The 144,179-nt window shown below is 48.7% G+C and overlaps 3 protein-coding genes and 1 pseudogene across 3 annotated transcripts; 1 reads left to right on the plus strand and 3 right to left on the minus strand.

The window, feature by feature from the left end:
• Positions 1 to 3,213: 3,213 nt before the first annotated feature.
• On the plus strand, positions 3,214 to 5,316 carry LOC144151736 (uncharacterized; annotated as a pseudogene).
• A 7,888-nt stretch (positions 5,317 to 13,204) lies between these two features.
• Positions 13,205 to 14,899, minus strand: LOC144152587 (uncharacterized). Its single transcript, XM_077683896.1, has 2 exons — positions 14,064 to 14,899; positions 13,205 to 13,330 (listed from the first exon to the last, which is right to left on the minus strand). Exons 1-2 carry the CDS (start codon positions 14,275 to 14,277, stop codon positions 13,326 to 13,328), a joined length of 219 nt encoding a protein of 72 aa, XP_077540022.1. The 5' UTR covers positions 14,278 to 14,899; the 3' UTR covers positions 13,205 to 13,325.
• Positions 14,900 to 22,867: 7,968 nt separating this feature from the next.
• On the minus strand, positions 22,868 to 86,844 carry LOC144152455 (uncharacterized). Its single transcript, XM_077683720.1, has 6 exons — positions 86,760 to 86,844; positions 81,791 to 81,936; positions 74,315 to 74,427; positions 73,894 to 73,970; positions 61,883 to 61,954; positions 22,868 to 23,270 (listed from the first exon to the last, which is right to left on the minus strand). The coding sequence occupies exons 1-6, from the start codon at positions 86,842 to 86,844 to the stop codon at positions 23,119 to 23,121; spliced, it is 645 nt and encodes a 214-aa protein (XP_077539846.1). The 3' UTR covers positions 22,868 to 23,118.
• Positions 40,863 to 42,020, minus strand: LOC144153972 (uncharacterized). Its single transcript, XM_077685774.1, has one exon. It carries the CDS (start codon positions 42,009 to 42,011, stop codon positions 40,863 to 40,865), a length of 1,149 nt encoding a protein of 382 aa, XP_077541900.1. The 5' UTR covers positions 42,012 to 42,020.
• Positions 86,845 to 144,179: the final 57,335 nt, after the last annotated feature.

Here is a 144,179-nt window from a genome sequence, read left to right on the forward strand (position 1 = left end):
GAAATAAAATCAACTGATATTTTTACCGTACAGCGTAAAACTAGGGTGCGGGAAGCACTTTTTTGCGCTGGGCGAACAAGCACAGCGGTCAGCAGCACGACTACGCATCTGCGAACGCTTTTCCGTCTACGAAATGCAATTGCTAGACGTGAGCTATTGTGGAAACTCGGGCGACGCTTACTGCACGAGCGCAATACAACAAATAGTCACCTAAGCTGCTTGAAATGCCAAAACTAAATAAAAGTGTAAACTGGTTGTACAATATATACCCTATATTACCAAGGCCAGAAGAGCCCGGCCCGTGGCCGAGTGGCCTGGTGTGCTAGGTATGCCACCGCAAGTATTCTGCAAGGCACGAGTTCGAATCCCCGCGGATACGTGCTTTTTTTTTGTAAGTTAACTTTTTCGTTTTCTGCCGATGTTTTCTACATTGAGATCACCTTTTTTTGGGCCGCAACGTTCATGGCTCCACGAACTAGTTCACAGAACGCGCGCAGGCTGGCACTGGCGCGCTAGCGAGTTCTCGTTGGCGTGCTGTTGCGATAAGCACCGACTGCTTGCAGGCAGTGGGCACAGGCCAGAATGAACAGACCCTTGGCCTGGTGCGAAAACCCTTTTTACGATACAGGCATGAGGGAGGCAAGCTCGAAATATGGGGGAAAAGCGCATGACATTTGGGCGTCTGCGGGTACGCGGAGGGCGTTCATGTACTGCGTAGCTCTCGGCTAGTGAATGCTACGATTCCAAGCCGTCCTGGGAGGCTTATCTTTATGCATTTTTACAGCTGACAACATGGCAGAAGCGCGGTACGATGATTACTGAGTTATTGAGAATGCCCATCCAACAACGCCACTGGTTGTGTTTTACAGAACCGAAACCGAAACTTGTTTGGTTGCTCACCTTGGGCATCGTCCAATCACGGTGCCCGCTCCTCCTAACGTCACAGCTTTAGTTGGTGCGGCCGCCGCAAACCGCGCATGGTAGTTTTTCTTCTTTCGCGCTTTGTAAAATAATTACCGATTTGTCAACCGGATAAACGATGAAAAGTGTGCTAATTTGAGCCAGTCTACGCAGTGCAAGCAAAAACGGGAGCTTGACAAATTCACTTCAGTGTCCCTTTAAGCCTCCAGACTTGCAGAGCGTCTAGAAGGCACTACATAAACCATAGGCTCTAAGCTTACTCTGGGGATCTATATAGACACAGTAAGCAATAGTTAGCAAATTATAGCAAGTATTCACGCGACTGACGTATATAGCTGCACTGCTTGATGGCTAGAAAGACCTCTGAGTGTATTCCAAATGAAGCAATTAAGGATTTTTTTTTCAGTCAAGCAAAGTCATGGACCAGGCGACGAAAAAAAGAAAAGAGAGCGGAGCTGAAGGACGGAAGAGGAGAAAGCTACAGGCGCAGGAAGCTGAGAAGTCAAAAGGTCGCATCTCCCCGCGAGGGGGACTCGAGTAAATCCGTCGCATAGGGGGTGGGTGTATTGCGTTAACGTTTAGTGTTTGGGGAGTTGGTGGTAGTGAATGCGTTGTATCAGCAGCTTCTTGACGTAGTTTGAATGAGTCAAGGATATAAGGCGCGTTCGTAGCCTTTCATTCTGTGTCGGTTTTGTGGCGCAGTGGGAAGAGCACCATGTACCTCGCGTTCCGCCCACAGGTAGTGAATGCGTTGTATCAGCAGCTTCGTGACGTAGTTTGAATGAGTCAAGGATATAAGGCGCGTTCGTAGCCTTCCATTCTGTGTCGGCTTTGTGGCGCAGTGGGTAGAGCACCATGTACCTTGCGTTCCGCCCGCAGGGTCGTGAATCGAAACCAGGCGCCGGTAAGTATTATTTTTTTATATAGTGTAGGGGGAGGGGTGCGGACCTGTTGTTGAGAGCGAGGAGGTTAGCGTGATGCGGGAGAGGAGGAGTGGGGGAGAGGGCGCGCCTGCGCGCTGAGCTGTTGCGGACGCACGGCGGACGGTATACATGTGAGTTAAAGAAATGCTCTGCATTTAAAAAGTTCTTCGCGCCCTTCTTTGGAAGACCTGGGACGAGTACTTCACCCTCTTCTCTGGAGGCAGCTCCAACCCCCGCCACTTCACTAATGCCCGCACAACCTCACGAAGGAGTGGTTCGCGAAACTTGTAAACAGAGTGGGTTAAACCCAGACAACACCGGGGATATTACGATAGCGGAGGAGGACAACGAAAGTGACATCGTGCTTCGGGAGGTTGAACCTGATTCTACGAAGCCAAGCGAACTGGATTGCACAAAGCAGCTTCAACCTATTGTTCCGGAGCTCGTTCAGAACTATTATTAACAGATGTATAGCGCAAAAAAGACGAAGGACAAAGAATGCACGAGGACGAAGCGCAATCTTTGTCCTTCGTCTTTTTTGCGCTATACATCTGTTAATAATGATCGACCAACTAGCCCAACAACGTACTTTACTAGACTTTATCGTTCAGAACCACGACCTAGGGCTCTTAAAATTTGACGCGCGTACTGGAAAAGCTGTTGTGTCTGACGCTGTGCGAACGGAAGTAGTTAAGCTCGGTCCCAAGTATTTCCAAAATGGGGAAGGACCTTTCTTGCCAACAAACAACCGATCGATGACCAAGGGCTAGTTTAAGAAGAAGATAGGTGATGGTCGTGGTGAAGAAGTGACCCTCTCGTGGCTAGCCTACTCTGCTTCCAAAAAGGCAGCATTTTGCATTTGTTGCCTCCTTTTTTCCCGCTCAGATCAGCTATCATCTTTGGAGCAAGAAAGGGGACTTCCCGGGTGGAAGGCACCCGAGAAGATCACACTTCACGAAAATGCAAGGAATCACCGAATGTGTTTTACACAGTGGAAAGAAATGGAAAGAAATTTAATGGACCCCGCAGGAGTAATTGATGCCGACCTACAATCACAGATGGAAAAAGAAAAGCACAAGTGTCGTGAGATTTTGATGAGAGTCCTCCACTGCATAAAATTCCTGGCTACTCAGACCTTGGCATTGCGAGGGCACCGAGAGAGTCTCCAAACAGGCCGCGAAAGCAATGTCGGAAATCTCCTTGCTCTTTTGAAGTTAGTTGCAGTTTTTGACTCCGTCATAAAGCAACACCTCGCATACGTTGAAAGTCATCCCGGGTCCACATCGTGCCTATCACCTCTTGTACAAAACCAATTCATACACATGATGGCTGCTGCATTTCGTGAATTCGTGAATCCTTGCTGCAAAGAATCCGCAAAGCCAAGTATTATGGCATTATGTTCTACAGGACTCCCGACCAGGCACACCGTGAACAAATGTCAGAGGTTGTTCGATACGTGGAAGTTGACTTCGATAAGAAATCAGTTAAGGTTGAGGAGTCCTTCCTCGGTTTTATCTAGGTAAGGAAGAAAGATGCTGAGAGCTTTGTTGAGGTGATCCTAAGCAAGCTAGAAGAGGACAAAATGGACCTACAGGACTGTCAGTCACAGTGCTACGACAACGCTGCCGTGATGGCAGGAGAAAAAAGTGGTGTCAGTCAAAGAATAGCGGAAAAAAAAAACAAATGGCAATCTTCGTAAACTGCGACAATCACTCGCTCAACTTGGTTGGAGTACATGCTGCAAAAGAAGACACCATGATGATTACCTTTTTTTGGACCATCGAAGCACTTTAGGTGTTTTTTTCTCGCTCCACACGCCGTTGGGAGAAACTGAAAGATGCGGTGCCCGTTGTGGTCAAGTTAGAGTCAGATACTAGATGGAGTGCAAGGGTCGAAGCGGTGAAGCCAGTCTGTAGATACCTTGAGCAGATACTTGACGTTCTCCAAGGAATGGCAAATGACGACGAAGAAACGAGCGAAACTAGAAGTGATGCCACACTATTGCACACGTGGATACTGAGTTATGATTTTTGATTTTGCTCGGCTTTTGGAACAAGATACTGGTTCGCATAGATCGTGTCCAGAAAAGGCTGCATGATCCAAAAATGAACTTTCACGATGCTGCCTTAGACATGAAAGCACTCAGAGACCACTTTCATGACGAGAGGGAAACTCCGGTGGGTGAGTCACTCGATGAAGGGCTTGGCCTTTGTGAGGCGTGGGATGTCGATGTTGAAAGGCGTTCACGACGAAAGAAACAGATGCCTGGTGAAAAGTCCAAAGGAGAAGAGTTAACGGCTAAGCAGGGAATAGAACGGGTCATGAAATCCACTCTCGACCGTCTACATTCCGAAATCGACGAACGGTTTACTCGCCTGCAGAACACCGATGCCAAGTTTGGCTTTCTTCTGAACATGAACAAGCTGTGCTACAGCGACGACAAAAACGAACTAAAAGAATTTTGCTACACGTTTGGCGAGTTTTACAGTTCCGACGTTAACACGCATACCTCTATGAAGAGATTTTAGATTGCCGACTGCTGCTTTCACGGCGGGTTGACCAGAAAGTGTCAAGACCTGAAGAACTTCTGAAATTTATTGTAGAGTATGGAGATGACAGCGTATTCCCCAACTTTCGCGTCGCCATTCAAATAATGTTAACCATATCAGTTTCTATCGCTGGTTGTGAGAGGTCCTTCAGCAAGCTGAAATTGATACTTTCTTATTTGCGCGCCACAATGGGCCAGGACAGGCTTTCTGATCTTGCTCTTCTGAGTGTGGAAAGAGAACAAACTGAAAAAACGAACTTTGATGTCATTATAGAACAGTTTGCTTCATCGAAAGCAAGAAAAGTGCTGCTCTAGTTTTGACGGACTGCCCTAGTGTACAGTCCTTTTTATACTTTTGCTAATAATAACCAAACGATGTATATAAAGCGTTTAAATATAAAAAACGCGTGTTTCTTGACAGTTGTTCACGATCAACAACAGCGCTGGCGTCACAAAAGGGGCGACAACGAGGAGACGACAGAGTTTGCCGGTACGAGTTTTTCGACGCACCAATGGCATTGATAAAAACATGTAGGCATAGTATACAGATTTGATGTGTGCAATAAATAATTTTGAGTAATACACTGCATTGCAATGCAGAGAAAAACTGTTGCATGCCTACTTCGTCGTTCTTTTGTGTGGTTGTACCTAATTTATGAACTTCGCGTAAAGCGAGACGACAACAGGTGACCGGCGCGGCAAGGTCCATTTATTCTTTCACCTTTTTTCAGGCCTAGTGGACTTCTGGTGTATCAGACGATATTTGGATGTACAGGACGGCTATACTGCACCGAAGTGAACAATCATTCAAGAAATCACTCATTCGCTTGCCTGAAACAGCGAGGTGGCCTTTTTCCCCACATTGATGATGATGATGATGATAATAATAAAATGATGATATCATTATCACTATCATCATGAGGGGCGCGAAATTTTATTTGCCCTGGGCGCCGTCATATCTAGTTACGCCACTGGAGTGCTCCGCTGATTATGTCAGCACACAAAACTGATTTACATCGTAGCGTATAGCCGTAGCATGAACATCTGAGGAACCGGTGGTTACGGAGACACTGGTAGTAAATTCAGGGCAGTGTAACTACAATCGGCTCCATCATATGCCGGTTCCGCGACGCTGGCCTGTGACACACACCTGGCGCTTGTACAGACCGAATATACCACACTAAGATCGCGTCAGAAACATTTACACTCTCGTAAACACACCCCATTTGCGAACAGAGCGTCTTCTCCACATAAACATGGATTTCAAACACCCACAAACGGTAAATCTCGGTCGTGAACGTGCCGCAAAAGCAGCTGCGACAGTGGGAAGCGGGACGCGGACTCCCGCGGCTGCTTCCGAAACGGGCCGCTAGGGGGATTTCAGTGGCGCCCCTACAGGCCGCGCTCGAGGCGTATAGGACCGTACCACTGCTGTGTGCTGGACTTCGCGCGGCGGACGCCGGTGGACGAATGCTGGTGGACGAAAAGCAGAGAGGGGAATATTGCCTAGGACAGTTACCACCTGTAACAGAAAAAAAGTATTTTGTGCCTAATAAGCTTTTTGTGCCTGACCTAAGCAGCGCTAGTTTTAAAGGAGTACTGACACGAAATTTCTCGCTTTCAGTTTTTATGCTGTAAAGAATACCTATGGTCCCAGTAATTACGAAAATCGAACCGAAAGGCGTCAGCCACCAACACATAATTAATTATAGCACGTTTATTGCAACCACTTTCAAATTCGGTCGCCGCGCGGGAAAATGGCCGTTCGAAGGAGAGCCTGCAAGCGGACTGCCTGACGTCACGGTCTCCGTGACGTCGGACCGTGACGTCATGGTCTCCGTGACGTCAGGGACGTTCGCTGCATCGTCTGCTACGGATTGCACGCGGTTCACACTAAAGCGCTGGACACATGTACGATTTGTACACTCGATTCGCATGCGACTGATCGTTACGACTGTCACCACGACTAGTCGTACGCGTGAATTTGAGACACATGACCCGATGCGTGCATGCGATGCGTCGTCGGCGTCGCTCCGCCCACCGTTTTTGCTCCATGGTCAACTACGACTATCGCTGAGCTGAATTTGTAGATCCCGCGCGTTTAATCGCAAAAAATGGATAAAGCAGGCAATCGTGAAGCGTTTCCTGCCTTCGGAAACAGTTCGCGCACACGCCGGCCGCGCCTGCCAGCTCGGACACTCAGCGGCTCGATCCGGCGCAGACCACGGTAGCAAGACGGTAGCAACCGCTTGTCGCTGCTCTTCTGAATCAATCTGATCGTTAAAATGAAGTTCCACATGCGAGAAAGTAGGTGTTAGTGTGGTGAAAAATTGTGCTTGGGATTGTTATCAGGGCTTATTTTAAAAGCGGCGATCAGATATCTGCCGCGATGCAAGCGTATACGCTGACCGGCCCCCCGCGGCGCGCGGCGGGCGGTGCGCCGACCGGTCGAGAGATGGCAATACCTGCGCGGAAACGTGAAGTGCGCACTTCGCAAGCCTTGCTCACAGCGGTACCGCAGCCAAGTCAAACCTCCTATCGAAGCGAGACCGCCCACAACAACAGCGCAGGCTATCGCTTCCGGTTCCGGAAACAACTGTATGACGTCATGCAGAATCGGCCGCAAAATCGCGGATAGCCTGACGTCACACCCTAAGCGATTTCGCTAGTGCTGCCGATTTGTAATAGTTCGCGGCCAGGGCAATTAAAATCGATTTTTGATGCGTTTCCAGCCTCGGATCGCTCCAAAAATTTCTGTGGGTAATCTGTACAAACTACTGAAGCCAATTATATCGTTATTTAGGCCTCTAAATTTGGTGTCAGTACTCCTTTAAACCAGGAGTATAAAACATAGGTATATTAGTTCTTTTTGGTAAGATGACATGTCACCACCCCGCTACAGGGGGGAAACCAATAGCAATCATCATCATCATCATCATCATAATCACGACTAAGCGGCGTACGGTGTGTACTCGCGTGCGCCTTTACCGCAGATGCTATGGACTGCCCTGCTAAGGTGTCACAGTGGTCATACGTAATGCACCGAACAACGCTAAAAATGGCCGCAGAGCGTTAAGACGCTGCCGGAGTGGCCCCAAAGCTGTCACTATACGCCACGAGCTGCTTGAGTGTCTCAAATGTATTCGATTGCTCCAAAACCACGAGGCTCAGGCACGTTCAAAAATGCCAGCGTCGATGCAGTAGGTGCATTGTGAGAGATTCAGTTGCTAGATATGCGTGATAGCTCCAGCAGGTTTTTTTTTCTTACGCACCACCAAGGCGCTCGAGGCACGGAAAAGGGAGGGGGACAGCGAAGGGTCACAATCGAAAGGGTTCAGTAAAGGCGACCGGAAAGTGCTCGAGGACTGCGCAAGCTGGGTCGCTTGTCTGCCAATCTGCAAAGAAGAAAACGGCCAGTGTTTTCTGAGACACTGTCGATGGATAGCAGCGTCGAAGCCGCTCGCTGGGAAGCGTCGGAAAGTGCACAGGTGAAGATACTCCTAGCCTTCAAGCACCCCGACAGCGCCCGTGCATCCATGGGTTGCTAGATGCGGAGCACTGATTCTTATCGGAGACGCACCCGCATTTATGAGCCCGCCTGTTTGCCTGCAGACTCAGTGGTCGAGCTATCGCATCACTCGGCTGCAAACTACTCGTGCGGCTTTTGTATGCTGGGCGCAGGGTCGAGGCGCGGGCATTTCGTCGGTGGACAGGTGCGGCGAAGGAGGGAAATCCCGTTTAGCGAGATCCCGCGAAAGACACTGTGGTAAATTGGGAGGTGTTAGCATTGTTTCTTGTAGCCCATGAACACTGCTCGAATTAAAAATCTAGTTCAGGGATTTACCATTCAAGCGTGCCCGAAGTTCCATAGGGGTCAACATGAGCGTGTTCTGCGTGAGAATGACACGCCTGACTGATAGAAGGCATAAATGAAGGAGCGTGGGACAGCTCCCAGGTTACGCGTGCAAGGTTCGGAGGACCGGGCAGCTGGACGGGTAGCGCCACCATCGGCGCTCCCCTCGTCAGTGGAATGAGCCGGTGCATTGGACTACGCAGCCTCCCGCTGTTTTTGCCGTGCTTGATTCGGTACTTCGAACGTTTTGGTGGTGTTGTGAGCGGATATGTGCGGTGGAACGAAGTCTAGACAGACGTTTTGGTTTCTTAGATGCAGTAACAGCTGCGTAAACTTGTCGGACGCTTCTAAAGTTGGGTATGGGCTACAATGACATGAGCGCTTTTTGCAGCGATCTACGCTTGGCTCCTCCTGATCTGACTACGAATAAAACTACTATTAGTAGTGCTCATTTCTTCTTAAATGCACTAACGGCTATGTAAACCTATTGGACGCTTCTAAGGTTGGGAATAGGCTACATTGACATGAGCGCTTTTCGCGGCGCTCTGCGGCTGGCTCCGCGCGATCTGACTAGGAATAAAACTATTATTATTAGTATTCCTTTCTACTCTTTAAATTATATTCAATGGTTTCAATAACTACGGTTTCCACACCAGCCTTAACGCTGGGATACTTCGATACGTGTGCTTTCAAGAGACAAGCACTTACGTACGAGATCGATTACCGTGTGGCCGTGGAAACGTCGCGGCAGTTTACACTTGTTTTCTGTAACCATGAGCTTTGGGCCGTCGGTTTTCGTGAGTAACAGCATTGCATCCTTAGAACTGAAGCGGAACTCCCACGTTTGTAGTGGTCATTTTATCAAGAGCCAAAGTTATTCAACCAAATCATCCCTTCTGCCCTCCCCATTTTACCGCCTGCATGGAATAAATGCTGGCACCGATAGTTTAAAAAAGTGGCAGTGTTGACGTCAGCCCGTGTTTTTTTTATTGCTGAAGCATTCTTTGCCGAGTACATAAAAAATCCTGTAATGTCTTGTGAAGAAACCAAAAATGAGCGACTAGTTACCTCAAATGGAGGTGCGTCAGCCCGAGCCCTCCAGCACAGGCGCATTTCCGACACGCTGGAAGCAGTTAGGATTTGGAGAAGGGTGCATGGCAGTGCAAAAATAAGCAGCAAAATCATCCAGCCCTTCATCTAACGATGACAATGGTTGAACCCGAAGCTTTCTTCATGTGAAATAGAATGAAAAAGGGTCAGACTCAAAGACGCTGTGATCAAAAGACCAAACTGTGTGTTGGTCAAATTCAAAGCTCAACAAGACAAAGTTTAGATCCAGAATGCAACCAAGAAAACCCACACGAGAAAGCTTTGCGATAATCCATCATCGTCGTTAGACGGAGGAGTGCATGATTTTCAAGCGTAGGTGGCAACTCGTAAAACTCGACCACCGCATTCAGTTGTGAAACTGAGGGCAGGTTTTTGTTGGCACCCTCTTGTTTCTCATCCTTTTGCCATGCAGGCATTGTTCTTTGAAAAATCATTAACCACCTATCATGCAACCATTGCAAGTCTTAAGGCAATGCTTTTCCACGACAAGCAATAACGTTCTACTGTCATGCGGTATTAATTCTGTAAACGATTCCCGATGGGTGTAGTAAACGTATTTCTGCAAAATTAAAGATGTTTCTACCGTAGTTAATGAAGATATGGAGCACCGTCTATCACAATTTCTATTTGGGGTTAAATCTGGCGCCGGGGCGGGGTGTTAGCTTGAAGATGGCGGTAGTTGGTGGCTTCTTCGTTATCCAACTTGTCGTGGGGCGGGGGTAGAGTGCGGGGTTCGAGGCGGTTGTGATGGGGAATGTATTTGTATGTTCCAGACAGAGCACGGTACTCTTCCGAAGGTGATGGCGGAGTGCTGGAGGGGAAAACCCGGTAGACATGCGCGGGCATCGGCCCGAGCGGCCTCATTTCCCCCGGACACTCATGGCCCGGGCCCCAGAGAATGTAGAGGTCAGGGGATTAGGGATAGGGATTAGGGTGCCGGTGGTGTAATGCCGACGGGCAGCTTGACAGTCGGTCACAGTGGTGATAGAATTTTGAGCAGCAGTGGCAGCGAGGGCTTCGGTGATTTCTTCCGCAGTTGTGAGATTTTTAGTGACGACAGTTGCAGAGTTCAGTTTTCTCCCGTGGCGCTGGTTTATAGGTGCGAAGGCTAGTTTGGATCGATATGTGGCCGTCTTCGGGGTTCACTTGAAGCATCTTGCAAAGTGCTCGGATACGGTCTTGCTGGCGACCTTGGTTGTGGACGGGGTGCATGTTTCAGGGTATTTGGACGACGGAAATAAAAGTGCCAAGTTCCAGTGGTATGCGTTGGCGAGGGTTATGCGTATCCGGTAGTTAGTAGCCAAGGCGACGGAGGCGACCGAGTAGATGACAGGCAGCTGATGTCAGCTTGAGTCGCTCGATTAGACGTCATCATGGGCCTCGCGGAGTTCCTCTCAGATGTTATCGTTCGCTAGCTGACAAAATTTGACAGTGGAATTTGTCGGGGGATGGGGTTGGTGGGCTAGTGCTAATGTATACGCTTGGCGAATGATGATGTACAGTTTTAAATGCGGAACATTTCTTAGGCTCGCGATGTCACTCGTCGATGTCGGCGCCGTCCCCACGCTCCCTCCGCAGGTGCCCGTCTCTCCCCCGTACCCTCCTCGCTCTCAACAACAGCTCGCTCTCAACAACAGCTGCGGCGGTGCGGCAGGAGCGCGTCTGCGCGCACATGCGTCGTAGCTGCCCCGTGCGCCTCGTCGCTCTCAACAGCAGCTGGGGCGGTGCGGGAGGAACGCGTCTGCGCGCGCATGCGCAGTAGTTAGCCCGTGCGCTCCGTCGCGCTCAGCAGCAACTGCGGCAGGTGTACACGTGATAGCGGCGTGCTAGCGGCGTGCCAGCTGCGTTGTAACAGCGCGGTGGGGGTGTGGAAAGGGCGCGCGCTTGTATACGGAAGTGTGCGCATGCGCGTCTCTCCCCCATACTCCTCTCCCGCGACAGCGCGCGCAGTGTATATAAGCGGCGGAGCGGCCGCTCGGAATTCACTCACCTGCGCTCAAATATAATAATGATCACAATACCCTCACCTGTCCTTCCTGTGTCCCAAAATCAACAATAAGAATAATAAAGACTAAGCCCTCCCCACGTCCAAACGGTAACCACAAACTACCCAATTACGCAACGTTCGCGCAATGCCTATGCGACGCATTTACTCGTGTTCCCCCCGTGAAAAGATGCGGGCGGGCGGGCTTTTTTTTTTTTTTAATTTCACTTTTTCAGAGCTGAATATGGGGTTCCGCACGTGATGCGGCTAAATAGTACGGCTTGAATAAGACACACGAGGTCACTTTCGTTGAGCCCTCGTCGACGATGACCGATACATCAGGAGGTGTGTGATTTGTCATAGCGGGCCTTGTAAATGATGGATAGTGGAAATGCCGGTTTCGTCAGATCGGATCGTAAGCCCAGATTCGCAAATAGTAGGGCACTTAAGGAAGGGAATGTCCTGTAGGGTTAATTAGGGGTCCTGGAGAGGTTGCCACGTATAGCCTGGCGTGCGTTTGGAAAAGCATTGAAGGACTCCGATAGCACTAGAAGAGAACGGGCCTTTAGGCTTCAAGCACCAACGGCTAGCTTGAAGCCTAAATTCTTTTTTTTTACGTTGCGTGCCTCTCTCCGCTTTACTTTAAAAAAAAGGAATCTTTGTCCGCAGACAAATAAATAACCAAAGCCGGTATTTCTCTCTCCTCTTTTTTTTTTTCAATTTCTAGCGACGTCACAGAGCTGCCAGGGAAAGACTGGCCGTTGTCAGTTTTACTCTATCACCGCCATCTCGCTGAGCACCTGTTCCCATTCGCTTTCAGGTTCGTCGGAATGACTGGAAGCCAAGGCGAAAGGGTTTTTAAAACGGCAGTATTTCTTGGGATACTTAAACGCAGAACGGCTATTTAAACGCAGATTCGATTCGGCCACCCGGCCAAAGTGAAATAGAAGCTGCGTAATATACCCACAGCTAGATCTAAACACACAAGTCCGGTGTCAATGTTCATACTTGTCAACATAGTTGAACAAGAAAAATGCATTACGCCAATATAAGGCACAAAATCAATACATAAGTGATATTTGCAGTATTCCTTTATTTAAAAATCATAGATGCTTAGTTTTTGCGATAGCGTCAACTGCACAAAAAAATTCACTCCGCCGCCTGCTGTTGCCCGCACTACTAGAACTCCAGCGGCATTTTAAGAAATAAAACGGCAACAGTAACGAAAGGTTCGACTAGATTGTTTCCACGTTCCCCTTGGAACGCTCGTGGAGAAGGGCAACGTGATTCTTAAGAACGCGTGGGTAGGGTGCCTCGATTTACGCGCGTTTCCGCCGTACGGCAGCGCTGGCTCGAGGCACGGTAAATTTAGATTGACTTGAACAAACCTCTAGCGTGTTATCTTGGGAGGAACGAGACGGGCGAGAAACAGCATGAGAGGTGAGCGGGAAAGATAAGGGAGGCATTTACATGGCAGCCCCTGCCATGTAAATGGCACGGGCTGCCCGAACTGTAGCGAGGGAAAGTATATGAGGTGGCGATACTTTTTTTCCACGCTTTTGGTCCTTTCTGTGTTAGTAAGCGACTATTGCTGCGTTGAGGGAAATATTTGTGTTCGCGGGGCTCCAACCCACAGATATAGGCCAACTTGCTTTTATGCTTTAGCTTCTGTTTAATCTCGGTTGACGCACTAAAAATGCTCATCTCTCTTTGTGTCCGTCAAGGCAGACAGTTGTCACTGCAACTTTGCCAGCGAGCCTTGCGTTCTTCAGTAGCAAAACAAAATGCCCCCAAAACCGTTTGCGAAGCCTTGCTTCTGCCCGAGTACATCTTCTCGAGAGGAGACATGTGTTCCAAAGTGATCTGAGCGGGAGACAATATGCGACGACGTGCTTTATTTGCTCATTTTTATGCACAGCATACGACGACGACTCGACGCCTGCTTCCTCGTGACTCTGTTCCAGGCTTGGGTCTTTGTGACATTGCTCACCCTATAAGGAGACAAAACAGGCGAACACAGGTCACGGATGATATACGCGCAAGTGTCAAGTGCGGCCGAAGCAGCGCAGACAATATTCAGCTAGTCATCATCACCGCCACCATGATGCTCGTCGTGGGCCTTTTTGCGTCCTCTGCAGCAGCACCCCGCTGCCTTGCGCTGCCCGAACCCATTCTTTGCCCCCATGTTTTCTCATCTCGTCGGGTTATAGGTCTTCTCGTAGTTCTAGTCTCGTCTCCCGGTGCTGCTAATCGGCTGGTAATAAATCTATAAGCGCGTACAGAGCAAGTTTGCACGCAGCCCCGCACACTTCGAGGCGAGATGAATGTTTCCTATGGGTCGACAAGCTGGCGCAGCGCGGGCTCTGGAGAACTCGTTCCTCTTGTTGCCAATGGCTAAGTGAAGGTTACCACCCGGACTATTGCTTGGAACCAAGAGAGCCCGAGGTTTGGAATTGCACATCAATGGCGTACAGAAATTTAACTGAGCCCGTTGGCTGGCCGTTGAATCCACAGTAATGCAAACACTACTTTGTTTGTGGCCGTAAATGTATGAGCGGACAAATTTCCGCTGTGCGAAGCAGCGTTGGAAAAAAGCACCAAGGACTGCACCCGACTGAATATCAAGAACAGCGTCCACACCGAACAAGCAGTGACTTTGATCGTCCCCATCGGCCCATGCAGCTCAAGCGACGGGCGTGTCCCCGCGGCTCGACGTGCACTCACCGGCGACGTACGGGAACGGGAGGGCGAGCGGCGCAGCGACCACCGGGTGGTGCACCCTGTGCGAGTACTGGTAGGAGACGGCCGTCGGTGCCGCGAGCACGGGCACTGCGGCGGCCAGCGGCGACACGGCCACCAAGGGGCTCGCCGCCACGGCACCGCCGCGCACGACCCCGGCACAGGCCACGGTCAGCAGCAGCGACCACTGGGCCAGCATCTGCGACCAAGCCCTCGGGTCGGGTCGGGTGCGATCCGGAGACGGCCAACAACTCCTGTTCGTCGTGATAGGTAAGCTCCCCTTCCTCGACGCTTCGCTCTCCTCGCAGCGCTGTCCCACAGAGCTCAATCCGGGCAGCGGAGAAGGTGAGCGGAAGGAGTCGTGCGGACGGGGACGAGGGAAACAGTGAGCAGCAAAGTGGGGTGAGGGAGGGAGGGAGTAAAATTTAATTTTAACGAACCTCGCGCGCTGATGGTGTGGTGACCGCCCGCAAATAGCCTGCTGTTAAGAAACGCACATTTTACCCGCAAAAGTGCTCTGGCTGGTTACGCGTTGAGCGGCTGCGCAAAGGGTGAAGGGTTCTATTTTGTGCCGCGGGGACGGTGTTTTTCCCACGCACAAAGACGCACGTGCGCGGCGCGCATTCTGGAGCCGCAGGGGTGAAAAGCCCCGTCTCCTGTTTGGCGAATTAAAGGGCCTGGATATTCCACAGCTGCGGAGTCTGGCTCGGACGTTGTTGGCACAGCCAACACCAATGCAGCAGCAATGATAAAGGTGAGACCGACGATACTTGCGCCGGCTGCGTAGTGGAAAGCAAAGATCGCGAGACACAAGGGCAATATGCCAACCGAAGGGAACAACACCCACGCGACCACAGTCGCCCACTTGGGAAAATAAAAGCATTGTAATCATTCGCTTGGGGTCAAAAGCAGCCATGAGATAAGTGCGCACCATAGTGGCCATGGGGCGCACCATGGTTAGGAAGACGCGTGTAGAACGGAACGCCCATTTTCTACGTACGTTGCGCTTGCATTACTCCCAACTTTTCTGTTCCTGCGCTGTATAATTACATGGCAGCGAACACACATGACCGCACACAATCGGCGACAAAAGTCTGTTGGACACGGCGACACTTTTCAAATGGCATTTATTTCTCGCCTCGCAACTTAACACATGGAACAAAATACTACGGAGTGTCGGAAAATTCCGGCGGGGTTTATTTTCGACGGCGTCTAGCGGGATTGGCTGCGCCCCAGTAATCCGTGACGTTTTCTACGCGTGCAGCCAATCGCGTGAGACCACGTGAGAAATCAGACCCCCCCAATATTTCCCGGCACCATCTAGGATTTGGCTCCTGGTCTGTGCGAGATAGCGGTGCCCGACAGGTGATAGCGTCGTTTTCAAACGCGTCGCAGCTTTCTTTTTTCTTTTCTTTTTTGCCGCTTGGCAGGGCACAAAGCAATTCTGTTCATTAAGAAGGGCCCGTCCCATTGGATCCATCTGCATAATTATCTTGGCAATACAAGCCTTAACATCACTTACCGTTTGTTATTCCACTGGCGGGTTCTTGGAACACAGATGTGTGGACGTGTGCGCGGTGAGGAAGGCCTCGACGCGCCCAGTGAGTGCCCGGTATGCTGTGGCTGCTCGCGAAAGTTCTTATATATATGGCCGGTTGCTCCGGCGGAGACGAGCCAAAGATATTCAGCCGTTCAGGCCGGCCGGGCAATTAGGAAAAAGAAGCGCGTGCAAGGCGTTGGCGACACCCTGCAGCTCGGCGGTCGGAAGAGCTTCCGCCACGCGGCAGTCACGCTTTCGCGCCCATCCAGGTCCTTGGCGAAAATCAGTTTCACACCGCGCGCGGCTTTCCGTACACGAGCAAAAGCGTGGCCATACATCCAGCTTCGCGACACTCGGAAGAGCACAAATGTTCTTGGTAAAAAACAAAAACAAAGAAAAGAAAAACAGAGAGGGGCGAGAATATAGGTGTGTTGCGAATTTGCGCCAGTTGAAGCTATTGCTTCATTGATTGATTGATTGATTGATTGATTGATTGATTGATTGCAGAAATCATTTAGTTGTTTCATGAATCTTAACCGCCATTCTTAAGAATCTGTTTCCCAGCTGAGGGCAAGGACAGGGCGCTCTGGATTTTCCGGTGAGGTGAAGTCTCTACCTGATATCGCTCGCTCTTTGGACTTCACCATTTTTTATTTCTTTCTTCAGATTATTGGATAAATAAAACTAATTGGCTGTTTTCAATGATTGACCTAATCAAATTTTCTGATTGAATTATCACTGAACGGAAACACTGATTGGTTGATTTCGACTGATTCACCGTGATTGACATCGTTGGGCCATTGGGACCTCCAAGCTGTGTCACGGTTCTCAGAGAACGTAGATCTTGACGGGATGAAGCTCTATAGGAACGTGCTCGAAAAAAAGGCCCATCTCCCCGCGAGGGGGACTCGAGTAAATGCGTCGCATAGGGGGTGGGTGTATTGCGTTAACGTTTAGTGTTTGGGGAGTTGGTGGTAGTGAATGCGTTGTATCAGCAGCTTCTTGACGTAGTTTGAATGAGTCAAGGATATAAGGCGCGTTCGTAGCCTTTCATTCTGTGTCGGTTTTGTGGCGCAGTGGGAAGAGCACCATGTACCTCGCGTTCCGCCCACAGGTAGTGAATGCGTTGTATCAGCAGCTTCTTGACGTAGTTTGAATGAGTCAAGAATATAAGGCGCGTTCGTAGCCTTTGATTCTGTGTCGCTTTTGTGGCGCAGTGGGTAGAGCACCATGTACTTTGCGTTCCGCCCGCAGGGTCGTGGGATCGAAACCAGGCGGTATTATTTTTTTTATATAGTGTAGGGGGAGGGGTGCGGACCTGTTGTTGAGAGAGAGGAGGGTAGCGTGATGCGGGAGAGGAGGAGCGTGGGAGAGGGCGCACCTGCGCGCTGAGCTGTTGCGGACAGACGGCGGACGCTACATGTGAGTTAAAGAAATGCTCTGCATTTAAAAGGGGGGCAAGCCGGCGCAGCCACGGGAGCTTGCGTCAGCTCGTGAGGAGCTGAATGGCACGGTGATCACTGTCTGCTACAAGGGTTGATCACACTCATTTGATTAGCAATTTTATCCAGCGCATTTCCCACACAAGGTCGATTGGTAAAGACTCCTGGATAACTGGCCTTGCATCATGAGGTGATGCAGGGGACGCTGCTGTAGCACGTTCTTCTCGAAGGCTTCCCCGAGGTCACGATTCCGGTGCTTGCGCGCAGGGTCTAAAGCATTTCTCTGGCAGACGTGTGAGTGCGACCTGCGGAACGCCCTATGCGGTGCCAGTCCAGACGAAGTATACGGAGGATAGAACGCGAGGCAGGCGTTGTTCCACAGCTCAGTACCGATTTGCCCCAGCGCAGATTAATCTCCTGAGAATGTAACGCTTACACTCACACTTCAGTGTGCACTTCGGGCTGCAAGGTTCCCGGGACGCTTTTCCGATACGTTTGGGTTTTTAAATGTTTCACTCAATTTGGTTTTCTGCAGCAAAGCAGCTGGGTTTAGGTAATTGACTCAGTTCTTGTCTTGGTTTCTTGTGCGTACAGTCGTTTGCATGATCGACCGGGAAACATGTACCAGCCCGGCCAACTAAGCATCCAGTTAGAAGAATTTCTAGGGACCGTAAACAATTTGCCCGACCTCTTCAAAGCACAGCTGAACGAAAGTCTATGACACGCATTACTATTCTGTTGGTTTAAAGGGACCCTGAAACACTTTTTATAAATTTTTATATATCCTAAATGCTTTCATAGCGTACTCAACAAGCACATCCAGTGTTTAGAGTAGGAGGGTACAACGCACCTCAGCCAAAAATTTCTGTTCTATGCCAATCAGAAACTTTCTAAAAACATTTTTTCTCTTTCCCGGTCTTGGCGTTTTTCGAGCGCTCGAATTACGTCATTACAGCAGTGTATGGGCTATTTCCCGGCTTTCTTTAAGTTGCAGGAATAAACACACTCAATAGCCATTTAAAAAAAAAAGGCACAAAAGCAAAGCAGAAACGCGAGGGGTGTCTGCTGCGACGAGCAAATCACGCAGTGCCGCTGCGCGCTGGCGATAACTATAGCTTTCAGAGTGCTTCCGGACGCGAAGGAAAGAGTGAAAGCGTTTATCGGGAGTGTTGCAGAGTCCCTTTAAACCGCAAGCCGCAACAAGGTCGATAGTTCAACTATTCAAATATTTGCCCATTCTCTTGTTTTTAGAAGAAGCGGAAGTTGACACATGGTTTGTTTCCATGGTTGCAAGTCAGACCAAAAGGAACGAAGCGGCTGACATGAATCGCACAGCGCAGCATGGAGAAATAAAACTTCGAGAAGGAGGTGTTCGTTGAATGAATGAATGAATGAATGAATGAATGAATGAATGAATGAATGAATGAATGAATTACTTTATTTCTTGTAAAGTTTACAAAAACAGTACGACGGACGATTTGGGAAAAAGTTGCTCGCAGGCAACTTGACCAGCCCAAAAGCCCGGTAGACACACAGGGCAGCAAGACAGCGGGACGAGAAAGAAAAAAAGAGAAAAAAAAATCAGAAAAGAAAAAGAGAAGAGAAGTAAAAATAAAAATACAAACAAGAAATCACCAGTACAATGTAATCAATACAAATTGATATCTTTGTCACCCCAGAAATAAAATACAAACAGGAATCACCAGTATAATGTAGTTTAAAAAATTACACCTTTGTCACCACATAGCATCAGGAAAAACGTGGGAGTCAAAAAATACCTAGGAAGAAATACAATCACAGTCGAAGTATACATCACTGATGAAGGTAAAATGCCAGTAGGTTTGATTGGGATCCAGGATTTACGTTTTGATCAAGGAGATATTTTAACAAGGTTGGTAATCTGTGGCGTAGCATTTGTACTCCATAGCTAGTTCTTGATTGGAGTATTTGCCAGAAATAAGCAGATCGTATGTTGTAGCAGATATTATGACGCTCCAGAGAAGCTATATTACAATTATAGTTTAGATTATTGTTTTGTTCCCTATTGTACAGTATTGCCAAGCGATGCCAAACGAGTAATGCCAAACGATAAAAAAATAAGTGTACAACTTTTAATACCCTGAGCTCACTGAAAAGCTGTTCTGTAGGAAAATCGTAAGGCTTTTTGCAAATTATTCGAATTGCTTTTTTCTGAAGTAGGAAGAGACAATTTAAGTTTGTTGCTGATGGTGTATCCCATAAAAGGTTGCAGTAACTTAGTCAACTGAAAAATAAGCCGTTGTAAATCAGTAATTTGATTTTGCAAGGGAGGTACCTAAGGCGAAAAAGTGTACCTACGATTTGGGAAAGTTTGCCAGCAAGACAGTGTACGTGATCACTCCAGGTCATATGTTCATCAAACCAAACGCCTAATGTTTTCATTGAACTCAGGATTTCAATTTTTGAGGAGGCCAAAGTTACATCTGCTTCAATTGTGATGTTTTTTATTGCATAGAATAGTACTGCTTTAGTTTTGCCTGTGTTTATAATCAGGCCATTTTCAACACACCATTCATGGATGCTTTTTAACACCGAGTTAGCATTTTGCATTGGGGTCCTCACTTTGTTAGATTTAAATAGCAGAGTAGTATCAGCAGCATAAATAACGTATTTAGTGTCATTATCTACATTTACTATGTCATTGATGTATATGTTAAAAAGAAGAGGGCCTAATATAGTCCCTTGAGGAACTCCAATTTTTACCGATTTAATTTTGGAGGGGGTGTCTAACTGTACATACTGGGTTCTATTTGCTAAATATAAAGTCATACGTTTTAAGGCAACACCGCGAACACCATAACAAGATAGCTTTTTAAGCAGCAGCGAATGACTAATAGAATCAAATGCCTTGCTTAGGTCGAGGAAAATACCAAGCGTTAATAAGCGTTCATCTAGGTTTTTAAAGATAGATTCTTTTAAATCAAGGAGGGCAGACTGAGTTGACAGGTGCTTACGGAAAGCAAACTGGTTATGTGTGATTATATTTTTACTTTCAACAAAATCCGAGAGGCGACAAAAATATTTTTTTCAACACCTTTGGAGAATATTGGTAAGATAGATATCGGTCTGTAATTCGACAACTTTGTTCTGTCGCCCTTTTTGAACACTGCCAGTACTTTCGCTTTTTGCATTTTGAGTGGGAAAACACCTGTGGAGAGAGAAAGGTTATATATATACGCGTTAATATAGGTGCAGCTAGGTCAAACACGTATTTAATGGGCTTAATTTGCAGGTGATCAGCATGACAGGCTGAGCTGTTGCTTAATTGAGAAAAGAGAGCCGTCAATGCTTTAACATCTGTCGGACGTAAAAATATGATTTCAGGGCATTCGGCAGTGATATAGCGACAGACATCCATGCTAGTAACAGAATCGTTGTTTTCGGTAAAGGGATCATTAAACGTGTCAGGTAGTAACTGTCCAGAAATTTCGAGGCCATTTTTGTTGATTAATCTGATTGGTTGGCTATTTGGCGTTCGATTTAGTAAGGAATATACTTTTTTTTCATAGCTGCTTGCTATCATTTGCATAGGAGGCGGAGTAGTCCTCGTTATAGAGAGTATTGGCATGATGTAGTTCGTTGTTTAACTGGTTACGAAAGTGCTTATATATTGTAAAATCTGCCTTGTTTCGTGCTTTTAAAATTTTTTCATAGTGTGCTTGTTAATGTTTTATCTTTAAATAAAGTTGCTGTGTAATCCATGGTTTTCTAATTTTTGAAGAGGGGTTTCGGATAGGACGTGGCGGAAAATGCTTCTCATAAAGTGCACAAAATTTGTCCAGGAAGATTTCGTACGAAGTGTCGGGTTCGTGGAATTCATAAACACTTTGCCAGTCGGTAAAAGAGAGATCAAAGTTAAACATTTCAAGACTACTAGGTGTTATCGATTGGATCATAGGCCTGCTCCTTTTCGTCTGGGGTGGTCGGCGTTTCACACTAAGAAAAATTGGCATATGGTCGCTCACAGTATGAGCAAGGATGAGCTTTTATAATGCTTGAACAAAAATAAGTTATAAACAGGTCGATGCTTGTTTCCGTATTGCATGTTACTCTTGTAGGTGCTGATATTACGTTTCTACAGCCAAACGTTCGGGGTAGTATTTCTAGATCACGCCTTGTTGAAGTTTCGGCTAGCATATTAATAATAAAGTCTCCGCCCCATACCACATTCTAGTTTAGGTCAGAAATATGAGACAAGAACTTCTCAAGGAACGACAACAAAGATTCAATCCTTCCCTTAGGCGGACGATAAAAGACAGAGTACACAGTGCGTGCATGGAGAACAGACAAAACTTCGTAATCATCCGTAACACGGCAAAACTCACCAACACGACTTACGTTAAAAACTTCACGGACCAGTAGGCTGATACCTCCTCCCTTTGACGCCGTCCTATATTGATTGAAACATTGGTAACTCGGTAATTTCCAGGGCGACGTGTTTTCACCATACCACGTTTCTGATAACATGATAAAATCAAATGGGAAGCTCAGACTACTAAAGAACAGATCAAAGTCATCATATTTATTTTTGCCGATTGACAATTTAGGTGAAAGCATCGGGTGGCTCGCTTGTGTTCTGGGCCAACAAAATTAAAGAAACAAGACGGATCTACCCAGTCTAGGCAAGACATCGTAGACATGTGCAATTACTGACTGCTGACGCGATCATCATTTTAGTCGGTCCAAGTCGGAAACGTAAAATCGTAGAATGATACGCAACCGTTTCGCTCAAATATTCTTTCTCGCGGAACAACAATTTTATGTCAAAAAAAGTTCGTTTGCCTGGAATATATCCGCTCTGGCCACAATGTCGCGTTTGTCTCGAATACTTCGCGCACGCGAAACCTTGGCGCCCAAGTCTCGTTTCGTCTCAACACTCTCGACGCTCCCGAAAGAAAGCGAACTGGCTGCGGGTTGCCGGGATATCGCGCACGTACGAACTTCGAACACCCCGTAGCGGAGCAGATGTTGGCAACCTTCTCTCCACGCGCTCCGTCTGATATATTCTCCCGGCTCGCTGTGGCCGAGGCTTCGGGCGCGAGGGAGAGCGTACGGTGGATAACGAGGCCCAGTTAGCCGCTGACGGAACCCGGACTTTGCCCCGACTGTCGCCCATGGTTGTCTTGCTCTTTCGTCACAAGCAACAGGGGAAGTGCCACTGCGCCCAAATACTGAACGTGTAGCGTAACTTTCGACAGCGTATGGTGACTGGGTAGTTTTACAACCAAGAGAGACCTTTTGTTGTTTCGTCGTTTAAGAAGCACTTCCCTTCCACACGATGTACGTGCCGTTCTCCCACATCTCGACCCATTTTCCAACTGAGTTGTTTATGCTGTTGTGATTTCTCTCACGTCAAGAGGGGCGCCTAAACCCGGCCCGCGCTTGGCTGTACACCCACGAAACCAAGTAATCCGTTAGCTGCAAGCAGGAAACCAGCGATTCAAACATGAACATGTGTGTGCCGTGCGCGTGAAAGGCGTTGCCAGCACGCATGCAAGGTCTGTTCCTCTGCTGCGAGAGCCGCCTGATCCATTTCACCCACGAGCACTGGGGTTGGAGTTCAGGGGGAGGTAAGGGTCGTCGTCAACTGTTTATGCCCACTGTAGGGCAAAAGCGTCGCCCCGACTTCTAACCGCTGCCGTATATATGTAGCGCGATCGAATCCCCCCCCCCCCCCCCCCGATTTTTGTACCTCAAACCCGCCATCAAGTTTCATCCATTGCCATGTACTGGTCCCCACCTCCCCCCGTGGCTTCCCTGCAGTTCTCCGTCCGCTTGTCGTCCTGCAGCACTGCAATGGAGTTCCCAAAAACGGCTGCGGCTCCCGAGCTGCTGCAGACTTTCTCAGCGACCACAACAATGGTGTGCCTAGCCCCTTCGCTGCCGATTGGAATGGATATGAAGTAAAGTGACGCAGTGCTTTAAATGAGCGCCAACATGCCGCCAGCGGCGTTTATTTATTGCAGCCGCGGCAGCTACGCCGCAGCGTCGAGAGCGAGCAATGCGGCAGCGGCCGGTGCTACGGCGTGGGGGGAGCGCACTTGGTGAGCGCGAAGGTGCTGGCGTCATTCACCCCGTTCTTCCGCAGCGCCGCCTGGACGCTGTTGCGTACGGCCATCGGGAACTCGCCCGTGGGCTCCGAGAAGGCCACCAGCCAGCGGGACACGCCGTCTGCTCCGGGCACCATGCGCAAGGGAGAGATTTGAAAGCCGGGCTTTATACGGCTTGGCTATATTATGCCAGGCACTATAGCTTGGCAGAAGCACAATCGTCAGTGTACGTGGAAAACTCCTCAGGCGCCACCCCACGCAGGAATAAGACCCAGCTTAGAGAGTAGTTACAAGTAGAGTGTTACAGGGGCTTGCACAGAATCTACCGGCACTGCCGAGCGGGGGGAAGGGCGCAGTTCGGAGGGAGGGGGAAAGGACGACCTCCCGCCCGCAGCGTGAAGCTCGGTTCAAGCGGCATCAAACATGACGTTCAGGAACGGTGGACCAGCCCTACTGCGCATGCGCCAACTAGACATCAAAATACTAAGAAAGCGACTTTTATTGCCGAATATGACGTGATGATTTGAAGAAAAGATGGCAGCTGTGGTCTGGTTTTTTTCGCAGCGCTTCTCGTCGAGGTTTTCGTTTGTTGTTGCAGCGGTGACCACGGGCTTTGTGCATGGGTGTTGGGCTTGCGATTGTGATGAGGGCGCTCCCGAAGAACCCCTGGAGAGCATTTACGGTGGTGCGCAGTGAATGATTGGAACGCCGCTTGTGTGCGCGCTACGGCGGTGACCACGGTGTTCTACATAAGTTCTGCCGCCTCAGTTTGCGAGAGTGATGAGTGCGCTCCCGGCGAACCTCTGCGCTGCGTATTGCCGTGTTGAGGCCGCTTGGCATTTCGTCGCCCACGTGCAGTGGCGAGAGGCAGCAACGGCGGTCACGCGAGGACCGTGGGAGAGCGCATGACCACTCCCATCGCAACCAAGCCTGCCACTGCGAACGATTTTACGCGAACGATTTTACGATTTTACGTGCGAACGATTTCGCACCCCACTGCTACGTAGACCACAGTGCTGTATTTCCGTGCCAGTATAACGGAGTTAACGTGTACGACGTAGGGTGTCATTGTGCGTTCGGAGTCGTGAGGCAGGTAGGTAATGTTCACCATTGAGAAGGTGTAGTAACTTCCATGCTGAATAATCTGTCTGCTAATCACTTCGTTGGTATGAAACCTTAAGCCAGATGACATGCAGCCCGGCCGGAGGAAGGTCTGCGCACAGGACAAAGGGTTTTTTTCCTTTGTTGTTGTTGTTACCAGTTGTAGGAACCACACATCCAGGCCTCAAGTTGTGAATGAGAAAATGGTAACTAGTTGCGGTTAATCCTGGTGCCAAGCATCTATCTTTATATGGGTCCTCTTAAGTTACCGTTTTAGAATTATTATCCCTTCTGGGGACACGTTCAAGCTGGCATAATGACATGCATTCGACAGATGCTGAACAGTTCACCCAATATGTCCTTGATGTATGCTGTCACACGCCACAGAACAGTATTGTGCTCCAGCTGGTCCTTTTAGCAACAGATCCTATGATGTTCAATGCTTTTAAGTCCATTTCTTGTGTGTTGAGCATGATTGAGGACTTGGTTGTAGCAATCTTACAGCAAATAAGTTATTGCTTGTCAAACAGCACAAAAGTACCACTAGAACTTAAAACTTAAATTAGTGAGGGATGAGGTTTTGCTTGTCAGTTTTCTCTCTCCAGCAGTGATGACAGTGGCAGCTGAGTGTTTTATTTCAGTACAAGGACAACTGTATATATAGAGAGAGGTATGTGATTATCAACTTTGTGTCATTGAATTGAATAAAATATTTTTGTATAGGAATAATAAAAACTGGCTGTGACTGATTTTTGTCTTCGTGTTTATAGAGTGTATAAAACATAACTATATAACAAAAGATAGCTCAGGCAGTCAGAACTAGACACATATCTCTGTTCAGGTACTAGTGCTTGATATGCAAAAAATTTAATGTATCAGGTAAAATAATAAAGACATGGCAGAGCACTTAAACAAGAATTTTGCATACGTTGCCATGGAGACACGCGGGTTCCTCAAAATACTGTGAATAGAGTATATTAAGGTACATTTAAGATGATTGGCAGCAGTCCCCCCCCCCTCCCCAATTATTGAAAGGAGGCTGGGCATGCCAACAATGACGCCTGATTTCTCACTCGTGCCGTAAAATTCACAGGACACCTATTTTTAGGTCAAATTTTATTCTCGGAGTGTTGCAGTTGACCTAACATACACCACAGTTAGCGAACGCTTGTTTGGTGCAAGGCTTCTACGAATCAAGCTTTTGGCACGCCTTTGGTGTCATGCGGAACAACCAATCCGTCATAAGGCCTTAACCAGGCAGTGAAGCTTAAAAGTTTGCAAGACTTGCGGCAGAGCAACATTCGTTGCTCTACTATTTGTAAATTTCAAATATTTGCAATAGCCCTGCAAATCAAATACCAAAAACTATTTGCAAAGTACTGGAAGTTGCGAATGTTCACACACCTTCAAATATACTGCCTTGTCACTTCAGTATAAGTGTGGAAAAATGTATACAAACAATTTCATTAATGAAAGTTAAAAATGCCTTAAGGTGTTCATTATGCATGCTTGATGCATTTATTTGAAATCATTGGTAAGCATTTGGTGGAGTTGATTGGATGGTTAACCTCCCTGTCTTCCGTGTACTATCTCCTTCCTTCCTTTGAAGGATGGACATTCGTAGGGGCACGTGCTGCGTAATATGTTGTGTTGTAGTATGTGTGGGTTTCTAAGCATCTGTAGAACGGCTTTCGACTTAAGGGGTCGGTGAGGGAATCTAGCGGGTCTTTTCTGCTGTCTGGGAGTCCCTGGCTGGTACATTTCAGGGCAGCAGTGCGTGCCACCTCATTCCCTTGTAGTTTAATAAGGCGTGATTTCCAGATGATGTAGATGATCGCTAGCTTTTGTATGCGTCGTAGTGTATTTGAGGTGTGATGCATCCTTCTTGAGAGAGGCGACATGCTTGGTGGGAGTTAGTGGTGCTGATGGTGGATCTGTCGCGGCTTTGCTTGCATCCAGGTTTCTGTAATGTTGTGGAGGGGGTAGTGGTGAATGTGGCAGCAATCAAGGGTTTCTTATGAGTCATTAATGGCAGACGTCCCAAGGTGTTGTGCCTAAATATGCATCAAAACAGTGAAGTGAATGAAGGTGGCTATGCAGGCTAGCTGGCACTCCATGGTGGAAATTTTGTTTAAACGTCAAGCATGACTCAAGGAAAGGACAGAGACAGGAAAGAGGCGCACTATTAACGAAGCTTTATTTTCCTCTGAGTGATTACAGAGCACACAAAAGCCTCATGTGACACTGGTTTAACATCAGGTGTAAAAAGCAATTACAGCTGCTACACTCTTCACACTAATCATTCAGTAATCTATAGTGCATCTGTCTCCCATGTTTATCACATAAGCCTTAAAGATTTCTCGTTCGTTTTGTGCCATACAATTTCAGCACTCTCGTCATCAAATTCTGGCATGCAGCCACCTGGTGTGCATTGAGTCTTGGAGTGGAGCGCCAAATTGGTTTCCGTTCCAGTTGTCAGCAATGCGGCATGCTCCCACCACCGCCTGTTAGGGCAGTCCCTTGTATGTTCTATGAGCCATCAAGATGCATTGAAATACGAACAAGAAAGCACGTGATTTTCAGTACATGCTGTGTATCATGGTGATGGACTGTGTAGGCAGAGTAGGAACAAGTTACAAGAATTCCTGTCGAATGGTGTTATGGAAATAGCATTTGAGAAAGTCAATTTGGCGTACTACTGCATTTGGTGCGAGGTCCCGCCAGAGTTATCAAACCTTGGTGCTGGGTAGGATCAAACGGCCCATGACGAAGGCTGATAACGGAAGAAGAAGTGGTCATCAAATATGGTGGTGGGCGAAATCAATATTTTCACACACCAAATGGTGCTCTCTCAACACCCACATGCAAGTTGACCCATCTGGGAGCACACAATACTTCAGATGAACTGCACGATGCTTATTATCAGTCCCAATCCACCCGCCCCAACCACTTAAAAGACGAGACGCCCTTTCACACCTCGGATAATCAGTATCGCCCCAAGAACAGCTACAATGTGGCCCCCTCCACCTCCATCGACACATTTGTGCCGCTCCCGTACCAAGAAATAGCCACCACATTACAACAAAGCACGCCGCAAGCACGGGTCGATGTGGTTACTAATCTCGAAGCAGTAGGGAACCCTACGGCGCACTACATGGACGCCGCATGCTACACCTGCAAGCCTGCCCCCGCCGTCACGGTGGTGGACCACCAGGGAACCCAACCCACAACCACCACAATATGCACGAACTCTACAAACACTGCTTAAGGAATTGCCATCACCCTATCAGCCACAACAGACTGCGAATACGGCACAGTCATCACGGACTTGCAAGTCGCACACTGCAACTACCAGCTGAACCACATATCACCCTTCGTTCTCAAAATTCTTAACGGGGCCATGCACACAAAATATAAGTTTGTTTTATTCGAAAGATTTGGTGCTTGATAGTGCCCGGTGCATGTCCCGCAGCAAACGATGGTTTATTCGCTGAGAAACTAATGAATTTGAGTTAAAATTTTGATTCCCCAGCCAAATCAACTGTGCTTTGTTACATCGGCGATGATATAACAAAGACATGTATTCAGGCGAACACTAGTGCACTGTTTGCTCTGCAACATACTGTGGGACGCCTGTGGGACAAACAGGGTCACGCAAATCAATGTTGCGGGTGTTAATCGACCAGATTTAGGGGAAATCTCCTAGGTGGAGTAAGTTTCTACGAAGAAAAGCTTGGCATACACCCCAATACAGCCGTACGGCTACAAAGGAAAGCTGTACGGCTTTCTCAGAAACGTCGCAGTTGAAGAAAAATTCGTCCTGGTGCAGGATTCGAAACTGGGACCACCGCTTAACCGGTGAAGTCACTCTACCAACTGAACCATCGGGGCCACCGGTTAAGCGGTGGTGCTGGGTTCGAATCCTGGACCAGGACGAATTTTTCTTATACTGCGACGTTTGTGAGAAAGCTGTACAGCTTTCCTTTGTAGCCATACGGCTGTATTGAGGTGGATGTCAAACTTTCCTTCGAAGTGAATGTTGCATACGCCAATTGGCCTGTGTTGTGCGAGACAAACACAAAGCGCCAGACTGCTGCGCAGCTATACCAAGCATAGTGCGCGGAGTACCAACAACAGTACACAGTGGTACTTCTATGTTTACGTGTACTCACTAGCTCATTTCCCGTACTAGAATTTATGACGCAATATGCACAGCTGTGCGATTGGCTAAGCCAGGTGAAAGCAAGCACAACATAGGCAGAGGTTGCAGTGCGAGCTCTTTTCACTTAAATGTAATGTATATTCCTTTAATCACTATAAGAATGGTGGGGTAAACATTGGAAGTTACGAATGTTTGGAATGGCTCGCCTCTTTAGAAGCATCGTAGGAACGCGGGCGCCGTCGCCTAATGGCAGTTTAACGTCATGTAACAAGGTTTATATAAATAGGCACGGATTGCACAGTAGGCAGGAAACCCAGTGGAGAGCGTCTTTTGGTGTGTGTTCTACCTTGCAAGGGGCATACGTCTGCGCGATGGGGTGAGTTCTGCGCACAGAGAACAGCACATCGGCAACTCGTCTGGAAAGCAACGCTCTGGACACCAACAAAAATAACGTGCATTATTGAAAACTTTTCATTTCTTCGCGCCAAGGGCCCTCTGCAATGATTTGACAAGAATATGCATGAGGACCATGACCTCCTGAATATAATGTTCAGGAGGTTATGACAGCATGCAGTGAGTACAAGAAACGGGGTTCGATGGGCCAAAGCTACGCGCCGGAATCACCTTCGTAGGTCGCAATAGTCTTGTCTTGTTAATTCTGCGTCAACGACCGTGTGCTGTGCCACATGGGTTTCGTGCGAAGGGTCGTTTGCAGTTGGCCACGATAGCAGCGCGCTTTGAAGTCGAAGGCACATACGCACTCGAACGTAGGCGACGAAATGGCGAGCGGCCTCAACACAGCGTTCGAATAATACACGGCGCTGAAGTTCGTCGGGAGCGCGCTCGTCACACGAGGCGGCAGAGCTGACGCAGAACGCCTGCGGTCACCGTCGTAACGTATTACGCGCAATTTAGGCAGCCGCGCACACGCGGCGTTCCTATCATACGCTGCACACGACCGTAAGTTCTCTCCAGAAGTTCTTCGGGAACATCCCACTCACAATCGTAAATTAAACACCTATGCACCGCTGCAACGAAAGACAAAAATCACGACGAGAAGAGCGCAGCGAAGTCACCGGACCTCAGAAGCCATCTTTTTTCAAGCCATGACGTCACATCCGAAAAAAAAACAAGTCGCTTTCTTTGTTTTTTTTATGTCTAGTTGGCGCATGCGCAGTAGAGCTCGACCAGCGTCCCTAAACGTCAGGTGGCCTGCAGACACTGCGGGCGTGAGGCTGCAGCGGCGCGCCGCTGTTCCCGTTTGAACCCATTCCCATTTCATCCTTCCCGCTTGTTCCTTCCCGTTTCAACCTGGCGCAAAACGACCTTCCCGTTTCGCGCTTTCCCACTTGACCCGTTCCCGTTTGGAACCGTTCCCATTTCAACCTTCCCGTTCCTTCCCATTTCAACCCGGGGCGAAAGAACCTTCTCGTTTCGCATTTTTCCGTTTAGCCCCTTCCCCGAATAACGTACCCAGTCTATGAAACGTTATAATAAACATTTTGATATTGTTTTTTTTTTCTTTATTTCCGTTCGTTCACAGCCGCTGCGATAGCATGCTCAGTACATCCAGAGTCCTTGACTGCTTTTCAAACCTGGGCTTCACTTTTTGAATCTACAGACGACGACATTTGGTTACGATTCAAGTCATACCAATTAACAAATCTTTTAATCTTTTAAATTAACAAACCCTAACAAACAAATTAACAATAAACAAAATTTTTTTAAATTAACAAGCCAATTAACATCAAATTAGCAAATTACAAACACGTTGTTTATGAAAACAAAACAGCGAAATACCTAAATGCACTTAACTAAATGTATTTAGGTCGCGAGGGTCGCCCTGCGTCTGCCCTCGTTTGCTCTTGTTCGGTCGACTGGCTCTCGTCTCTAGATTCTTTAGATCCACCCCCAAAACACCAGGCACTTAAGTTTTATTACATTAAAACGACGCCATCAAGGGCGTGTCCCGAAAGAGTGTGAGGAGGAGCTACTAACACACACGATCAACCAAAGGTTTATACACAAACACATATTTTATCCACACTCTAGAGCTAACTTTAACTCAAGCTTCAAGACATTCATCAAAGGACGAGTAAATAACTAATAAAAACCAACTGACCCATAGCAACCCCGAGCGCTGGCCATCGACCCTCGGGCGGCCTCTATAAGTATTGTTCCTACGACGCGCGCCGAAAATATGCTCAGCGCCGAAGGAATTTCGGCCTTTGTCAACCAGGCGTGTCCATTACAAAAGGAGCTGTCAGTGCCTCGTCACATATACCACATCTGGCTATAAAAAATCGCAGTCATGAGAAGCGGCGAAAATTATAAACTTAGCTTTGCGTTTTATTGATTCTGTTTATTCCCGTCACTCTAGTGTACTCAATTTGCATAATAGGGCAAAACTTCAGAAACATAAGCAGCGCAGGGTCGTCTCTAGCCTAAATTTTCTTTAATACAGAAACTTAAAATTGTCGCAGGAATACTACCTCCAAGGGCCTTTCAGACGTTTAGCGAGAAGACATCATAGTAAGACTATTAGGCAGCCAATCAGCTGAATTACTATTCAAAAGTTCTCTTTGTTTCCTTGTGCAATTTCTTACTGGAATAAGTTCACTGAACGAACAGTGAACTCGGTATCGTTAGAAGAATTTTCCCCACGTATTGGAAATGTGTGTTCTGGTTGAATCGTCGTATTTTAAAATTGGGAAACATTACGAAGGCATATCCTTGTTCGGACCCCTTTGAGTTCGGACCCATTGGCGTCTATTACATATTTATGTCTTTTACGTATTTGTGTTGGGCGTTTTTAAACTACGCCAACCAATACTGACGTGTTTTTATGTTCACTCCTGCATGAGCCCGACCATGCCGTAAAGTATCGGTAAATAAATAAAAAAATCTGCCCACTACTCACGTAGGAAAGGCATTAGTAGCCAATTCTCAGATTTCTGCACATGGTTTTGCCTTTTTTAAAGTCTCTCTTACGGACATCTTTGATCTATAGATCTCTATAACCCGAACACAAAGCTACGCTCCAAACAATGAGCATAAGCGCGGCTGATAAACAAATTAAGCCGCACGTACAAACACCAACTGCAGAAAAATCCAATGCGTGCATTACTCAAGATATTGGGTATCTTTCTAGTACACTTTCGCTGCTACAAATTTTGTATCAGGAGGGCAGCATCGGCCTAAGGCATTCGGAAACTTTTATCGGCCGGAAATATCGGTCGATTCCGGAAAATTTGGTGCATACAAGTTTTTAGTGCATGACCCATTGCTTCTAAGCACATTTTGGGGGAACAGTTTCGAAGACGGCAACGCATGTTTTCAGAAATTCAAATGGGTTGGAACGATGCGGGTTCAAATGAGAAGGGTGCTTTGGGAGCGGGTTGTAACGGGAATGCCGTTTTGGGAACGGGCTGAAACAGGAAGCGCCAAACAGGAAGGTCGTTTCGGGAACGGGCGCACACGGGACGGGTCAAGCGGGAAGGGCGTTTAGGGAATGGGTTCAAACGGAAGGAGGTCAAACGGAAATGGGTTCTTTCGGGCTACACCCGGCGTCGCAGCCTCACGTTACAGCTGCGCTGGACGGAGTGCGTGGGCGCATTTTCTGCATTGGTTTTCAAAGCGGAGCTTCATATCGCATGTCGCGTCGAAACCGCACTGCAGGAAAGCCAGGTTTCCCTAACGACCACTCACGTACGCAGGGGGGAGGGGGGGGGGGTGGGGAAGCGCCCTCCACCCCCGAAATTTTTGGCAAGGGGGCGATTTTAAGGCTAGACCCCGTCATATAAACTTTCATGAAATAAAATTGCTGTTCTTCATTTTGAATTTGAATTCTCTTCTGGCGTCCTTGCTCATGCCTCTTGTATTTATTCTGACACAAAATCTGTGACCTTTATGTGTGTCGTGTGCTAAAAAGTTTCGTTGGTCATCTATTTTGATAGCCGAATAGCTCGTGATTTGTATGCACTAGCTCGTCCTCTTTATTGTTCTCTAGTTTCGGCTCTTCCGATGCATAAACAGCCGCGTATCGAGCGGCGCCGTCTGAACCACTGCGAACTAAAGTTTGCTCCTTTGGTTTGCCGTCGACGCCTGATGTCGCTGCTGTTCCCATCGGCGGAAATCAATTTAGCCGCCCGTGTTGAGAAGGATTTCGCTGGCTGATATATGTTGCTGCTTTACCGACATGGCATCATCAGGACATCATTGTTCTTACTTCCGGCGAAAGGAATGCAGCTGTGTGGGCATGAATGCAGCATCCGAAGGGCAACATGCCTTACTTCGGCCCTTTTGGCTGACAGCTCACTTTCCTGAGTGGAGAGCCCCGTGCTTCAGTGGGCTTCGGTTCGGTGCCGGGTGACGAACCCACGCCTGTTTGACGGCGTCTCCGAGCCAGCGCGCCGACACCGCGGCGGAGCCGGCAGCCGTTGCAGACAAAGCGACGCGGCGGAACCGCGGGCAGCGCGCGTCTTCGCGTGGAACGTCTGTGAGAGCGAATTGAGCGACGGATTCCGTTAACAGCTTCCAGTCGTTTTGTGATCGACTGCTTCTTCCCGCGTCTTTCTTCCCGCTTGTTCCTTCCCGTTTCAACCTGGCGCACAACGACCTTCCCGTTTCGCTCTTTCCCACTTGACTCGTTCCCGTTTGGAACCGTTCCCATTACAACCTTCCCGTTCCTTCCCATTTCAACCCGGGGCCTACTTCAACCAGGCGTGCCTACTTCAACAAGCGTGCCTACTTCAATCAGGCCTCATCCTGCACATAAGAGTGTATTTAAGTTCAGCAAGATATGTTGACGGGCTAGTTGGTCTGATACTTGAAAAGCCATGGGTATTGCGCGGAAGGACGAAGCAAAGAGGAGACTACCGGACGAACGCAACAGGACGAGCGACAACAGGACGAGCGACAACAGACGAGGACAACAGGACAACGATTGTGCTCGTCCTGTTGTCTCCTCTTTGTGGCGTCCTTCCGCGCAATCCTGGTGGCTTTTCAAAAGTGTACTGCTTGTGGAGAAGCCAGCTTTCGACCTCCACTCGCAATAGGCGGCTGTACTGAATTTTTCCGAGTAGCCACATTCCTCTGGAGGCCGTGGCGCCTGTACAACCCAGTGTTAAGATCAGCGTGCAGTGTGGCAAAATCCGTGGTCGATATTTCCGGGTTCGACCACCCACGCCTTCCGTCGTTCGGATGCCCATTCTCATCGAGGGGATACGACCCGGCTTTATGCACAATGGCACGGCGGCAACCATTGCTGCCGAGGACTTAAGCCGCGTTCGGCGACTTCGTGGGCACCCAAGCGCCCGCCAAAGAAGGCTGCCCTAGTGGCCAATAATACTTTGCGGAGGCGGTGACAAAGCGTGGCGCGGTGCGTCCTAGTGTTCCTGTCTTCTTGGCGGTGTGCCGCTCATCGTGCAAGCCTTTGGGGCGAGTCCGAGACACCGCTCTTCAACGAGTCACCCTACGCTGGATTACCACAGGGGGTGCCCGGCGTCCTTCTGATGCTCCAGCCTCCGTGGTCCGAAGGGCTTCGACCTTAGACAGATTTCCTGTCTGTAGCCAATATGACGTCCGCCTGTATAAGAGGTAATACTGCCCTCTCTCTGTGAGTGTGGGAGCGTCAATTTCAGTTCCAAGGGTATTTCCGATTGGTGCATTTCTGGACATAGCGGAGAAAAAGGGTGAAAGGGGACGGGCCCAGTTTGTTTATTTAATCTATCTTGCGCAGAAGCGCACTGGTCTGTTCACTCACTCTCAAACTATGTAAAGTTCTGTACGTAATGCATTTTTTATTTCATCCACTCGACCTCAATGTTAGCCCCAACTCAGGACCAACGGACGCACAGGCTAGCAGATCCACAGCACCGGCCACAAGTCCTGACCGAGGAGCCACAACCACGAAGTTCGTAACAAAGCCAGCGTTAGCCGTGGTAGCGTGGCAGGCAAAATAAAATTTCTCGATATGTGGTTGCGGCGGGACCCGGAGGCAAAGAAATCGGCTCCTGAAGCGGGAAAGGCAGCTGCTGGCAAGGAAAAGCTATCGGAAGTGTCGAAAAGCAGCGGTAAAGCGTCACCTCGAACTGGCGGGTGCAGAAAAACTACATAAATCCGGTAGGCATTTTTGTTTTTGTCTCTTACATTGTCTTGGCGGAAGGGGAGAGAAATTTAACACGAAAGTGTTTTGTGCCAGGATCAACCAAGATCTGACTGACGCCGTATCCGTCAGGGAAATGACATGGCCAGAAAAAGTTCCATCGACGCAGCTGCACAAGGACTTGAGCCGGAAACTCCGTCGCCGCAACGGGAGGTGCGCGGCACTTTACCGACTGCGCTATGAGCTCAAATGCGCTCACCCGTATGGACGCGCCCTATATCCTTTCTATAACCTCCCCCATTTGGATGGTGCTGTCGTCTACGAGAGGTGAAGCGAAGTAGTGGATCACGATGCTAATGAGCGCCGACAGTTGGCGCCAGCTGAGCTCATCGCAATGCAACCGTCTGCCGTACACTCCACGGAGCAGGAACGCAGTGGTCGCACATTTGCCAAAGCGACGCGCCAGCAAGGAGGTTGTATACAACCTCCTTGCGCGCCAGTCATTTTTCGCCCAGCACACCCACAAGACAGCCCCGAAAATCATGCCCTTTCGCTGCAGCGGACCATGAGTTCACCAAACGATTCGATGGCTATACAGTTTCGCTCGCAATGTTTGCGAGCGCGTGTGGTTTCATTCGGGTTTACGCAGTACTCCGGCGTGTGGAACCCAGAGTCTAATGTTGATGCGTCTCACGGTGGCATACCAACGGCGTATAAATAGCCATGTAAAAGTTCATATCGATGCAGAGAAAATATTCAACTGATCCTTCGAAGGCACATTTCACTTTCGTGTTTTGCCGATTCCAATGAAAGAGGGATCAACCACATTTTTTTTAATAAACTGCCAATTCCAATTATAATTTATTGGGTTCTCCAGTGAAAGCCGTCATTCCTTCGATTAGTTTTCGTTTAACAAATGTCGTGTTGACTTGTGGCTTGGGGCCCTATTCTCGACTGCACAAATTCCCGGGGAATTGGGCAATTTGCTGGAAGTCTCCTCTGATTGGCTTTCGATTTTGGTCACGTGCTTCCGGTTTACAAAGCGGTTTTGTGTGGTGTCGTCATTTTGACGTTTAATGACGTTTACTATCAACAGTTCTAAAGTATGCCTTATTTCCCTTTACTGAAAGTGCATAATTCTTGGCCGGCAATGAAAAACTTGACTAAATGCACCGGACATGACAACCTGGGCCTGTCTTTGCTATTCAACAACAAATACTGCTTTTAATACACGCCCTCTCTGTGATTGACTGAGAAGGCGTGACGTAATTTAAACAGTTCGCGGGAACGATCACGTCACACATTGGCAACTTCAGCCTGCGTAAAAGTTACGTAATGGTACGTAACAGCTTAAAAATGGCGCCGGCTTGTGCCGCGAAATAGGCGGAAATAGGGCAAAAAATTTCGCGGACCTTCCGCGCCGCGAAAAGTCCGGGAATTTGCAGCAGGCGCAGTTTCGCATGACGCGTGGTTTGAATTGTTTTCTACCGAAAGAAATAATAGTGTCGACTGTTTACAAGTAAGCGATCACGAAGCATACAAATGACGTGCAGTATTTTGCTTTTATATTTGGAAATAAAATAGAAATCATTTGTTTTGCATAACCGCAACATAAGAGGGCAGTACACGCCTCTCCATGACAAAGAGAACCCAATGCATGACATTTGTCCACACTTCTCCTAGTAAGCTGCTGGGTCACATGTGATCGAACTAAAAATAAAAATAACAAAGAAAAGTTTGTCTTTTGTTTATTACAGCACTGATTGAAGTCGAGCCTGACGAATGAGTGAATTGGCGACATCGGTGCGCGCCGCGGTTATCAGGCGTAGCGCTTCGCTGCTCGTATGTGTCATACAAGCGATGGTCGCAGCCGTCTTTTTCTGTGATCATGCCATATAACTTGTAACATAGAAGCAGACGATAGCGTTGCGGTGGTACCGGTCGGGAAGGTGATAACACAAGACAGCTTGCATTGAAGCAGAGATCCGAACTATGTTACTAAAAGCGATTGAAATAAATAAATAGATACACTTTTAGGAAAAAAGGACTAAAAGTTCGTCCTTTCGAGGACTAACGGCCGTTGCCACAATCATTAGGCCCCTTGGGGGCTAAATGTGAGGGGACGAACGGTTAGTCCGCCACACGGTTGGTCCGTTCCGATACTCCTCAAGGGACGAACTGCCGAGTTTCAGAAAAAAACAAAAAAAAAAAACAAAAACAGCAGGGTTCGAACCGCCAACGCCCGCAAATAGACGCAAGGAACCCGACGCGCTACCACTTTACCACGCCGTCTTTTTTTTTTATTGCCTTCTTTGACAGGATGACAAAACCAAGACACACGTAACTGATAATCTGTACACTCAATACTCAATACAAACACTAGAACTGTAGCCCTTTTTGGGCAAGCGGGGTGATTTCAATATTCTTTCATTACCAACAATGCTTCAATTGTGGGTAGCCACTCTGGTTTAGAGGGCTGAAGTTTTTGTATCTGTACAAAAGAACCTATTGACTCTTTGAAGTAGTGTCTGATAAGCCTGGAATCTGGGTCGGAGTAGCGTACCGTCATCCTGTTTCTCCAGATGTTATGTAGTCCATACAGCATAATTGTGTCAAGCGGCACACCGTCCTCATTTTCAACATTCAAAAACCTAATACCGTAAGCATCGACAGGCAAATCTTTTTTGAGTGTTCGCTGTAGGATGTCCCAAAAGAACACCGCTCCCCAACAGTCCAAGAACACGTGCTCAATTGTTTCTGGCTTTCGACACAGAAAACAGTCCACACCCCATGGCACAAACCATCCCTTTTCCTCCATCCAGGTCTTTACTTCCAGTGTTCCAGTATGGAGTTTAAAAAAGAAAGATTTCCCTCCACCTGGGACCGTCATTCTTTTCACTCGCTTAAAGGAGCCATGAAGACAAAATACAAGTTGGGTTTATTAGAAAGACCGCTTAGTCCCGATAACAATGATACCAATATCATCGCCATCTTCGAACAAATAACGGAGATATGAAAGAAAACGTGTGAAGCAGTCGCGACCCCCTAGGCAATTTCCCGCAACTTTTCTATGACGTCACGGAACCTTGTTTGTGCAATTGGCGGCCGCCCAACTGACCTGTCGCGACGACACAAGACTGGACGTCTGTAAAGGGGCCTCTAGTTCCATTTGACCGCATCACTTGAATGCTAACGTGCAGTTAACGCACTGAAAATTATGATTTATTGTTGGCCCGTGTGACGTCATTCTTGCTCATAACACGTCACTGTGGCGCAAAATTTGAAAGTTTTTAAATACTTCTTGCTTTTTTTTCGTTAAAAATCATCTTTTGTGGCTCTAATGGAGCTGAGTGAGATACTGAATCCTAGTTCTTTCAAATTAAACGAAGTTGTATTTTCTCTTCATGGCTCCTTTAAGTACATCTCTCTCAGGCCTTAGATTACACTTGCTGCGGTATATTGGCACTGGCAATTCACTCTCGACAATATCTTTGTACAGTTTCTTCCGACTCACCCCGCTTAAGTACTCTAAAGAAAAACGCACAGAAAGAAAACGGTATGACCACACCACCTCCTTAAAAAATCCACGTACAGTTCCCCTCATGTACTCAGAGCTCACAAGAAATTCAGGCAAAAGTCTTCCAAGTCGCAGCTGACAAACCGTCCTAAGAAACGCGTCTTCAACATCACGAAGAAACAGAAATCTATTGACCACTTGCCTTAAAAATAAGTGCGATAAACCAAGTCCGCCTTCACGCACTTTCCGAAAGAGGTTCGTTCTGTTCGTTCTTTCCCATGATGAACTCCAGATAAACACGGCGAACACACGATGAAGTTTCTGAATATTAGCCCTTGAACAATGCAAAACTTGCATTACATACCACAGCTTGCTTATAAAAAACAAATTGCAAACTGTGGCTCTCGCAAACATTGATAAACCCCACCCTTTCCACTTGTCTGTCTTTTCTCGAAGTTCCTTGAATTGCTTGGCCCAGTAAGGGCCACTGTCTTGATAACGGTCTAATGGCACCCCCAGGTGCTTAACAGGACTCGTGACCCACTGGATGTTGGCGAAAACGCTTGGCGTGGACTGCCATTCGCCATGCCAAAAGCCTAAGCATTTAGACCAGTTTACTGCACTACCGCTAGCTAAGCAAAAGTGTTTCACGGTTTTTACTACCTCGAGAATGCTTTCTTTAGTAGTGCAGAATACTGCAATGTCATCTGCGTACGGTAGTAGTCGAACTTCTGTCATTTGCAACCGAAAACCTTGAATGTTACTGCTTTTAATGACACTTAAGCAAAACGTCTCAATATATATGCAGAAAAGGAGTGGGGATATCGGGCATCCTTGCCTCACCGATCGTTGCACCTGAACTTTTTTTCCAACTGCCTTATTAACTATAAGACGGGTTGTGCATTCACTGTACCCCATACGCACTCCATTTCGAATAACTTTGCCGACATTAATGTACTCTAAAATTTGAAATAAGATTTCGTGCGGCACACGATCGAAAGCCTTCTCCAAGTCAATCTGGAGCATTGCGACCCCAGATCGTGAATATAGTCCGCCCTCTGATACCACAAGTCTGGTGTGAACCTACAATATCTTGCATTACTGTTTGGAGCCTACTAGCTAATACATTCATTAAAATTTTATAGTCTACATTTGTTAAGCATATAGGCCGATAACATTTCACATCTCTGAGTTTGACGGCATCGTCTGTTTTGGGGATCAGTACAGTGTGTGACGTAGAGAAGGATGGGGGTAGTACGTCGAGATCGTATGCCTCATTAAAAATCATTTGCAGCACCGGCGCAATTTCATTCTTAAATTTCTTATAAAAGGCAGCCGTTAAACCATCCGGTCCAGGGGATTTTCCAGGATTTAGGTTCTCTATAGCTTTCACGATTTCATCAAGAGAAATGGGGATTTCCAAGTATTCTTTTGTTTCTTCATCTAATCTGGGCATTAACGTCAGAAAATATCGCTTAAATATTTCATAATTAACTTCATGTTTTGCGAAGAGCTCACTATAGTACTGAAAAAAGACAGTTTCTATAATGTTTGTATCACGAGTAATTGTTCCATTATTTTCTATTTCCACGATGTCATTGCGCCGCGCATGCCATTTTTCAAGGCCTAAGGCTCGTTTGGACGGCATCTCGCCCGCAGTTATCTTTTCAGCCCTTGCCCTTACAAGCGCGCCACGGTAACGCTTCAAGTTTTCGCTTTACTGTTCGTATGTCATTTTTGTACTCGCCAGGTTTCATGCATTCTTCGGCTAACAAGGCTTCTAAGTTTGCCCGCAATAAGGCCTCTTGCTTTGTCGCCTCATGTTTTAGTAGGCTCGATCTTTCAATTGCTTTGATTTTTACACTCTGTTTGAAGAGTTCCCATCCTTCACAATGGCAGCTGCCCTCATTTTCCAAACTTTCTAGCAACGTAAACGTATTAGCTACGAACACGTCATCTTCTAAAAGCTTCCCATTTAGTTTCCACCCTTCCCAACTAAAGGCATTCTTATTTTTTGTTTTCCTGCCAATGCAAAACAAAACCAAGCAGTGATCACTGAAAGTCACCGGACAAACTTCGTATTCTCGACAATCAGGAATCCATTCTAAGGATAGATACGCTCTGTCCAGTCTAGCGTGGCTAGTACCTTGGAAGTGTGTAAAGAACACGGGCCCATTGTTAAAAGTCGCTCCAACATCTTCTAGACCACTTTCATTAATTACATCACTCAAAATAACTGTACTTGCATCCCGAAACGGCGTTGCACTCGTTTTATCGCGCGAAAAACAAACACAGTTGAAGTCTCCCAATAACACTAGGAAACGATCCGATTTGCAATAGTTTCCAACCGATTGGAAATCTTCCTTTCGCGCTTGAACTTTAGTTGACGCATATAGGCATATAACTCTCCATTACTGATTTGACAGTGTAAAGTCACACACAAAAAATCTTCCATTCACACATGCAGTAACACTTTCTATCACAGCGCCAATACTCTTTCGAATAAAAAGAAGACACCCTGCCGAATTTCCAACAGCGTGGCTGACACAAACGTTATACTGATTTTCGAACCGTCGCGCCATGCTCTCTGTCTGGTCTTCGCGGTCAATTTTAGTCTCTTGAACAGCAAAGACATCGATGTCCTTGTCCGTGGCTAATCGATATAACTGGTTTTGACTCTTTTTCGTCGCCAGCCCTCTCACATTAGGCGTAGCAAATCGCAACGGTTTAGCTACTTCTACTAGCATAATTGATTATCGAAACCAGGCAAAGAGCACTGCGCTTACCTTTCTAATTACTGCATGTGAGTCAATGACACTGAACCAGATCACTTTCCGTCGCGTGAAAGCGACGACGACCGTTGTTTGTTCACATTTCTCTTCTTCCCGACGACGACTTTCCACTTCTGCTCTAGGTGTCGCAGCCGTTGCTCATCTGTCATATCCGTAGTTTGCTCTCTTCGTCGCTTTAACGAGCCTTCTTGGTGTTCCATATTTTCCGTCTTGCTGTCTTGGGTTGCGTTTGCCGTTGGTTCTTGCTGCGTCTCGCTGGACGCGTTATCACCTGTGGATGTGGCGTCCGCCGGTAGCTCCTTTGCGTCTGTTTCTGCCACTTCGCTTACGACAGACTGCGTTGTAGCTTTCACGTCGGCGTCCTCTTTGACCTCGTTCGAAAAAGCTGAGGCAGCGTTCTCTGCTTCTTCTTCGTCCATCACCAAGTCGGTGTGTCCGTCGTCGGTGCCGCGTCTTGCTGCGCCCGCGTACGAACGCGTACATTCAACTTGCTCATGTCCGAAACCATGACACTCGCCGCATTTCGGGACCCGGCATTCCCTGCGAATGTGTCCCGCGGTGTTACAGCGTAGGCACATGGGCGCTCTTCCAGGCACGACCACAAGAGCCGTACCTTTACCCAGCCGTAGCTGGTGTGGGAGGCAGTCCAAGGTCACGCCCTCTCGAAGAACCAAACGTACGAACCGAGTCGTCGAATCGGCGTTTTCACAGTCCTCTACTCTCCAGCGTTCACTGGTCACGTCCTTCACTTCACCGTACGTGCCGAATAAACGTCGGATAGTGTCATTCGTCACATCAAATGACACCCAATGAAGTTTCACGCGAATTTCCTGTCTGTTGGGGTCAACCACCAGACACACCCGCCTTTTCACGTCTAGGTGCCCTGCGTCCACGATCTTCTTCTTCGCGTCGTCCGTGCGAAACTTCACAAGCCACACGTGTGACATTTGGAACGCGCCAATGCCACCCACCTCCTGAATGACTCCTAAGTCCATGAGCGGCTGCCGAAAATCTTCAATTCTGTACGGTCGTCCCTTGGTGTCACAATGCAGCACAACTGTGCGGTTCATTTCTTCTCCTGAAGGTATTTGCGGCAGAATAATCCTGTAGTCCTTGGGAACGGCATAAAACGAGTTACCACGGCCTGCGTTGGCCGCTGACGCAGCTCGCTCGGAGCCCACCATTCTGCGTCCGCTCCTATCGGCAACCGGAAGCTACTTCACCACGCCGTCGGACGGATGGTCGGGTATAGATAATTTTTATGTGTACAGCGTGTAGTGCTGTGCCAGGTGATGGATTCATTGCAAATGGCGCCGGAATTTTTATCCGTGCAAGCGACCGTGACCCCGATTTGCGCTTTTCGCATCGCGTTTTGCTATTGAGGGTCCATTGCTCATTTCGATTCTAAGTACAGTCTCACAATCAGTTTTTTTTCTCGTAAAGAGCAATCAACTCGTCGCCTGTTGAGATAGATGGCTTGGTGATCAGACGACTCATTTGTTTACGCACAAATTAGCGCAAACTAAGTGTATTCTTAGTGTTCGATACATGCGTTAAGTGCTCTAGGTATGGTGTGTGAAAGCGGTCGTCTGTGTGAGTGTCAGAATAGGGAAACAGACCATATTTTCCTGCATCGGCGAAATCAAATTTGGTGTTGCTTAGTCTGAAGTCTTCAAGTTAGCGTCGCTAGACGATCGGGACTGCGAGATGCAACTGGGTTTTACAGCAGTTGCAGCATTGTCATAGCTTTGGTGCTCAAGGCAATTATGTACCGAGTGTAAAAGATAACTTCAAGACGCTTACCTGTAGCGAGCATTTTTATTTTGCAGTTGTTGTCATCAGCAACTAATGCGTTTTTTCGCGTCTGTGAAACATACATATTTATTACGCTTGGGGATCAACGTTTGCTATTGTCAGTAATATTTGTGGTATTGTTGACGGGCTTGAAATCTTTCATTGGCCGTTATTACCTCGCCCGAATCGTATGCAACACACAGCGTATCACCATAACCTCGCCGAGAAGCTTCTGTCGAGCACGCATCGCCGCTCCTTGCCATTACCCGCCGCTCGATTGACACTACGCGCTTTTTTTATAATTAACATAAAGATGTTTCCCCGTGGCACCATGTAAAGGACCCACTGACTGCAATGACTTATGTTTTGGAAATCTGAAACTGTCCACAGACATATGCGCGAAATGGGAACGACGACGCCATTAGGGGATTAACGACGCAGCAAAGGGACTAAATGCATACGTTTCGTCTTCCCGTTACTCCTTATAGATCGGCGGGGACGAACAGTTAGTCCGGATTTGTGCACGCGGCACACACTCTGCTACAGATACTCCCATTGAAGATGAACTGTTGCCCGCGAAGACTAACAGCTTTATTTTAGTCCCTATTTTAGTCCTTTTTGCCTAAGAGTGTAGGGTAAAAATTGTTTGATGTTTTTTTTGCTCAACATCTGCCTTTCAGTCGCTTTTGGATCAACGTCCTTCGGTCACCTTGTGGTGCTGACGCCAATTTTGACCTGCAGAAATGTGTTTCTCTTGCCAGCCTCAGCCACCGTTCTAATTTTTATAGTACGTGCCAAGTGTTTTTAAATATTTTGTGCGCAATATCAGATACCTTGGTTGCAATCTTTATGAGTGAGGCGTTAAATTACACTGCCTGCCATCATAGCTATATGTGCATCGCGTCACTGATTGCCTACGTCGTGCTTACGCAAAAAAAAAAGCATGGTGATTTACCTGGGACTTTGTGTAGTCGAGAATATGGCCCTTGCTTTCATGACCAAGTACATGAGAACTTTACAAGAGACAGCGTACTACGCAAAGCGAAAGAGTGTATATTTGCTTCTGGAAGGACTTTTGTTTATCTCGTTGGACCACAAACTCTAGCTGCTAGTATTCCTCTGTGAAATATTTGTTTTTTAATAACCGAAGTTTTTAACTTCGTGTGGTTTTGAACTTCGTCTAGAATGCCACTGCGCAGAGATATTCAACACTTGATTTTGTGGCATTTCGCCTATATCGATCGATACAGCACGTTCGCATTTTCGGGAGGGAATTGGTGTTACGGAAAATAAGTTATACGAGCGTCATGTACCCCCATGCTGCATCCCTGTTCCTGCATACTGACACTCCGCTCGCGTTAGTTCCGCGGTCGCACCGGCGCAGCGACGCATGCATGTCTCGTGTGAGAGCCATCTACGCTGCTGGCACGGTTGGGTCTTCGCCAGCTTTACGTTGCTCGCTCACCCTCTCCTCTCGAGACCCACTCGCTTGCAAGCTATTTGCATGCTTCCTTCCAAAAAAGTTTTGCCGCGGACCCCAACTCCCAAACATCAAAATGACCGGGGTTATTTCTCAGCATTGTTCACTAGAGCAACTTTACCCAACTTATGATGGAATTGCGCGTAATCGTTGCTTTACTTAATAGCGAGTACGTCGGTTCGTGGCAAAAAAGATGCCCTAATAAAAAAATAATCATGCAGATATTGCGCTCTGGGTCAACCGGTGTTTCAGCGAAGCTGTTATCTGTGTCTGCGCTGATTATTGCTGCTTTTGGCTCCGTGTATTCACGTCGTGCATGTGCAATGCAACACTAGTGATGTTTCGGCGCCGCCCAGTGCCGCGATTGATTGATTTTTGATTGATTGTAGGGTTTAACGCGCCCACGCAACGCAGGCACTGAGGCACGCCGTAGTGGAGGGCTCCGGATTAATTTTGACCACCTGGGGATCTTTAACGTGCGCCGAAAGCTCGTACACACGTTTTTTTGCTTTTCGCCTCCATCAGAAAAGCGGCCGCCGCGGCCAGGAATGGAACCCGCGACTTCGTGCTCTGCAGCGCAACGCCTTAGCCACTGAGGCACCGCGGCGAGTCAGGAAGTGTTCGCATGATCAGCGAACTTACGGAGGCGTGCGCTACTCTGCTGCTACCTCGCAGTGCACCGCCACCGCCGGCCAGCCTGTTGCACGTCGTGTTTGAACCTCTCACGCAAAAGTCACGTGTTTCGGATTAGCCCCGCCCAAAGGAGCCACGAGCATGTTGTTGCATATCGTGTTTGAACCTCCCGCGCAAACGTCACAAGGTTTGGGTTAGCGGATAATGTAGAATGGAGAATGGAACAGCGTCTGGGAAAAGTGTAAGGGGGAGGGCGCTCCTTGGTGGCGACACATGAAACATGTGTGAGGGAAAGGCAGTGAGAGAGATGACGCCGTAGCCGCACGTGTCACTCTCCATTTCACCATTCGCTAGACGCGCCTCTCTGTTTTCTTTTTTCGCTGCTGCGTTCGCTCACTCGGTTACGAGGATATAAACAGACGCCGCTCCCCTCGAAGCCCAGGTATGGGCTGCCGAAGGGCTGCCCGCTTAAACGACCGAAACCTGCCGTCACCGTTTCCACTCAAATTCACTTAGCCAAGTAGCTGCGAATCCCTCCATGTAGAAGAGAAACTTCCCCAGTTGGAATGCTGGGTTGGGCCCATATTTTCTTTTCAGCTTGGAAGGTCTTCCAAGCGAGATTTTCGCCGGTGTCTTTCACGCCTAGGTATGCGCCATCACCGGTTGCCGGGTTATGCGTGCACGGTTCGCGGGTACAAAAAGGGGGGCGTGCACGCACAGCTAGGCTTTATGCCGCTACTGATGAAATGTCGGTTGTGCTGGTGGGAGCTTCAGATGTCAAAATTACATTGCTCAATGCGGTTAGTCAGCTGTACTTCTCAATTCAGTGGTTCGGGTGCGGGTTGTGTTACACGGACATCTGACAAAACAGTAAGATGCATACGAGGGGGAAGGAAAACGGACCGCCACATGTTGGTACGCGAGAAAAGAACTCAAGGACTGCTATGTTTTAAATAGTTATGGGACGGATGCATGCCATGGTTCGGGTGCGGGTTGTGTTACACAGACATCTGACAAAACAATATATAGATGCATAGGAGGGGGAAGGAAAACGGACCGCCACATGTTGGTACGCGAGAAAAGAACTCAAGGACTGCTATGTTTTAAATAGTTATGGGACGGATGCATGCCATTCGTTTGGAGGAAGAAGAGCAAGAATTGAAGCGTCCGCCCGAACACAAGCGCGAATGGGTGCAAAAACAAATCAAAGCTGCTGAACCACCGTTACCAACACAAGTTCAGCTCGTCGAGTAGCGGCGAATCCCTTCCAGATGAACAGCAAATTGCCCGCTTGGAACGCCGGCGTGAGCCAATATCCCTTCTTTAGAGGGTTGTCGGGGGATATTTTCGAGATCGTCCGTCACTTCTAAGCCCGCGCACATCACCGGTTGCCGCTTTATGCGTGCGCAGGTTTGTAATGGAGAATAGTGGGAGGAAGGAGGAAAGGCGTGCACGCGCCGCTAAAGGCTTCATGCCCGTACTGATGGGTGGCATGTCCGTTGTGCTGGTGCGAGGTTCAAACGCGGACGTTAAACGGCCCAATGGGACCTGTCCGGAGCCCTTAGGGACAGAGAGGCTTGGGTTTGTGTGTAATGCTATTCAGATTACCGACGCAAAACCCGCATCGTGATCTACGGACGTAAAAAAAATTACGCCCACCTCCCCTCGCGGGAACCCTGGTGTGATGCGACGCTGAGGGGGGTTCAAGCGCAAGCGGAAAGCAACCATCGACCGAAAGACCGCCGGAGAGCGGGACACCGGTTATATGCGCAGCGCGCCCGAAGGAGATGAGACCGCGGAGAGAGAGAGAGTACTGCACATGCGCAGCACCGCGCGCAGCGCCGCCCACTGGCGGAGTGAGAGCGCGCTGGGCCGCACACCCGCAGATGTCGAGAGAGAGGGTGCGTTCCAATTTACCGTTTAGACAGCTTCGTTGCCGTCTTCGCGGACAGTACGCCAAGTTAAGCCCCGTTTCAATTCGAACGAAGCAGTCAACGAAGACTGCTTCGAGGAGACAGCATCGAAGTCAGCAACGATGCAGGCTACCTTCCTGTCTAAACTGAGACGCGACGCCAGCGCTACGTTTTTGCGTTTTTATGTTGAACCAAAAGCACTTATTCCTTTATTTAAATATTTAGTAAAATTTACTAGTGATGAAGGTGACTCTTTCTAGTTTTTAAACTACGTAACGTTTGTAATAACCACGGTAATATTAGTTACGAAACTTGCGGCTTGCTCTACTCAACATGCTTGCTACGACGCTGTCGTCTGCGCTGGTGTTGCGTTTGCGACCGCGGCGCCGTTCCAATTTCATTCCTTCAGACGTCTATACTCCGTTTCATACATCAAGTGCAACGCTGTGAAGGCTACACAAGTAGTCCGCAAAGAAAGGAGGTCTATCACTCCGCGCTGTTTTGTAGCCGAGTGGTCTAACGCGTCGCTCTGGAGAAAAGACGCTGAATTTTGAAGTACATGGGTTCGAAACCGCGTTCCGACGTTTCTTTTTTTTATGACATCTTCTGCGAGTTCAATTGTAAATCTTATTTCGTTCCCAGTAACACCACCCAGTAACACCACGCGCATGCGGAAATGAACTGCACGTATGGGTTCTGGATGCATACCGATGTTTGACCAGCAATTGCTATTTTGTCGCGATTCTATACCATTGTCAGCTACCTCGTTGATTCTAGCAGAACTTTGTGTAAGAAAAACACGTTAATTCATTAATTATTTAGCACAGCTGCTCTAACCAGGGTGAATTACCAACAGGTGTTCACTTTCAGCTTTCGTTTTTGCCGTTGCCCTGACGATCCACTTCTTTATGGGCCTCGCTTAACACACTCAGCATGTTATTGATTATACCGTGCCGCCAGCAGAGCAACGGGTTCAGTTTTTACCGAAACATTTGGGACCGACTTTGGCACTGCAATCTGGAGTAGCCCGAAGCTCTTGGTGCGAATAATGTATCATTTGTTATTCATGGGAAAGGACAGAAAGCAGATTTCTGTACCTTAGAATAGTGATTTCTGGCACAGAAACGCATAATATATATTTTAAATTTGTTATTCGCCCCTTTCCAGTCCGAATATATGCAACATTTTTGTGAATTCTTGTGCGTGATTTATTTATTTCTTCACTGCAATATTTCACCCCGGAAGCAAGCGTTATATTTTCTTTTGTGATTGGAGAAAGAGCTCTTTAAGCGAGGCACTTATTCGCAAGACAATCATGGATAGGTGAATTGTTTTTACATACGGAACCCTGATATGGCCCGTTTTTCTGTGTCAAGGAAATGTCTATGGCATAGGTTAATGCTGTGACAAATAACAGTACTAGCTCATGAGTTGGAGATTTGTTGCAATACATAAATGCATACAGGGGCAATACGGATTGTGTGTCATACACAAATATTCCAAGAGGAGGCTGACTTTCGTGGTTTAATAAACAAACTTTATTTATAGAAGAGCACCTCTGGTCGATTTCCTGGTGGGTTCCGACTTCTTACTTGCCTTCCTTTCTCCCACCCAGTTTTTGCAGAGGTTATATGACTGCTCCAGCTGTATACACTGCACAACCGAACAGGACAGCACTACAATGTAGTGTCTTTCATAGCACGGGTCACTTGGTGACGTTAAACCCCACAAACAAAACCACACGACGAGGAAACACAGTTTGCTTTGTCGCGGTAACAAAGCCTTCTCGGGGAATCGGCTCAGGTTGAAGCAGCGCGAGCGGGCTGGATAGAAAGGTGTCCACGCTCCAGCTCCGCCAGTTGACCCTCGTGAACAAAGGCGCCACTGACAGGTCACACATTCCTGGGAAGTTCATCAACGATTCCCCACTGCCCTGTCTTCGGGATTCCTTGATCGCCCGAAGGTACCTGCGGCGCCAGACAATGATGCCAAGATTCCGTATTCTCTTATCATAGGTGAAGCCCATGTCCGTCATTAACCTCCACAAGGTGGTTTTCGTGAAGTTCGGCAAATCGTCGTCTTCGTTTCGCACACTTTCGCACATTGTCCAGTGTCGGGATCTCCCTTTTGGCGTACATGCTCTGCACTTTCAGACGGATGGCATGGAGTGTGAAGCTGTCATGCTTGACGGTTCGACCTTGATATCGTCACGTCGCGAGGTCTTCTCTTTGGAGACACCAAATTCCCACGCAGACACTCAGCCTTCAATTTCGCCACGGTACGGGGAGATACTCAGGTGTCCTCGCTCACAACACTCAGTACTTCCTGCACAGATTTCGCCGGGGAACGCATCCTGGTACGGGCGTACACATTTGCAATTACTTGCTTGGCGTTCTTTGACAACTTTGATGCGCAAACCCTCGAAAAAATACGTACAGGAGACGTGGTCGAAGCCCGAGAGCTGGACGCCATTTTTTAAACGCTGCCTCAAAGAGTAAACAAAAAACGGCGTTCAAGGTTGCGCGGAGAGGGAAAACCTGATACGAAAGCGACAAACATAAAATACAAACTCGCATATTTCGATCGTTTGTCCGGCAACACGGGCGTTTTTTGTCAAGCTGATGATAAATATTTATGCTTTAAGGTTGCCGGCGAAGCATTTATTGTATCTGGCGCACCGCAAGCAACCCACTACTTTTGGTCGCGGAAGCACACAGCGCAAACAAGAGCGCTAGCTTTGACAGCGTTGCACCTGATGTATGAAACGGAGTATAGTTAGACTGCTTTGTAGACTGTCTACCAAGCTGTCTGCGAATTGGAACGCAGCAAGAGTCTTCGCTCTCACCTGGGCACGCGCCGGCGACAGTGCGTCTGCCGCGGCTATGACGGAACACAATCCACTTTAATCCAATCCAAATCCAATCGAATCCAATCCAAGCCAAGCCAAGCCAAACCAAGCCAATCGAATCCAATCCAATGCCCCTCGCGAGAGAGTGTTCGCTATCGAAGAGGAGAGGGGGTGAGCGGAGGAGAGTGCGGACGCCGACGACGACGACGGACGCACGCAGGAAGGACAGGGCCGATGACAAGAGATGCTCTCAGCGTCGCATCTAAAAAGTTTACTTCCCCTTTCTCCCAACAGCCCGGTTTGTATTTCGCGCGTTGGTTTTTCGCACTGCCTTGATAGTAGTTCGCGTCACATCTGACAGATGGCGCCACCAGTCCACGACGCGCGCGCCGCTCGTGGGACCTGGTTCGCAGCGGTTGCACTCGGTCTCTGCAAGAGGTAGCGTCAACATCCCCCTCGCGAGGGGCACGATCAAATGCAGAGCATTTCCGGGGGCGCACGACGTTAAGTAGTTTGCGTTACGTTAATGTTGTTGCACTTTTGGCAACTGCTGACGAGAGAGCGCTCGTCAGCAGTAATTTGAATGAGTCAAGGATATAAGGCGCGTCCGTAGCCTCCCATTCTGTGTCGGCTTTGTGGCGAAGTGGGTAGAGTACCATGCACATTGCGTTCCGCCCGCAGGGCTGAGGGATCGAAACCTGGCGCCGGATAGCATTTTCTTTTATATAGTGTAGGGGGAGGGGTGCGGACAACGACGGTGCGGACTACGACGGGACAACGCGGGTGACATCGTGAGTTACTGAAATGCTCTGCATTTAAAACGCCATGTCACGCAGTTCGGTTGGCTCAGATGTGAAATGACGTCCTTCTTTAAAGTTATAACGACAGTTGCGGCAAAAGTGTGAACCCGGCCTTACACAAACAGTAAGATGCTTACGACGCAGGAGGGACACAGGCAGATCCATGCTTATCTGCAAGAACAGAGCTTGGATCCTTCAGAGGTTCATTCAGCTAATTGGCTAGGAAATATTCGCTCCATCGCAAATTACTATAACCGTGTTTTGTTTCGTGCACTCCTTGGACTCTGTCCAGCTTTGCAGGTCATCCTTCTTCACAGAGTGGAAGGGTACTAATTTTTAGATGCGACGCTGAGAGGAGCATCTCTTGCCGGCGGCTCTGTCTTGCGTGCGTCCGTCGTCCGCGTCCGCACAGCTGCGTCTCTCTTCCGCTCGCCTCCTCTCCTCTCTCCGATAGCGAACACTCTCTCCCGACATCTGCGGTCGCGCTGCGCGCAGCTGCGCACAGTGCGCATGTGCAGTACTCTCTCTCTCCGCGGTCTCCTCTCCTTTGGGCGCGCTGCGCATAGAAACGGAGTGCCGCGCTCAATTCGACGGTCGACCGCGCTTGGGCTTGCTCTCTTGCCGTACCCGACGATTGCTTGATGCGACGCGAATGGAACCCTCTTCAGCGTCGCATTACACCAGGGTTCACAAATTCTGCTGCAGAATCCTCCACAACACCGCGTAAGGATTATTTGGGCTCCCGCCCATGCCGACGTGCCTGGCAACGAAGCTGCCCATCAGAATGCCCGCGATCTGACACACCGGGCTAGTCAGGAGTTCGGCGAGCAGCGGCGTGACTGTCCCCTTTTGTCCTACAAGGAAATCACGCAGCACTACCGCCTGCAGCGAACCATGTACCCTCCTCCACACAAAAACCTAACCAAAGAACAAGAACACCACCTTCGAGGTATCCAAACCAATACCTTTCCCCACCCAACTAGAGCCCACATTCTGGCTCCCACCCTGTACTCCTTGCAATGCCGCTTCTGTGAGGCTCCGGGCACGCTTTACCACATTGTGTGGGGCTGTGATAAAAACCCTAACCTACCCCCTCTGCCCTTCCCCTCCCCTGAGCACTGGGAGAGAGCACTGTCCAGCTCGGACCCTGATGACCAGCTTTGGCTGGTGAAGAGAGCCCAAGAAGCTGGACGGTCTCAAGGGGTCCTGGAATAAGGACTCTTCCCCAAGGCGAACTTCTTCGTAGGGACGTTTATTACTCCTCCTCCTTCCCGCGAGGGGAGGTGGGCGTAATTTTGTTTGCTATTATTTTTAAATTTTTTTGTGGGTCCTCCCTTCCGAAGCGAAATCCTGTGTACGCCACTGGTAACGACGATGGGCATCGTCGGTGGAATGTAAGAAAAAAAAATTCCCCTGCATTTCCCCGAGAGGGAGAATGTGAAAGTGCGAATGCACGGTTGTCGGCCCGCTTGCGGCGCTTGCGCTCGGCCACCGCAGCCCACCGCATCGCCGCCTTCTCTTCCATCTCTTCCATCGGGTTTGTAGTATCACGTGTACACCACGCAGTTATCAAGCCGCTATAACGCCGCTGAGTCGCCAACGCACGCCGCTGACGACGTAGTTTGAGTGCGTTAAAGATATAAGGCGCGTTCTGACACCGATATCAGCGTCGCGTCCGTGGCTTATTCGGTAGAGCGTCGGGCTGCGGCCGCAAAGTCCTCGGATCGAAACCTGGCGCCGGATGCTGTTTCTTTTATAATATAGAGGAGCACTGCGGACGCCGCCGACGCCGCCGCCGCCGCCGCCGGCGGTGGATGGTTTGGGGTCGCTTATAAAGAGCATTCGCTCTTAAAAAACGCTTCCGGTGGTCGGAGTAGAACCTCAGTCCCTCGTGTTCTGAATCGGATGTCTATCTGATTGAGCCATTCCGACTTTTTTAAAGATGGTAGTCTTTCTTGGGCTACTTAAACCCAGAAATTTTGGTCTGTCTGCATGTCTGTCTGTCTGTCTGTCTGTCCGTCTGTCTGTCTGTCTGTCAGTGACTCGATTCAGCCACCCGGCCAAAGCAAAAGAATGCCTGCGCAATAGTCTGATATAGTCACAGCTAAATCTACCCGTCTATATCCGGTGTAATGTTCATACTTGTCAACATTGTTGAAGAAGAACAAGACATTACGCAAATATGAGACAACAAATCAATACAGAAGGGATATTTGCAGTGTTCCTTTATAAAAATTCAAACATGCTTGGCTTTTGCGAAATTAAATACTTCATCAACTGCAGAAAAAGAATTCACTCCGCCGTCGCCTGCTGTCGCCCGCGCCACTGTAGCGTCTGGCGCCATTTTAAGAAATCAACCGGCAACAGTTACGCAAGGTTCCACTAGATAGTTTCCACGTTCTGCTTGCAACGCACGTGGAGTAGGGAAACGCGGTTCTATAAACGTTGAAGTAGGGTGCCTCGATTAACGCGCGTCTTCGCCGTACGGCAGCGTTTGCATCGAGACACCCGGTTTGGAACAGTGGAACGCGGGAAATTTAAAATGATTTAAGCAAACATTTCGCGTCTTTACCTTGGGAGGAGCGCGACGCAAGAGGAACAACATGAGAGGTGAGCGGTAAAGCGAAGGGAGGCATTTACTTCGCAAAAGCCGATAAAGACTATCGTCTTTTGACGTCATTTGCAACGAAAGGAGCAGATACGCCGCCAATTTTTTTTACTGCATGGAAAACTGCACCTATTACATCCTACAAAAGTTGTGAGTCATCCAAGCAGATGCACATCACTGCAGCTAAACTAAACCGTCCGTCAAAACTCGGGCAAGCAGACGCACGCGTCCAACATATGCAGCCATTCTGGTGGGTCACTTTGCGCCGCATAAATGCTCCGCACCAACGCAACTTGCTCCCGAAAACTGGACTTCGTTGGACGAGGGGGTTCCGCGTGCCTGTCCGTCATGCGGCACTTCCACAAGCTATACAATCCCATCACAAGAAATATATCATAGAGCACTCCAGTAACACCTCGAAAAATCAAGAACCGAATAGTATAAGGGGTAATGTTCATGTCCTTTTTAAGAGTTCGTTGCAACACATCCCAAAAAACACCGCATCCTGGCACAAAACAAAACAATGATTCCGATACTGCAGAATCAGTTTGCATTTGTAGAGGGGTTAATGCACGTTCGAAATTAGACAAAGAAATAATGCGCCCCGCCGTTTAACGACGACGGTGGTTGAACGCGAAGCCTGTTCGTGCGAAATCAAATGGCGAAGTCAAACCCGCCGCGATCGAAAGTCCAAACTGCGTGTGAGTCAAAGTCAAAGCTCAACGAGTCAAAGTTCAAACCGCCTGCGAGAAAAACTCCAAACGCCGATGACGACCAAGGAATCCCGATCGAGAAAGCTTTGCACTCCCTCCGTCTAGCGACGACCATCGTCGTCGTTAGACGGAGGGGTGAATGATTTTTTCACTGCCTGCAACATGCGCCACTTTTCCTTCTTGAGGAGGTGCATCATGAAGCCTTTGTTACTACTGTCCTTCTAGGAAACGTCGTTAGAGGCGCACTTACAGGGCCGAGAAAGTTGATATTTGAGTGAGTGAATACACTTTATTTAACGGAAGGGCACGATCTTCAGAAAAAATCTCTACGGGGGTAGGGCTTTCCTTTTCAGGATAGAGCAGAAGAGCTTCATGGGGAAGTAGGCATCTGTGGCTGCGGAAAGGAAAGAAAAAAGATTCGGCCCATTGGGTTTTGCGTAAATAGTGTCCACCTAAATCCTCACGGCGAAAATATCCCCCTTGCCAAAGTCTCAGCGTTTAAAGGCAACGTGGAGAAAGTAACCTACCAGGTGTACAGGTGATTTAAAGAACTTCAATGCTGACAGAGGAAAAGCAAAGAGAGGAATAGAGCGGTGAACAGTTACAACCTGTCGCTCGAAAAATTAGCTTCTGTCTACCACCAATCGCAACAGCCGCGCTTAACTTAAAATAGTATCATATAACACAGATACATTAGCATTTTAGGTAGGATTACACGTGGACCTGATACAAAGAAGGCGTTATTATCAACCGTCCGACCGACGAACAGCCAACCCCGATGTTGTAGTACAACTTCCCGCATTTCGTTACGGTCAGCGTTCCGTAATATTTCACGATGATTATTTTCTCTGGTGTAAAATCTGACGCAACGTCTTCCCAAATGCAGTAGCGAAACGGGGAAGGGAAGCGTATCCGATCTCACGGGGGACCCGCGCCCACGGGTGGTAATTTCCCGATTTGAGGCAAGAGAGAGGCAAGAACGTGGTGAGACGAAAAGAACTCGTCATTGCTATCAGCTCGAGCTGCATGTGCTGCATCTGCAAAACGGCATGGCTTTGAGGATGGGCATACGGTCAAGACATATGTGTAGCGTTGTTGGGAATTACGATCAGGGAAGTGATCATACAATGCCAAACTGTGGACGCTACCCGCCAGGATTGTCTGGGTGAGAAGGATCACTGGTTGAGAGAGACTCCGGGATGCACAAAGCGGCCATTCTTCAGGATCGAAACTCTAGCGCGAACGGACAGGATGCCGTCAAAATAAGCGATGCAAACTCTGCCTCCGTTGATAAGCCAACCCTCGCAGAAGAAACCAACGCATAGCGAAATTTAAATATCGTTTCTTGTAATCGCTAGTGTCGCTTTCCGCGCGCTTTCATTGCTCTTACATTCCATCAAAGTAACATGCGGCCAAACCCCCACGGGCTAGCTGAACCCCACACATTCAATTTCATGCGTGCACCCAGCTTCGTAGGCTCGCATTTCGGAAAAACACCCTTCGGTACACTTTGCTGTTTGATACGTCGAATTACAGAGCTGATCAGAGACTCGGCGAAGACGCGCCCAGTCCTGATATTCTTCAACATGAAAATTTCAGTGCTTTTCGGACCATTTTTGCAGTGTTAACAATTCTAAATGACCTGGTTGTACATAAGCAGGCTGAGGGGTTTCCCTAATGCCATGGATTGGGCTAAGACCAATGCCTCCCTGCACGAGAGAGCGCGGGGTGGTAGCGGAACAGCATTGTCGCTCAGAACGACAGCCCCACCAGGTCAGCGACGATGTGTCCAGGCCAGCTTTCCAGCCGCTCAACAGTGCGCGGAAGGCATGCAAAAAATTTCGGGGACGAAACTTCGCTGACTCCAGCAGGCGCAACCATTGCGTGTAAGACATGACGCAATAGGGAGACAGAAGAAACTCACGCGTAGGGACTTGTGGTAAAGATTGCACAGACGTGTGTGATAAGATGCAGCAGGAAATGCTAAACTGGCTTTAACCGCTTGCCTGCAGCCTTTTAACGAGACGGAATTCATGAATCTCTACCACGCGCAAGCTTAGCAATCGCTTACGGGCGCGTTGTCAGTCGGACGGGTCTCGTGTTTCCTCCGACGCCCTGGGCAATAGCCACCAACAGCCGCGCACGTTAAGTAGACGACCAGAGTATACGTTGTGAGCTTTTTCCTTTTTTTTAAAGACGATAGTCTTTTTTAGGCTACTTCAACCCAGAAATTTTGGTCTGTATACGCCTCGAACTTCGCGATCGCTGCGCCGCCAGCCGCCGCTTCTCCGCGGCGTTGACAGATGTGCGCTGCGTGGCTGATAGGGGCTCGTGCAGTGTTTTGGTTCTGTTCTTTTCGCCTTTCAGCGCCCTAAAAAAAACTTGTTATGGTGACGTCTGTTAGCAAAGAGTACGTTTATGTCACTGAAAAAGTAGCTGCGTCTTCGTAGAGCACGCGATCGCCTGCAAGAGCTACCCGGGAACGCGGTTCTGCGCGCATCGTCACCGCTCTTCTGGGCGTCGGCGACGGTAGCAGCATATCACCCCTGTCACCTACAAATGCGCCAGGAACAAATGAATTCTACTGTATGCCTTGTTTAGACCTGATACTGGCACAGTGAGAGGTTGGCTTCATTTTGTAGCGTGGACAACGAATGCGGCTTCGTTTCGAATATATACGTCACAGAAAAATGTGCTTCGGGGATGTCATTAGCCAATCCCGGACAATAACTTATGCCTTGTATAAGAATATAAACCATGCGAAAATTTTAAGTATATACGTTGAATATGTGCCCACACACGTCTTATAGCAAGGACCAAGGCAATATAATATGAAACCACGGGAAAATACATGCTGTGCAAGTGCGGAAGAAACATAATAGCTCTAACGGAAATGAAAAAAAAAAAAATACAGTGCAGCTTCTAACATGCTAAAGACGTTCGTCGAAACTTGAGCCAGGTAGGGTTCACCAGACACACGTACTATATGCGAAATGGACTGGCATTTCGCGAGAAATAGGTGGGGGGTAGGGGAAGGGGACGCTGTGTATAAATGCAGAGCGGAATCAAGCAATGAACGTTTTAGTAATCACACACACAAATCTCGCGTTCACTGTCGTTTTGTTTTTCGATTTCAATGAACAGCTGATCGTTCGGCGGACGCATTTTTGGAAGTATATAGGGTAGGCATTTCACAAGCGATGAAAGGTGCCGCTAGAAAAGTGTGGTATTAAATGAGGCCCCCTGATTTCAGTTTGTTCTTTATTCTTCAGGCTCCCTGTGCCATGTGACGATATTTCGAAGAAGAGTTTAGTCGCGGATGCCGATTATATTCTAAGCCTATCTGCGCGCTGCTTGCAGACGATATATGTAGCGGATGAATGTTTGCCGGCGCTCACCTCACGACAAGACGACTCTTTGTCGTGTGCTGATCCCCGAGTATAATTCTGCATTATCCATCGTACTTACGTTGAATATTCCCGAAATTAACAAACACTGGCTTGTAAATGGTGGTGATCAATATCAGAGGTATACAGTCAAACCCGTTTATAGCGAACTGCAATATGCACCGTGATTTGTTCGATATATCCAATAGTTCGATATAGCCGAACCCGCCTATAACAAGCTTATTGTTACGAGTTCGCAATCCGCGGGAGCCCCCCCACCCCCCTTCTCACCAACTGCGCCATCCGCGTATGCAGAAGCAAACACAGTACAGTAGCCATTAACACACCGAAATAATCCATTTATTGCAAATATCAAAGCTACTTTCCGCCTTAACTGCCCACATTGCAAAAAAAAAGCGTGATTTTTGTTTTCACTTTCGTTTTGGCGGCTTCAACTAGCATAGCATTCTCTACACGGAACATTGTTTGCACCAGTTCGAGTCCGCGTCCTCAAAAATCTAACAAGCATTGGCGGAGCACATCGACTGCCGAAAAAGCTTCATTATAAGCGTCGGACGGATTTTACTCGCGACATCATCGGGAACGCTGGCGAGGTCTTCCCACAGTTCACCGATGCTGCTGTCTTGGTCCGGACTCGCTGACAGGGCTGGTTCCGTCGTGAGTCCCGCGCGTCGGAAACAGTTACGGAAAGTATTGCGTGTCACGTCGCTCACCGCGAGGCGCAATGCCTTAGTCGCGGCTCTTCGTGGTCGCGGCCAATCCACATCTCTATCGCCGCTCCGAGATCATGCATTTCGGTGGCCATTCTAGGCGCCCAGAGTTCGATATATCGGATGTGAACTTCGTTATAAGGAATATGTTTCCCATGTATTTCCGTAACTGAAATATTTTTGTTCGATATTTACCATAATTCGCTCTATCCGGGTTCGTTATAGCCGGGTTTGACTGTAGTATTGGTAAACGTAACTGGCGTGCTGTCAGCTATGAGTGCTCCCCTGATTATGCAAGCGCACAAAACTAATTTACATCGTAGTGTATGTACCCTTAGCATGAACATTTGAGAAACCGGTGATTACGGAGACACTGCTAGTAAATTCAGTTCAGTGTAACTACAATCAGGTTCATGCATACGCCGGTTCCGCGACGCTGGCCTGTGACACACACCAGACCGTATATACCACACTAAGATGGCGTCAGAAACATGTAAACTCTCGTAAACAAACCCCATTTGCGAACAGAGTGACTGCTACAGATAAACATGGATTTCCAACGCCCGCAAACGCTAAATCTCAGTCGTGAACATGCAGCAAAAGCAGCGGCGGCAGTGGGGAGCGGGACGGAGACTCCCGCGCCTGCTTTCGAAACGGGCCGCTAGGGGGATTTCAGTGGCACCCCTACAGGCCGCGCTCGACGCGTATAGTCTGTTCGTCTGCCTGTCTGTGACCCGATTCAGCCACCCGGCCAAACTAAAACAATGCTTGCGCAATAGTCTTATATAGTCACAGCTAAATGTGCTCGTCTAAGTCCGGTGTATGTTCATACTTGTCAATGTTGGTGAAGAACAACAAGGCATTGCGCAAATATAAGACAACAAAGTAATACACAAGTGATATTTGCAGCGTTCCTTTACAAAAAATCGTGCATGTTCGATTTGTGCGAGATTAAATACTCCATCAACTGAAGAAAAAAAATCCTTCCGTCGTCGCTTGCTGTTGCCCGCGCACCTATAGCTTCTGGCGGCATTTTAAGAAATCAACCGGCAACAGTTACGAAAGGTTCCACTAGATAGGTTGGGAGGAGCGCGACGCAAGAGGAACAACATGAGAGGTGAGCGGGAAAGCGAATGGGGGCATTTACTTGACAAAAGTCGATAAAGGCTATCGTCTTTTGACGACATTTGCAACGAAAGGAGCAGATACGCGGCCAATTTTTTGTTTTCGCGCGCATTTTTATGCTTCCTTCTGAAACACACCCGCACACGCACGCACGCACACACACACACGCACACACACACACACACATACACACACGCACACACACATACACACACGCACATACACACACGCACACACGCACACGCAGTTCAGTTACCTGCGAAATAAATCACACTCACTCGAGATGTGCGCGCGTGTTGAGGGCGGCTGAAAGGCACGGTTTTATTTCGTTTAAACTGAAAGCCAATAAAGGTAAACAGAAACACGTACTCCAAAGCACGTACCAAGGTGGCAGAGCTCTGTTGAAATCCTCAAGCGGTTGAAAGCGCCAACATTGATCCTCGTTAGCAGCTGGGGCCAGCTCTTCCTGTAGGTAAAACATTCTTTGCTTCCTTCTTTTATCTGTAAATGTGGAGAGGCACTGAGGGAGGCTGCTCCCACTTTACCTAAGAAGAAATCGTGGACTGCTCCGTCTAACGACGACGATTGTTGAACGCAAATATTTCTCGTGAGGGGTTCTTTGGTTGCCGTCTGAGTTTGTGCATTGACTCACAAGCTGTTCGAACTGTGACTCGTTCAACTTTGATTCTGACTCGCACGCAGTTAGGACTTTGAATCGCAGCGGCTTTGACTTTGAGCCTTCATCATTTGATCTGAGAAGAAATCTTCGCGTTCAACCATCATCGTCGTTAGACGGATGGGTGCCTGATGTTGCTGTCTAATGTTGCATTTTCAATGCACCTGTCTCCAAACTCAAACTGATTCTACCGTGTCGGAATTTCCCAAATAAAAAGAAGTATCTAAGAAAGCCACCCAATTTTAGGCTCAATAAACGTTTTCCAATCCAAAAATATCTGAATGGCCCAATCAGAGAGACATCCGCTTTATAACGCGAGGGGCCCACGTTTGAGTGCGACCACGGAAAGCGTTTGTTGTTGCTTACACTTAAGGCATTTCTTACACTTAAAGCGTTTCTCACATTCCACCCACTATCATCATCATCGACAGAGAAAGTTGGCTTTCCGGCAGAGTTTTCAACGCGACATACTCTATAAGTCAGACATAAAAGGCTTCGCGGTAAAAGGCTTAGGTGGTCGGATAGCCAGAAATATTTTTTGAAGGGTTTGTTCCGCGTTGTGCGTGTTCTCTTCCCTGGTCCAGTTTTTTTGTGCACAGTTCCAGTGATGAACTATTTTCAACTAGCCCGGCTTTCCAATCTGCTTCGAAGGGTGTGATACGCCGCGGTAAAAAAAAGAAAAAGACACCAAATTGGAGATGTTGCGCATAAAGAAAATTATAGTAATTTTTCGGCTTTAATAAACTGACACCCTTCTTATTTTTTTATTATTGCGTAGTGATTAAGTGTGTAAATAGCAGAGGCAAAACAAAGGCGAAAGGAAGGCGGCGCTGAGAAAAGGCAGTGCCTAGTCTGTGGACCAATGAACCTAAATAGGCTGCTGCTGCTGCTGCTGCTGCTGCTGCTGATGATGATGATGAACACAGAATAATATGCAGCACTATTTTGTGGACCAGACCGAAGCACAACGTTCTGGTTTATTCTGTGGGCTGTACCACGGTACGTTTGATCCTTGTCCGTCTAAAGCGACCTAAAATATACCAATAAACACTCATTCACATAAATTAAACAGTGCGTAGAATAACTTAAAAGAACAGGTCACAGCAGAAAGTTCCTTGGAAAAAAAAAAAAACTTCCCCACTGCTGGCAGTCGAACCCAAGTCGTTAGGGCCAAAACCCAAGACTCACGAGAACAGCACCAACTAGCTCACATCGACACATTTATTCGGTCCAAGACTTTATTCCCCTGGGCCATGGAAGCAGACCAGCGGGGCCTTTTAGCAGTAACTCAAAACAGAACATAACCCTGTAGTCTAGTCCACAGAATAAAGCTGAACATTATTAAAGACGACAGTCTTTCTTGGGATACTTAAACGCAGAAATGTCTGTCTGTCTGTCTGTCCTTTCTGTGACTCGACTCAGCCACCCGGCCAAAGTGAAACAGAAGCTGCGCAATAGTCTTATGTATACCCACCGCCAAATATAAACGTCTAAGTCCGGTCTCAATCTTCATACTTGTCAACATTGTTGAAGAAGAACAAGACATTGCGCCAATATAAGGCAGAAAATAAATACATGAGTTATACTTGCAGTGTGTTCCTTCATTGAGAAATTCGCGGATGCTTGGTTTTTGCGGTAGCAAATAAAATACTACATCAACTGCAGAAAACCGTCGCCTGCGGTTGCCCGCGCTACCTGGCAGCATTTAAAAAAATCAAACGGCACCAGCAACGAAAGGTTCCACTATATAGGTTCCACGTTGCGCTTGGAACGCTCGTGGAGTAGGGCAAGGTGGTTCTTTAAACCACAGCAGGGTGCCTGACATTCACGCGCGTCTCTGCCGTACGGCAGCGCTGGCATCGAGGCACGGTAAGTTAGGTTGACTTGAGCAAACCTCTGGCGTGTTATCCCTGGGAGGAACGAGACGGGAGAGGAACAGCGTGAGAGGCGGGCGGGAAGAAGAAGGGAGCACATTTACTCGCCAGGGGCGCCAGTCGACCATCGTCTTTTGTCGCCATTTGCAACGGAAGGAGCAGATACGGGGCCAATTTTTCTGTCGACTGGTCCTCAGAATAGGCAGCGCGCTCAGAAAAGTTCGAGGAGTGTTCTGGCCCGGGAACACCCTTCCCGTCTACGCCCCTGCACGGAGTGCACCATCAGGCTATACTTTCCGCTGTGCAATCTTGCTGTGTTTCTGCGCTTACCTTTGTCTCGCAGCGCCAAACGCCGCCTGTCTTTTCATGAGACGAAGAGCACTTCCGCTCCCCTAGACACAGAGGCTGGCCCTACTCACGCTGGCAGGTTCTAAGGCGCGCCGCTGTCAAAAGCGCTCGAATGGCGCCGCTCACCTGCTCTGTCGCACACGTGAATCAGCATCCAGGTTTCGTTGTCTGTGGCCACGAACTGCTGGAACAGGGACCCTGCGTTGAACATGTGAGCCCCGGCTTCAGGTCCATCCGCACACACAATCAATGTTCCTAAAATTGTGCTGCCATAAGCTAGCTATACAGAGGTCGTCGGTAGCCCCGCGCATGTTTAGATCTGTCAGACCCTGCAGTTGGGAACAGCTGGGGGAGCAAGACGTTTTCCACGCACGTCCCAGGCGAAACTGCTGCAGCCCGCATGAGCAGGACTCAAATGTGAGCAGACGCACTACTCTTGTAACGCCGCTGTTGGCTTCGTTCGGCGGGCAGGATGCAGGCCTGGTCACCGAAGGTGATGAAAGTCGCCTGGGTTGAAGCTTTGGAAATTAGTATTTCATTCTTGTTCTGCGTGCGTGCGTGCGTGCGTGCAGACAGAGAGAAGTTGCTCCCCTCCCCTACCCTTCGGCACACACTCTTCCTTCGGCGCCGGTTCGCTCCCGGCGCTTCACATTTCATGCATTCCCCTGAAAACAGGTCTTCCCAGCCACGTATTTTAACAGCGGAGTTGTTAAGTTTGCGCATCTCACTCGATTATTTAATACCGCCCAGCAGCTAGATATCCTTCGTTATGTTTTGTGTCTACTTTTGTGGTGCTTGTTTTCACGCCGACCGAGCTCACTTTGGCGTGAGGGGCGTAAGGAGAAACCGCGGAGGCTTCTTTGTTATTCGCCGCGCTTTTGTGTCCACCCGACGAGCGGGCCCGGAGACGACTCATACAAAGCGCGTTTACATGGATGCGACAGTAGCGTATCGCATTGGATTTGTCGCGTTACCATACCGCATCGCAGCGCATGTAAGCAGGACAATTCGTTTGGAAGACGCGTCGCATCCCATGCGCTAAACCAGGGTAGGTCGAGAATGCAAATGCGACTTCCTGAACGCATGCTGCGAGTCGTATCGCATTTCTCGGCTCGGCTCGGGTGTTGGGAACTTTAGGCTTAGCATCGTGGCGGATATTTGATCGCCGCTGTCTGTACAACTGCGGATGACGATCCTTAACACAACTTTTCGCCTCATTACCATCCCCCTTCTCGTATGTGGAACTTTATTTCCGCGATAATCGCCGTTTTGAGCGATCGGTGTCCAAGACATTTGCCGTGGCCTGTCTTGATTCTTCTGCGCAGGTAGCGCCATCTTTCTGCCGCTCGCCGCACCGCGCGCCGCGGTGCCGGGTCTCGAACCTCCGCGGCCGTTCAGTACACGACCGGCTATAAAATATAGCTGATCGTGGTTCAGCATAGACTAAGCATCGTGGCAGATATCTGATCTCCGCTCTTTAAATCAGCGCTGATAATCCCGAGCTCAATTTTTCACCACACTAGCACCTACTTTCTCGCATGTGGAACTTCTTTTTCGCGATCAGGCTGATTTGCAAGAGTGACGACAAGCTGTGGCTGCCGTGGTCTGCCCCGGTTCGAGCCACTTTGTGGACCGTGCAGGCAGGCGCGGCAGGCGTGTGCGCGGACCGTTACCGAGGGCAAGTAAACGCTTCACGATCGCCTGCTTAGCTCAGCGATCGCCGTAATTCATCGGGTGGACCGGGGAACGACCCCCAGGTTTCGCTTCAGCCGCGATAGACGCCAAAATGAACACAAACAACTTGTCGGCTACCGGACACTGGCAATGTCGGAAATGCGACCCTACAACTCCCAGATATTACACAGGGCGGCGCTAGTCTCCAATGCGCATGCATGTAAACGCAAACGTGTCGAATTCTCCCGACTGGACGAACCAATGCGATACGCTACTGTCGTATTCATGTAAACGCGCTTACAGACGCGTCGGTCACCACAGAATAGTTGAAAGCGATGTAAGCTTTTTGAAGGACGCTTTCCTTGCATTCATTTGAGAAGCCGGCGGAGGGGGACTGTTGAAATTTTAACGACCGCGATTACCGCCACCGCAATGCCCGAACCGGGCGGTAGCTGAAGGTCGGTCAAGGCGTCAAACCTTGAGTCAAACATAGGAGGAGGTCACCAGACGTTCTGTCTGTGACTGTTGCACTACTCAAAGTTACTGGCAGAAGTTTCAGTTGGTCACACGCCTGAAACTGGCGACTCGGCAGCTGGGATGGGTCAATGGGTAGGCGACCAGGCTTTGTTAGGCGCTCCACGTGTCCACAAAGGAAATTAATTCTGGCAGCGCGGAGCACAAACATAGGCGTGCACGGTATGACAATACTTTAAGACGTGCCGCCCGAGAGCGGATTCCCGTCGTTAGGTCTGCTTTTTAGTTGGTTGGTTTTCATTTCTGTTATATTTGTGTATTGCGAAATACCTTTGGGTTTCTTTACGAGAATGAGAGAGGTGGGTCACATTACTATTTTGAACCCACCTAGCTTTGTCATGGTGGCCAATCAGTGGCCCAGTGTGGGCTAATCAATGAGCCATCCTCACTCCCAAGTTGTGACGTCCCTTTTGTGGGCGGGGTTTTGTTGGTAAGACCGAGCAGTTTGAGGTTTCTGAGGACGGACAGGAGTACGGAGAGCCCCGCTCGACGCGGGCCTTGCGCGGCCTCTCGTATGCGATCATGAGCCGCGAAAGTTGTAACGACGTAATGTAAATGAAGTGTACATATTGTACATTTTGAGTTTGCTTGGAGTAGGTCGTCATCGGCTATGGGCCGTAGGCCGACGAGGCAGCGAGTCGTCGCTTCATCAGATTATCGATCATCGACGACGGCGACCGATCCACCTTTGAAGTTTAACTGGAGCTGTTTAGCAAATCGTTATTTTGCGTGTCCGAAGTTAGACAGCAAGACAATGCCGAGCGCACCTGAGCGCATTCCTCACGGTGACTGCCGGGCAGTTAAAAAGGGACCAGACTCTCGAATCTGGCGCCGAATCCAAACACAGACTTACTACAACATGGCAATTTTGCATCCTGTTTCACCAACTGCTTTTCCCTACAACTGCACAACATGCAATACACCAAACACCACCTATCATCTCGTATGGGAGTGCGCCAAACATCCCACCCCAATGCCATCACCTACATTGGAGCAGTGGGAGCACAGGCTGACCAGCTTCCAGCTCAAGGGTCAGGAGTACCTGATCTCCCGGGCGAGGGCTGCTGGGGAGCCTGAAGGCGGCCTAGACTGAGGCCACCACCCACTCTCCTTTCCCCCTCCCCTTTCCCTTAAAAAATAAATGTTATTCCTCCTCCTCCTCCCCGCGAGGGGGACTCGAGTAAATGCGTCGCATAGGGGGTGGGTGTATTGCGTTAACGTTTAGTGTTTGGGGAGTTGGTGGTAGTGAATGCGTTGTATCAGCAGATTCTTGCCATAGTTTGAATGAGTCAAGGATATAAGGCGCGTTCGTAGCCTTTCATTATGTGTCGGTTTTGTGGCGCAGTGGGAAGAGCACCATGTACCTCGCGTTCCGCCCACAGGTAGTGAATGCGTTGTATCAGCAGCTTCTTGACGTAGTTTGAATGAGTCAAGGATATAAGGCGCGTTCGTAGCCTTCCATTCTGTGTCGGCTTTGTGGCGCAGTGGGTAGAGCACCATGTACCTTGCGTTCCGGCTGCAGGGTCATGGGATCGAAACCGGGCGCCGGTAAGTATTATTTTTTTATATAGTGTAGGGGGAGGGGTGCGGACCTGTTGTTGAGTGCGAGGAGGGTAGCGTGAAGCGGGAGAGGAGGAGTAGGGGAGAAGGCGCACCTGGAACGGCTGTTGCGGACGCCGAGGCACGCCAACGCCGACAACGCCGGGTGACATCGTGACTTAAAGAAAGGCTCTGCATTTAAAAACAAACAAGGAACTGCCGAGCGCTCGTGTGTGCGTTCCTCACGACGACCGCCCAGCGTCCCCGGCGCATGTTTGTCAATCCAAACATTTGGGGAGCTTGGCCAAGATTGGCAGAACAAAAAGGAACTCCGTCGTTCGCCGTAAGCACTTGCTCGGAACGACAAAGAGACGTCATGTCGTACAGCTCCTCCAAGGTGATGTGCCATGATCATCACTTACAAATCCCCGCGAGGGGGACTCGAGTAAATGCGTCGCATAGGGGGTGGGTGTATTGCGTTAACGTTTAGTGTTTGGGGAGTTGGTGGTAGTGAATGCGTTGTATCAGCAAACTTCTTGACGTAGTTTGGATGAGTCAACGATATAAGGCGCGTTCGTAGCCTTTCATTCTGTGTCGGCTTTGTGGCGCAGTGGGTAGAGCACCATGTACCTTGCGTTCCGCCCGCAGGGTCGTGGGATCGAAACGAGGCGCCGGTAAGTATTATTTTTTTATATAGTGTAGGGGGTTCGGGAGCCATCGGAACCCCTTTGATTACTTGGTTTGTGCTTGCGCAGAGCTGCACTGGGACTGCCATCAGGTCACATAGCAAACATAATTCAGTGGAGGAAACGAACACAGAGAAAAACGGAACGCCCCTTACCGGGCGCGGCCAACAGCCAGGCCGGGGATTTCAAAGTACCAGTGGGGTTATCTAGTTCATGCTGGGGAATGAGCATTGCAGGGCGATTTCAGATTGGGCTGCATGCGGAAGGTAGCACGAGCCGTACTTTATCAACGTAAGCGGCCCCAATGCAGCGCGCTGAATATGCCACGCGTGCTGCACGCTCGAGGTGTATCGAATGCTCCACTATCACTACTTTCATAAACAAGCAGCTGGAAACTCGGGAGTAGGCGAAACTCGGGCCTTCCGGAATAACGCCCCAGGTATGGAAAGTGGGCCGGAAAGAATCCAGGCTTCGTCGTCGGAACGAAACCAAGAGAAGGCAGCGAACCGAAGAGACGGAGGAAGAACTAGCAGCACTGCTCGAGAAGCGTCGTAACCGCACAGACAACCAAGCTAAACAATAACATTAACCGTACCTCTCGCAACGCACACCCAGGCCAATTTTTTTAGATGCGACGCATCTCTTGCTCTCGGGCTTGTCCCTCCTGCGTCGTCGCGCCGTCCGTCCGCAGCCCTCCTCCGTTCTTCTCTCCCACAGCTGTGTGCAACACTCTCACTCCGGCTCATTAGCATACCACAGCTGGCGCGCTTGTTTGGGCGCGCTTCGCTGCGTAACGCTGCATTAACAACTGCTCCGGCGCGCGCAAGTGTGCGCATGCGCGACTCTCCTCCATTGTCTCCTCTCCTTCAAGCGCTGTGAATATAAAGCGGGTATCGCGCTGCGGCGGTTCAGTCAAGCGCTCGCTCTCGCACTTGACGTGACCTTGCTTGACTACTTCGTGCTTGACTTGATTCTTTCGATGAAGACGTGATGGAAGCGACGGTCCATTCAGTGAGTGGTGTGACACAACAATTACGCCAATCGTCCCGCGTATAGGAATACCCGCATGTGATGGAAATGCATCATACGCGTTCACAACACGTTTCGCGTGATTTAGAGAATCAACCCAACGGAAACACCACTTGAACCCCCCGATGCGTCGCATCACACCAGGATTCCCTCGCGGGAAGATGGGCGTAATTTTTATCCCCAATTGATATTTATTTGCTTAATTCTGGGCAAGTTGTCGTCATTGCCTGTACGTAGCGATGTACAGAAGGGCGTCACTACGCCGTTGTTGGCTGCACCAATTAGCGTGAGCGCAAAGGGCAGCGCTCATGCAAGAGACGTGAGACCACTACAAAAGAAGTGTCTGCACGGGCGGAGTCCATTCGCTGCACAAATTTCCTGTGTCTCCTGGGTGGTCGCGCTTAGTCGGAAAGACTTTGAACCTAGCACATTTGCGAGCGTAGGTACAGTCGTATACGGTGCTTTTGGAAGCGCTGTTTGTTCACCCTCGGGGTCAATCCTTATCGCACGTTTCAGTTCTCTGGAGGTATGTTCTGCTCATTTCATCGGCGTGAAGCCAACGTCTGATACAGCTTGGGTACGCGCTCGTGTCGGGAAATTGCTGTCGCGGTGTCCCCCAGCTGCTGCAACGCAAAAGTTCTTCTAAGCAAGCAAATGGCCGTGCAATTTTGGTGCACCCAATAGGTTGCCCCTGTTTGGGTAGCAGGAAATAGTGTAATGCGGTGGCCAATATTGTCAAGACATATTTCACATTTATTAGCATGCAAATTCTACGACCGGCAAAGCTAAGACCAATATTTAAAGGCCTGGTTTTACAACCAACTCAGTATGAGGTACGAGAGCACGTTTTAAATGACAACACGTTCGCGCACCGGCAGCAGGAGGCCATGCTTTCGAACTTGCACAATCACGGGATCCGAGGCATTTGCCGAATGCGCCAACCCACCGACGTCGGTAGCATTTCAGCTGGCGTACCCGCAAGTTTTCCCGCCATTTTTTTTTGCGGGGCTACCATGGTTGCCAGACCAGGAATGCCCTCCCCGCTAAAAGAGCGGCTGCAGGTGGTCGCCAGTTTCACTCCGCTCTGGTTACAAACCCCTGCGCGCTCGCGCCGCGGGCTCTGGCTCGGGCCCGGGTGCGGATCTGTCAGTCCGCTCTGGTTGCAAACCCTTGCTCTACAGTGTACCCAATTCTAGTACACTGTAGAACCCAATTCTAGTACACTGTAGCATTTCGGCTGCAGCGGCTGCAGCCGAAATGCTACCCCGACGTCTGTGCGCACCTGTAGGAGGCATATTTGCGGACACGACCGGGAGTGCTCCGCCACCGCGACTTTTATTTATTTATTTATTTATGAATACTGCAATCCCTACTAGGGATTTTCGCGGAGTGGGTGACATGAATTACATGAATTCTCAATATGCAAACAAACAAATTTTCAAAGCAGGCAGAAAAAAAACACAGAAACAAAAGTAGGCGCAAAGCAACTCAAAATATAAAAAAAATTCCAACGTTTGTGGGGACAGATATTAATTGGGATGTTAGTTTAAACACTGTTGTTGAGGCTAGAAGAAAACAATGTTAAGGATGGCTGTGAAACTTCGGTGTTGGTTAGTTTGTTCCAGTCGGTTATAGTTCGTGGAAAGAAGGAATATTTAAAGCAGTTGTTACGGGTTGCATAAGGTGTTATTGTGCGCTCATGCCTTTGTCGAGTTGCATATCCGGACGAGAATGAAAGAACTTCAGAAATGTCTGTCTTGTAATATCCCTTTACTAGTTGATATAGAAATTTTAGTCTAGATAACCGGTTTCTTTCTTTTAGTGTTGGTAGATTAGCTCGAGTTTAAAGTTCCGTAATCGAAGTGCGTCCGAAGCTGTTATAAATAAAACGAATGGCCTTTTTTTGCACTCTTTCTAGCTTGTTGATATTAGTTTTGGTGAAAGGGACCCATATAATGGAAGCATAATCCAAAGTCGGTATAACTATTGTTTTATAAGCCAGAAGGCGGACGGAGGGGGTAGAAAGTTTCAATGCTCTTCTGAGGAAGAAAAGCTTACGCATTGCAGTGTTAGTTACCGTATTAATGCGTTTAGTCCAATTCAGGTCATTTGTGATCCATAACCCAAGATACTTGTAATGTGGGACTTCGGAAAGTTTAGTATGGGTAGTAGAGTACTCGTACTTTAAAGGAGTACTGACACGAAATTTCTCGCTTTCAGTTTTTATGCTGTAAAGAATACCTATTGGCCTAGTAATTACGAAAATCGAACCGAAAGCCGTCAGCCGCCAACACAGAATTAATTATAGCACGTTTATTGCAACCAATTTCAAATTTGGTCGCCGCGCGGGAAAATGGCCGTTCGAAGGCCAGCCTGCAAGCGGGAAGCCTTACGTCACGGTCTCACCCGTGACGTCAGGGACGTTTTTCTTTACTCCATGCGTTCGCCGCATCGTCTGCTACGATTGCACATGGTCCGCGACTCGCCCGCGCAGTCGACATGTCGTCTGAATCTTCAGACTCGGATGAGTCACTGCCACCCGACAGACAGAACAACCTTATTTGGCCAGGCGGTTAGGCCGGCGATGTCTTTGCCGTCGTCCGTTTTTTAATATCACTGCGGCTCGAACCGGCGCAGACCGTGATAGCAACAGCTTGTCGCCACTCTTCTAATCAATCTGATCACGAAAAAGAAGCTCTACATGCGAGAAACTAGATGTAAGTGTGTTGAAAATTGTGCTAGGAGTTGTTATCAGCGCTGAATTTAAAAGTGGCGTTCAGATATTTGCCGCAATGGTAAGCCTACGCTGACCGGAAGCGGGGGTTCGGCGCTCCGACCCAGCACTGTCGGCACCACGGTGCGGCGAGCGGCCGAAAGATGGCGCCACCTGCGCGCTAGAATCAAACAGGCCGCGGCAGATGTCTTGGTCACCGATCGCAGAAACGGAAATTATTGCCAAAATAAAGCTTCGTATGCCAAAAAGGGGATGATAGTGTGGTGAAAAGTTGTGTAAGGGATGGTCATTCGCAGTTGTACAGATACCAGCGATCAAATAGTCGCCACGATACAAAGTTCCCAACACCCAACGTGACCCGTGCAACCCCGAGCCCGCTGGCTTGGGCGACAGTTCTTGCGGCCGCCGGCGTGCACGAACTCCACGAAGTCCACGTTTAGCGCTGCATGTCGTCGCGTGGAAAAGAATGCATCTTGGCGTCGTCGTCGATTTGCTCGGGCAGGCTTCCACGAGCAGTACTTCGCATACCGCGAGCTTGCCATAGCACAACTTGGGCGAGCTCGGCGACGCGCACCGCCGCGTCGCCGCGGTGCCCGTCGACATCGCGCACCACGCCGTTTTCGGCACCAGTGCCGAACACCATGCGCCGGCAACGAACTGAAGAGCAAAGACGTCGAACACGCAACGTTTACAAGCATTGCTCACACAGCTACGCCCACGTCTCCTGCCCAAACGAATACCACCGACAACAGCAGCGCAGGATATCGTTTCCGGTTCTGAAAACGACTATATGACGTCACCCTGAACCGGCCAGACACGTAGGCCAATGTTTCGTCACGCCGAAAGCGATTGCGCTAGTGCTGCCGATTTGTGGAAGCTCGCGGGCTGGATAATCAAAATCGATTTTAGATGTGATTCCGGCCTCGGATCGCTGCAAAAATTTCTGTGAGGCATCTGTACAAACTACTGAAGCCAATTATATCATTTTTTAGGTATCAAAATTTGGTGTCAGTACTCCTTTAATGGATTTTTTTATTAGTTATTTGCATAAACACTGTTTTTTCGAAGTTAATAGCCATTTGCCATTCATCACACCAGGAGGACACTTTTTCTAGAGCATTATTTAACACCTGTTGGTCAGCGGGACAGCATATTTCGTTATAAAGTACACAGTCATCAGCATAGAGTTTGATTTTAACCGGGATGTCATCAACAATATCATTAATAAAAATGAGAAAAATGAGTGGTCCTAGCACGGAGCCCTGGGGAACGCCAGAGTCAACAAGCTGCCTATTTGAGTAGCAATCAGCAAAGACAACAAATTGTTCACGTTTTGCTAGATATGCAGAAATCCAGTCAACTACTTGAGAATTACTGATTATTTTACCTATCTTATATAGCAATTTAGTGTGGGATACCTTGTCAAAGGCTTTCGAAAAGTCCATAAAAATAACGTCGGTCTGTGTCCTATTATTTATTGATTTGGCAAAGTCATGTATTGTTTCAACTAACTGAGTGCTGGTCGAGTAACCTTTTCTAAAACCATGCTGGCATTTTGTTAGAACGTTATAGTTGTCCAGAAATTCGCCGATGTGATTGTAAATTGTAAATGAATGATATGTTCCAGAATCTTGCATACGGTACATGTTAATGAAATTGGACGATAGTTTTTAACGAACTTCTTATTTCCGGTCTTATGAACTGGTTTAACTCTAGCAGTTCCCCAGTCTCTTGGTATTTCTCCTTCTTGTAAGGACTTGTAAAAAATGACATGAAGATATTTTGACACCCACTCAGCGTACCTTTTCAAGAAGCTATTCGGAATGTCATCAGGCCCTGATGATTTTTTGACATCAAGCCTTACGAGAAGATTAACTATACCACCTTCAGTAACAATGACATTAGACATCGGTGGTAGGGATGCATGAAACACAGGTGATATACCATTATTTTGGGTGAACACCGATTTAAAGTGGTTGTTAAAGGCATTAGCAATTTTTGAACTATCGTGAGTAAGGCAGCCATCAACTTCAAATGTATCACATTCAGTGGAGTGTGGAGAAATTGAACGCCGAAATTTCTCGGGAGACGTAGTTATGAAGCTTGGTAATGATTCACCGTAATAGCGCGTTTTATCAGCAGCTACTTGGTCTTTAATTTGTAAAGAAAGATTCGATATTTCTTGCTTTATAAATAATGTTCTGTTGTTTGTTAACCTTTTCTTTAAGCGCTTTAGTCGCCTTTTCGATTGCAATGTCTCCCTCATAATCCATAGGTTCTTACCTTTACATTTTTTTGTAATCTTGGGTACAAAACACTCGATACATTCATTCACAATCTGTTTAAATCTGTCCCAAAGGTGGTGTACACCACAAGTGCTATTGCGGAAATCATCAAAATTAAAGGAAAGCAGGTCAATTATAGACACATCATCAGCAAGAGAGAAGTTCGGAAATCTACTTCGCAGTAACTTTTGACACTAATGTATTCACTCACTAGAAAGAGATCTAGTACTGATTTGCAATTTTCTTGAACTCTAGTGAAGTCTGTTACAATTTGAAATAAGTCAAAAGTGAACGCAATGTCTAGCATTGCTTCTCCCCAGTGATAATTCTGATTATTGAGCGAGAAATTCGGCCAGTCTATATTCGGCAAGTTAAAATCTCCAGCCAAAATAACTTTGTCACCAGGTTTTATATTCGAATGTAGATACTTCTTTAACGATTCCAACATGTCAATAGACGAGTTAGGGGGTCCATACATGACTGCTATTACATATTTAACCTGATCGTGGTACGCTTTGCAGAATATGCACTCAACGTCAGTCAAGTCAGGCATTCTCACTATACGCAAACGCTTTTTTAAAAAGAATGCATACACCGCCTCCTTTACTGCCTCGGTCTTTTCGAAGTACAGTATATCCGGCAGGGACGAATTGGCTGTCGTATATTGATTCATGTAGCCAACGTTTCCATGTCGGCAGAATTGGGCAAGGTGGTGCATATTTGGTAAAACTCGAGAGTGCGATTCAACAGGTACAATAGAAAGACGACACACGCGCTCTCAGCTCACCTTTTTCGCGTACCCGTGCTGCGGCACAGGTGTCGGTTTGATTTTTGTCGGCTTCCCGTCGATGAAGTGAACAGAACATGCCTCCAGACAACAGAAACGCGCGATAAGGATTGAGCGTCAGGGTGAATAAATAGCGCCCCCAAAAGCACCGTATGACATTTCCTGGGTTCGAAGTCTTTCTGATTCAGCGCGAGGACCCATTCACCGCCGCACTAAAGGGATGCAGGAAACTTGTGCAGCGAATGGACTGCGCACATGCGAACACTTCTTCTGTCATGGTGCACTTCACACGAGTTTCTTGCATCAGCAGTGCACTTTGCGCTTACGCTGATTTTTGGTGCGGCCAACAACGGTGTACTGACGCCCGGAAGAGTAGCTTCTGTACACCGCCAAGTGAAGGCAATGACGGTAACCTGCCCAGAATTATGAAAATTATGAATAAAAAATCGATGCTATAGCATCGATTGGTGATAAAACTTCGGGCGTCCTGCTGGCACGGCGAAACGTAGCCTCACAGCAAACCCCCGCCTAGAGAAAGCGCGTGTAGGCTGGCACTTAGCGCGTTGGGAACAGAATTTATGGGCAAACCTGACAGCTCTCGGACGCTTTGAACGTTCTGCTCAAAGCACTGTTAAACTCGGCGCTGCTGATATGCCGAATAAATGACACTTACCGAGCGTGTGACTGCGGCGTCGCCTGCTCGCCCCGCAGTCCCAAAGAAATGAACGCCAGGTGGTGCATCGATCGTAAAATAAAGCGGTTTTTGACACTATAACTCATAGGCTTGAACGTTGAATTCTAACGATTCTTGACCGAGCCTCTGGATATCTTAGCGGGCTCTACACAGCTCGTTAATGGCAATGTCTCACCGTCTTTCTTGAGAAGCTGCAGTTTTCCGTGGTCAATGAAGTCCATCGTTTTGGCGTCCGTGATGTCTCCAACAAGGCTGCGCGAACAGGGCGTCGCGTTGGTGAGCAGGAATGCGATACGCACTTGCACATTTCCTAGTTAGTTGTCTGGCAATAATACAGCACAACTAAAGCGAGTACGAGAAAAGTAGGGCGATTTTAAAGTCGGACACGTATCAGGCAGCTGAAGTTTGAGCTTACCGCGTGCGTGCATGCGCGGCCTGGCATCAGATAAGCATTACATCTAGTCTGCTCTCTTTTGATTTCTTCCGAGCCTCTCCCCCAACCCGTGCAGCATACAAAACAACCCGAGCCGTAGTTTGCGCGACGAATGAGCGCTGCAAGTCGGTGCGCAACACCAGAAGGATGGTAGGCATCGCACCTGTCTCTCTCAAGCCACTGCAGCTTGTTCCTGTTGACGTCGTAGTTCCTTAGCACACACTTCTTCTGGCCCTTCGGGGACACCCACGTCTCGTACCAGGTTCTCTGCGAAATCTGCACGCGCATGGTGAGCGAACGGGCTGAGAGAGAGCACTCCAACGACTCTGTCCCGCAGTCACCGCGGGCCCGGAGAGCATGCCGAGTTCCGAAACTTCCCGAATTAGCTGCACGAGAAATGGCCACAGTACAAACCCAGGGCGCGATTATTGCCAGCCAGCTGGATGAGTTTTGTCAGTTTGCTCCGCGGTGCATGCGCGCAAGGTGCTACTCGATACAGCTTGGCAGCTGGCGTGTTATATGCCCCACTCCACGATATAGTTAGGTAGGGAACGTTGTTGCTCCTGGCATACCGGACTGATCTAGCTCGAAATGGGCGTGTTTTGGGCAGCTGTGAACATAGACTTGTATTGAAGCGTAAATCGAGTGTGGTGATATATCTCTAATAAATAGCGGTGGCGGATCTGGGATATCCGAGAACACATACCATTAACGTTCATTTTTGACTAGCAAGAATAAGTTTCCCGCGGGGGAAATCGGCGAGGCACTGAGGCATGGAAGCGAGCGCCGGGGAATTAAACTGGCCGCGCATGTGCTCCTTTCGTTGAAATTGTCGACAAAGGACGATAGCCTTTGTCGACATTTGCCAAGTAAATGCCTGCCTTCGCTTTCCCGCTCACCTGTCATGTTGTTCCTCTTGCGTCGTGCTCCTCCAAAGGTAAACACGCTAAAGGTTGGTTCAAGTCGATTTAAATTTACCGCGTTCCACTGTTCCAGGCCACAGGTGCCTCGATGCGAGCGCTGCCGTACGGCGGACACGCGCGTGAATCGGGGCGCCCTACTTCAACGTTTATTGAACCGCGTTGCCCTAGCCCTATGCCCACGAACGTTCCCAAGCAGAACGTGGCGCTTGATTTCTTAAAATACCGCCAGACGTGGCGCGGGCAACAGAAGGAGACAGTGTGAACTTTTTTTCTGCAGTGGGTGTAGATTTTATGTAGCAAAAATCAAGCATCTATAAATTTTTTATAAAGGAACACTGTAAATATTCCTTGTGTGTTATTCTTTGTCTTATATTTGCGTAATGTCTTGTTTTTGTTCAAGAATGTTGACAAGCATGAACATATAAACCGTACTTAGACGTTTAGATTAGGCTGTGAGTATATAAGACTATTGGACAGTAAGCATTTTACTTTGGCCGGGTGGCTGAATCGAGTCACAGACCGACAGACGGACAGACAGACAGACAGACAGACAGACAGACTGAGCGAAATTTCTGGGTTTAAGTAGCCCAAGAAAGACTATGGTGTTTAAAAGGGAGAGAGCTGTCTCATCGTTGGAGCTGCGGACGCAAGGGGGCGCCGTGCACGCGGAGAGAGACACACCGCGACGACGGGGCACAAGCCGCGGCTGGGCGTACCCGGGAGGCTCAGTGCACTAACGCGCGCGCACAACGTGAAACGTCACTACTTATTGTTTAGCCGCAGCATGGCGGTTATTTTGAAGGTGTTGCGAAAAGCTATCTTTGAAACGATAAGAAGACGCCGAGACGGAAAAAGGGACAAGCAACTGCCTCACGAGGAACGAGACTCGTGCTATCTTCTTCCTTTACCGATTCACCCGCTCGAAGGTCATAATAAGCCGGTGCTCCTTTAACCGCGTCTGCTTCCTGGTCTTCAACAATTTGAATCCGTGACCAGGATGGAAGAATTACACAGTTGAAGACCCCTACCGATGATGCAAGACTATTGAAAAGGAAGCCCCGGCCTCGAACGGCGTATCGGATCAACTCCGCCAGAGCGACATCAACGTACCGGGCCTCCCAATCTACCGTCTGACGCGGAAACATGCTACGCTCCGCGCATCAACGACAGAGAACGTCAAGAAGTCCATGCTGGATGGTAACCCACTACCTATCGGTGAGCTGAATGAACACCTCAATATACTCAAACAGAAAAAGACTGCTTTAACCGACTTGGACAAAGAGATAGAAAGGCATGTGGCAGATGGGGAACTAGATGAGGAATTTGCCTCAGTAGAACACTACCACGACTCAATCGATCACATGAGCTATTGCTCGGAGAGACAACTTGCGGCCACGTGCCATTCGGCGATTAGTCCAAGACAGGAGGTCACTCCATCCAGCAAAAGAGTTCAGGTTCGACTACAGAAGCTGGAGATACAGCCTTTCGATGGAGAATTGATTCGCTGGCCGGAATTTTTGGACCAATTTGAATCTACAATATATAAAAATCCATCGCTAGACAATGTGGACAAATTTAAGTACCTGCGCAGCTACCTGAAGGGAAAAGTGGAGGGCATGATAAGCGGCTTATCATCCACCAATCAGCTACTCTACAGCCATCGAATTGCTACAGCAGCGTTACGGAAATAAAACAGTGATAAACGACCATATGAGCATACTCCTGAACCTGCCTAAAGTTACCTCCTGCGACGACCTGAACGGCCTTCAGTCGCTCCAAGAACAGATCCATACCCACGTGAGACCATTGAAGAATCTCGGTGTGGAAGTCGAGGCCTACGGAGTAATGTTTAAGGCTTCGCTACTGGAGACTTTGCCCCGTGAGCTCGTACTGAAATTTAATCAACTGGCTCTAAAAGAGACATCAACACGAGGAACGGGAGTTGAACGGCCTGATGCTACTGGATCTGTTGCACTTTGAATGTGTTGCACTTTGAAGTACGGAGTCGTGAGACCACCTTCATCATGACTGTACCACCAATAGACACGCCAATAAAAATCCAGGCAGTCCCTAGGTAAGTCAAGGACCATATTCAAGGTTCTGCTTCTATGCTCAAAGTACGGTCTCCCGCAAGGGCTGCGTTTTCTGTGGATCTAAAGACCACATCACAGAGGAATGTACAGCCCATCTTACGTCAGAAGAAAAGAAAGCGAAGTTGCAACAACAAGGATGCTGCTTTCGACGAGCGAGGCCCCTTCACTGCGTCAAGGAATGAAAGAATGCTAGGAGACTCTCATGTCCCTATTTCCAGGGGCGCCGCATCACTCCCTTGTGCTACCCAAACGCCGATTACCGGAAAAACCGGCCACTGTGTCTACTTCGGCGACTGACCCGTGACTCCTCAGAGAACCGTTCTTCGCCGAACGGCACGGGTGTAGGCCAAGGGAACAGCTAACAAACATTTGGTGAGGCTGCTGTTGGGCGGAAGTAGTCAGCGCACATTTATAACGGAAACGCTGTCTAAGAAGTTGCGACCAAAGGTACTCACCGAGGAGCAGATGACGATTTCTCACTTTGGGAACTCGTCGTTTCACCGGAAGCGGTACAACAGATTGCAGCTTACCCTATAGAGTCAGTACGACAACCACGGGTTTGAGATAAAAGCCATCGAAGTTCCTGAGATACGTAATGACTTGTCTCAGTTGACGGAACAATCAATTCTACAGGGACTTGATGCCAACGCAATGCCCTTTGCCGACTCCTCTTGCTTCGAAACTCAGATAGAACCAGGCATCAGCCTGCCTATCGGAGCAGACGTTTATTAGAAACTGGTGACAGGAGACATTCAGCGGCTCAACGAAAATCTCACTGCAGTGAAAACAGTCTTCTGGTGGAGAGTACATGGACATGCAACAGTTACTTCGCCGATCATCGGTTTACAAGAAGTTAACCGTTTTCACGTGGCAAGTGAAGAGTGAATATCCGAGCAGATAATGGCGTTTCGAGAACTTGAACACCAAGGACTTAGCCATAAGTCATAGCTTTCCGAAGAATCCACGAATTATTAAAGGTCTTCGCTGAAACAACTTTTAATCGCAGTGGACGCTACCTTGTCGAATTGCCCTGGCGCCCGAATCGTCATGAGCTGAGATAACAGAGAGGTCGCGTGTCGAAAGCTTGAGACCTTACAGCGCAAGCTGAAATGAGAACAACAGTTTCAAAACGATTATGACATGACCATTCGAAGTTACTTTCACAATGACTTCGCTGAGAAAGTTACCTCGGACACCATCCAGGGGCCTGTTTACTATATGCCCCACCGGGCTGTGGTAAAACGAGAAAGAGAGACAACCAAAGTGCGCATTGTCTTTGATGCGTCTTCTCGCGCTCCTGGATGTCCGTCTCTAAACGACATTTTGTTAGTGGGACCTAACTTCAATCAGAATATTCTTCACTTACTCTTGAAATTTCGCAGCTATCGTGCGGGAGCTTCTGCAGATATAGAAAAAGCTTTTCTGCAGGTTTCCTTGGTGAAGAGACATAACGATGCATTCCGCTTCTTCTGGTATAAAGAAAACTCATCAAACATAGAGGAGTACAGAATGACCAGAGTTCCCTTCGGCGCGTCGAGTAGCCCCTTTCTTCTCGAAGTGACGCTACGGCACCATTTCCGTCAAGCGCAAAATCAGTACCCGACGATTACTCGTCGTTTGAAATATCACTTTTACGTTGACAATCTCGTAATCGGAGGCAGCCGTTTTGAGGAGGCGCGGAAACTTGTGAACGATTGCTTCCACATTTCACAAGACGCGGGAATGTGCTTGAAGAAATAAACTACCAACAGCAGACGTTTGAGAGAAAGTTACAGCGATAGTGATCCACTCAAGTTCGACCCAGGTGTAGAAAGGAAGACTCTTAGTCTAGTCTTGGACACCACGGAGGACACTCTAAAATCACCCCTGCAGCACATGCTTAACCAACAGGAAGAACCTAAAAGAAGCAAAAGAGAAATCCTAAGCTTCGCCTCCCATGTATATGACCCTTTTGGTCTTCTAGCCCCTTTCGTACGCCCAATTAAGTTACTAATACAGAAGTTGTGGATGCAGAAGTACTCCTTGGACTTGTGGATGCAGAAGTACTCCTACCTGACTGCGTGCTGAAAGATTGGATAGTGTGGACGGAGGGACTAAAAGATATTGTAAAGTTTTCATTGCCAAGATACTTCGGTTGTTCCCCAGATGACAAGCGTGTCAACACAGCAATTCATGCATTCAGCGATGCAAGTCCGATAGCTTACGGAGCAGTGCTGTATTTGAAATATCAAGAAGGAACAACGCCAGTAAATATCCAGGTGCTCCTCGCCAAGTCAAGAGTTGCGGAATCCGGTCAATTGCGGAAGTTGACCTTGCCGGGCTTAGAACTGATGGGAGCCCAATTGTAGCAGCCAGACTTGCAAAGTCACTTAAAAAGGCTTTGGGCATGGAAGACATGGATACCGTCCTATGGACTGACTCTACGACAGGGCTCCATTGGATAAAAAACTCAACGAAGAGGTGGAAACCCTTTGTCGGAAGTATAGTCGCCGAAATACAGTCGCTGACAGACGTCAACGCGTGGGAACATTGTCCTGGGGAGCACAATCCAGCGGATTTACTCTCCAGGGGAATCACTGCACAACTTTTAAAAAGCTCACTTTGACGGAATGGACCGCACTTTCTTGCGTCAGTGGCAAACCGACATCAACGTTATCGAGGATTTCAAACGCTACGTAGATATCGACAGCACAGGCGAAGAAAGTACGTTACCTTCAACCAACTTAATTCTCCTGTGTGCTGTTCCAGATATGAAATCATACAGCTCATAAAAACATTCTCGTACAAGTAACCGCTTGGCTAAAGAGATTCATTGATAACTGCAAGAAACCGATGTGTAAACGTACTGGAAACCTCCAAACGAGTGAAACACAAGCAGCTGAATTGTACTGGATCCGGCAGACTCAACAAGCCGCATTTGGATCCACTGTCACTGGAATCACTTCGTCGCTAAAACGCTTCGACCCCTATTCGACGAGAAAGGAATACTTAGGCTGGGGGGCGACTTCAGTTCAGTAACCTAAGAGAAAGATACAGGCCCCTTCACAAGACTCTTGGTAATCGAGGAACATCGCAGTTCAAACATCGCAGGCTTTTACACGCGGGTGTCATCCTTGTGATTGCCGAACTGCGAGAAGTTATTTGTATCATCAGGGCCAGGCAAGTAGTGAAGAAGGTCATTCACGAATGTACAGTCTGCCGACGAGACTCTGCCAAGCCTTACTGCCAGCCACTTGCGCCCCTACCAGCCAACAGAACTGTGCCATCTCCCCCTTTTGAGGTAAAACGCATGGACTTTGCCGGACATATACTGCACAAGCGGAACGGAATGATGGAGAAGTCCTATATACTGATTTTTACCTGCGCAGTCATTCGCGCTGTTCATCTTCAACTTGTGAGTAACTTGTCAGCGCAACAGTTCCTCCTCGCCTTCTGGCGATTTGTTGCTCGGCGAGGCCTCTGCAGGATCATACATTCTCACAATGGGAAGACTTTCAAAAGGGCTTCTAAAGATATTACGCGGCAATGGACTCTCATGAAAGGAGATGAAATTCAAGGATATTTTTCGGACAACTCCATCCACTGGAAATTTGTTCTTGAACAAGCTCCTTGGTGGCGAGCGTTTTCGGAACGATTAATTCGGGCAATGAAGACAACCCTGAAGAAAATAATTGGAAAGAATACCGTTCTAACTCAAGTAGAAGCGATAATGAACTCAAGGCCTATCACGTACGTCTATTCCAAACCCTACGAACCTAATCCGCTGACTCCAGGCCACTTCCTCCTTGGGCAGCGTCTAGCAATGTTGCCCCAAGAAAGTTCGTGCCCCTGAAATTTCTTCTGCCAAAAAAATTCGTGGGCGGTGGAAACACAGAAAGCAACCACTCGAAATACTCTGGAACAGATGGCCAGGCGAATTCCTGCACGAACTACTCTCCGCGTACATGAGTCCAAGGGCAGTTCCGGTTTCTATACATCTCGGAGACGTTGTTCTTATTGGAGAGAGGAACGCGCCCCGCCAAATGTGGAAGTTGGGTCGAGTGACTCAGATTTTCCAAGGTAGAGACGGAAAGGCTCGTTCATGTGAAGTGCGTACTTCGGCCGGAACCACTCTGCATCGACCGGCTTTATCGCCTTGAGGCTTCATATCCATACACTCCAAGCATTGAAGGTTCAAAAAGCTAGCCAAACTGATTCATTTTATTTGGCCGGCCCGGAGCCTGTTGCGAAAATCTATGCTTGAACCGATAAGAAGACGACGAGACAGAAGAAGGGACCAGCAACTGCCTCACGAGGAACGAGACTCGTGCTATCTTCTTCCTTTACCGATTCGCCCGCTCGAAGGTCATAATAAACCGGGTCTCCTTTGACCGCGTCTGCTTCCTGGTCTTCAACAGAAGGATACTGATAAAAACCGTTTATGAAAACAAAAATTAGAATCCCGAGGGCCTCGGCACCGACGGGAAGCAAGTCAGAAGAGTGTGTCAAGGTTGACTGCAAATATTTGCCAGGGCAGATTGTAAATCTTACAGTGACACCGTTATAACATAGACGCGGTCCCAAGCCCCCGATTACAATGGTCCCACGTTCTGCAAGTCTGGAGCGGCAGATGAAGGTCCTCACCTCGTACACGTCGAAGGGCTGCGTGTTGACCCTGGGAGTGCACCTCCCTGGCCTGGCCACGCTCGTCTCGAGTCGTAGTGCCGTCACCAGCAGTGCGGCGAGCCCTGCCGCGAACATTCCGCCGGCCACAGGGACGCGTGTGCCACCTGGAAGCAGCGAAAGGCTTTGCTAGCCCAACCATGGCCCGTCAGATCCGAAAGAATCGCGCCCAGGCCACCCTCCCGATATTCGCCGGTGCTTCCTCCTTACAAAAAACTCACGGACTTTTTTCTGAAACTGCCCTCTATAGTTTTCTCTACTACAGGGGTCGGCAACCTGCGGCCCGTGGGACAGTGTTACGCGGCCGCCAGTACGTAGTGAGAACCCCTCGCCTGTAACCTCCTATCTGACGGTCAGCACGCCAGTTTTGACCTCAAATAGGATTAAACGAAAGGAAAGAACAGAGAAGTGATCGCTTATTTCTTGCACTGTCCCTTAATTTTACGCTCAGCCAGATTATTATAAATTATCGAAAAATATCATTTTGATTCCCTGAATTTTTTATGTTTGCCTGCAAAGCCCCCCCGCCCCACCCCTCTTCCCCCCTATTTGCTGTCCGGCCCTCCGCCGCGTCGGCTTCATGTAACTCGGCCGTCCACCTGAAAAGGTTGCCTACACCTGCTCTAGCCTGACCCGTTTATGACGCTTTTTTTACACAGCCTTGTAGACGTACAACGAAGTAGTGTGGGTTTATTGAGGTTGCGACGGTTGTGCCATGGTGACGACTAGGGGCGCATAGAACAGAGTGCCGCTCCTGGCCAGGAGCAAAGCGTGTCCTGAGTGCGAACCAGGTGATAATGATGATAGTGACGCTGACAACGACGATGATGGTGTCGCTACCACACTCCTTCCTTGCGCGCAGTACGTTAGAAAGAAACAAAGGCACGCAAAGCGCAGGAAAAGAAAGCGACAGCATTGGCCGGGTAGAGGAGAGGGAAATGCGAATTTACAGTATGGAAGGAGGATACGATGAGGGGGTATGCTGACCGCAAACAGTACTATCCACCGCTACATACAATCTGTCCGTAGTCGGGAAGAGTCCGTGGGGAGGCGGTGGTCAAGTGGCAGTGGTTGTTTAAACGGCACGGTCCTGGTAGGCGGTAAGGTACCGTCCGAGATGGGGGGGGGGGGGGCACCACTTGTGGTCGAGGCTGGAATTGCGGCGGCGGACGCGTAGGTGGAAGGGGTGCGACTGTAGGTGGTGTGAACGGCAGACATAACTTCAATGGAAGGTACAGGCCACTGTGCAGCCTTTGGCGAGTTGGAGCACCTGCTTGAGCGGGCTCTCGGGATGGTGTCGCTGTGTATGCAACTTGCGCACCCACAGCGGAAGGCGGCATCATCGAGGAGCCTTCCAATGATGAGCTGCGCTTGAACTCCAGTGACGTCAGATTCCCATCCTGTGAACTAGTTTCGCCTGTTTGACTTGCAGACAGATAGCTGAGCTCCTGTTACAGTATCTACCGAACTCTGTCCTGGAGCAGGGAACAGGACGCCCCCCCCCCTCGAAGATCAGTTCTGTGTTCTTTCCTTTCATTTAGTCGCATTTGAGGTCGGTCAAAACTGGCGTGCTGGATCTCAGATAGGAGGTGTTGCGTACGGGAAGGCCGACCCGAGCCGAGCTCCGTCGCCTCTGACATACGTTTGGTAGCCTGGTGTGAAACGAGTGGCCAGCCAATGTTGCAGCCGTGAAGAAGTCCAGAAGCCGTAGGCTAACGTAACTGTTTACTTCATAGCGAGAGATGGCCGAAGCCAAAGAAGAACAATGCCCGGCGGGCGAGCTTACAGGACTCGAGCAGAGTGACAGCACTGATTCACTGCTCAAACAGGGATGAAACTACTGCTCCTGGGCGGCATCTATTTATACTCAAAGCGCTAATGGTAAAAACGAGCGTTCCCTCCAGATTGCGCACACGTCACGAGCGGCACACACACAGAACACTCTTTCCAGAGTTCGTGAGCAGTCGGTAGTAGAGGCGCACGCTGAGTCCGAGAGAGGGGAGAGAGGACTCCGCTGCGGACGCGGGGCTTCCGTGTCCTTGGGGCACGTTGAATCCTGCCTCGTCGGCAACTGCCGAAGTTTGAAACGCGCCGATAGCGAGGCGCCCGACCCAGGCTTGTAGAGACGTGCAAGCATTAGTCACCTACACGGGGGGTGCTGCTTGAAAGGCGCACGTAGTGGAGGCTTCGCCGCACAGTCGAGGAGTGTTGAAACAAAGCCCAGCGGCGGGCCCATTCGTAACAGGTTCTCTGCGGGGGGTCCGAGATCCCGATGGATAAGGGTCTTCAACCGTTGTCCGGAGGGATGCTTTCGGAGAGAAGTGCTCGTCAGATGCTCGACTCCAGGCCTAGGCTGTACGACACCGTGCTGGAGCTTCTCCGGGCCGGTCAATGGACGAATAGTGGCTCCCCAAGAAGGTCTCTAGCTTGGTCAGGCAAGCAACCGAACAACAAAGGAAGGCACAACCGCATCGCCGGCAAGTGCGAAGACAAATCCACACTGAAGCTCTACCAGGCTTTTAGTTGCGAAAAAATACGCTAATAACTAACTGCACTAGTTGTATTTCAGCCCAGTAGTACTTTAGACAAGTACACAGACTTGAAAGATGACATTTCACGTTATTGGAAATGTCCCACAGAAAAATAAATGTAATCCTAAAGGGTGAAACCTGCTTCAGGAAAAACAATGAAATTGAGAAAGTCAGGCGTCTACAGGCCACTTCTCGCGCGGAGAGCTGCGATTTGAGCTTTCGTCATTGCCCTGAGCTTTCCCCCTTTTGTACCGCACTTTAGGTGCGCCCGTTCTCTAAAAGCGACTGCGACCAGTCGAGAGGACATCGGCCTTCTTCCGAGACTTGTCGCGTACGCGCGGAGAAAACTGCTCTATTTCCCACCACTCGAGCAAGGCGTGCGCTTTCGTTCTCGGCCGCTGCATGGTCCACTGAGACCCGGCGCAAAGCGGGCGAGCGGCGCTGCCACTCGAAAGGCGCTCTCGCGCCTTTCGAGTTCTCGCCACACTTATTTGCGAAACTGTCGGCAAGCGAACAACGCAGGGTGATTTTAAGTGCAATGCACTTCTTAAGCGACCCTGAAAATGCGTCCACCGGCGATGTCCGCGCTCGTGGAGATGGGCGCGCGCAGCCTGGCCGCTGACATAGCACATACCCACGTGGGGGATTGGCCAGGAATCTCCTCGTCTTCCTTGGCAACGGGGGGAGATGGGCGCGCGCTGCCTGGCCGCTGACATGGCACATACCCACGTGGGGGATTGGCCAAGAATCGGGCGTGAGAAGGACTAATGCACCTGCTTAAAGGAGTACTGACACGAAATTTCAAAGCTGAGATCCGCTCTAGCAATCAAGTACAACGACAACACAAATAGGTGTCTGTGAATAAATGCATCTTTCTTTCTTTGTAGTTGTGTGTGTGTGTGTGTGATCTCTCTTTCGCGAATATTACCGAACCGCGCAAATTCAACTCGTGCATTCGCACTTTCACATTCTTCCCCTCGGGGAAATGCGGGGAATTTTTACTCTCCTTTCCGGCTGTACGGGCAGCCCGGTCTCAGAAGACGGCTCACCCCCAGGCGACACCGGAATGACTACCGCCTTGGCTGGCCGTTGCTCAACATCGAGTATCTGAGTTGGAGGTTGAACGCTAGCGACTCGCTCAGTGGTGGCGTCGTCGTTAAGCTTAGCTTCCCCGTGAAAACATTCCAGTGTCTCGACTGCCGGCTCTGCCACAGCGTTGCTCCGTTCGGAACTCGCGGCCGGAGAAACAACCGCCGTTTCAACGGACTCGTGTTGCCCCCATTCACTAACGTCCCGGTTTAGGCTTTCCTGCGGAACGTCGTTAGCCTGCGAACTGCGCGCGTTAGGGCAGCAGCCGTTTTGAAGGCCTCCCGTGAACCTGAGCACTTCGAAAATGACGAAACATCTCCGCTCACTGCAGGGTCCTTACACACAGTGTACTTACGCTGCCCTGTGTCGTGAGCCTCCAGAAATGCCCCATCCTCGCTATCTGTCTGAGTTTCGCCGTTCCTTTTCGAGGTGGCGACACTATTCTTACTTGAGCGCTTCGCAGCGAGCTCAGCTAATTCTTTGCTCGGCAGTTTCTCGAAATTGTACCCCCTTTTCGCGTAGCAGCTGATCCGACCCGTTCGAGAATATTCCGACCTGTATTCTGGAAAAAGTTGTGGGGATACTGCCACCTGCGTGACAAGTTCACCAAACGGACCACCGATGCTGATTTTAGCAATCGGCAGGCGCACGTTTCGTGCTGCTACGGCCTGCTTCACCCAAACACACCGCCCCATCAGCTGATCCGGTTCAACGTACGAAGGGTCGAAGAACTCGGCATGGATTTCCGTTGACCACTAGCTCACGTACGTACGTCTCTAGAAACTGCCTGCTGTCCTCACTCTGATCTAGCACGTGAAAGAGGAGTTTTTCCTTCTTGCAACTCGCAATGAAATGTCCTGTCTCGCCGCAGTTGTACCACGCAGCCTGTCTGCCCGCTTCAAAAGCTTTCTTTCTGCGCTGCTCCACGGCGTCTTCTGCTCTCTTTTCGTTTTCGCGGCCAGTTTCCCTATCCACGAACACGACTTTGCTAGTTCCAACGTCTTCATGGGGAACTCTTTCTTTTGGCCCTGACTTATCAGTCCTCGGCCTGAACTATTTTTGGTCGTCTTTCTGGCCCTGCGCACCTCGTCGTGCGATGAACTCGTCGGCTAGCTGAGCTGCCTGATCCACAGTATTTACCCCTGGCCTGTCTTGCACCCAAAATCTTAGGTTTTCTGGCAGACGGCGGTAAAACTGCTCGAGACCGAAGCACTCAACTACCTTGTCATGCTCTCCGAAAGCCTTTGCCTCTTTGAGCCACTCTTCCATGTGGGCCCTCAGCTTATAGGCGAACTCCGAGTAAGACTCACCCTTAGCTTCCTCGGCTTCACAGAACTTCTGGCGAAACGCCTCTGCCGACAGCCTGTCGGCAGAGGCAGAGACGTTTGGTAGCATGGTGTGAAGCGAGCGGCACGCCAATGTTGCACCCGTGAAGAAGTCCAGAAGCCGTAGGCTAACGTAACTGTTTACTTCATAGCGAGAGATGGCCGAAGCCAAAGAAGAACGATGCCCCGACGGGCGAGCTTACAGGACTAGTAGAGTGACAGCATTGATTCACTGTTCAAACAGGGATGAAACTACTGCGCTTGGGCGGGGTCTATTTATACCCAAAGCGTTAATGGTCAGAACGAGCGTTCCCTCTAGATTTTGTACACGTCACGAACGGCACACACACAGAACACTTTTTCCAGAGTTCGTGAGCAGTCGGTAGTAGCGGCGCACGCTGAGTCCGAGAGAGGGGAGAGAGGAGGACTCCGCTGTGGACGCGGGGCTTCCGTGTCCTTGGGGCACGTTGAAGCCTGCCTCGTCGGCAACCGCCGAAGTTTGAAACGCGCCGATAGCGAGGCGCCTGACCCAGGCTTGTAGAGACGTGCAAGCATGAGTCACCGACACGGGGGGTGCTGCTTGTAAGGCGCACGTTGTGGAGGCTTCGCCACACAGCCGAGGAGTGTTGAAACAAAGCCCAGTGGTGGGCCTATTCGTAACAAAGGTGACAGGGCGAGGGGTGGGTGTTCTGACGACGTACTGGGGGACGCATCCCTTATGACACGTGGGCACGTGATGTAGCTTCCGGTGATGTTTGTTGGTAGGCTTGTCCCGCAGTCGTCGCTCCGGTCGTGATATCGTAGACTGTGTGAGGATTGTCTATGGCAAGCTGACGTGATTCGAGCGTAACTTCAACTCCCGGAGTCCTCGAGCTGTAGGTGGCTGCTGGAGGCTGTACCACCTGAGGTGAGGGCTGTTGTACACCAGGAGTGAAGATCGCTTTCACCTGGGTCATGCGGCGAAGGTAGCGAAGTTTCCCTGCTACGAGCGGCAAATCAGTCAAACTTGCGTAGGTCTGTGCAGCGGACGTGAAAACGCATGGTGCTGCGTCAGTGTTCCATCGAGTTTGTGAAGTGAAAAGTCGACTGCGTAGTGCCGCCAGTGGTAGCCGGAGCTCACGTTTCTTGGCAATGCAAGGCTGGACATTCGGGCGAAGTTGTATTTATTTATTTATTTATTCAGTACCCACAGCGCCTGTGGCATTACAATGTGGGGGGGGGGGTACAAGGAAATATACACTAATCAATGCAAGTGATTTAACAATAAATGCAGAGTCAAACTTAAACAAAATACACAACTTGAATACACAACTTGAATGTTACAACAAATTGGGTCATAACATGGAAAAAAATGCATCGTTAGACATAACTGTCACACTATCGCGAGGTAGCCGATTCCAATTCGATATGGTCCTGGGGAAAAAGACTTTCTTGGGACACCTGTTTTACACTTCATTTCTCTTACCTTATTCACATGATCCCAGCGTAAAGAGACATAGTCAGGCCTAAAAAAGTATTTTTCTCGCTCTATGCCAGTCCTGAAGTGAAAGATATTATGAAATAACTTCAACCTAAGAGCCCTTCTACGTTCTTCTAATGGTTCCCATCCAACAATCTCTTTCGCACGCGATACACTGAAATTCCTAGTGTAATTTCTGAACACAAAACGGGCCGCTAAATTTTGCACTCTTTCTAACTTCTGGATGTCATTCTCTAGCCAAGGGTCCCATACAGTGCAAGCATAATCAAGAATAGAGCGAACATTCATAATATACAGTAGCTGCTTAGTTTGGAATTGATAATGTTTTGTATTGCGTCGCAAGAATCCTAATACTCGACATGCCTTGGCTGAAATATATTCAATATGGCGGTGCCACGACAGAGTGGAGGTAAAGAAATCACCAAGATACTTGAACTCAGGTACATATAAAAGCTGCTCAGAGTTAATTGTGTATTTAACTTGATGGGGAGTACGTTTTCTTGAAAAACACCAATGTACAGTTTTCTGCAAATTTATACGCATCCCCATTTTTTGCGCCCCTCTGCAACCCTATTTAGGTCATCTTGCAAAGCAAAACAATCACTCGTATTATGAATAACTCTATATAACACGCAATCATCAGCGAATAATCTGACATGAGATGAGATGTGAACGCTTAGATCATTTATGTAAATGAGGAACAACAGAGGGCCCAAAACAGATCCCTGGGGTACACCTGATGTTACTTTAACAGAACGTGCTGTTGGGCGAGTTGGTACATACATAAATGGAAGGTTTAGCGAAAAAAAGACGAGGACGGTGGCAAACGTGACAGGCGCTACTAACAACTGAGTTTATTTCAAAAAGCACAAACATATAAATAGCAGGCATGCACTGAAGAAAAAGAAAGGAAAGGGAAAAAATTACACACATCACGGTCATCTGGCGAACATCAGAAAAAAGTATGTAGAAATGCACTTTCCTTATCATAAATAACCCATAAGGCCGGGATTCCCTTCAGCTCTATCGTGAGTGAAAGGGATACGTGGCAGTCGCTTGTCAGTGGCTTTCTTTTGAACCAGCTTAAAACCTTAAGTGTGAACGACCCTTTCGAAACTAGGAACTCTGTCGCTGTCACGGATGTTATACGGGGTAGGACAGACATAGGATATGGTTTTTCCATAGATGTTGAAGACTTGTTTTATTCGGTTCCGCACAATGAACTGTTGGTCGCAGTTGTGGAGTGTATCGAAACAAATGGTGAGATAGCCTTTCAGAATGGTGCTGGTATCTCTGTTAATAATTTTATGTCGCTTCTTGAATTTTACCTCAGTGCCACTCACATATCTTTCGAAAATAAGCTTTACAGACAAAAGAAGGGTATTTGCATTGGCTCTTGTGTAGCGCCAGCACTTTGCAACATTTTCCTGGCAGGCATTTATCGGGATCTGAGTCAGTCGCTTAAAGGGGACAAAGTTTTTAAGGTTTTCAGATAAGTTGAAGATTTTTTGGTTCTTTTGAGAAAACAGGACCAAGTAACATATCCTAACACAGTCACGGAAGTTTTATGTCATTTTTATCATGGCGGGAAGGGTTTAAATTTTACACATGAGCTACCCCTTTACAGTAGACTCCAGTTTTTAGACATTAACCTAACTTTTATGGACGACAACGTGTGCTGGGAATACTCACCTAGAACCTCCAAGGAACTGTTGCTTTTTGATTCCGCTCATTCAAAAACTGTAAAGCGTGCCATTGCCACTATGTGCCTTCAGTCTGCCCTGTACAAATCGTGTGAGCATGCTATGGGAAGCAGTTTTGACCATCAAAAGGCCAGGCTTCAAGCTGCTGGCTTTCCGGGCTCAACCCTTGCCGCCGTGGCGGAGGGTTTGCTAAAGAAAACAAAATGAGCCAAGGCCTGCGGTCATACCGTACTCGCACCAAGTTGCACACAACCTTAAGAAGGTCGCTTCCAAGTACAGCATACCGGTTGTGTTTTCAGCGCCCTTGAAACTTGCCACGCTGTGCTCAAGAATAGCGCCAGAGATGAAACGCAAAAAATGCGAGAAGAAGCATGCCAGGACGTTTATTAAGTGTGCGATTGGTGTTGTGTACGAGATCCCTCTGATTTGTGGTAAAGTGTATATCGGCCAAACCGGCCGATGCATTAATGACCGCCTCAGAGAACATGCCTTGTCGATAAAAAATGCACCTGGTTCGCACTTGCCACAACATTGTAAAGATTGCGATTCTGTAAACCCAATCTGTAAACCCAATCTGGACAAAACAAAAATAATTGCACTTTCCTTATCATAAATAGAAAGCGACGGTACACTTACGCACATGGGCCCTTTTCTTAAATAATTGAAAGGAGCAGAGATGCTACCGCACGTGAGGTTGCCGAGGCTTTTTTCATAAAAAGAAAAGGGCCCATGTGCGTAAGTGTACCGTCGCTTTCTATTTATGATAAGGAAAGTGCATGTCTACATACTTTTTTCTGATGTTCGCCAGATGACCGTGATGTGTGTAATTTTTTCCATTTCCTTTCTTTTTCTTCAGTGCATGCCTGCTATTTATATGTTTGTGCTTTTCGAAATAAACTCAGTTGTTAGTAGCGCCTGTCACGTTTGCCACCGTCCTCGTCTTTTTTGCGCTAAACCTTCCATTTATTTACTGATGTTACTTCTATCTCGTGCGAGTGTTGACTGTTTAATACTACTTTCTGGTGCCTTGAGGTTAAATATTACTGAATCCAAGAAATAGATTGATGATTGATTGATTGATTGATTGTGGGGTTTAACGCGCCGACGCAACGCAGGCGATGAGGCGCGCCGTAGTGGAGGGCTCCGGATTAATTTTGACCACCTGGGGATCTTTATCGTGCGCCGAAATCTCGTACACACGGGCGTTTTTGCTTTTCGCCTCCATCAGAAAAGCGGCCGCCGCGGCCGGGAATCGAACCCGCGACTTCGTGCTCAGCAGCGCAACGCCTTAGCGAATCCAAGAAATAACTGATTTATTAAAATTATACAAAGATAACTTTTGTACCAACAAATCCTGCGGAACAACGTCAAAAGCTTTTTTTAAAATCCAGGAAAACTGAATCAACCGAGCAGCCGTTATCTAATGCACTTGCTACATCGTGAGTTAGCTCTGTTAGCTGAGTAATGCAGGAAAAACCGGTACGAAATCCGTGTTTACAAGGGCTTAGCGAGGAGAATCTGTTTAAGTGATTAATAATGTTAGTAAAGAGTATATGCTCAAATACTTTGCACACAATAATTGTCAAGGAAATCGGCCGACAATTGCAAACTCTGTTACGGGTTCCTGACTTGTGCACAGGAACAACATTTGCATCTTTTCAATCTTCAGGTAAGGCACTTTCTTGTAAGGACTTGTTGAAAATATTGCAAAGATACTTCTAAATTGACTCAGCGCACGAGGACAGTAATGCAGCCGGTAAACCATCAGGTCCACAAGCCTTCCCTACATCCAATCGCTTCAGTAACATTTAAATTCCTCTCCGATCTATTTCAATGTCTTGCATGAGTTGGCCGCCCATTTTGCCGTAATCCAAGTTTACAGTATTGGCACTTCCGCGTGCCAAACACACGGAAGCAAAGAACGAATTAAAGCAGTTTTCTTTGGCAAGGTTGTCATCAACAATGGTGCCAGAGTCGTCTATTGGGGGAATCGATACGTCGTCTTTTCTGTGAATTTTGATGTGCTTCCAGAACAACTTAGGCTGGCTTTTAATACGCGCGTGAAAAGAACCGAAAAATTCGTTCTTAGCCTGTTTCACAGCAGTTTTCATTTCTTTTGTAAGCTGCCGCAATTTAAGCGTTCTTACGGTTGACCGACTGGTTTTGCATTTTGCATAAGCATACTGCATTCGTTTGGCGATTTTGCGCACTTGCTTTGTATACCACGGTTTATTTTTGCAGCGACGTGACGTCATCACCCATGATGGCACATAACGTTCGCGAAGCTCATAAATTTTACTTTTAAATATGTGCCACAACGCGTGTACGTCACATGTTTCCGATAAGGTTTCAAAAACGGTAAAATATGGCCTCTAATGCTCGGGATATATCATGTATGCGGGCCTTTTTGTAACTGTATACGCGGCGTTGGCCGCTATCTGCAATTTTAGCTTATCTGAGGTTCATGGTACAAACTATAGCATCGTGATCCCCTATTCCTGGCACAACCACCGTAGACTGTGCGGCCATGGGAATCCACACGCGTCATTGGAAGGCGTCGTGGTGCCGAGGATGGCGTGACAGAGATGGGCATGGTAGGAGAACCATTGTTATGAGATTGACAGATGCTGCCTAAGACGCCACAGTGCTCCCAGAACAGTCTTCTTCAAGTCGTCGTAGGGCCAGGTGGTTGCAGCCGTGGTTGTGCCAGGGGCCTATCCGGTAGCCGCGTCGCTGCGAGCTGGTAGGGCAGCGGTTGGCTCCACACGTTCTTGACGATCAAGGGGCTCTCTATTTAAACAAACCAGGTGTCGCAGCAAAGTGTATAGAATTCCGAAAGATTGTAGAGGTCTGGCAGCTGTGTATGTTCGCTGCTTATGGTACCACCGCCTTGTGTGAGCTCTGGTACAATGGAGGAGGACTGCCGGTGGTAATTGTCGTCCATTTTGTTCTGGTTTCCGTCCGATGGGTTCCTATACCGCGGTGATTTGGGACAGCGGCCTGCAGGTCGTCGTATGCACTCGGGCCTGGGGGCGACGGCTGGATGTTCCCAACGACTTCAGCAGGTATCGCTTCTGTAGGGTGACGCTGTACCTGATTTCTTGAGACTGGATGCCGTTAATCGACGATGAGGAACCCTGCGGCGGAGTTTTTGATGGACCCCGATGACGTCAGCCCGGCTAGACCTGGGAGAGCGGGTCACGTCTGCCGTGTGCCGTCGTCCCCGTTGAGGCTGGGAAAGCAGAGGGACGCCGCCATGGCGAAGCTGGTCACGTCCGGGTCACCTGTTGTGGGCGACTGCGCCATGGTAAGGACCAGGAGAACGTAAAACAGGGTGCCGCTCCAGGCCGGTTGCTGAGCGTGTTCTGAGAGCAAGCTTGATAATAATGACGATAGTTGATGATCATGATTGGGTTTTTATGGCGCAAGGCCGACTAAGGGCAAAGAGCGCCAAGGGGAAGTTGTTTTATGAGAACGAAGTGAAAGTAAATGTGAAACTTTCAGCTAAAAATATAGTTGAGATGACATAAAAGACAATGTAGATGACTAGTATAAAGGGCCAGGGTTTAAATATGCATGGTACGTAATGAGCTGTAAAAACTGGACATCGCTAAGAAACCTAAAAGTACACTTGTGGGTAATTATGGCGTCTCCTAAGAAGTACGATGGGTGTAGCGGAATGTGTTGTGAGTATATTTGTGCGAAGTGTTTGTGTCGTGTTATTTCTAGCGCCTTGCATTGTATGAGGATATGGATCACGGATAGGGCCTCTCCGCACCTGCTGCACACATGTCTTGGCGACCCAGTGAGAAGGTGCGAGTGCGTTGAATGTGTATGCCCTATCCGTGATCTAGCCAAGGCGAATTCTGTGTATCTATTGCGTGTGTCGGTGGTGTATGGTCTCAAGTGTGGTTTTATTACGTGTAACCTGTCTGTTTGTTCACTCCAGTGTGTTTGCCATGTTTTGCAAAGTTGTTGTCTGATGTGAGGTTTCACGTCGGTGTAGGGTAATGTGGTTATGTCTACTGTATTTGAGAGTGTAGCAGCAGCAGCCATTCGATCCGCAGCTTCGTTCCCGGCTATACCACAGTGGCCAGGGACCAGCAAAGGACCAGTTCAAATTTGTGAACATATACAGACATAATACCCTTGACTTTCAGATTGACAATGTGGTTTTTGGAAGACTTTGTTGACGACAATGCCCGCACAACACTGTGGGAATGTGTATAGATAATGGATTGTGGGATGTGGCTTTGAAGTATATGATTAACAGCAAGAAGTACACCATAACCCTCTGTCGTAAAGATACCAGTATTACTATTCAGAGTTTTAGTGACATTAAGGCCGGGTTCATGCACAGCGCGGGCCACAGAGGTGGCAGTTTTAGAGGCGTCCGTATAAAATTCATAACACTGACACTTTTGCTGCAAATACAAGACGTACTGCAGAATTGCACATCTGGGAGCTCTGTTTTTATCTGTATGTGTGAAAGATGGGTCGCATGATACAGGGCGGAGATGCCATGGTGGTATAAAATCTGTTACAGAAGTTTGGATGGTATCTAAAAAGGAGACAGCGAGCTCTGATGCTTCCGCTCTAATTAAGTAAGAGAAGAGCGCAGAGTACGATGGTCGATTTAGTATGAGTTCAGTCATGGATGTATCATAAACTGATTTGAAAGGATGGTGAGGCATGGATTAAATTTTAAAAGCACAAAGGAGATCTGTGTATGCCCGCTGACGTTTAGGTTCCATGTATTACACTCCACATAGAGGCTTTCGATCGAGCAAGTGCGAAACGCGCCACATGTCAGGCGAAGCCCCAGATTAAGCACTGGTTCCAGCATTTTGAGGGATGTTTTTCTTGCTGACCCATAAACAACACTTCCATAGTCCAGTCGTGAACCTATCAGGCTAGTAAAAACACGTAAAAGAAGTTGTTTGTTAGCAGCATATTGAGTGTAGGAGAGAACCTTGAGTATAGTCATAGCCTTTAAGCATTTATGTTTAAGTTGTTTTATATGTGGAATGAATGTGAGCTTTTCATAAAGACTACACATAAAAAATGTACACCATCTTCCCGCGTTGGGAACCACGGGGTAGATGCAACGCATCGGGGGTTGCCGTTGCGTTTCCGTTATGTTAGCGATGTCAGCGTGTGGATTGCTGTTGTTGTGTATCCTATTTACGCAGCATGTTCACCCCCGATGCTGCGTTCACCCCATGGTTCCCCTCGCGGGAAGATGGTGTAAATGTTTAACCGAGCGCAAGCTGCGCGCTAACGCACAGCTGGCACGGCGACGGGAGTGAGCGCAGCCGAGCGCAAGCTGCGCGCTGACCGCGCTGACGCACAGATGGCGCTGCGGTGAGAGCGGCGGAGCGCCAAAGGACTTCATGTCGCTTAGAATGCCGTACCGCCAGGCGGTATCGTACGCTTTTTCCAGATCAAAGAATGACGTCATACAATACTGCTTCTGGAGGAAAGCATCTTTGAGATACGACTCCGACGGAACGCGTTGATTGTTGGTAGATTGTCCCGCCCTAAAGCTTGCCTGGCAGCTCTCGAGAAGACCGTAGTACTTAAGAAAGTACCTCAGTCTCCTGTTTACCATCTTCTCGAAGAGCTTACACAGCAGCTTGTCAGGGAAATGGGATGATAACTTGCGGGAGAGGAAGGGAGGGTCCTTCCCTTCCTTCAAAAAAGCCACTACCATTGCTCCCTCCAAGACCCCGGAAGACACCCCGAAAGAAATATTTCGTTGTAGAGGTGAAGGAGTGTTTCAAGTGTGTCTGCATGTAAGTGTTGTATCATAGCGTATGTAATGTTGTCTCCACTTGGAGCTGAAGGCTTGCAAGTACTGAGTGCAATCTTCAGCTCATGAAGTGAAAATGGGGTGTTGTAAGAAGAGGTGAACTTATCTCGCACGGACTTTCTATCACAGGATGTTTTGTGTTTCATGAAAGTGTTGGTGTAGTGTGCTGAACTGGACACATGTTGGAAGTGTTGGGCGGGTGTGTTAGCCTGGTCTTCCAGTGTGTCCCCTGTTGTACTAACGAGGGGCAGGCTGTGTGTTCGTTCTCCTTAGAATTTTTGTATGTGTGTCCAGAGTTGGTGAGTGTCGGTGTATGAATTTATTGATGTGAGGAAGGTGCGCCAACTCTCCCTTTTTCCTCACGGTGCACGCGCTTCCGAACTGTTTTTGCCACTTTAAATGAGATAAGGTTATCCGACGTGGGGTACCGACGAAGGACACCCCACGCCTTGTTCTGATCCTCCCGGGCTCGCCTGCAGTCCTCGTTTCACAAGGGCCTCATGGGGTTGCGGGGGGCACCGGTCACCTGGGGAATGGACTTTTCGGCAGCGTCGAGAATGTGTACCGTAAGTAGTTGGGCAGCTTCTTCGACGTGTAGGTGTGTAATGGATATTTGATATAGTCTGGATGTTTCTGTAAACGTACTCCAGTTTGCTCGAGCCTCATTGAACCTTTTATGGGAAGGGGAACTGTTCGGGCCATACCTATGTGTGTTAATATGGTTGGAAAGTGGTCACTACCATATGGGTTAGTGTGCCAACGTCCCACTCAAGATGGAAAGAGTACTGCAGAGCCAATAGCCAAGTCGAAGTGTGAGTAAGTGTTGTGTCCAATATTATGGTATGTAGTCTTGATTTTGTTAAATAGGCGTGCTCATGAAGATATTAAGAATTTCTCAATGAGGCGACCGCGGTCATCCGCGCGGGAAGAGCCTGAGAGTGGATTATGTGCATTAAGACTGCCTATGAGAATGAAGGGCTCGGGTAGCTGATCTACATGGCCCTCGAAATCAGAGCTCAAAAGCTGGAAGTCAGGGCCGATGTGGATGGAGCATACCGCTATCAACCTAATAAATATTATCGTGCGGATGGCTACAGCCTCAAGGACAGAGTTCAAAGAGAGGGGGTGGCTTACTAATGATTTCCGGGCGACAATGGCCACACCACCCGACGAGTGTGTGCAGCCATCCCTGTCCTTTCTGAATACCATATACCTATTTAAGAAATTTGCTTGTTTGGGATTGAGGTGTGTTTCTTGGAGACACATGATGCTTGGCTGATTAGCATGCAGCATCTCGTAAACATCGTCAAGATTTTAAAGACGATAGTCTTTCTTGGGCTACTTAAACCCAGAAATTTGGTCTGTCTGTATGTATGTCTGTCTGTCTGTAACTCGATTCAGCCACCCGGCCAAAGTAAAACACTTACTGCGCAATAGTCTTATATACTCACAGCCAAATGTAAACGTCTAAGCCCGGTTTATATCTTCATACTTGTCAACTTTGTTGAACAAGAACAAGACATTATGCAAATATAAGGCAGGAAATTAGTAAAGAAAGGATAGTTACAGTGTTCCTTTATTAAAAAATTCCTAGATGCTTGGTTTCTCGATAGCAAATGATATTCTCCATCTACTGCAGAACAACGCGTACCACCTGCTGTTGCCCGCGCCACCTCCTGGCGGCATATGAGAAATTGCGCGGCAACAGCAAAGAAAGGTTCCACTAGCTAGGTTTCACGTTCTGCTTAGAACGCACGTGGAGCATGGCAACGCGGTTCTATACACTTTGAAGTCGTCCGTCTCGATTCACGCGCGTCTCCGCCGTACTGCAGCGCTGGCATTGTGGAACCCCGCCTGTAGCAGTGGAACGCTGTAAATTGAAATCGCCTTGAGCAAACCTTTAGTGTGTTTACCTTGGGATGAGCGAAACGGAACAGGAACAGTTCGAGAGGTGAGCGGGAAAGTGAAGGGGGGCATTGCCTTTGCAAATGTCTACAAAGACTATCAGTAAAATTGACAGTTGGGATAGTTGGTTTTGATTCATAGTAAGAAGCGCTTAAAATGGGACACAGAAGAGAAGACACACGACGGCGCTAACTCGCAACTGACTTTATTAGGCGTGAACACAAATATATGCTCAAAGAACCCGTGCCCAGGTCAACCCCGAAAGTGCAGTTTGATAAACACAGCGGTCACAGGATTACGATTCAAAAACACAAGATTACACTGTACATAGTCAACAAACCAAACGCAAAACACCTAAGTTAATGCATTTGACAAGAACTGAAATTCCTTTTTCATGTAGTGCCACCGACGCGTGGCTGACACACTTATCATCGTGCTTCCGTATATAAAAAGCTTCAATACTCTCATGTGTCAATTGGTGATTGTGTCGCCACAACACGCTGGTGTTTTCAAAAAGTGGACAGCATTGCGCCTGAGCCTTATCTTGGTGGGTCGCGCAATGTCGAGTGATATGTGCATGAGGGTTGTTCTTGAGCGACCTCCGGTGTTCCATCAGTCGAACATTGATGCACCTGCCTGACTGGCCGATATATACGTTGTCACATGATAATGGCAATGAGTACACAATTCCCGTGTTTCACGGGACAAATGGCGAAGCATGTTTAACGTTGCAATATCTGCCAGATTTCTGGCCGGACAGCCTTCTTTCCACCATTTTACACAACTTACCAAGTTTATTCGGAGCAGAAAAAAGGACTCTAACCCCGTAACGCCCGGCAACATTATTCAAACCATTTGATAAACGGTGAATATACGCAATCACAGTGGTTTTCACTTTTTCGTCCACAAGCACATCTTTCCTAGATTGCGCTGCCGCACCCACTACTTTAATTAACTTTTAGGCAGTCTTGTGCATTATGTGCTCCGGAAAACCGGAGGCGTCCAGCCTGGTAATCTGCGCCTGGAAACTATTTCCAGTTTTATGCAAACAGGACTTAAACACCGCAGACGTTAACACAGAAAAGGCTATTCCACTTTTCACCAATTTGAAGTGCCCCGAACTAAAATTAAGAAGTGGCTTCGCAGATCTAGGGCAATACTCCCAGCAGACATGCCCTGGTTCCAAATATAAGCGCAAATCAAGGAATTGTAGGTATCCCTTTGTGGGAAGCTCACGCGTGAAATTGAGTCCAAGACTGTAATCTTTAAACAATTTAAGCACATCAACGGCTTGGCGAGAAACATTGCAGTTCTCCACAAACACAAGAAAGTCATCCACGTATCTCACTACTTTGAAAGAGAATCCGCACATGTTTTTTCTGTATATGTCTGTCGATTGCACCAAGGAAAATATTGCTAAGGCGGGAGCCACCCTGGAACCAATACATATCTCGGTTTTCTGCAAATGTAACCCCCCGCTCCACTCTACAAAGGTGGACTGTAAGTAAAAAGACAGTATTTCGAGAAAACCAACCTCGTACAAACCGTCTTTGTATGACATTTGCAACCAATAGGGGGCCAATTTTTTAAAGGAGGCCTCTGCAGTTCCACTGAATGATGTTTTCTGTTCCCATTATTTACATTTTAGGATGACTGGAGTGCGTGCGTGCGTGCGTGCGTGCGTGCGTGTGTGTGTGTGTGTGTGTGTGTGCGTGTGCGTGTGCGGTGCGCGTGCGCGTGTGCGTGTGCGTGTGCGTTCGCGTTCGCGTTCGCGTGTGCGTTCGCGTTTGCGTTTGCGTTTGCGTTTGCGTTTGCGTTCGTGTTCCTGTTCATGTGTCGTCTTTCGGGGCTTGTACTCTCGGAAGGGGCTTTTTTGGCGTCTCTGTTGGCTTGGACATCGGGGACCGCTCCTCGCGCTACGTTGCAGACAGTAACGGCCCGACATCCATATCCTCGTCAGATGTCAGAGGGGTGCCCGACGGGCCGGGGCCCCTGGACTTGGCCCCCCTTCGGGGGCCTTTCGTTTGACCCGCCACCGCCTAGGGCGTTAGGGGTGCCAGAGGGGGCACCTCTCTGGCACCTTGTTCTTATTGTTACCTGCTTCTGTTCAATCTTCCGGAGTATATATTCTTTTTGGTTCAACAACGCCAACTCCGTCTACCTATTCTTTTGAAAACCGTACTGGGAGGGAGCTATGATATTATTCTTCTGGCAGAAATCGGTTATTCTTCTTAAAATTACCTTTTCTAAACCTTTGGAGAATACAGGAAGGATGGATACAGAACGGTAATTTGAAACATTTTGCCTATCTCCTTTTTTGTACAAGGCAGTAACACGTGAGATTTGCATATTAGAGGGGAAAACACCCGTAGAAATGCTGAGATTAAAAATATGTGTTAATGCAGGACTTATTATATCAGTAACATATTTAACAGGCTTTATTTGTATTCCGTCCGCATCGATGCTATGGGAATTTTTCAGGTTCAAGAATGTAGAACACACTTCCATTTCGTCAGTTGGTTGTAGGAACAATCTAGAGCAGTTCTCTGGGCCTAATGTTCTTTTGTAAGAGGTGGACACTGTGTTAAAATCCCTGTATACAAAGTAATTATTGAATATATTTACCATAGATTCGCCCGTATGCGTCTGTTGTTCGTGCAAAATTTCCTTTGGCTGTTCTTGCATCCTACCCCGCCCCAAGAGCGAGTTGAGCTTCTTCCATAGAACATCGGATTGTTGCGAACAAGACGTAAACTGTCGTGTATAGTAACGTTCCTTTGACTTTTTCATCTCCTTATTTAAAGCATTTCGGAAACTTTTGAAAACACAAAGGTCTGATTTCTCGCGTGATAACATAAAATTCTTATATAAGCGGTGTTCGACAGGTAGTCTTCGATTTCAGTAGGGCGCTGTCCGGGTCGGGGGCGTGGTGCGTGTCCGGATCGGGGGCGTGGTGTGTCGACGGAGAACCCTCGCAAACCGAGCCTCTTGTAGGGGCAGCGACTGTAGATGTGGTCGGCGTCTCCGCAGTGGTAGCACAGCGGACGATTGTCGGGCGTTCGCAACACGTCAGCCTTCCGTGGGGTCGGGGGTTGCACCACAGGTGGTCGGGCTGGCGACAGGGGATGACGGGAGGATGACGGGACGGAGCCTCATGACGATAAGGCGCAGGTGAGCGGGGGCGACGGACGGCAGCCGCGTAGGTCATGGCTTGAGGTTCGCGAGGTGCTACTGGCGTCATTGAAGTTCCAAGCGCTTGCTGCACTTCTTCTCTAATGACGTCGGTATGAGAACGACTTGAGGTTGCGGAGGCGTTAGGAGCAGTTTTTGCAGCTCCTCCCTCACTATTGCGCGGATAGTCTCGCGTAGGCTATCTGCAGGAATGCGCATGCTGTCGACGCAATTCGCATTGCCGTGCCAACAAAGTTGCGGTCATATTGCTTAGCACGCATTTCGAGGGCTTTGTCAATGGTGCTGGCTTTAGTTCCGAATTCGGCGCCGGTTTTGGGTGGATTGCGGACAAGTCCAGCAAACAGTTCCTCCTTGACATCGCGCAATAAGAAGTGCACCTTCTTTTCTTCCGCCATGCAAGGGTCAGCTCGCCTGAAACGCCTCTTCATCTCTTCGGCAAACACAACAACGCTTTAATTACGGTGTTGTGTCCGCGTTTGCAGCAAGACCTCAGCCCGCTCTTTTCGCACAACCGTGGTGAACGTCGTTGAAAATTGCGTTCGGAAATTGTTCCAAGTCTCTAGGGAGCTTTAATGGTTTTCGAACCAGATCCGTGCTGAGTCCTCAAGGTAGAAGAACACTTGCCTCAGTGTCTCCGCGTCGTCCAATCGGTTAAACAGCCTGACCCGTTCGACTTGCTCCAACCAGTCTTCGGGATCTTCCGAAGGCGACCAATGGAAGGATGGAAGGATGGAATCTTTCCCTCGTTGCTGAAGAACGAGGGAAGGATTGGAAGCGCTGGTCATGGTGCCTGCGTTGATCATGGTGGTTTTCACGACGTCTTCTTTCTTCACGTTATCTGGAAGTAATCCAAACTCTGGCTGAAGGCCTTGCTGTCGGCGGCTGACACGAGTTGGGCTTGCTTGTCGGCTTGACGATGGCTTAGGGTTCATGTACCCCGCACCACCACCAGATGTCATGAACTCAAAAAGGACACAGCCGTCTTCAAGGAAAAACAAGTTTATTGGAGGGAACTTGTGCTCCCCTAACAACTCAAAGAATCACAGGCGGAGAAGCAGCAGCTAACAAAGTGACTTGCGTAGGCGAGCGTCTTCGAGTCGAATACCCCAGCGTCTGCTCTGCAGGCTTTTTATCTTTCGGCGCGCGTGGTTCTCGAACCGTCGATCCACATCTAGAACATTGTATATCCAAGAAGAATATTATGGGCTGTTCACGTTAGTTCGGATAACACATGCGCCCCAGGAAGAAAGAATGGAACAGGCGCTTCCCTTGGCACAGAGATAACACAGACCGGCGCCGCCGGGAAGTAAAAGCAAATCATAAATAAACAAACCGAATGCACGGTTTGCGGCAATATAACGATTATAGGTGGAACTTCCGCGAAATCTGTATTTTTGTGGAAATTCAGGGCGTTTCACTGTCTTGCTGTGGGGGTACTCGGCAAAGAATTCTACGCATTAAAAAACAACAAAAAACAAGCGACACGCACGCAAGTGCGTATACACAAACTTTCATATCTCCCACACCGTACATTCACATGTCAAGAATAGTTAGCGTTATTTCCTTAGTTACTGCGTTACTACCCTAGTTGCTGCCCTAGTTATTGCGTTCTTAGCGGTGTGACAGGCACCTCATGGTAGTTTATTCATTTATTGATACTGCAATCCTACATTGCAATTTTGGCAGGAGGGTACAAATGATAAGGAGATCACGAAAAGGCAAACAACAAAGACATAGGTACATTATAAAAAAAGGAATAAATGGCAAAATTTCAGCACGAAGTTAAACATGTAAACAAGGTAAGTGAAGGCTGTTGTACTTGGGTGTTCTTAAGTTGGTTCCATTCAGTAATGGTCCCCAGAAAGGAGTGTACGCACCGCTTCCGCTGGATGACGCCACCCAACTACTTTGGGTGCGATCGTATAACGCGAGCAGGCGAGCAGAAGCCGCGCCCGCGCCCCGCCGCGGCAGAGAGCAAGAAGCGAGGCAGTGACGTTCCGGCAACTACAGACTGGGTCACTACCCGCGCCGGTGATCATGAAACACGTGTGCTCTAGCGTATATGTGAGTGACTTGTGTCGCGTGTGTACATCGGAAAGGGCTACTGCGGCCCACATTTTGTGGGACTGTGAACAAAATCCGAGGGAGGCACGGACAGTGACGACGATCCCGCCGTGGCTTGCGGCCGCTGCGGGAAGCGCCCAACGGGAACAACAGACACGGGCCGTCCAGTGGATTTCGGCTGCCCTCGAAAAGCAGCGCCCGAGCGAAAGCGCCAGGTGCTCGCTACCACCCCGGCACAGGGGCAGGCGCTGGTGCCTGAAGGCGGGATTAGTGAAGGCTGCTCGCCGAGTAAAGGACACCACGCCGAGATGATGTGTGGCCGCATCGCGATGACCCTCCCCTTGTGGGGCTACGATAGTCGTCCGCCGGATGATCATATAAAGTCTTTTCACTCACTCAGAGCAAGAATTGATTGATTGATTTAACGCGCCGACGCAACGCAGGCGATAATGCGCGCCGTAGTGGAGGGCTCCGGATTCATTTTGACCACCTGGGGATCTTTAACGTGCGCCGCAATCTCGTACACACGGGCATTTTTGCTTTTCGCCTCCATCAGAAAAGCGACCGCCACGGCCGGGAATCGAACCCGCGACCTTGTGCTCAGCAGCGCTACGCCTTAGCCACTGAGCCACCGCGGCGGGTCACTCAGAGCAAGAAGATCGCTCCCCGATGGGCCGCGCGAGCCACCGTTGTAAAGAAAATCAGTTAATTAAAAATTGGGCCCATCTCCCCGCGAGGGGGACTCGAGTAAATGCGTCGCATAGGGGGTGGGTGTATTGCGTTAACGTTTAGTGTTTGGGGAGTTGGTGGTAGTGAATGCGTTGTATCAGCAGCTTCTTGACGTAGTTTGAATGAGTCAAGGATATAAGGCGCGTTCGTAGCATCCCATTCTGTGTCGGCTTTGTGGCGCAGTGGGTAGAGCATCATGTACATTGCGTTCCGCCCGCAGGGTCGAAGGATCGAAACCAGGCGCCGGATAGTATTTTTTTTATATAGTGTAGGGGGAGGGGTGCGGACTACGACTACGGACGTCAACGCGGGTGACATTGTGAGTTACTGAAATACTCTGCATTTAAAACGAATTGTTTCACTTCCGCCAACGGCTCTCAATATAGATAACAGTTCAGAAGCGGGATATAATCACAACGTGCGAACGTGAGAAGCCGCCCCTGCAGTTACGATGGGGCCTGTGACGCGAAAGGCAGCGTCTTCAGCGGCAACGAATGAAGGTGGCGTGAACCAGGCCAGCGGTGACAACGGGGCGCGCAGCGACACCAGATCCGAAAACGAAGTCCCGAGTGACTCCACGACACAGCAGCCGGCGATGGACATGGCAGCCGTCATCCAAGCAGCTGTACAAGCAGCCGTGAGGGAAGCGATAAACGGTATGAGGTTCCTTCAAACGCAACAGACGCCTGCCACGCCCGTTACGCCCGCGGCAGAGACTTCGCGTCTGGTGCCATCATTCGATCCCCTTTCATCAAGCAGCTCGACCGTCGACGCGTGGATTCGGCGAGTCGACGACTTGGCTGACATTTGTGGTTGGTCGGACAGGCTGACCTCCTGCAACGCACTATGCAGATTGAAAGGCCCGGCCAAGACCTGGTAGGATTCCCTGTCATCAGTGGACAAAAGAACACCTCCGGCGCCGCACACGTGCTCTCATTCCACCGGGTGCTGCCACCCTCCCCCCGGGTCTTACCCGTGCCAAGGAGGTTGCGCTCAGCAGGATTCGAGTGGGGGTGGCCTTAACTCCCGCCGTGACCCACCACTGGCCTCAATACCGAGGTTCTTTTACAAACCCTGGCTGCCCAGTGTGCCACCGCAGCGACGCGATCGCCGACCTTCACCACTTGCTGTGGTCCTGCCTCGCCTTGAGGCCGACGAGACTGCGGCGCCTTGCCGCAGACTGCGGCGCCTTGCGGAGACTGCGGAGACTGCGGCGCCTTGCGGCGCCTTCCCCATACGCCACATGGATACATGGGCGCCATCATCGTGCACTCCTTGACTTCATCCGTGAAGCGAACATTTTCATTTTCATCTAATAACCATCACCTCATAATACGATATATATGCCCTGTGGCAAAATAAACGTTCATAAAGAAAACGGGGTGCAGTGGAAAGACGAACTAAAGCGTGCATTTCCGTCGACATCAGGAATGCAACGCCTCCACTGTGAAATGGAAGCCCGTTGTCGCAAGCGAGGTGAGCCCATCGAATCATACTACTACGACAAGCTCGCCAAGGCTCGCCGGTGTAATATCAGTGACGAAGGCTGTGTCGAGTACATCATCACCGCCCTGAACGATCAAGACACAATTCGAGCAGTGAGCGTTGGCACGTACGACTCTCCAGAAGAATTGCTACACTGTATCAAGCGTCGAGAAGATCGTCTAGGAAACGTAGTTTCGCCGGCTTCCCGCCAAAATGCCAAGCATTTCACCGACAATCAAAAGGGGCCTTTCGAAGGGGCCGATCACCTTACCAAGGTAACCAGAGCCAACATGGCCGACGATCGCCTAGACTCCCTCTCACGCAACCAGAGGAAGAAGCCTCTCTCCAACGAGAAAGGGGAACTGCTGTGCTTCAACTGCAACGAATACGGCCATTTGTCTCTCAATTGCCCTGCTCCCCAACGGAAAGCGCGATGCGGCGCTTGCGGACGAGTGGGCCACGAAACGAGAGACTGCAGAGCGAAGAGGAACGAGAGCCGCGCGTCGCTCAAAATGTTGTGAAATCCTACTTCCGCGCTACCAGGACTCTGGCGCTACCGAAGCAGTGAACGAGAAATATTTCATGCCAGCGAAACTGAACGGACATGAAATACGTGTCTACGTCGACTTGGGGAGCCAGTGCGTAACCCTACGTCAGGAAGATGCAGAACGGCTGGAAATCTACTACACGAAACTCAAAGAACCGCTCCCTATAGGAGGGTATGGATTGCGATGTGTGACGCCTTGCGGCGAAGCAAGTGCTACCATCACGGTCGATCAAGCGACAGCCGACCTTCATCTGTACGTGGTACCAACCAGCTCACAGTCCATGCCACTACTTGTTGGGCTGCCGTTCACGGAACAGCCTCACGTAACGATTGTAAGGCGGCGACAGACAGTCAGGATTTTTTAGGAACGCGAAAATGTCCACGAAAACGACGACACGCTGCGTTCCATTGAGATCCCCGATCTGCCCCAACGTTCAGTCTGCCTGTAGGCCAAGGAGTCAACCGTTGTTTCACCGAAGTATGTGGGATTCGTCAAGCTCTACGCCACGGGTGGCATTCCCAGCGCAGATGTGTTTGTCGACGCACAATTCAGGTGTCAGGAAGGACGTGAGCACTGCATACCACGCTGCGTCGTAACTGTCGACAATGCGTACGAGACACGCCTACCCATCATGAACATGTCAACCCATGACTTGAACATCAAGGAACACGAACGGGTAGCACGAGCGGAAATCTGCTATCCAGACGAAATGCCGGAGCGAGAACTAAACGTCCACTTCACTCAGCGACAGCCGATGCCGCGCGAAGAGATAAAAACTGGACCTGCCGTCACTCCGCACCAGCGTAAAATGCTGAAATGCCTTATCGACGAGTGTCGTGATTGCTTCGCACGCAACATTTCTGAGATCGGGCAGACCAGTGCAGCGGAAATGAAGATCGAGCTGACGACAGATGACCCAGTGAGATTCCGTCCCTACCGACTTTCCTTCGCAGAAAGGGCTCACACAAAAGAGATGATCGAAGAACTCAAGCAAGCGGGAATCGTTGTCGGCTCGACTTCCAACCACGCCAGCCCTATTCCATTCGTGCGAAAGAAGACCGGAGAACTGCGGATTTGTGTCGACTACCGTGCACTTAACCGTGTGACGAAAAAGGACAGGTACCCGCTGCCAGTAATTGATGATTAGCTGAACCGCCTCCGCGGAAAGTGCTTCTTCACGAGTCTCGACTTGGCGTCTGGTTATTACCAGATGCCCATGGAAAAGGAGTTCAGATACAAGACAGTGTTCGTCACCCCTAACGGGCACTACGAGTTCGTCCGAATTCCGTTTGGGTTGGCCAACGCCCCAGCGATATTCCAGCGGATGATCAATGCGGTTCTGGTACCTCTGCGATACTCTGTGGCAATCGCCTACATGGATGACATCTTGTTCCCAACGATATCTGTAGACGAGGGACTCGAGCACCTGCGAAAGATTTTGGAGGCTCTACGAAGAGCGGGACTTACGCTACGATTGAATAAGTGCTACTTCTTCTGCGACCGAGTCGACTACCTTGGCTACGACATTTCTGCGGAAGGGGTGCAAACAGGAACTTTTGAAACTTCAGTGTGTAGCTGAATTTCCAAAAGCGACAAATGTGCACGAGGTCCGCCGATTCTTGGGACTCGCAAGCTACTTCCGACGATTTTTCAAGGGGTTCTACACCATTGATAAGCCTTTGACGAAACTGACTTCCAAGGACGAAACCCGGAAGTGGACTGCAGAACAAGACTTCCCGTTCGCCGAGCTGAAAGAGGGGTTAATCGAAAAGCCTATTTTGGCTCATTTCTCGTTCGACGCAAGAACAGAAGTTCACACGGATACCAGCAGGGGTGGGCTGGGAGCTGTCCTCTCTTACAAGGGCAAGCTAACGGGCGAGCAAGCTCGTGTGCGCCAGCCGACGGACAACCGAGTGTGAGGAGAGATACCACTCCTACGAGCTGGAAACATTGGCAGTTGTGTGGGCGCTGGAGGAGTTCCGGTCCTACCTAATAGGACTAAACTTCAAAGTGGTGACGCACTGCAATGCAGTGCGGGCAACGATGAGTAAACGAACACTCCTACCTCGGATCGGCAGGTGGTGGCTTCGACTGTAAGAGTTTACCTTCGATGTTGAGTACCGAAAGGGCACGACCATGGCGCATGCCGACGCACTCAGCCGCTCACCACACGACCCTCCCGAAGAGACCGATGTTGTTGGCGGCATTCAGTTCCTCGCTACGTGCATGGAAGTAGAAGACTGCCTTGCTATAGCTCAAGTTAACGATCCCAAAATAATGGAACTGAAGGAGAGGTTAGAAAAAACAATGCCTCACGAAAGAAGATCGGCACGTGCAAAGCGAATATCAGTTGCACAACTGCAAGGTGTTCAAAAAGTTTCAAGGCGGAGGTTCACAGAAAAGGCTCCTCCGGGTCGTCCCAAGTCAGACACGTTGAAGGGTAGTGAAGGCTTGTCACGACGACATCGGGCATTTCGCTGTGGACAAGACGCTATCAAGGTTAAGATAGACCTACTGGTTTCCACGCATGAGACGCTACGTTAAGCGATACATAGCCGCTTGCGTTGAATGCCTTTTCCACAAGACGCCCGCCGGAAGAAAACCAGGCAAGCTGCATAGCATCGAGGAGGTGAACAAGCCATTTCATACTATCCACATCGACCATCTCGGCCCATTTGTTAAAAGCAAGTCGGGCAACGCGTACATAATTGTTGCTGTTGATGGCTTCACGAAGTTCGTCTTGTTGCTAGCTGTTCGTAACACCTCGGCTGGATCAGCGGTGCTGTTTCTTCAGGAAATTGCTAGCGTTTTCGGGCCACCGAATGTGGTAATCACAGATAGAAGGACTGCATACACTAGTGTGAAGTTCAGAGCAATGTGTGGAAGCTTTCGAATCACACACGTCAAGACTGCAACTGCCACGCCACGAGCAAATGGTCAAGTGGAACGGTACAACCGCTCGATAACTCCGGCGGTGGCAAACATGACCAAAAGAGAAGACGGTCAGGATTGGGACTCGACACTGCCTCAGGTGCAGTGGGGTATTAATAACACCGTGCACCAGGCCACGAAGACTACGCCGTTTGGACTTCTGTTCAACTTCAGATCGCGCAGCATTACGGGTGATTGCGTGGACGACGCCCTCACGGAACATTTCGACAGAGTTGGAGGAGAAGAGGGCTGCAGCAATGGAAAACATCCGTGAGGCCCAACATAAGCAGCAAACACGTTACAACAAGAAACGGGCGGAACCGTCCGAGTTTGAACCGGGAGACATCGTTCTAGTTGAGCGAGAACCCACAGTGAGCGGAGAATCCCGAAAACTTAAAGTCAAAAAAATTACGCCCACCTCCCCTCGCGGGAACCCTAGTGTGATGCGACGCTGAAGGGGGTTCCGTTGGGTGTTTCCGTTGGGTCGATTAGTCGAATTCCGTGAAACGCGTAGTGAACGTGAATTGCGTTTCAATCACATCGTTGGCTTCCACGCTAGGGGATGCGGGCGTAATTTTGAGCATAATGAGACGTTGTTGTTGTCGTTTAGACGGAGGCTGCTTCGCGTCGCCGGAGCTCGGCGTCGGCAGCACGCTTCTCATGCACGGCAGCGGCGCGAAGCGCACCCGAAGGAGAGGAGACCGCGGAGGGAGAGAGAGTACTGCACATGATGATGATGATGATTGCTATTGGTTTCCCCTTGGAAGCGGGGTGATGACATGTCATCTTACCAAAAAGGACTAATATAACCATGTTTTACACTCTTGGTTTAATACTAGCGCTGCTTAGGGCAGGCACTAAAGCTTATTAGGCACGAAATACTTTTTTTCCCTGTTACAGGTGGTAACTGTCCTAGGCAATATTCCCCTCTCTGCTTTTCGTCCACCAGCATTCTAATCTTCTTTTCGTCCCCTCGACAGCCTTGAAGTTAACTTCCCCTGTGATACCCATAAATCCTAGGGCTTCTGGAAGCCCAATATTCCCTTCATGTAGATTTGGAAGGATACCCTCACATTCTAACACTATGTGCCGCATAGTTTGTTTCTTTTCCGCAGACCACGCATACCCCATCATTTTGTGAATACTACCCCACAAAACTCTTAGTTCGCAGGCAACCTGCTCTAGCCTCAAAAAGTAAAGCACTGCCCTGGGAATTATCGTAGAAATTTTCCTTTCTGATGTTCAATTTCTCAGCCCTGTACATCTCGAACGACGTTTTAGCTTCCATTTTTTCCCTCCATTTATTCGTTTCAATCTGCCTTGCCTCTTTTTTGGTTCCCTTGACTGTGTTGGATTCTCCACTGTTCTTTCCGTATTTCATCGTTAGCCTTCTAGTCTTCCTTAGCCACTGCGTGTCCACGCTTTTCAAGTATACGCACAGCGCCCAGCGCACAGCGCGCAGCGCCGCCCACCGGCTGAGTGAGAGTGCGCTGCGCCATTAGCCCGCAGATGTTGGGCGAGAGTGTTCGCTATCGGAGAGAGGAGAGGGGGTGAGCGGAGGAGAGACGCAGCTGTACGGACGCGGACGACGACGACGACGGACGCAGGACAGGGCCGCCGGCAAGAGATGCTCCTCTCAGCGTCGCATCTGATAAAGGGACCGTACGTCATAGCCGAGAAGCTTCCCAATGACCGCTACCGCATCAGACACGTCCAGCACACCCGGAGGACACGAAGAGCATATTCCGGCGTAGCTCCCGTTGACAAACTCAAGCTTTCGGCGAAGGACATCGACTCGGAAAGCTCCGAACCGGACGAAGACAAAAGTTCCGACCAGGACGGTCGGTAATGCAGGATGGCCGAATGTACGCACCGCTTCCGCTAGATGACGCCACCGAACTCCTTCAGGTGCGATCGTGTAAAACGCCAGCAGGCGAGCAGAAGCCGCGCCCGCACACCTCCGCGGCAGAGAGCAAGAAGAGCGCTCCCCAATGCGCCTCGCGAGCCACCGTTGTAAAGGAAATCAGTTAATTAAAACGAATCGTTTCACTTCAGCCAACGGCTCTCAATATAGATAACAGGAGGAATATTTGAAGGTATTGTTTCGTGTACGAAAATGAGTAATTATCATTTGATGTCTTTCCCTAGTGGCATACCCGGACTAACATGTTATTATGTTGGAAATGTCATATTTGTAGTGGCTTTTTAATATTTGATAGAGAAATTTTAGCCTGGAGAAACAGTTTCTTTCAGCTATTTGTCGTAAATTGGCTCTGGATAACAGGGTTGAAACAGAAGTGCTCCCGTGGCTGTTATAAATAAATCGTACACCCCTTTTTGTATCGTTTCAAGCTTTTTAATGCTGGTTCGAGTGAAGGGGTCCCAATAAATAGCAGCATAATCTAATTAGGGAAGAATAGGCGCTTTATATGCGGTCATTCAGACGTCATGAGTGCTGAATTTGAAAGCTCTCATTTCTTGCGGCATAATCAATGTGGTGAGTCCAATTTAAGGTATTTGAGATCCAAGAGGCCCAAGTTCTCATTCCTTCAGTATTTATATATTAAATGCTGCTTTCAAGACCGGATGAGCTTTGCAAAGTACGCTTACCTAATCTGAAATCGCTCATTGCGCAGCGTTCACATAAAGAAATACAACCAGCAACGTCCGGGCCATGTGTTTACAAACACTTCGCTGCACAGCGCATTGCGTGACCGGTGGTTGCCACTTCGCGTGCTATTCTATTGCGCTGCAGGCCATCCCTCCGTTCGGGCTGGCTGACGGCCGCAGTAGGAGCCTCAGCGGGTCTCCTTGAATTTTTCTACTGCAGTTTTTTTTTCTTCTAGACTGAATGCTTTTTTTAATGCAGAAGACCTAACGATTTTTTATGGTTTTTCTGCAAATGGTGATTTGTAAGGTTTAGGTCGCTTTAGTTTCCGGGGTGCATTCTAACAGACCCTGACTGCATTTTACTAGCGAAAAATAGACGCGGACGAAGAAGTACACAGGACACTCGCTAGACTACAACTGAAATTTTACATAGCGTCCGTGAAACAAAGAAAGATAACATATCATATATGTGTATCATATCATATATGTATCATATCATATCATATATGTATATCATATATCATATAACATATATGTGTCACACATGCGCCCTCGTAGGTAGATGTGTAGAGGCAGGTCGTGGTGATATGTTATCTTTCTTTGTTTCACGAACGCTATGTAAAATTTCAGTTGTAGTCTAGCGAGTGTCCTGTGTACTTCTTCTTCGTCCGCGTCTATTTTTCGCTAGTAAAATGCAGTCAGATAACCAACTAGCCCAACTTTATGCCTTAACTCTAACAGACCCTGTTTAAGTAACGTTCTGTATCGCGCGAAGACACATATCTCGTGAGGCGCTATGAAGCGAAGCGTTTGGAAATACGCGTCCGGGTTCTTTTAGCCATCGGATAGTTATAAACCCATTTAAAACATAGAAATTGACATGGGTAATAATGCCCGCATACAAAATGTCAAGGGAAGAAAGTATAAAAGGGCCGAGCGCGCGGCTTGTGAGCAGCGCGGCACAAAAGTATGACAATGAAATTGAACCAGAAATATTGGGAATCACGAGTTCAGATCTGACGATGCGAAAGGACTCGATCAAGATATTTGCGCTGGCCAAGAAACAAAACAAGGAAATACAGAAAGTAATACAGGACTATCGCTTGCGTCGCACTGGCGCAAACGATATATGATCGGTTAGGGAAGGTTGAAGGGAAGGTTGGAGGGCTGAAGGTTGAAGTGAAGTTTTAGGGAAGGTTGAAGTGCTATTTTAGGGAAGGTGAAATAACAAATAAGGTTACACAAAGGCCGTAACGTTGGAAGCACGTTGGTTTAAAGATAAATAACTGTACGAGTAAGCTAGTTCAAAATATTCACACCGGTGTACTGTTAATCATATAAAAAATCAATGCACTTCGGCATACTAGTAGGCTCAGTGTTTCTAGATTTTACGAACGCTTTTGACCCTATACATCATAATATTTTGTTTCATAAACATGATCAGTGTGGAATAAGGGGCCCTGCAATTTCTTTTTTGCGAAGCTATTTAGTTAATAGGGAAGGCAATGTTTACACTGGCGAACATTCTTCTGATACCAAAACTATCAATCAAAGGATCCCTCAAGGATCAATTACTGACCCTTATTGTTTATAATTTATATTAATGACATTATAGATCATCTTCAATCAGCTCTTTGTGTTCTTTACGCCGACGACACCACATTATTATCTGCCCACAAATCGCTCCCTCCCCTTGTTTCATTGCTAAATGGTGCTTTAAAGGAGTACTGACACTAAATTTCTCGCTTTCAGTTTTTATGCTGTAAAGAATACCTATTGGACCAGTAATTACGAAAATTTAACCGAAAGCCGTCAGCCTCCAACACGGAATTAATTATAGCACGTTTATTGCAACCAGTTTCAAATTCGGTCGCCGCGCGGGAAAATGGCCGTTCGAAGGCCAGCCTGCAAGCGGACCAGTCTGACGTCACGGTCTCACCCGTGACGTCAGGGACGTTCGCCGCATCGTCTGCTACGATTGCACATGGTCCGCACTTGCCCGAGCAGTCGACACGTCGTCTGAATCGTCAGACTCGGATGAGTCGCTGCCACCCGACAGACAGAGCAACTTTATTTGGCCAGGCGATTAGGCCGGCGGTGTCTTCGCCGTCGTCCGTTTTTTTAATATCACTGCGGCTCGAACCGGCCCATACCGTGATACCAACAGATTGTCGCCACTCTTATAATCAATCTGATCGCGAAAAATAAGTTTCACATGCGAGAAAGTAGATCTTAGTGTGGTGCAAAATTGTGCTAAGGGTTGTTATCAGCGCTAAATTTACAAGTGGCGTTCAGATATTTGCCGCGATGGTAAGCCTACGCTGACCGGAAGCGGAGGTTCGGCGCTCCGACCCAGAACCGCCGGCACCGCGGTGCGGCGAGCGGCCGAAAGATGGTGCCACCTGCGCGCTAGAATGAAAACAGGCCACGGCAGATGTCTTGGTCACCGATCGCTGAAACGGCAATTATCGCCAAAATAAAGCTAAGTATGCGAAAATGGGGATGACAGTGTGATGAAAAGTTGTGTAAGGGATAGTCATTCGCAGTTGTACAGATACCGGCGATCAAATATTCGCCACGATACTATTCTAGCCACCTTAACGATACTAAGCCTGAAGTTCCCAACACCCAAGCTGACCCGAGCAACGCCGAGCTCGCTGGCTTGGGCGACAGTTCTTGCGGCCGCCGCCGCTCGAACTCAGTCCACGTTTAGCGCTGCATGTCGTCGCGTGGAAAATAATGCATCTTGGCGTCGTCGTCGATTTGCTCGGACAGGCTTCCACGAGCAGTAGTTCGCATTCCGCGAGCTTGCCATAGCACAACTTGGGCGAGCTCGGCGACGCGAACCGCCGCGCGTCGACATCGCGCACCGCGCGGTGCCGGCACCGCGCAGTTTTCGGCACCAGTGCCAGGGAACACCATGCGCCGGCCACGAACTGAAGAGAAAAGACGTCAAACACGCAAAGTGCGCAAAGTTTACAAGCATTGCTCACACAGCTACACCCGTACGTCTCCTGTCCAAACGAATACCACCGACAACAGCCGCGCAGGATTTCGTTTCCGGTTCCGAAAACGACCATATGACGTAACCCTGAACCGGCCAGACACGCCGGTCGATGTTTCGTCACGCCGAAAGCGATTTCGCTAGTGCTGCCGATTTGTGGAAGCTCGTGGCCGGGACAATGAAAATCGATTTTAGTTGTGATTCCGGCCTCGGATCGCTGCAAAAATTTCTGTGAAGCATCTACAAACTAATGAAGCCAATTATATAATTTTTTAGGTGTCAAAATTTGGTGTCAGTACTCCTTCAAGAGAAGCCATCGATTGTTGCCACAGGAGTTACCTTATTATAAATACCTCAAAAACTAAATTGTTGTTGTTTTGATCGGAACACAAGCGGGACTCCTTTTTACTGGCGATAAATCTGGGTACTGACACTATTCATGTCTGTGACTATGCCATTTTAAAGACGATAGTCTTTCTTGGGCTACTTAAACCTAGAAATTTTGGTCTGACCGCCTGTCTGCCTGTGACTCGATTCAGACACCCGGCCAAAGTGAAGCGATGTCTGCGCAATAGTCTTATATACTCACAAAAAAATCTAAGAGTCTAAGTACGCTTTTATGTTTATACTTGCCAACATTGTTGAGCAAGAACAAGATTTTACGCAAATATAAGACGGAAAATTTATACATAAGTGATATCTACAGTGTTCCTTTATAAAAAAATTATAGATGCTTGGTCTTTGCGAAATTAAATACTACATCCAATGCAGAAAAAAACCCAATAAACGGTTTCCAATCCAATCCAATCCGTCACCTGCTGTCGCCCACGCCACTATAGTTTATGGCGGCATTTTAAGAAATCAAGTGGCAACAGTTACGAAAGGTTCCACTAGATAGGTTTCACCTTCTGCCTTGGAACGCACGTGGAGTAAGGCAACGTGGTTATATAAAACTTGAAGTAGGACGCCTCAACTCACGTGCGTCTCCGCCGTACGGCAGCGCTGGCATCGAGGCACCCGGCCTGGAGCAGCCGAACGCGGCGGTATATTTAAACTGACTGGAGCAAACCTTTGGCGTCTTTACTGTGGGAGGAGCGCGACGCAAGAGGAACAACATGAGAGGCGAGCGGGAAAGCGAAGGGAGGCATTTACTTCGCAAATTTCGACAAGTACTATCGTCTTTTCTCGACATTTGCAACGAAAGGAGCAGATACGCGGCTAAATTTTTCTTGGCGTTCATCTTGATCCTCATTACAAATTTCGCAAACACTTCAATTAGTTAAGAAGAAAAACTGCATATGGCAGTATAGCCGTTATTATGGCTCGTCGGTTTTTTTATACGTCACGCGTTTCTATCTTTGTATTTTAGATGCGGCGCATCTCTTGCTCTGAGGCATGTCCCTCCTGCGTCGTCGTCGGCGGCGGCGGCGTCCGTCCGCAGCCCTCCTTCGTTCGCCTCTCCCACAGCGGTGTGCAACACTCTCACTCCGGCGCATTAGCATAACGATAGCTGGCGCGCTTGGTTGGCGCGCGCTTCGCTGCGTTAACGCTGCGTTAACAGCTGCTCCGGTGCGCATGTGCGCGCATGCGCGACTCTCCTCCGTGGTCTCCTCTCCTTTAAGCGCTGTGAATATAAAGCGGGTATCGCGCTGGGTGGTGGCCGCTTAAACACGTGTACTCTCTCATTTCGCGAATGCATGCGCATGAAAATGTAAAATTGCCTCCATCGTCCCGTGTATGAGCACATCCGTATGTGATGGAAGGCATCCTAGGCGTTCACAATACGTTTCACGCGATGTAGAGAATCAACCCAATGGAAATGCCAATTGAACCCCCAGATGCGCCGCATCACACCCGGGTTCCCTCGCGGGGAGATGGAGGCAATTTTTTTATTATTTTCAGCGTCAACAACTACTAAAGTTCTCGATGCTTGGGGGGGGCACAATGACAAAGCCCTGACTCGGCTTGACTGGGAGAGTGCCCCGCATGAAGACAAAAAGTAGCGAAACGCATGAAACACATAATGAGTGAAAATTAACCAGAATTGTGCAAATTACCCACAAATATGTAAATTTCACAGACCAGGGCAAATAAACTTACTATGCCGATTCACAGATGTGCATCGGAACATTCACGTTTAATTTATCAAAAAATAAAGTCAGCAACAATAAATCTGTGCGTAGATTTGCGCAAAGAAAGAATAAAACACGCAAAAAAGGAAAACTATTAGAAAACATGGAATTGCTTATCAATGGTTTTAAACTTCACCTGACGTGCTCATAAACTGAGGAAACTGGTAACGCAACATCTGGAGGCCGTAATTGGTGCGAGAGTGGGAGACATTCCAAATGTCATTATCCCGCATAGGGTAGTTTTTCTTTTTTAAAAATTTATTCGGCCATTGTGTTCAGGTGGGTGTTTTTATTTTTCTGACTTTTGCTGTACCGGCGGAGTAATTTCAGCTTCATTTGCAGGCGTAACTGATAAATGCGTGAAAATTGGGGCTGTGTGCGCGTCGTAAGGGGCGTCTGCAACTGTGCGGAGTACCTTTTTTTGTATTAGCATCAGTTTTGATGCGTTTGAGTCGGTAGTGGTACCCCACACCAGGTGGCAGTACGAAAGGTTGGATAGAAATAAAAAGTTGTAAATGATCATCTTAACTGATGGTGGTACAAAAAAAGCGAATCCTAGATGCAAGCCTGTTATCCTAGACAGTGTGCCTATTACTTTGTCAATATGTAAATCCCATAGCATGTTTTCTTGAAATATTACCCCTAGGCTTTTTACTGATTGAAGACCTTCAATGCACTGTGCATCCAGCATAAGCGGGGATGATGGCTTTATTTTTGGTTCTGAAGAATGCAGCCTTTGTGTTATTAATATGAATTTTTAAGGAAGAATTGTTGCTTGAGGAATATAATCGCTCAAGAGTTTTGTTGGCTTTTTGTTATATCTGGAATATTGGGGCACCAAAAAGTAGAATTTAATCGCCAGCATATATAACAAATTTGGTGTTGTTTTCGTCAATGCTGACAACATCGTTAATATAAAGGTTAAATAGCAATGGGTCAAGTATACTGCCCTGCGGCACACCTGAACGAATGGGCTTCATATCGCAGTGGTAGCCATTAACTACAACCTCTTGTTGCCGCTGCTATAAACATGAATTTAAAAGTTTCCGGGAAGCATCCCCGAAAGCCGTAATGCTCCAGCTTTAAGCATAAAGTTTCATGGTTAATGCAGGAGAACGCTTTCGAATAACCTACAGATATTCCGAGTGTATAACAACGTTCCTCAAAAGAGTTTAAAGTTATCTCTTTTTAAGTTAACAGTGCCGATTCTGTAGACTTTCCTTTCGTGAAGCCGAACTGAAAAAGGTCTGATTATATCATGTTTGTCCAAGAAACTAGTCATCCTGTTATGTAATGGCTTTTCAATACATTTGGGAAAAATTGGAACTATAAATATCGGCCTGTAGTTAGACCTTTCATTTTAGATGCAAAGCATCTCTTGCTCGGGGCTATGTCCGTTGTCCTTCCGGCGTCCGTCCGCACCTCTCCTCCTCTCCACGCCAGGTGTGATAGCGTCACTCTTTTCCTTCCTCCTTTCCACACCACCTGTGCGCGCTGCTCCTCCTCTCCCCTTCTCCTCGCCACTTCAAATAAACCAGGTCCGCGCCGCTGTTCTCTTCAGTTGCTGCTTCGGTCTGCGTCGTCCGATGAGCTGACAATGAACGCCAACGATTCTGGCAGTTACCCGCCGCGGTGGCTGAGTGGCTAAGGCGTTGCGCTGCTGAGCACGAGGTCGCGGGTTCGATTCCCGGCCGCGGCGGCCGCTTTTCTGGTGGAGGCGAAAAGCAAAAAAATTACAGCATCTTCTCCCCTGGGAACCCTGAGGAGATGCAAAGCATCTCGAGTTTGCGCGGCTTTTCATCTCCTCAGGGTTCCCACGTAAGAAGATAGTGTAATTTTTGTCACCTGCTTTATTTTTCGTAGCGACTTTGGCAATCTGAAGTTTTTTTGGAAATATAACACATGAAAATATTAGGTTCATGATAAATTCAAACGGAGAGGCACTACACCGGTCCCGTATACATGCTTCATACGCTGTATTTGCAGCCCATCAATATCACAGCTTTTACTGTGCACTCTCTCACTTGGCACCGGGCTTAAAAATGCGCTGTTAATGACTTTCCGGCCCGTATAATCCGTACAGCTGAGAGAATAAAGAATGTTCGGAGCAGACACAAAAAGTCATTGAAAGTGTTCGCTAATTCTGTACTTTCTATAACGTTACCATTTACTCATACTTAAAACTGCGCATTCGGACGGGACAAGAAAAAGAAGACACAGGACACAGTCCCGTCCGAATGCGCAGTTTTAAGTATGCAAATGGATCAACTAGCCCAACAACATGCTTCGTTACCATTTACACTCATGTTTTCGCAATTGGGGTTGTGGTTGGGGTTTAATAAATTGTTTACGTGTTTCCAACAGGTGTTTTTAATTACTTTCTCATTGAACAAGGTGTGCATGCACGCTCTCCTAGAGCTACGTGTCATCGAGTTGCCCTTGCTCCTGCGGGCTTTTCATTTCCTAAGGTAATCTGGTTTGCTAGTTTTGAGAGAGCGTTTACACATTGCGTCTTTGCATTCATTCACAGCCATGTGACATATGAAATTGTTGCTCGGGGTAATTCTCACATTTCCTTCGTCAAACATGCCCAGAACCAAGCCATACCCACAATCCCAAAAAGCTCATTCTATTCCAACGCTAGCGCACTTCTTGGTCAAAAAAAAAAACGTTTTGTCAGTTCTCAAACTATTCTAATATAACATTATTGTATTGTTGTTTGAACTGCTAACTAATCACCTTCTTTTCCACTTTATTGATTTAGGTTGTCCCACCAATACACACCCAATCGGATTCGCTGCGAACTACAATTATTTGCTTCCTTCAGTTTCCACAAATTACGCTATTTCAAACTGGAATAGCCTGCCGGACCTCATCTTTATCGCAATTTAAAAACCACCTTAAAGAGTTTATTGTGCAGTTTAGATTCATACATATTACTTGCATAAAAGTGTAACTTAGCGTATTGTTTATTGTTGCCGCACACTTGCTTGTTGTCGGTTTTATTGCAAATGTATGTTTGTGGTTCTGTACGGCTAGTGGGATACAAAAACGTTTCTTACCTTCAGCGTCAGCTACATTTCAATTGAATTTGTTTCTTGCCTTTTTTTTTTGTTTCGCAATATCGCCTATTGAACTCTGTTAGTTTTTGTCTCTCGTGGTAAAATTGTTCAGAGATTTAGCTGCGATGTGCTGTTTCGTCTATTCGTTTTTACTTAATATTCCAAACTGTTGCTTTGCTTAAAAGTGTGACTTGACATATGCAATATAGTATAGTGTGTCCAGTTTTTCCTTTTTCATTTCTCCTGAATTCTTTTCCCTTTTTTCTTTTAAATTTCTTTTCTTCTCATTATTTTCTTTTGATTCAGTCTGCCTAGAAATGTTATGATATGAGCTCCTTGGTTTGTATTGTTCTGTTGTTACTTTACCTCAAAAAGTGTAACCCGGAGAATTGTGGCTATGTAATTTGTCTTTGGCTGCATTCACTGTATTTTTTTGTCACAATGTACGGAGGGTCCCGGCGCAGAATCGACTATGGCACCCCCGTCTGGATATATATACTCACGTAACCTTCCTCTTTTACAAGAGTCAATAAACTTCTAAAAGAAATTGCCGATGACTGTATACGTTGCTGAATGGTGGAATTAAATTTTTGCCTTGAGAGGCAGAACGACAATTTACGATAGATTTTGTAAGAATCTGGAAAAGACACGTTGCTACGTATCATTTGATGCAGTAACACGACCGAACGGTAATCCCGTAGCAATACAACCAGCATTATCTTTTTTTAAGTGGCGTGAGCTTGCCCTACGGCATAACTGGAAGTTTTAAAGGTACAACATTGCCCCAGTTTTCCTCAAAAATCCCCATATCCAACGCTTAAAATCTGGGGCTCTCCCAGGATGGAGCCGTGTGCTTCGAAGGTGTTGAATTCGGGCGTTTCTGAGACCTCAGCAAGTTCACACCAGGTGTTTAACGTCGGCTTCCGGCACAGGTGTCACACAGAATGGGCATGTGTCCGCAAACGGGGCGTGATATCGGGCAGGCGAAGCGTGAGTAACTGCTGGGGATAACGCCACCCCAACTCGAAACCTCCGCAGCAAGACCTCCTCCCACCGAGCAAGCCCAGTGGGGAGGTCTGTTCCACGCGGTGGAAGTAAAGCACGCGTGGTGCGGCGAATGTTTTCTTTTTCCACCAACAGTTCTCCTACGGTAGATACTGGAAGAAGTGGTAGTGGTCTTGGGAAGTCTGTTCGGTGGCAGGCGCGATCTGCCGCAGTGTGGGCAGGAAGCATGTCCCGGCGAGTCCACAACACACGGACAGGGCATGCAGACTTGTACACTGTGCAACGCGACGTAAATCCCGAATCGCTCGCTGCCGTTGGGTCTATGAAAATTTCCAGCATCACCCCACTAGTCACTGTCGATGCAAGCGCCTGAAAACCATCCCGAATGGCAGTAAGTTCTGCTAGCAAGCTAGGTAGAGCACGGAGGCTTTCGTACCGGAGCTTTGGTTCAAGGCAGGGTAAGACGAACACGTCAAGGCCGTGGTGACGATGCTGTCGTATGCCACGCCGTCCACGAAATCCTGGACAACCCGTTGCATCGCAGGTACCCTGTCAGGGACAGCAAGAACGGTGTCCGGGGGCTGATGTAGGCCAGAGGTATGGACATGTAGCCTTCTCAGAGGCTTGTTGTTCGTCATCTGGTGGTAGAACCAGGGTGGCCTAGCGGCAGAAATAGCTGGCATCATCTCGGGCGGCTGGCCCATGTACGCGGCGAGAGCTTCTGCAACTAGTGCACGTTTCAGAAGGCGGGCAAAACGACGCTGATGAATGATTTCATCGAGCGCGTTTAATTGAGCTTCTGCTTGCAGCTGCGGAATTGGCATTACAGTGATGGTGCGCATGGCGGCCCTATTAATAGCCTCAAGCCGATCCCAGTCCACTTGCGTAATGTGATGGAACTGTGCCCGGTACGCTAGTATTGGCTGTAGTACGGAACGCACTAGGAGATGGGAAATCGTCCAGCAGGCGTCGCCAGACGCCTGAGAGATGCGGCGAACAAGGTGGAGAAGTTTTCTGGCTTTCTGTCGAGTAGATCGTAGCCACTGAGCTGCCGACCCTGAGGTCGATATCGCTGAGCGCAGAACCCGAAGGTGTCCGACAGTGGGAATGGCGGTACCATTCAGCTGCACGACGATCGGCGATACTGCAAGGGATCGACGGCTCCAAGTGCTGGCGACTGGAAGCGCTTGAGTCTTCTCTTGAGAGAGGGTGAGGCCCACAACACCATTTCTGGCCATCTGTTAATGCTTGCTCGAGGCACTCGGCTTGTCTTGGCAGGTCGGGATGGACTATCTATACAGTAATGTCATCCGCGTACATGACGAAATACAGGTCTTGAATAGTGGCCAGGTGCCAGGCTAGCGGCAACAAGACGATGTTAAAAAGTAGCGGAGATAGAACAGACCCGTATGGCACTTCGCGCACTGGTGTAAAGGAGCCGAAACTTCTACCGCTGTTGCGTACGGAGAAATACCGGTGTTGTAGAAACTACCGGACAAAGACACAGACTACTTTGTCTTGGAAGCGGAGACAAATTAGTACCTCTAAGATGCCAGCGCGACTAACATTGTCATGCGCCTTGCATATGTCCATAGCTAGCACAGTCCTCAGGCGGCGAGAACGGCCTCCCACTAAAACCATAGATAACAGGTATTCCAAGCCATCCTCAGTACCAAGATGAGGCCTGAATCAGATTTTCGCCGAGTGATACCATTGGAAAGTATCAAGCCGCCACTGAAGACGTGTGGCAAGCATCTGCTCTAACAGCTTGCCCAGCGTAGATGTTATGGCGATTGGGCGCAAGTTACGAAGTTCATGTGGTGATTTTCCTGGCTTTGGAATGGGGATAATGTCCGGCCGAAGTCATGATTCAGGGAGTTTACCGGAGAGCCACACCTGATTTAAATAGTCCAGAAGCATCGTGAGAGCTAGGTCGTCAATATTTTAAATGCAGAGCATTTCAGTAACTCACGATGTCACCCGCGTTGGCGTCCGTAGTCCGCATCGCTCCCCGTCTGTCTGGCATTGGATTGGATTCGATTGGATTGGATTGGCTTGGATTGGATTGGATTGGATTGGCTTGGCTTGGCTTGGCTTGGATTGGATTGGTTTGGATTTGGATTGGATTGGATTAAAGTGGATTGTGTTGGATTGTGTTGCGTCATAGCCGCGCCACGTTGCGTCATAGCCGCGGCAGGGGGTTCACGGCACGTTTCACGTTTCACCATCGACTTCATCGACAATGTCTACGCGGGAAGAGAAGGCGGCGCGGCGGCGTGCTGCGGATGCTGAGCGCAAGCCCCGCAAGCGAGCCGCCGACGCCGAACTTCGCCAGCGAGAAGCCGCAGCCATTCGTGAACGTCGGGCGGCGATGCGGGAGGGAAAACAAGCACAAAAAGAACAGAACTCCTGCTGGCGCAGTTTCAGGCAGGGGGCGCGCGAGCACTGCGAAGGCGGGAAATTTGAAATGCGTCGGGTGGTAGCAGTGAGCGGATAACGGCGCTACAGCCCATTATGGCGAATCAGTGCTCTGCATTTCCAACAGTTTTCACGTAGAGTGGAACGGCTGTAACTTTTTGTAGACCTCGAATGTAATGCCGTCGGGACCAGGAACAGTCCGCAGTTTCGCTTAATCGGTCGCGGCCAAGTATTCAGCCATTGTAAACGGTGACTGTATTCCCGTAATGGCCTCGCAAGTTGGCTGTAAGCCCACACTGTTCGGCAGGGGAAACGGAACCGTCTTTGCCAGTGGTACAGCATCGGCCCCGGCAACGCCGGGGGCGAATTGTGCCGGATCCTTGCTTGATGCACTGGAAGCGCTCGCTGCTGCTTCCGTAGGGCCACCGCCAGATTCCATGGCGCGAAAAGTGCGCCAGACGGACGCCGTTGAAGATGACGGGCCAAGGGAGGCACACCACTCAAGCCAGCGCTGCCTGGACAATCTTTTCTCGTGCCGTCTGGCAGCAGCGGTCAGGCTCTGATCGACGAAGGGTCCCGGGAGGCAATTACTTCGGCCTGCTTACGTTTGGCCCAGAGCTGCAGGAGCTGGAGATCGGGCCTAGGGCGGGACTCCTCCACCAACGCATGCTGGAAGGCCTCCGTGAGGACACAGCGAAGCAGATCGATGGGGTCTGGGATGGACGCTGAGAGGGAAGCGTTGAGGGTGGATCGGAAGATTCACCTCTGATCGGAAGGATCGGAAAGACCGGTTCACCACTGTGCGATGGTGACGAAGGCGACCCGTTGACTCCGGAATAAGCCCGACGCAAATTGGGTGGTGATCGCTGCCCCAGCAGTCCACATCGCGTTGCCAGGAGACCGTTTGTGTACCCAGCCACCACGACAAATCAGGTAGTATGGGGGCATCGGGGCGTGGGTAAAACGACGTGTCGGGCTAGTAAAATCATCCAGAAACGTAAAGCAGGCATCGGGGAAGTGCTCCAGGACCACTTGACCACGCTCACTTGAGGCAGGGTATCTGGTTGTCAGCCGCGTGGTGTACTCTACGCCTTACCTCCCGCTGAAGCCGAGGGAAATACTACTGCGACATACTACTGCGGAAGGCGTACAAACAAGCGCTAGGCCTCCCTCCTCACACCGCCACTAGTAAGCTGGAAGCGCTCGGGGTGCACAACAAGGTGCGGGAGATCATTGATGCCCACCTTGTCAGCCAACTATAGAGCGGCTCAGGCAAATGTCGACCGGCCGCACGGTGCTGAGTCAATAGCACACGCCAGCCACCCTCGACCGTAAACTGTGCCACAAGACATCCGTACACTCATCAGGGTTACTCCGCTCCCGCGAAACATGCACCCTGAGCATCACGTACAGCGCAGACAAGCACGAGTACAATTCCAACAAAGGAAGCACTCGGACCACCCCCGTGTGCGATTCACGGACGCGGCCCACTACGCATCCCATCCAGCCACAGCAGTAAGCGTCATCGACGGCTCAGGCGATGTCGTTCGCACTGCGACCGTAAAAACCAAAAACATCGTTGAATCCGCAGAAACGGCCAACGCACTGGCAATGACGTCTCCAACTTCGAATGAACCGGTTCACGTAATTGCAGACTGCCAACAGGCATGCAAAAACTACGGCAACGGTCGCATCTCAATATCTGCCCTCCGATTACTCAAAAAGAACAAGGATACCTAGAACCCCACCAGACTGATATGGACGCCAGGTCACGCCGGGCTCGACGGAAACGAGCGAGCACACGCTACAGCCCGAGCATGCACCCTCCGGACACCCCACCAGTCGCTCCGTGACCCAGAGCCTACCAAAAGCAGTACCGTGCGCTTCTATGACACCACCTCCTTGCCAGATCTGCCTACCCACCACCGCACCAGAAGCTTAACCGAGAAGAGGCTGTAGCCTGGCGGCAACTACAGACCAACACATACCCCCACCTTAGCTTCCTACACATCATACACCCCACAATATATCCACCAACATGCCCACACTGCAGCGAACATGCAACACTGTACCACACCACGTGGGCTTGCAAGAACTCACCAGCAGCCCCCATTACCCGCCCCCTCACCCTCGAGCAGTGGGAGGCCGCGCGGTGCAGTTCGGACCCTTTCAAGCGCGAACCTCTTGAATACATGTTTTATCACCACCACCCCAGTCACAGTGTGGAGCAATGAAGTCCCCCGCTACAAGAATGGGGCAGCCAGGGTTAGTTTGCCGTAGTTGGGTAAACCAAGACAGCCGAAGGCGGGGAGCACGACCACTCTAAGGACGCACGTGACACGACACCGGGATAACCGCACAACGCGGAAGCTGCACCTTTACCGCCGCCACCTCCTGCCAGGTTGTACAAAACGAGGTTAGAGGAGTTAGAACATAAATGACCACCTTGCCCGGAGGATTAGAAGTTGAGCTACATCGACGATCAGGAATGGACGGCTTAGCGTATGCCGTAAATTGAGGCAGACGAGGGAGAGAGTTCGTCTCCTGAAGCAACAAAGTCCCCAGGCATGGAGCTTTCCCAGACGTAGCCTTTCACGGAGCTCACCATTTTTTGTAGTGACCCCGACATTTCCACAGAATGCATTGCTGTGGTTCAGGCATGGTAGCGGACTGGTTAGCGATGTTCTGCAGCAAGTACAGAAACCGATGTCTGCAGCTGGTGCACCACAAACTGGAGAAGCTGTTTGTGGGCATGGCAGAGGAGGCTGGCGGTGAGGGAAGGGCAGTCGTATATGCGGCGTGCTGATGAGGCTTGGAAAAAAGGCGAGGTGGGCGTGATAGGTCTTGAGACGATTGAGATCTGCTGGCGGCGTGTTGGTTCAGACCATCGCTTGGCGAGTTTGTTAATTTCTCCATGCAGCGAGGCCAGAGTTTCGTCTAGGGCCACAAGCTTGTCCTCCACAGAAGATAACGGTGGCTCAGGAACAGCTTGCCGACTATGACGCAAACCACGGGCAACGTCTCGATATGTTCGCTGCGAGGGAGACTGTGTGGCTTCCTTCTTCATTGTGTCCTCATCCTGTTCCGCCAAACAGTCGAAACGGTTGAACGTTAAGGTTTGGTCTGGCTGCTTTTGGTGGGGCAGCCTTTATCTGTGATCTCATGGTCGTTAGAGCGATCGAGGCCACACTTAAGCTTTGGCTGTTGAGGTGAAGCCGTTTTGTTTTCGTTGGACACCGGTGTTAGGAATAGACAGGAAGTGATCGTGTGACCACGGCAGTACCCAACGGTAGCAGTGCACTACCCCTGCTCGGAAAGGACGAGGCCGACGGACACAACCACTGTAGAAAAGCCGGTTTGGAGGTTACAGCGGGCCCCGTACTGTCATGAGGCAGGGGTGGCCGGATCCCCTATATCGCACAAGAAGCACGCCATGCGTGTCACGCCTTATGTTGTCCCGAAGGTAGTGCGGATCCTCCCCGGGATCCACACACGAGATGACATAGCGGCGGATGTCAGTGCTTGACACCAGGTATGCTTGAACTGTTAGAATCGTGTCGGCAGATAGCGCTATGTGCTGCAGGGGACTGACTTGGTTCACAGACGTAACCCACGCGTACACAGCTTTCGTAGCTCGGTGATAAGCGTATCCAGTGAATCAAGTGGTCCCGAGGCAGCCATCAAGCAATTTCTGCAGTCTTCGTGGAGAGATTGAGGATGTTAAAACGCTGCCGAGGCTTGATGGCAACTTGTACCTGGCTTGTGGCAGAGCTCTGCCGTGTAGTGGGCATTGCAGTAGCTTTCGCGAGAGCTGGAGTCGAAGCAGATTGCTGGGTGTCACCAACGGCACAAGCCCGCTTCGCAGCAGGCGGCGGAGTCCCTCCCTTTGTAACGTCAGTATGTGGCTCGTCTTCAGATCGCTTCGATAATCGGTCAGCGGTTACCTCCATAACTGGCAGAAAGTCATCAGTGGTGCCAGTAGCAGCGCTAGCAGCAGCAGATGCTCCTGGTAGCTGCGATCTTGCAGTCGATGGTTGCTGCTCCAACACGTTCGACATGGCAGGGCCGTGTCTTGGTCGCTTGCAAGCAGCTCAGATGCTGCTGGGCTAGGCTTAGCGGCCGAGGGTAGGGATCCAATATTGCGGACGACCACGCGGTTTATCCTTGAGCTTGCCGCTGTGACGTATCGGCGCCAGGAGGATTTCAGCGGTGCTAGGTACGAGCAGAAGAGAGAGAGAACAAACTTTTATTTTCCGCAGGACCTAAGTCCAGGTCCTAATTTGAAATTTCAATTCACCGGATCCACGTACTACTTCAAAATGTTCTTGCGGATCCGGTGCACGTGTTTGTAGAGAGCTTCCTGGGCAGCCTGGATATTCACTGTCTGTGGCGGAGACAGCCAGAGCTTCCAGGAGGTGATGGAGGCGAGGGATGGGGCAAGAGATGGTGGGGTGCCGTCCCAATAAGAATGAGGGATGGATGGTAGCAGGAGTGACGAAGCAAGGGAACGAAGCCTGTCTAGACGAAAACAACGAGTAGCCAGAGAATGCCAACAAGCCCGCTCCGTCGTCGTCGTCGTCTCCTTGTCGCGAAAATTGCCGCTCGCCATTTTTGGGCCGAGAGGAGTCGTACCGCGTAGCAAAGGAATGTTTTCGCCGCCATTGTCGCACAAGGGTCGGCTGGCCATGTGTTTCGGAGAGAGAGGTGGGCGAGAGTGCTGCGGCCTACGGAAGGCTGCGCCCCGCGAATTCTTGGAAGAGGCGCGGCCCGGTGGACTTTGTGCTTGGTGCAGTGCGGGGTTTGCGGGGAGAATAGGCTGAGAACTGGCGGTGGCCGGACGGTCGGCCGGGAGGCGGCATCGGCCTTGAGGTCTGGGCTGGGGAGGCCGAGCGACGACGGCGGTGAACTCCGGGCCCCCGAAGAGCGCCTCAAGGAGGTGAAAGTGCGCGGCCGAAGTTCGCCAAAATTGCTGATGAGCGGCGCCCCACCACAGACGACCGACAGCCTCCGTCACCCCGGCGAGACCATCAGCCGGACTGCAGCTGAGACGTTCTCCCCTTCTCCACCCTTCTTCGGACTCTTTCTAATCATCTTCTCTGTTGTATAGGGTGTATTCACAGGCCCTTGGACCGCGCGGCGGCGCTACCTGCGCGGCGGCGGCGACGCCATACTTGAGGTTGCACTCCGCCGCGCGGGCAGTGCGCTTCCCGACGCGAAACGTTGTTTGCGGCGCGCTGCTGGCAAGAACGTTCGTGTGGACGGTGTTTTTCTCTGTGTGATTCGTGTGTTTGAGAATGCCTCGTCATAACGAGTAGCCAGCATTGTTTTCGCTGCGAAATTACGGATGCGCTGTTCACGTCTCTGCAACTGCAGACCCGAAGCAGGCCGAATGACGAAAGCAAGCGCGCCGTTTTTGTTGTTGTTGTTGTTTCGAAGCGAAGGCCAGGGCAGTGCTTGAAGACGGTATGATTTCGCGCGACGAATGCAACTGTCCGATGGTTTGACAGGCGCGGACAGCGGCGTGCATAGCCCTGCCCGTTTTGGCGATTTCGCGCTATCTCGATCGGTGTACATGTCATCCCCGTGCGCCGATTTCCTTATTTGCTCCGTTGCTTGAAGCGACCGTGGCACGAGTTAGAAAATTTCTTCACCCAAGGCTGCGAGGATATTTGATGTGGTGGTGGCGTGTGAGATGAGGAGCAGGTTTTACCGTGCCACCCAGGCATGTTGCACGCTTCTTGAGGAGTATGAGAGATGGCGAGGTTCTCTGGCGACAGTGTTCTGTGCGTTGAAAGCACAAAGGTCGTCCATTTGAGCTCCTAATGAAGCGGAACGATTACGCACAGAGTCTGGGTGGAAACCATCGCGGGGTAAGTACGTGATAAAATGAGGTATGATGGCGACGACAAAGATCCCACTGATGAATTTCAAGTCTTTTGTCTTTCGGTAAAGACGAAGCGGAAATTATAAGCAGAACAAGCACTGCTACTTTGAAATCAGCGCAGAGGCAAGTGATAAAGGCTGCTTTAGTTTATCCCTGCATACATTAACGTTTTAGTCTCTACGCTGTTTTTGAAGTAGTCAGACTGTGTACCCATCGTCAAGCTTTAGTGCCCGATCACGTAACGCGCGCTTGGTCATTAGAGAACAGTCGAAGGCGCCGAAGAAGAATTGCATCAATTTGGATGCCCGCAATTACCTGGGAAGCGAAATTGCATGTACGCGTGCGTTCACCTCAACACTCGAAGTAGCCCATGTTGAGGCTGGGAGCCCAGTATGGTTCGTCTCATCCATAAAGTACGCCGGCTACCTTAATTTGTGAACATTTTATGCATGCGAATGTTTCAAACATGTGACGAGGGGCGAGGTGAAAGCTCCGACGCCCATCGTCCCGGGGCCCACCTGAATGAAATGGGCTCCAACAGATTCGGTACTGATTACCCATATTATCGATAACTTCTTTGGGAATTCGTCGAATGAAGACAGGCAGCCTTCGAGCACTGCCCTATCCGTCGCTCCGAAACAGCAAAAGGAAAAAAAACAAAAAAAAAAACACGGCGCTTTAATTTTGTCGTGCGGCCTGCTTCGGGTCTGCGGTTGTAGGAGACCAGCGCAGATCGGATTTTCGAAGCGAGAACAATGCTAGCTACTCGTTACGACGAGGCATTCGCAAACCCACGAATCACGCAGAAAAAACACCGTCCACACGAACGTTCTTGCCAGCAGCGCGCCGCAAACAACGTTTCGCGTCCGGAAACGCGCTGCCTGCGCGGCGGAGATCAACCACAAGTATGGCGTCGCCACCGCCGCGCAGGTAGCGCCGCCGCGCGGTCCAAGGCCCTGTGAATAAACCCTATTTTTCTAAGTGGACTGCACGGGCTTCTTATCCGCCTCCTTCAGTGCACCAAGCTGTATGTGTTCTTCGCGGGCCTGTGTTAGCAGTTGGAGGGAGCCCCCAACCCCGCCTATTGTACACTCTACTATCCCCTTCACTTATTGTCACCTCCTTCTTGGGCTCGTAACGGCGAGTACCGTTTCATTCATCCCCATCAATGTGCTCAATGTCGGTCTCTTGGCAGCTCTGACCCCGACGGGGTGTCAACTGCAGTGTGTTATTAAGTCGTCAAACCTTTTGTCTGTCTGTTGTGAATTTCCTGTGAATGTGAAGAAAGTAAACGTCCTTTGTTTTGAAACTGTTATAGCGTGCCCAGTCTCGTGCCTCACGTCAGCGGCCAATCAGGCGTGGACCTATCGCCGGTTAGCAGGTCCGAACCACATCCTCTATTCGTATCCAGGGGGGGAGTTGTTTGTCGCTCCTCCCGTCCGAGACATCGGATACTAAATTACCTCGCTCAATTCTGTGACACTCCTACCCCGCCATTATCTGACTATGAATAAACAAAGGTTTGGGTGGTGAGCAGGGAGGTACGGAATCAATTATCCTTAGCGGTCTTTCTTGAAGTCGCCAAATTGGTTCAATAAACGTGCTGTAAGTAAATCCCCATGCTCCTCTGCAGTACGAAAGGTGCGAGTGAAATATCAAAAAATAGATAGTGCACATTGTGTGAAGATTGAAGTGGCGACGACCTTTGGTAGTGTAAAACAAGCATCGGACAGTTTTTTCTGAGATTTTCGATGTGCGGCCTCCAGTTAACCGTTTCGTCTATAACCACAACGAAGTGGAAGATTGGCTCCTCAGCTAGACCAATTTCCGGCTCCCGTGTGCACACGGCGCCCGGTATGGTATTGTGCGCTTTGTACGGGGACCTAACACAATATATTTATTTTTTGAGGTGCTCGTAGTGAGTTTGGTAGACAGAAACCAGTTGTGAATACTTCTTAGTTCATTATTGATACTTTTTTTTAATGCGACTAGTGCTCTAGGCATCTAGCACTGATTTGGATGTTAGTAATATTGCCGTATCATCGGCGTACGCAATAGCCTGGGCGCTATGTATACAATAACGCAGGTCGTTGATATACAGTGTGAATAGTAAGGCCCCTAGTACTGACCCCTGTGGTACTCCCGTGTTTATTTGTTTCAAGCTTGAGTTATGTTGGCCTATAATTAACGCTTGGTGGCTAAGGTAACTCTCGAAGAACTCGAGAGGCACAGCGCTAATACCGTATCGTAGTAACATACTAAATAAAATATTGTGGTCAACGGTATCGAATGCTTTTGTTTATGTCCAAGAAAATAACGACTGGATATTCACTGTTGTTAATGGCTTCCTTAATTATGCGAGCAGCACAACTTATTGCCAATGTAGTCGACCTAGATTCTTGAAAGCCGCGCTTTTGTGGTGAAATTATATCATTTTTGGGAAGGATCTTTCTTACAGGCTTGAATATTAGCCATTCAAATATAGTTTGTTAGAACCGAAATTGGTCTGTAATTAGCGTAGTCATTCAGGTAGCCAGTTTTCTATGTCGGACCTCGTGCCATTTTAAAGCATCGGCATAGTAACGAGTGAAAAAGTTGGGGCCAGAGAATTAATTTTCTTTTAAGAACAAATACAGAAATGCTATCGATTCAGGTGGCCTTACAAGAGTCTACATATCTATTTGGTTGTTGATATCCCTTCTTCATTAGTTATGTCCCAGAAAGCAAAGGATAATTCACTGGGAATGCATTCAATGGCACACGTCCCGGCTATCAAGTTCGCGCCGACTGCGCAGAGGTGATTGTTAGGATTTTCGGTTAGGGCATGGATATATGCTGAGCAGTGTAGAAACGGCAGCATCTTTTGGGAACGCTAGTTCGAATCATAGAATTGACGATCGCCAAAAGTTCTTTGCTCTTCCATGCCGATTGATTAATTCGTGTAGAGTAAAACTGCTTTTCTTTTGTCATCGCATCATGGCCACTGCTTGATTTCAATGCTTCTTCTATTGAGAAGAATTGTAAGCATTTCCTGTTTTGCTTCATTTTTTCATGCCTATGATCTCCAATTCTTATCACTTCTAGAACAGCCTGGGCGTATATTTTTTACTGCCGATGTCATGGCACTCCATGAGTACTGCTTGAATTTTTTTCAGTCAGCAAATGGCAATGTCCTTACCGGTAATAGGCTAAAGATCATTAAAACTGTACTGTGATAGTAGAGCTACCGCTTTGGTATAATCAGCTCGAGTGACATACTCAGCGTTAGTTCCACGTTCTTGGGGTGTATTCTCTAAGACAGAAGAGCCACACTCAGGCGATCAGCGACCGCTGCATCGTGTACATCAGACAAAACACAGGCAGGAACAAAGTTACGTAAGATGTGATCAATACACGTGTCGCTTGTTTCCGTTATTCGGGTGGGCGTTGAAATACGATTATAAAGCCATATGAATACAGAAGGTCTGTGTATTCTTGATTGCAACTGTCTAGAGTATCGATGCTTGTATCGCATAATACAACGGCTCGTTTATTGTTCTCGTGAGTAGAGCAAACATAGTTTCTAAGTCTGCGAAGAAAAGGCTGCTGTCAGACTACGTCGTCAAACTATACAAACTAAATATAAAGGTCGGAACACATAGTGGAGTTCAGCAAATGACATGGTTGGAAAGTTAGTGAGCTCCTAATAGAAAAACGAACGCCACCTCCTCGGTTATTGCAAATTCTATGGCGGGATGCAAATGTGTATTTTGGTATATTGAAGCACTCGGAAGACACCAACTGCAGGTGCCTTTACTTCAGGGTTCCTTTAACCCCTCGAAGTGAAACTCAAGATTCGAAAAGTAGTAAAGAACGCCAAACTGCACATTACCCGCGGGCAAAACAAGATTAATTTCTACAACATGCACGCTCTTACGCGCTTGTGAACAGTGGTTACAAAGTTTGGACGAAGCTACTGACTATCCAGGTGTCGAAACACACTAATTACTCTCAACTTGGCTGTTGCAAACGTCCGCAGTCATATGGTACAATAAAAATTAAAGCCTTTCCACTCAATATGAAAGCTGTCGGAAGTGCATAGCAGTGATTTGCCATAATGGGCTGTAGCGCCTTTACCCGCTCACTGCTTACAGCCAATGCAATTGAAGTTTCCCGCCTTGGCAGTGCTCGCGCGCCCCCTGCCTGAAACTGCGTCAGCGGGAGTTCTGTCCTTTTTGTAGCGCTACCTCGGGCAGTCTTCACGGGGTGACCAGTTTTGACCTTGATAGCTAGAGGTCAAACCACACCCCCTTCGCCAAGCGCCCGGATCAGAGCAGCGCCCGATGGCGGGGAGAGATTGCCGAGGAAAGAACAGAAGCGCGCGGGACCCAGGCCGCCACCTGGTGGAGGAAGGCTAGGACGCCGCCGCCGCAGCGATAAGTGCGCGCGACGAAGGAAGGCGACGTGCGCGCAGAGCCGTGTGCTATGAAGAAGGACGAACATCCAGCTGTGGTCGCTGGTACAGCGGTGACGCTTAATTAAACAACGCCGTGAGGCGACAAAGAGGAAACACGACAGTGTTGCGTCCAGCTTCGCTAATTTGAAGTTTTACCCGTTAGTGTGAGCTGCCTTCATTTTTAAAGAAGATAGTCTTTCTTGGGCTACTTAAACCCAAAAATGTTGGTCGGTCTGTCTGTCTGTCTGTCTGTCTGTCTGTCTGTCTGTCTGTCTGTCTGTGACTCGACTGAGCCACCCGGCCAAAGTAAAACAAGGCCGACGCAATGGTTTTATATCGTCACAGCTAAATCTACCTGTCTAAGTCCGGTGTAATGTTCATACTTGTCAACATTGTTGAAGAAGTACAAGACATTACGCAAATATAAGACAACAAATTAATACAGAAGTGATATTTGCAGTGTTCCTTTATAAAAAGTCATACAGACTTGATTTTTGCGAAATTATATACTTCATCAACTGCAGAAAAAAATTCACTCCGCCATCGCCTGCTGTCGCCCGCGCAACTATAGCTTGTGGCGCCATTTTAAGAAAAAAAACCGGCAACAGTTGCAAAAGGTTCCACTAGATAGGTTCCAAGTTCTGCTTGGAAAGCACATGGAGTAGGGCAACGTCGTTCCATAAACGTTGAAGTGGGGCACCTCGATTCACGCGCGTCTCCGCCTACGGCAGCGTTGACATCGAGACGCCTGTCCTGAAGCAGTGGAACGCGGTAAATTTAAAATGATTTAAGCAAACCTTTGGCGTCTTTACCTTGGGAGGAGCGTGATGGAAGAGGCACAGCATGAGAGATGAGCGGGAAAGCGAAGGGAGGCATTTACTTGGCAAAGGTCGATAAAGACTATAGTCTTTTGTCGCTTGTGGCCTGAATGTCCAACGAGACGAAAAATCCAACGAGTCGAAAGGTCCAATCGAGCCTGGATGTCCAACGAGACGAAAGATCCCCTGAGACGAAAGGTCCAACAATGAGATAAGTTTAGTGCGCTCATTCGGATAAAGCGGACAGCGATGGGTTTGAATCAGTTTTGTAAAATTTTACCCCATCAAGTTTAACTGGCCGTTTTGACAATTTTGTTATTCTTATTCATGTAGGACTCAGTTTTGCGTCCATGTAACCTGTTGGACGTGAGCGTATTGATTGATTGATTGATTGATCGACTGATTGATTGATTGACTCTGGGGTTAATGCACCGACGCTACACAAGCGATTAGGCGCGCCGTAGTGTAGGGTGCCGGATTAATTTTGACAACCTGGGGATCTTTAACCTGCGCCGAAATCTCGAACGCACGGGCGTTTTCGCTTTTAGATGCGACGGCATCTCATTCACTCGCCTTGTCCCTCCATACGGCGTTGCTGTCCGTCCACACCCCTCCCCTATTCTCCTCGCCGCGCGAGCTGCGCTCTCCGCCGCTCACCCCCGCTCCTCTCCGATAGCGAACTCTCTCGCAAGGGGCATTGGATTGTATTCGATTGGCTTGGCTTGGCTTGGATTGGATTGGATTGGATTTGAATTGGATTGGATTTGGATTGGATTGGATTAAAGTGGATTGTGTTGGATTGTGTTGCGTCATAGCCGTGGCAGGGGGTTCACGGCACGTTTCACGCGATGGGAGAATCAACCTAACGGAAACAACAACGGAACCGCCTATGCGTCGCATCTATAGGGGTTCCCGCGAGGGGAGGTGGGAGTAAATTTTCACCTATATCTGAAAAACGGCTGCTGCGGCTCAGTGGTCAATTTCAGCAATATCGTCTGTCCAAAAAACAAAAAAATAAAGTTTCGTTTTGAGTACTGCAATTCGTCAGGGTCTAATCCGTTGGGTTCCTCCCACACAGAGTGGTAGCATCACTAAATACACGTGAAGGTTGTCGTCAGATAATCATATTTGGATTACTACCCGTAGGCTAGAAAAACAAAACTTCTTGCGCTTGCCATTTACCTTGAAATCAACGCATGGTCCATCCTATTGATTTGGCCGGTGCACTAAAAAACTTTATTCAAGTTAAGCTTGACGGGATTTAACGTGCAGCCAAAAGCAGCTCCAGAGACAGCGGAATGCAATTGAATGGGTTCAGCATCGGCAACCAGCCCTGTAACTTTTTCGCTCCGTAGCTTCAAATAGAACTGTCCATTATTTTACTGTTGTAGTGTATTACATGGGCGGAAGGCGAAAAGTGATCCGTGGATGACAAACATGTTCAAATTGTTATCATTCAGTTGAAACTGTAAATTTGCGAGTAAAAGATACTGTGAGGCTTTGCGGACAGCCGTGGGAGGGGAGGAGGGGCTGCGGATTGATTTATGACGCCTAATTGATTTGAACGTGCTCAATACTTCAGCTACATATACGTTTTTGCTTATGGTACTTTATCATTCTGTTGTCTTGTTTTTACTTGATGGGAAAAGCGGCTGTCATTGCCAGGAACCAAGCCGAAACTTCGTGTTCACTAGTGCAGTACTTTAATCAGTCAATCAGCTGCCATATTCTAGACATAAAATGGTTTAAAATAAGATTGTTATATAAATTCATTTCTGATATCAATGTTTCCAAAGCCAGCAATACCGTTACACTATTCTGAGCTCCGCGCCGACTCGTCACGTCAATGTGTGGCTTTCTCCGTTTTTCGACATTAATTGAGGTGCTTGGTGATAGTTGAGCCCACGAAGAGTACTGTGAATATTGCACACGAAAAGGGAAAAAAAGCGAGTTGAAATTTTGAGAATATTACACCCCCGAGTTAATTGGTTACTAAGTAGCAAGCAACCGCTTTTTTTATTTGTTTCAACCGCTTTTTTTATTTGTTTAACTTGTGATTGTGTTTGCATTGCATAGACGGGCGCAAATAAACATGGTTTTCTTCGTTTATGCAGTCGCTAATACCGCATTTATTTTTAAAGTCCGAAAAAAGAAAAAATACCCTGCAAGGTTTGCGGCGGCCGCAACAACTGCAGCAGTAACGCGAAATGAAGCGAACCCATCTTGCGATGTAATGGAGGACGGCCAAGATTTTAGAGTTCATGCATGCGCACCTGCGTTTCTGTAAAGAATGTTTTAAGTGCGAATGCACTTTATAAGCGACCCCAAACCATCCACCGCCGGCGGCGTTGGCGTCCGCAGTGCTCCTCTATATTTGAAAAAGAAACAGCATCCGGCGCCAGGTTTCGATCCGAGGACTTTGCGGCCGCAGCGCGACGCGCTACCGACTAAGCCACGGACGCCACGCTGATATCAGTGAGTAACGCGCCTTATATCTTTAACGCATTCAAACTACGTCGTCAGCGGCGTGCGTTGGCGACTCAGCCGCGTTATAGCGGCTTGATAACTGCGTGGTGTACACGTGATACTACAAACCCGATGGAAGAGATGGAAGAGAAGGCGGCGAGGCGGTGGGCTGCGGGGGCCGAGCGCAAGCGCCACAAGCGGGCCGACAACCGTGCATTCGCACTTTCACATTCTCCCCCTCGGGGAAATGCGGGGGAATTTTTTTTAGGAAATACCTTAGTGCAATTCTCAACAAGCATTTGTCGGAATAAAGTTATTGTGGTTTGTTTTCGTGAAGTTCGAACTTGTTTCGGTTTTGGTTTCACCGTGAAACACGCCCATATTTTTTAACGATATCTGTGGTCGTGCATTACCCATACTTCAGGAGTCACCATGACCCCCTAGTCACGTGTTTTTGACTTCAGAGACAGACGGACCGGATAAACTGGATGAAATAAAGAAATTCCGGGGGGAACTCGGGACTCGAGCAGCGCAGCACAGGACTAAGGTTGGAGGTCATTGGGAGAGGCCTTTGTCCTGCAGTGGACCTGAGTAGGTTTATGATGACCATGATGATGGCCGTTTGTAGCGAGCAAGTATTGTTTCATATATAATTGATATACAACGCTTAGCCGGAAGCTGCATATATGCCTGTGCGACGGGTACACCTGTAGAAAATTTAAAGCAAATAAAAAGCGAAGTAATATACGTAATAAGGAATTCAAACCAAGTGAATTTTTTTTATCGTAAACCGTAAAACCATTTCGCAGGGTGAAACACCAGACCGGTGTTCAGCACGAGCGCGCATTTCCGTTCGATAATCGTGCCCGGAAAAGTTTAGTAGCGGCTCATCAGATATTTGCGGGGGCTAGGGTAAAGCCTACTGCACAAACACTATGCAATCAATGCTCAGCTTAGCAGATCAAAGTACTGCAATCCAACAAGCAAACAGCAATGTCCGATGCAATGTTGGAAGCGCCTGTCCTGTCCTCTGTCTTGTGTTCGCCTATTTTTACCGTTAAAAACATGTCGCAGATGTCCGATATGACGGTGGTGGGCCTCAACATATGTACTTGTTATTTGTAAGCCTCCGAAGCGTAATTTGATGAAGCACGATGCGTTGGCATCCACTGTGGGGGTTCAAATCTAGGGGTAGAGGCCTTTTAGATGCGACTGCACCTCATTCGCTCGCCTTGTCCCTCCATACGGCGTTGTTGTTGTCCGTCCACACCCCTCCCCCATTCTCCTCGCCGCGCGAGCTGCGCTCTCCGCCGCTCACCCTCTCTCCTCTCCGATAGCGAACACTCTCTCGCGAGGGGCATTGGATTGGATTCGATTAGGTTGGCTTGGCTTGGCTTGGCTTGGCTTGGCTTGGATTGGATTGGATTGGATTGGATTTGAATTGGATTGGATTTCGATTGGATTGAATTAAAGTGGATTGTGTTGGATTGTGTTGCGTCATAGCCGCGGTCGTTCCAGCACCGGCGTTCCGATTTCCATCGATGCGTTGAATGGAGCCTAACAATTCTGCTATCGCCCGCGCAACCGTAGCAAGCACCGATCACTGTGATAACAGGAATGCTAGCACCACTGAAGACAAGGCTGCGAAGCGGGGTGAACGTGATGCGGAACGCAAACGATTGAAGCGAGCAGCCGATTCCGAACTTCGTAAACGTGATACCGAACGCAAACGGTTGAAGCGAGCAGCCAATTCTCGCTGTGGTTCCCACAGCGAGAATTGGAGATGTGGAGATGTGGAGATTGGAGAATTGGAGATGTGGGAACCACAGCGCTGTGGTTCCCACATCTCCACAGGGTTCCCATTTAGGGAAGGTGGGGTAATTTTTCTTATTGGCCGAATGTGTTTAATTGGCCGATTCGCCGACGACGTGGCGGATAGTACGGAGAAAAGGCGTGTAGGTGAGATCCTCAGCTGCGGGAGAGACGCCCCGCAGTTCACTATCTCCGATGAAGTGGAGCACTGAGGTTCAGCCACTGCGTTCACCTCGGCGCGGCCTTACTGCATGAAACGATACTTGTTAGCTTGAAGCGGAGCAAGGAGGTTTATGCGGCCCATTTCTAACATGTGAATAGCGGATCATGTCGATTTCATAAGTATGACCAATGCGCGATTACAGATTACGTCAGAAACCATACACGTATTGTACGGCGGAACCGAAACTGAAGCTGTTTCGAACTCCCACGAAATGTACCACAAAGCTACATTCTTAAAATTTCACTTCATGGCAATAGCACTAATGCTTTTTCTAAGGAAAAAATAGCAGTGACAAAAGCGCAATTGCGCATGCATGAAATTTAGTACGCTAAACAGCGTGCAATCGTATTTCAAGACAAGTTCGCCTCACAGGAAACGTCGCGTGGCGTGCTTGGACAATACCCAGGATATTAAACTTTATGTATACGCAGATGATTTTTTGTTAATGTTATTTTTTTAGAAGTAGCTCTACTACTACTGGCAACAAGCACATGTATCGGAATGTAGTTGTTATCGTTTATTTTTGGAGAATTGTCCAAACCAGTTTGGTTTTGGTTCCTCGCAGCAACATGCTTGGCGTCCAACGTTATCGCTGGTTGGATGTCGTTGCCGGCGGCATTATAGGTCAGATAAGAATGCCAGACGCGCTTAAAGTCGTAACGTGTACTAGACGACGCGTTCGCTGTGGCTGCACGCCGTCCGCAGCATCGGAGACGCTCAGCGTCTCCCTCAACTTCGGAGCTTGCCTTGCTCGTCTCTGCGTCTTAAGAGGCGCGTTCGCACGACGCCGGCAGTCGGCGGATTCGGCACTGTGCCTCCAAGCTTCCGGTGATATGTCAACACCACGCCAACGAAAACTCGCCAGCGCGTCAGTGGCTGTCTGCACGTAGTCTTTAAACTCGTTCATAATGCAATGATGATTGGAGCGCGAAATGGTGAATGCAGTAGAGAAAGCGTTACCTATACAAAAAGAAATAAACTGCCCCCCCCCCCCTAAAAAAACAAATTCAACCGGAGATTCGAACCTCCTGCTACGATGCACCGCATCTAGTGCTTCATGCTTCAGAGCACTCGTCCATGCCACATTTCCTTCTTTTCTGCATGAAAAACTTCCGGGTATTATGCAATACAAAAGTTAGCAGATATGCGAGAAGGATAACACCACAGTAGCTACAATAAGGCAGCCGCCAAAACGTCAGCAAGCAGACGAGCGCGTCCAACAGGTGCAGCCACTCTGGTGGGTAACTTTCCTTCGCATAGATGCTCTTCACCAACGCAGCCAGCTCCCAAAAAACGGACTTCGTTGGGCGGGGGAGTTCCGTATGCCGCTCAGTCATGCGGCACTTCTACAAGCTATACAATCTCATCACAAAAATATGTCATAGGGGACTCCAGAAGTATTTTGAGAAGGCAAGAACTGCATTGTGTAAAAGGACATGGACACGTAAACGTGTCCATGTCCCTTTTAACAGTTTGTAACATAACCTCCCAAAAACTACCCCATCCCGGCACAAAAAAAGCGGTTGATATAAGCGGCAATTATCCGAGCAAAAGATAGACATTCCTTTGTCGCGCAAGTATGTTTTCACTACGAGTTTTGATGTAAGCAGCTTAAAGGAAAATTTTTTTGCGTCCGTCAAATCCCTACAAATATGTTTCACTAGAGACTGCGTTCTTCAGGCGGGTAAAAAGAGATTGCACATGTGCGATCGTGCTGCTGACCTCTGTGCTAGCTCACCCTGCGCAAAAAGTGCTTCCCATACCTTGTATTTGCGCTTTACAAAGAGAGTATTGGTCGATTTTTTGGCTTATTACTTCCATTAAATTCGCTTAATCTTCTCCCACTTTTTATTGGCCTTAGATGTTCTACTAGCGTACCAGTTGCGCGAGCAAAAGCAGCTTACAGCTCCCGTGAAGCGAACTGAGTGAAGCGTCGTAAGCTAATATACGTATTGCATGTGCGCTAGCGTAGAGATACATTGAATTGGACTTTTTTGCACACTAACAAAATAAAGACACATTCTTTCGGACACAATTTTTGTTATGGATTAGTTTTAACTTAGGGAATGAATTGCGACGACCCGCGGACGGCCGGCCTAGGGTCGGCGAGCCGCAGTGGGCGCAGTCAAGCTGAGCCTACAAGAGTAAACGTCATACGAAACGTCATAAAAAATCGGCAAGAAAGATGCAGAGATTAAGACAATGCTTTAAAATTAATTTTTCTACTAAGAAAGTCGCGTAAACGCAACCAGAGTGGTAGAAACCTAGTCTAGGGACTCCAGACTATAATCTCTACAAGTAATCCCGCCATGGTTACAAATCACTTCACCGTCACCTTTAGGTATGTAATTCGACTTCCATACACAACGTGATCTGTATAAAACAACGTCACAGTGGGTCCGCATGTGTTTTTGGTCATTCCTTTTATTAAGGGTGCATATTCCTGCTTTCCAAACAAAAAATCCGTTCTCCGTCATATTTAAACTTCGTTAGAACGGTGGTGTTGGGCTGTTTGGTGCATACTAACTGACTTCGTAACTGCGCAAAAAGACATGCAAAAAACAGTGCCGTGTGTAGTCGTTTCTTGTCCCGTCTTTTTGCGCTTTTTGAATTCAGTTAGTCACATTTAAATGCTTGAAGAATTTGGCGGGTATTCTCAACCCTCTGCCGACACTATGGCCAACACAAATCGCGCAGGTATTGCCATCCGCTGAACCCTCGAATGCGTGTTGAGACGTTCCACGGACCGCTTAAAACGTGCCGCCGCATTTCTAAACATAAATATGTACCTTCCGCTCTTACAAGAAGTGGACAAGAATGAATCGCCAAGCCTCGTCTTGGAGCTGCAACAAAGAACTTGATAGGCTTTTACCGAATCCCGTCCCAACAGCGTAATGTCGGTCGCTGGGAAATTGAGGCCCGAGAACATCACTTTTGTAGAAGGGTAGCGTAAATACACTGCACTGTCGCCCTTGAGGGTCAATAACCCGCCGTTATTTAGCTTACTCAGTTCCTTAAAACAGTTGAATCATCACAGATGAACCAAACATAGCATTTAGGGCTTTATCCATTCACTCTGGTGAGGGCGGTATTGCGCAGTCTTGGGCAGCATCGAAAGGCAGCGCAGTAAAATGGGGCAATTTCTGATATTTATGAATAGCTAGGCTTCCAGGAAGAAAGTGTGAAGTTATTTGAATGATATAAAAGGAACTTGTGCTCTCCCGCGAACCCATATAAATTATAAAAGAAAATAGCAATAGCAAAGTGCGCAATTGAGGAATTGAATGTTCGCAGATTTCAGGTAGGCTTGCTTAAAGGGGCCATGAAGAGAAAATACAACTTCCTATAATTTGAAAGAACTAGGATTCAGTATCTCACTCAGCTCCATTACAGCCACAAAAGGTGTTTTTTAACGAAAAAAGCAAGTACTTAAAAAGTTTCAAATTTTGCGCCACATGTTATCAGGAAGAATGACGTCATACGGGCCAACAATAAAACATAACTCTCAGTGCGTTAACTGCACGTTTGCATTGAAGTCATGTGGTCAAATGGACCTAGATGCCCCATTACAGACGTCCAGTCATGTGTCGTCGCGACAGGTCAGTAAGGCGGCCGCTAATCGCACAAACAAGGTTCCGTGTCGTCATAGAAAAGTTGCGGGAAATTGGCTAGGGGGTCGCGACTGCTTCACACGTTTTGTTTAATATCTCCGTTATTTGTTCGAAGATTGCGATGATATTGGTATCATTGTCATCGGGACTAAGCAGTCTTTCTAATGAACCCAACTGGTATTTAGTCTTCATGGCTCCTTTAAGTGCTGCACGTGTCAATAAGGCGGGAAGGAACTTGAGTTCGTTCGTGGGAAGATATTATTTTTAGATAGGCGATTGGCGCTTTCTTCCTACGGGAAATTTAATAAATCTCGCACACCCTAACACAGGCACACACAGGCATAAAGCGGAATACAGCGCATTAGCGAAAATGTTTGTTGTGGACGCTCTTCAGTCGATATGACAGTGACAGCATATATCCCGTGAACTAGTCATTTTATCTTCGTTAGGCTGTTGTTTGGAAATAGCGTTCCTGACTACGTGGAAAGGCCAACGCCGGGAGTATATTAAAATTTAAATTATCGTGTACTTAAGTGAAGTTATATACTCGCACCTGAAACGCAGATGTTCTCGCTAATAATTTCGTGAATTGGGTAGTGAAGGTGATTGTAGAAGGCTTCAGACGTTCATATAATACGGAAGAGCCTGAATGTCCAACGAGACGAAAGATCCACCGAGACGGAAGGTCTAATCGAGCCTGAATGTCCAACGAGACGAAAGATCCACCGAGACGGAAGGTCTAATCGAGCCTGAATGTCCAACGAGACGAAAGATCCAACGAGACGAAAGGTCTAATCGAGCCTGAATGTCCAACGAGACGAAAGGTCCAACGAGACGAAAGGTCTAATCGAGCCGGAATGTCCAACGAGACGAAAAATCCAACGAGACGAAAGGTCTAATCGAGCCGGAATGTCCAACGAGACGAAAGATACAACGAGACGGAATATCCACTGGTGGACCTTTCGTCTCGTTGGATCTTTCGTCTCGTTGAACCTTTAGACGCTGAATCTCTTTTGTGGACATTTGCAACGAAAGGAGCAGGTACGCGGCCAATTTTTTTTTTTTTTTTTTTTGGGAGGGGGGGGGGGGGGCGGGGCTTGCTTTTCCACCCGCACGTGCCGCCTTTGCACTGCCACTTTTTTTTGCTTATTATCGTGCAAACCAACCCAACGAGCGTTCCTAACTTAATGAACGCGGGCGCTGCAGCTTAATTACGATACGGGGAGATGTATGATGTATGACAAGCGCCAGCGGTTCACGAGTTTCGAATTCTTATGACTACATGAACCGCTTGGCCTCTTGGGCCGCCAGGGGCCGCTTGGCCGCCAGGGGCCAAGCAGGTCAAGCCAAGCGGGCCAAGCGGGCCACGGGCCAAGCGGGTCGCCAGGGGCCGCTTGGCCGCTTGGCCCTGGGTTACGCCGCGACGACAGCCGCTACGACGGACCGCTGTGTGGCTCTACTTGGGTCCAGCGAGCGAGCGACGACGACAAGGCGAGCCCGTAAAGTGCTCTGCACTTAAAAAAAGTAAAACGATCTGCTACGTGAAGCCCGGTCACGTCAGACATTTATACGGTCCTCTTACATGTCGCCTCTCCTGTCGATGAATCCGGGGCACCGGTATAGCCCACCTATACCCTTTCCGTTGATTGAGATAGCTTCCATAGTCTTTCTTGTAGTTCCTCCACGAAATGTGTACCTGTTTCGCGGTTTTCAGCTGCACCACCTCGCAGTTGAGAAGCGTCGGTACCCTGAAGAGAAGCCGTGCAGCTGCGCCCTGTGCTTCCTTGGGTTTCATCAATGTAACCTCCTCCCCGAGTTTTTAGGGGGGAAGGCGCAATTAGGCAAGGGGTGCATACTTTGGCAGCTTCCATAAGAGCGAATGGGCTGTAAAACCTTCACGCAGCTACCGCGTTACCAGTCATTCAACACCGTTACCATGACAGGTCTTTCTTCGTTGGACGCGCAATACAACGGCGGGAGCAGTCCATTAGAGGCTTGAAAGTGGCTCGGATACTCACCCCCGAAGTCCGCGCGGCACGCCAACTGCTGGTCGAACGCGTGACTCTTGGCGGCGAT

Source organism: Haemaphysalis longicornis, unplaced genomic scaffold, assembly GCF_048455015.1.
Source record: "Haemaphysalis longicornis isolate Haplotype H1 unplaced genomic scaffold, Haemaphysalis longicornis Haplotype H1 scaffold_9, whole genome shotgun sequence".
In the NCBI taxonomy this organism is placed as follows: domain Eukaryota; kingdom Metazoa; phylum Arthropoda; class Arachnida; order Ixodida; family Ixodidae; genus Haemaphysalis; species Haemaphysalis longicornis.

Bases quoted from the DNA above. Each gene is read 5' to 3' on its own strand.
- LOC144153972 (XM_077685774.1), bottom strand. From the start codon at position 42,011: ATGGTGGGCTCCGAGCGAGCTGCGTCAGCGGCCAACGCAGGCCGTGGT.
- LOC144152587 (XM_077683896.1), bottom strand. From the start codon at position 14,277: ATGCTGGCCCAGTGGTCGCTGCTGCTGACCGTGGCCTGTGCCGGGGTC.
- LOC144152455 (XM_077683720.1), bottom strand. From the start codon at position 86,844: ATGCTACCAAACGTCTCTGCCTCTGCCGACAGGCTGTCGGCAGAGGCG. The intron at 81,937-86,759 runs GTGAGTCTTACT...CGCTGCTTCCAG, and splicing joins TGAAGCCGAGGAAGCTAAGG to GTGGCACACGCGTCCCTGTG. The intron at 23,271-61,882 runs GTGAGCGGCGCC...TGCCCGGAGCAG, and splicing joins TCACGTGTGCGACAGAGCAG to ACGGCGTGTCCCGCTGGCTG.